Genomic DNA, 144,179 nt, shown 5'->3' on the forward strand with positions numbered 1-144,179 from the left:
TCTTGTTCAGAGGGGATAGTGTCTTCTTTTTCTGGCTCATCAGACTCAGCCTCTGATTCGGCAATGTCAGGAACCGTGTCATCAGACAATGTGGTATCATGAGTTGCTTCAGATTCGGACTTATCTTCCTCGAGATCAGATTCGGAGGAGGACACTGAAGGGGGATGAGCCTTCAATTTTTTCTTGGCAGCAGACAAAGGAGAAAGAGACGCGTCCAACCCCAATTTCCTTTTGGGAGTCACAGAATTTTTCTTGGACTGACTCGGCTTCAAGGGAAATTTGAGCAACCCAGCAGCAGCAGCTTTGGAAGAGGAGGAAACAGATTTCGATTTTGCCCTAGCCTCCAAAGACGAATCAAACGGAAGAGGAGAATGGTCCTTGGCTCGAGAGGGCACCACCACTTCAGATGGTGGTGCAACAATGTCAGCAGAGATATCTAGAAACACCATAGGATGTTCATGAGAGAGCGAAAACACCTTCTTGCGAGCCTTGGATTTGCAGGACTTTCCAACAGATGTGGGAGCTGTTGGAACAGAAAGAGGCGCCATTGATACAGACGGAGGAGGCGAAGGAGATGGCACCTTTCGGGATTGAGAAACAGGGATATTCTTGGAGGAGGAACCACGAGTTCTCACCATTTTTACTCTGAAAAACAGAAAGCACTTACAAGAGAATGAGAGAGAAAAAAAAATGAGAAGGAGAAGAAATAACTGAGTGAAGTCGTGGGTGAGAGGAAATAGGGTAATGACATGCCTTTTTAAATAACTTACTTACCCAAAATGAATACCCACGGCAAAAAGAGGTTTCCCTTTTTTATTAAAAAAAATTGTTTTAATTAACCAAGAAAAGGAAACAATCTTGAAGACACACGATTTACATACAACTTTCCCATTTTTTTTTATTAAAAAAAATCTGTTTATAAAGATGTAATATATATAAACACCCAAACCAAAAAAGGCAACCAGAAATAAATACCCCACACGATCTCCTTATTGACTTTTTCTTCTTTTTTTTGTTTTTAAACAAAATCCTAAACAAAGTACTAGACAATAAAGATACACATCATGATATTCCAAAATGAGAAAGAAGACAAAAATAGATTCTTTGGAGACAAAGAATATATTAAATCACACAATTAAATGCATAATTCCTCATAATCACCACAATGATTCGGTTCACATGAATTTCCTTGATTATCATTTTTTTTATTATTATTTTTTTTTTTATTTTATATAAATGTACAAAAATAAAAACTCAACTCAAAAAAAAATCTGCTTTGATCAAAGAGAGTCATCTTGATAAGAATAAAATCAAGCAAATGAAAATAAGAGTTAGTGTAAAACAGAGATAAGAACACTTGTGAAAATGAAAAATTAGAAAGAATATTCGAGAGAAATAAAGCACAATTCAGTCACAAGCACATATTCTTAAGTAAATCAATCAACATGTATGAGTCTTACACACATTTTTTATAAACTTTGTACAATTTTTATTGCATTGTTTCAAGCATAAGTGTGTGACAGTGTATGCAAGGGAACATTGCCCAATGACAAATAAGTCTTTTTCGAAATTAAAATAATTGTAACCCATGAAGACGCTGTCACACTACACTAGTGGTAGCCCTTTTCTATGGTAGCGTATCCTCTTCATAACTCCGAATTACAAAGTTCCAACTTACTCAAAAGACGGCTTTCACACACTGATGTAGGTAGCTCTATTCTTTCACAGGAGCTTGAAACAATGCTACACAAAAGGAAGCTCAAACATTAAACATTGATTAATCTACTCGAATATGCCTAGGAGGAATAGATTAATTTTCTCTCAAGAATATACACCCAAAGATTCATAAACACAAGACAGATTATCTAGCTTGACACACAACAAAATTTTCAAATTGATTGACAATTTTCTTAACCAAAAATAACACACATTAGATCAAGCGGACAACATAACGAGAGAATTTAAAGAGAACAAACCCCCAAAGATTTTCGGAGGAAATCAAAGCGAACCGAATCAAGAGCTTTAGTGAAAATATCTGCAATTTGTTTATGTGTTTCAATATATTCCAAGACAAGAACTTTATTTTCAACTAATTCTCTTATGAAATGATGACGAATATCAATATGTTTAGTACGAGAATGTTGCACAGGATTTTTTTAAATATTGATTGCACTTGTATTATCACAAAAAATAGTTAAAATGTCAAGATCAAACCCATAATCCATCATCATTTGCTTCATCCACAAAAGTTGTGCACAACAACTTCCTGCTGCAATGTATTCAGCCTCAGCTGTTGAGAGAGAAATAGAATTCTGTTTCTTGCTGTGCCAAGAAACAAGATTATTTCCCAAGAAGAAACATCCTCCACTAGTGCTTTTTCTGTCATCAGTGTTACCTGCCCAATCAGCATCACTAAAACACACTAGATTAGGGTTAGTTTCTTTTGAATACCAAATACCATAATCAGCAGTCCCATGAACATATCGAATGATTCTTTTGACAGCTGCAACATGAGACTCCATGTGTAACGCCCCAAACTCCAGGGACCGTTACGGTGTGCCTTGTAAACAGTGCTAAACTCGCTAATCGAGTCATTTGGCCAAAATCGTGAACTAAGTATGATTAGCGGTTTAGGGATTAAAAACTTTGGTTAGGATGTAACGTTTCACTAGAACGTTTAATTTATACATTGGGATCCCGAAAATATAATTTCAGAGTTTATTACAGAAAGTATATACAACAGGCCGTTCTAAGCGGCAAAACAGGGTTCAACCCTAGTTCCACTTTAAACCTCGGCCGTGGCGGACGAGCAGCTGCATATGTACACATCATCACCTAAGCTCTCCAACTGAAGGATGGTCCAGCTTCCTCTTGCCTTTACCTGCACCACGTAGCACCCGTGAGCCGAAGCCCAGCAAGAAAACCCAATAAAGCATGATATAATGTCAACAACGATCATAATAACCATTCAGGACTATCAGTCCAAGCGAATAGATGACAATAGCCAAAAGTCACAATAATGAGCATCGCTCCTTCTAGCCATATGACGATAGGGTCACCAGGGCTTAACTGACAAGTGATCCTTTCATAAGTTTGATTAGGACAGGTGCATGGTGAATGGTCACCAACATAACCTTCCTCCCGACTCTAGAGTCGTGCAACGGACAGCGTCCCTTGGCCATGTGACAACAGTCACCGGGGTCATATACCTTGGCCATAAACATCTGGTCGTAGACCAGGCAAGCGCTTAATAGTTCTTCGACCTTAGGGTCGGTCTGGCATTAATGCCATAGAGCCATTCAATGCATAATTCTCGACTTAAGCTTGATTAGGACAGGTGCAAGGTGATTAGTCACCAACATAACCTTCCTCACGACTCTAGAGTCGAAACTATGGACAACGTCCCTTAGCCATGTGACAACAGTCACCGGGGTCATATACCTTGGCTATAGTCATCTAGTCGTAACCAGGCAAGCGCTTATAAGTTCTTCGACCTTAGGGTCGGTCCCGCATTAATGCTATAGAGCTATTCAATGCGTGATCATCGACTTTAGAGTCGGTCCCTGACTAGTCAGTGTCGTTCACGAGTAAGACATGCCACCAATCATATATCACATGTTCAATATCCATAAACAAGGTATTTAGCATGCTTACTAACAGATACCAGTACAGTTAGGACCATGCACAACCACAGAGGCTCAAGCTCTGAACAATATCATACCCAGTATACAAAGCATGTCCTAATCACATGTTTCTCAGGCATCATACATCATATATCCAGCAATCCAACATGCACCAATAACAGCCATGCATGTCACATTTAATAGTCAACCAACATGCATCAAGAATAGCCATGCATGTCATACATAATAATCAACCAACATGCATCAATAACAGCCATGCATGTCATACATATACACAGGGTGCAGTTTTCTTACCTCAAAGCCGAGCTAGAACGATTAAAAGTACGACCCTTGAGAACGATCAACTTTTAGTCCTTTAGCGGTCACCTAGTCATAACCAAATATAAGGTATCATTAATAAAAATGATAACTGAGGGTTCCCAAACCAAATCCCAGCCCCCGAGACCTCAAATACTACCCAACCGGGTACTAGGTCCAACCCCGAGGCCTATGGTAAGAATCCCTAAGCTAAAAACCACTTTTTAGCAAATTTGGCCTTATGGGCCGCGGCCCCCAAAAGCTGTGCCGCGGCACGCCTCCAAACCCCATCTGCCAGACGCGCATGGGCCGCGGCACACAAAAGCCGTGCCGCGGCACCGAGCCCAGTTCAGCCTAAAACCAGCACGCGAACTCAGAATTGCCCCTGCGTTTTCCCTTAGAACCAGCCCCTCAAATTAGCCCAAAACCCCTTCCAAACACTCATTCAAACCTCTAGACACCACCCATAACCTCCCCTCATCAAAACCCAATCTAATCACCCATCAAAACCCCTTTGAATCCAAACTTCTCACAAGAATCAAAAGCTGAAAACCAAAACTTGAAAACAGAGCACACCTGAATTCATTGGCTAGAACTCACCTTAAACACAGTTTTGAATCCCCTTTGATGATTGCTACAGGTTCCCTAGCTGCCACCTTTGATTTCCAAGCTTAACTTCTTGATTTGGGCTCTCAAAATTCAAAGAAAAGAGAAGGGAAAATCTTGTACGGGAGAGGAAGGAAGAGAGGATGAGGATGGCTCTGTTTTTACTCTGTTTTCCACAGCCCTTTATGTCATATATATCCTTAGGGCCAAAAGGCCAAAATACCCCTAAGCCAAATAAACCCCTCTAAAGTCTTCTGAGGGTAAAACCGTCCTTTCACGCCTAACTCGTTAATTATAATTAACGCTTCCCAATTCCCGCTAATCTCAAAATCCTCAAACACCAATAAATCATATCCCATTACTCTTTAATTCCCGGTAATGCTCTAATCATTAAATTCACCCCGAGACTCACCCCGAGCCCCGAACTTAAACCCGTTATGACTAGACCGAACACTTACACCTCATGATCGTCTCATGTCGAATAGCTCGAACCAATCCACCTTATAATGTGGCTAGATTAATTAATCTCAATCATGCACCCATAATAAACAAGTACGCCCACAATGGCCAAATTACCAAAATGCCCTTGCATTATAAATATGAGCCCATATGCATGCATTCACCATCATATAATAATATAATTCACGTAAACATGCATATAATCATTAAATATCATAATAAATCATTTATGGCCCTCCCGGCCTCCTAATCAAGGTCTTAAACCTTATTAGGAAATTTGGGGCATTACACCATGGGATTTCCTTGGTACCTGGCACACACACCAACACTATAACTCAAATCAGGTCGACTAGCAGTGAGATAAAGAAGACTACCAATCATGCTCCTATACAGTGTAGGATCCACTTTGACACCATTTTCATCTTTGGATAGCTTTACAGTTGTTCCCATTGGTGTTTTGGCAATCTTTGAACTTTCAAGTCCAAACTTTTTGACCAGGTTCTTAGCATATTTGCTTTGAGAAACAAATGTGCCTTCATCTAACTGCTTGACTTGTAAACCTAAGAAATAAGTCAATTCTCCCACCATGCTCATTTCAAATTCCTCTTTCATTTGTTTCACAAATACCTGCACCTCATTGTCAGAAGTAGAACCAAACACAATATCATCAACATAAATCTGAGCAATAATTATGTTAGATTTAATATTTTTGATAAATAAAGTTTTATCTACTCCACCCCTTTTGTATCCATGAGAAACAAGAAATTGAGTAAGTCTCTCATACCAAGCCTGAGGGGCTTGCTTCAAACCATAAAGAGCTTTCTCCAATTTGTAAACATGATCAGGTGTATGAGGATCTTCAAATCCTTTGGGTTGTTCAACATATACCTCTTCATTCAAGATCCCATTGAGAAATGCGGATTTGACATCCATTTGGAACAACCTGAAACCAATCAAACAAGCAATAGACAATAATAATCTAATTGACTCAAGTCTTGCAACAGGTGCAAATGTTTCATCAAAGTCTATTCCTTTCACTTGTGTGTACCCTTGTGCCACTAATCTTGCTTTATTTCGCACGATTGTACCAAATTCATCAGATTTATTTTTGAAAATCCATTTTGTGCCAATAATATTGGTATGCAACGGTCTTGGCACAAGGATCCACACTTTGTTTCTAAAAAATTGTTCCAATTCCTCCTGCATAGCTTTAATCCAATTTTCATCAGTTAAAGCTTCTTTCACATTTTTAGGCTCAATCAAAGATAAAAAACAAACAAATTGAACAACATTACTAAACCTTCTTCGTGTTACCATACTGTCTTTTGGATTTCCAAGTATTAAATTTGCTGGATGATTTAACTTAACTCTGGTTGATGGCTCTTTTTGGACTTCATCCAAAATAATATCTGGAAATTTCTTTTCTATCTGTCCAGAATCTGTTTCATCGGATTCGAGATTTGTTGGAACAGAAGGACCAGACGTTTCAACAGTAGTATCACTGACACAAGCTTCTTCGTGTTTTTCAGTAGGTTCATCAATAAACCTTTCAATTTCTTCCTCAGTAGAAAACTCAGAAAAATCCCTGGAATCATCAATAACAACGTTAGCTGACTCCATTACAGTTTGGGTTCTCATGTTATACACACGATAGGCCCTACTGTTAGTGGAGTATCCAATAAAAACACCTTCATCACTTTTAGCATCAAATTTACCAAGATTTTCTCTGTCTCTCAAAATGTAACAAACACATCCAAAAACATGAAAGTAAGTCACACTTGGTTTCTTACCTTTCCAAATTTCATAAGATGTTTTAGATGTACCTGGACGAAGAAAAACACGATTTATGATATAGCAAGCAGTGTTAATTGCTTCTGCCCATAACCGTTTAGTCAATTTTTTGTTGTTTAGCATCACTCTAGCCATTTCTTGAAGAGTGTGGTTTTTCCTCTCTACAACTCCATTTTGTTGAGGAGTTTTGGGAGCTGAAAACTCATGAGAGATACCTGCAGACTTACAAAAATCATCATAGACAGAATTCTCAAATTCCTTACCATGATCACTTCTTATACGAACAATTTTTCCAATGTTGCAATCTTTTTCAACTTTTAATTTCAAGCAAAGAGTTTTAAAGGCATCAAAAGTGTCAGATTTTTCTTTCAAGAAATCCACCCAAGTATATCTAGAAAAATCATCCACACAAACAAAAATATACCTTTTGCCATTTAAACTCTCAATTTGAATTGGACCCATAAGATCCATGTGAAGCAATTCTAAAACTTTCGAAGTGTTTATGTCAGAAACACTTTTATGTGTAATTTTCAATTACTTACCAAGTTGACAACTCTTACACTTACCATCAGATTCTTTACCTAGCTTAGGTAAACCACAAACACTCCCTGCATGTGACAATTTTTTCAAGGTTTTGAAATTTATGTGACCAAGTTTAGCATGCCACATATCAGTGTTATTACTCACAACAGATTGACACATAATAGATGGCAGAAGAGTGTAGCAATTGTCATTAGATCTATAACCTTCAAGAACATTCTCACCATTCTTGTTTAACACAAAACAATTCTCTTTATTAAAGTTATCAGTATAACCTTGATCACAAATTTGACTTATGCTTAGAAGATTAGCTTTAAGACCTTCCACAAGTAACACTCTTTTGATTCTAGGCAACCCTTCAAAGTTAAGAGTACCCATACCAAGAACATTACCTTCAATTCCATTGCCAAAAGTAACAGACCCACAATGCATAGGTTTTATGTCTGTAAGAATAGACTTGTCACCTGTCATATGTCTTGAACAACCACTGTCAAAATACCAAAAATATGAAGAAGCAGATCTATCATATTCACTAGTAAAACCAGTAAAACAGTTATTCTTTTTTATCCATATTTTCTTTGATTGAACATTTTCCTTTTTTACTCTTTTGAAATCATCAAAATAATTGAATTTTTCAAAATATTCATTTTTAGCAAAATTCATAAGAGTAAAACATTTAGGACGAATATGACCCTTCCTACCACAAAAATGGCAGATTGGAATGAATTTTTCGAATTTACCATTGGATTTACCTGCTGACTGTGTCCTTTTTGTTGGAACAAACTGAGTACCGGATACAACAGATTTCACTGAGGATGCAACAGGAACATCAGACGATAACATCCCAGCCGAGATAAAGACAGTTTTCTTTGATTTTTGAGAACTTGAAGCACCCAGTCCCATCTTTGACCTGAATTCTGTATATTCTCAAAAATAGTTGAACCGGGGTTAAGCATTCTAACATTTTTCTCAAGAGTATCCAAATCTTTAGACAACTTATTAATTTCAACATTTTTTGAAATTATTTCTTTTTCCAAATTTTCATTCAAATCAGTAAGTTGTTTAATTTCAAGGGATAAATCTTTATTTTTGCTTACCAATGACCGATTTTCAGAGCACACTTTCACCCATGAACCATACATTTTTTTGTAAGATTCACTCAAAGACTCATCATTCAATTCAGATTCATCACTATCAGAATTTTCTTCATCTTTTGAAACATTATTCAAGCAAACAATTTTTTCATTTTCAGATTTAGAACCAGGTAAAATAGAAGTGAGAGCGACATTGCCTTCCTCATCTTCACTACTTTCAGAGTCATTATCACTCCAAGTAGCAATCATACCTTTTTTGTTCTTTTTCAAAGTATTTGCACATTCAGACTGGATGTGACCAAATCCCTCACATTCCCTGCACTGAATACCCTTTTTATTAGTTTGAAAAGGTTTAAGAGAAGAAGGGTTACCTTTTGACATCTTGCTATTGAATTTTTTGTTTCCTATTTTATTCATATATTTTCGAAAATTCTTTGCAAGCATTGCCATTTCATTATCACCATCTTCATCATCTGAGACTTCCTTTTCAGTGCTCTTGGAAGAGCTTGGCTTGTCTTTTTGACGAATCTTTTGATTTAACTCAAAGGTACGAAGTGACCCCATCAGTTCTTCTACCTTCATAGTACCGAATTTTTTTTGCCTCTTCCATAGCAGTGAACTTAACATTGAACCTGTCAGGAAGAACTCGAACGATTTTTCTAACAAGAACAGAATCATCAAGTTTTTCACCAAGTGCAAAATACTCATTAGAAATATCAGATAATCTCTCATAAAATTCAGATAGTGTTTCAGAATCAGACATTCTAAGGTCATCAAACCTGGTTTGTAACATGATAAATCTAGACCTTTTAACATCTACAGTTCCTTCAAACTGAGTTTGAAGAATTGTCCAAGCATCTTTAGCTGAGACACATGTGGAAACAAGTTTTATAAAACTTTCTCCAACACCATTAAATATGGCGTGAAGAGCTTTATTATTATAGCTGCATAATTTTTCTTCTTCTGTGTCCCAAACAAGTTCAGATTTTACAATTGTGCTTCCATCTTCACCTTTTTCAGTAGGAGGTGACCATCCAGACAAAATTGCTCTCCATGCTTTCTCATCTTAAGCTTTTATGAAAGCTCTCATCCTAACTTTCCAGTATGGATAGTTTGAGTCATTTAGCAATGGAGGTCGAGACACCGAACTACCATCTGCAAAGAAAGACATTTCACACAAAACAAATCAAACGGAAAATAACCACAAGATCTCACTAAGAGTTTAGTGAACCGCTCTGATACCATTTGAAATTCTGTTTTTTATGATTACCAACTTAATTATTTAAATTAAATAATTAATTGTTAAACTGTTATAGAAATGTTTAAACAGATACCAAGACTGTTTGAACAGAAACCAGATATGTTTAAACAGTTTGTGACCAGAAGATAAAAACGAACATAAAGTAAAGAACACACGAATTTTTACGTGGTATCAGCAATCTTTGCAGATTGCTACTAGTCCACGAGACCACGCCCAGAGAATGAAATTTATTAGAAGAATATCTAAATGATTACAAAACCAAATTGACTTATACAAATAAAGACTCCCTCTTGAATTTGTCGCAACTGTTGTAATCTAAACTTCTAATCAAATTTCTAAAGTGCTAAGATCTTGAACTCCCTTCAAATCATAACACTTGCACTTTTCCTCCCGAAAAGTGACTCACGAACAAGACTTCTCCCGAAGCTTGATGACCAATGTCCAAGTGTGTTCAACCTGCACAATTAACACAAAGGAAAACAATACAAAAGTACACTGTAATAAACCACTAAGAACTTGCTGGACTCAAGTTCTTCACATAATAAAAAGTCTCTCTAAAACTTGAAAAATATTTGGAAAATAATACCCAAGAGAGATAATCAAAAACCAACGTCCTAAGGATGATTATATACATTTTAGAATCCCTTTAGGTCGTGGAAAACAAATCAGAAATCAAACAGCCAATAAATGGAAAATCTTCCAAAACAGGAAAGTCAGAATCTGTTCAAACAGACTGGCAATCCGTTCAAACAGATTCATTGAACCTGGACAGTTTTTCAACCCAGTTTCCTTAAATAAATAAAGAAAGAATATATCCTTTATGATTGCAAGCTGTACACGATTTCTGGGCAACCAAATCAGATAAATAAAATAAATACTAATAATAATTTCCAATTCAAGAAAAAGATAATCTTTTATAGGAAAAAATATATATTTATTTTATTAACACATAAATAAAAATCTGAATATAGAAAGACATATTTCACCAAAACAAGAAACTACCCATTTTCGAAATTCACCACAAAATATTACAAAAGAGGAAACTATTAATTTCGAAAATACCCTTTTAATTAATTTTGTCTTTATTATCAAAAATGTCAATAAAAGATTTTACAAGATATATAAATATTATTGTAAGATATATAGAGATATTATTGAAAGTTAGAGAAGATATTTAAAATGAATAAAAATATAATATTTAAATGATATAGAAAAAAAAAATAGAAAAATTAATTTACGATATAATGTGAAAATTAAAGGTAAATGTAAAATAAAAAAATTAGTGTTTTGGTGAGATATTTTAATTAAGAGAGTAAATTACCAATTAAGAATGCTCTAAGAAATCAATTTTATAAATGAAATCTCTATATTTGCCTTTTCTATATTACACCACCGAAAAAAAAAAAAGCACATAAAAACAAAAGTGCAATCATGAAGTTTGATGTCTAACTGAATAATAAAGAAAGATAACTGTCTGAAAAAAATGTCATTTTTCTTCTTGAGGAAGGGGAAAAGATGGGTCCCACATTATTCGTGTCTTCTTGCACATTACATTCCCGCGCGCGATGAGTTGTGGAAAATGTACATTATTTTCCAAAGCAAAAACATCCAAAGTAGTGAAAGTTATGGTTTGACGTGGATGCTGCTGTTTCTACTAAAAATCGTCGTTGCTGTGGAATTGGTGTTGTGGTTAGAAATCACAAGGGTCCAGTTATTCCTGGTTTTTGCTCTCCTGTTGATGCTGTGCAATCGGTTCCTATCTTGGACATTCAATTTGCTTCCCCTATTGATTTTCCAGTTTCTGTTACCGAATCAGACTGTAAAAGCAAAACCGTTATTGATAGAATTATAAAACAAACTAAAGATTTGTCTCCTCTGAATGATGTAATTGACGCTATATGCAGATTGCTTTCTTACTTTCTTAATCTCTTGGTTAGGCATGTAGTTAGGGAGTCAAATTGCTTTGCTCGTAGTCTAGCAAAAAGAGCTCTAGGACTAGGAAGTGATCTTTGGAATGGTGATGTTCTTTACTCATTCAATGTATAACTTATGTACTTATTTTCTAATCTAAATACATCTTCATTAGAATTGTCACTGTATTATTATATTTAACACATTTTAATAAAAGTATGGCTTTAATAATATTTTACTGTGTGTTTTAAATTTGTCACATATTAAAAATTATACTAAATTTGACAAAAAATATAATATGAGTCAAATTTAATACAATAATAAATATCTTTTTTTATTATCATATAGTCACTAGTTTATTAATTAATAATTAATAGCTAATCATATTATCTTTTACAATATAAAATAAAAAATCTTAATTTTGAATATTATTAATAAATATTAAATAAATTATTAAAATTTTGAAATTAATTTGTGTTTTTGTGTATTAGTGCACAATTAAAAATATTAATTCAGATATAAAATTATTAACGGATATTTTTGCACAAAATTTATAAGTTGTATTTTGGTATAGACAAATTTTCATTCTTAAAAAAAAATGTTATGGTTTGACGCGGTAAATGAGAGTGGGCCATGGACGCACTAATCCTATGTGGCACCCCTGAGTCCCAGAAACCACGTGGCAAAACCTTATAAGCTGAGTACAAGACAACTTCTTAGCCAAGGTAAAGATAAGGGGAAGACTTTACATACAGTGACATTAGTCAACTGATTAAGAAAGTGGTCTTAATAAAAACACCATCTCACCACTCCACTCTCCACTCCGACGAAATCCAAAACCCACAGCTCTGAGATCATAGTACCCAGGAAGCTTTTTTTTTTTTCTTTTCTTTTCTTTTTCCGCCCATTTTGCTTACTTCAACACAGTTTCACACACACAAATTTGGTAGCTGGAAGAGAAAATGAGTAGCAACCCATCAGTCATACCTATGGGACTCACTTTCAGTCCAACAGAACAGCAGGTGATCAAGTGCTTGTGGCGGAAGATTCAGGGAATGGATTCCGAGCTCGATCCTTACATTGAAGAGGTCGACAATATATTGGAGCTTGAACCTTGTGAATTAGCCGGTATGTGTGTATGTATGCTCTGTTTTTTTTTTTTTGATCAGAATAAACATATTACATATGTATATATTTATAAATTGATTTTTTTGGGTTTTTCTTACTGATATTTTCAGCTAAATCGAAGTTGGGATCGAATAAAGATGAGTGGTGGTTCTTTTCTCGATCATTTTACAGGAACTCGAGCTCCCAAAGTAAACATAGGAAGACTAAAACGGGGTTCTGGCAGCAAACCGGAAGGGGTAAGAAAATTGAAGGTAGCTTAGGAAAGAAGTCATATCTTACCTTCCATAAAGGTAGTAGCAAATCTCACCAAAAGACCGATTATACAATGCAAGAGTACTATATTCCTCCTGCGCATGATCACCTTCATCAGGTTTAATCCCTCTTCTCTTAATTATTAATTAATTTAATGCTCTCATTTTTATTTACCTTAATTGTCTAAACCCCATTTTGATATTTGGATTGTATTTTGGCAAGCAGAAAAAAAATGATTAATTTTTTTTTAATCAGTCGAGACCAATAGTGGTTTTCGTTGGCTTGCAATTTTAACTAGCAAAATCACAAATCTGAGCTACAAATTGATGTTTAGTACTTTTAACTCAATTTAACTATCTGTACGTGAAAGAAAATACTGACTTTTTTGCTCATATTCTTAACTTACCCTAAAAAATAATATTTTCTTTTAGGATGTTTGGTTTGAATTTAAGCAAAATTGGTACTCTAGCTAGGGAAAAAAAAGGTTTTATGCTGACCCGGCCTTTCAGAAAGTCTTAACTAGCGTTTGGTACTAATGAGAATAATGGTAATGAGAATGATATAATAAAATAAGAATGGTAACGAGAATTGATTAGCATACATTTTTTTTTGTTGTTGAAATGAATATTAGAATTATGCTTATTTTGTTTGGTTTTTTATTTTATTTATAATATATAAAATATATAAAATTTAAGTAATTTAAAAAGAAATTTCTGATTTAAATTCAAAATAAAATAATATAATTATATTATATAATTTAAATTAATTTTTTTTATAAATAAAAATTATTACTTAATTTATTATAGAATAAAATAATATAAAGCAATAGTAAATAGGGTTTTAATTCCTAATTTGTGTAGAAAAAAGTTGGGTAAAATTGTGATTTTACTTTTATTTTTAATATTATTTTGGAAATGATGCTCCTTTCTTTTGCTGGATCACATGAATCCAAATTCCACTATTTAATGAAATTTTAATTCGGGAATTTACTTATTTAGTACCTTATGTTTTTGTAAAGTATCATTTTGGTACCATTTATTTTTAATAATGCTCATATGATATCTTGTATTTTAAAATTATACATATTTGATACCCTAGACTCAGATTTGAGAGATATAATTTTGTCAATATGATCAAATTGTCATAAGTTATATGTAATTAAGTAATTAAATTTAAATTTGGAATTTACATAATTGACAACAGTTTGATTAAATTGGTAAAATTTTATTAATTAAATTTGAGTTTAGGGTACCAAATATGTACAATTTTAAAATACAGGGTACCATATGAGCATTATTGAAAACAGAGGGTACTAAAATGATACTTTGTAAAAAAACAAGATACTAAATGTTTACCTACCCTTTCAATTCCATTGAAACCTATTCCTTGAGCTAAAACTCAAAAGGATTTATGATTTCATGCCAATGTCAATTCTAATAAACCAGACATAGTGTAACAATATAACATTTTTCTTCCTTCTGATAAAAGAGTGATATTTCAACGTACTGTAGCTAAACTCAACGTTAATTTTTAGCACCAACCAATTTTTTTGCTAGAAAAATCACAAATCTAAGCTTAAATTGAATATAAAAATGTTTTAAATTAATTTAACATTCTAGGGATAATATTAATTTGGTCCCCTGTGCTCATATAAAATTCCAATCTGGGTATTGTTTGACAAAATTTTGAAAATAGCCATTGTGTTTTATAATTTGGTTGAAAATGTTCTCGTTAATTCAAATTTGTTTTATAATAAGACCATAATGTGTCAAAAAAATATTTTATATTAATAAATTTTATTTTATATTTTTACAATTCAAATAAACAAATTATTTAAATAATAATGAATACATAAAATTTGAATTTGAATTTTAAAACCTACATCCAACCTAAAATTTGAGTGTATTTTAGGCTTATTTGAAAATATTTTGACTAACTATTTTTTTAGTCAAATTAAAATAATTTTTCTTAAACAAAAAGACCAAATTTGTATTATTCTTTCTAAATATATATATATATTTATATATACTAGATACAAGTAACGTGCATATTGCACGTTTGCATAGATTTATTTATAGAATTTATTAATTATTTTTATTAAATTTATATTAATATCACATAAATTTTGAAATAATTATCCTATTTTAATTAAATAATTTATTTATTTTGTTTAAGTTTATGTTTGTTATGGTTTTTAAATTTGGGAGTAACAACAAAAGATTATATATTATATATTTAATCTAATATGAAATATTATACGTGGATTTTAAATTTAAGTCTCTTGGTAGTTTCTTTTTTTTTTTTTAAATAATTTGTTGCTAATTTACAATAGATTATATTATATGTTTAATATGATATTATTCTAATAGGTGAGTTTAAGTTTAATTAAATTTTATTTAAGTTATCAAACATATGATTTTATTATTTTTAAATAATTATCATTGTAAAATATCTCAAAAATATCATATTTTAATTTGTTTAATTATTTATTATTTTAAAATAATTATCATGGTAAAATATCTGAAAAATGTTCTATTTTAATTTGTTTAATTATTTATTATTTTTAAATAATTATCATTGTAAAAAATCTCAAAAATATTATATTTTAATTTTTTTAATTATTTATTTTATTTTATTTAAGTGTAAGTGTTTACAAACTGCCGTTAAATATAAGAATATTTTGTTAAATATAAGAATATTATGTTAAAGTTAACATTAACAAAATAAAAAACCTTTAAAGCCAAGAATTTCCGTTATCTACACACTTATTTTATAGAAGAGATATTCTTTTGCTCAAGCATTCAATCTTCATTTGCACAATATATTTAGGGTACATTTGGTACCCATATTATGGCGTATTATATTGTATTATATTTCATATCATTTTTTTTTATAATAATATATTTGGTATTGACTCTTACTAAAATATTATATATTTATATGTAAATACAAGTTAATACTAAATATAGTATTATATAAAAATATGTTATAAAATAATCCAATACAATAGAACATAATAGGGCTATCAAACGCACCCTTAATCACTCAAACTTCCCTTCTTTCAAATTTAGAAATTTTTAAAGGGAAACGAATTTCACGAGCAAATCAACCCATCAACCATAATATACCTCGGGACCTGGTACAACAACTTTTGAGCGTACTTGCAATCTTCAGATAATTTTCTGGACATGAGGTATTCTACTATTGGGTTCACCCAGGTCGATGTTTCACAAATCATTTCGACCTCTATTGCCTCTTCTTCTATGCTCGACATGTCTAAGAACTCCACCAGGACCACATTCAATGAGTCTGCTTCTTTGGTTGTGGCGAGTCGGGCTAGAGTGTCTACGTTGGTGTTCTGCTCGCGAGGGACTTGCTCGATGGAATAGAACTCAAATTCTGACAGCTCACTTTTTACTTTAACTTGATAGGCTGCCATTTTGATTTCTCGAGCTTGATAATCTCACAACACTTGATTAACCACGAGTTGAGAATCACTGAAGCATTTGATTGCTTTTGCCTTCAGCTCCTTTGCTACCCGAACTCCAGCCAACAAAGCCTCGTATTCCGCTTCGTTATTGGATGCTTCGAAACCGAATCTAAGAGTTGTATGGAAGCGATGTCCTTCATGTGTGATCATGATTATTTTAGCTCCGGATCTGTGTTCGTTGGATGATCCATTAATGAAGAGTTTCCACAACTATTGTACCAGTTCCCTTAAAGGCTCGTCCTGGAACTTGGTATATTCAAGTACTAAATCAGCGAGCGCATGGCCCTTTATTGTTGTTCATAGCTTATATAATATCTCGAATTGACTGAGTTCGATAACCCACTTCAAGAGACGTCCTGATGCTTCAAGCTTTTGCAAGACTTGTCTTAAATATTGATTGTTTAAGACGTGTATGGTGTGGGTAGGGGTGAGCACGGTGTGGTTTGGGCGGTTTGAACACTTTTTAATACACCACGCCACAAGTGCGGTTTAGTAACTAGAACACACCATGCGGTGTGATTTGGTTGCACCAAACCGACCAAACCAAACCATTTTTTGCGGTGTGGTTTGGGCGGTTTTCCACGGTTTGTGTTAAAAAATATGTCATAACAAAATTTAAATTTTAAAAAAAATACTAGATCCTTAGTTCATAACAAATCCTTAATAAGTTCTAAACAACACCACAAGTTATCAATTAAGTTCAGTGAAACACAAAAAAAATATACAAGTCTCCCATATTGGGTAACTATAAAAAATGGTATATATGTAAAGTTTATTTTTTTTTAATATATTTGTAAGTATGCGGTGCGGTGTAAACCAAAATTTCACACCGCCAAACTGCGCACCGCACCGCACTGCGCGGTTTAGCTAAAATACAAACCATACCGAACCATTACACTTTTGACACCACGGTTTGCGGTGTAGTATGGTGCGGTGCGGTCGGTCACCGCGGTTTGTCGGTTTAGATGCTCACCCCTAGGTGTGGGATTGAAAATACGGCCTGAGCTTCCTCGATGCCAAAATCAGGCAGAACACAAGCTTCTCAATCAGAGGATACCGGGATTCAGCTTCCAAAAGCCTCTTGCTTATGTAGTACGCTGGTTTCTACGCCAAACCAGAAATTAGGTGATGCAGATCAAGTCTCACAGTTAGCTACACAAATTTTGTATTCTTGAGTTAAAAAAAAAATCATTAAATAGAAAACTAATTGTGGTAATAATAGGTTTTCAAAAGAAAAATGTGATGATCTACAACAGCAATCTTTTTAAAAAACCTTGGAGTTTGGGCACAAAGAAGTGATGTTATTTTCTTGATCTTTGTAGTAGGAAGATGCAAACTTTCTTCTTAGAACAAGAAATAATTAAGTTGATATGATACAATTGGTTCTAAAATCTAAATCATAAGTTGTGTTCCTTTTTATATGCTCAAATATGCAGGAGTACATCCTTGTCATTTGCTGCTTGAGGTTGAAGAAGAAAGGGAGGAAGGCCGATGCTCCACGCCACCACGAGGAAGGTGAACTTAGTGGCAACAATATCACTTCTGATTTTGCAACTCCACTGGTGAGAATAAGCAATACCCTTTTCTACATCACATTCCACAATATTAATTTATCCGCATAAGTCATGTGAGGTTAAACCAAGCTTAAACATCTGGTTGTAATAATTTTTTATTGCAGGTACAATGTGACCACGATGTCAGTTATCAACAATTCTCACAAATATACTTACCAGATTCCGACGAACAGGCATTGAGATCTCTGCATGGCAATGCGATACAAGCTCCATCTGGAGTAGACGGTAAAATAAGGGGCAAAATCTCTTCTGATTTCACACACGTGCTCGGTAATGAGATGCAAGCTCCATTTGAAGAAAATGGTGAAATAAGTGGCAAAACCACTTCTGATCCTGAAAATCCATTAGGGCCTGCTGTTATTACAAGTCCAGTGGTAAGAAAAAAAAATATGCTCTTTTTACTTTCTTTTATTTTATTTTTTTTAATTTAAAATGTCATTTTTTATTAGTTCTTCAGTAAGAAAAAGCAACGTTCTTTCTACATTTTACAATATTAATTTATAAATCATGGGAGGTGAATCAAAACTTAAACATCTGCTTGTTCTAATTTATGATTGCAGATACAATGGGATGACGATGAGAGTAGTCAACTAGTCTCACTAATTTACCCACCAGATTCCACCAAGCAGAACTTAAGTTCTCTGTTTGACAACAAGATACAAGCTCCATCTGGAACAGATGGTGAACTAAGTGGCCAAAGCTCTTCTGATTTTGATAACCAAGCAGCATTTGTTGTAAGTCCATTGATAAGAATAGGCACTGTTCTTTTCTACATTTTCCAATATCAAATAATACCTATTAACCGTTTGAGGTGTTTATAACTCATATTTATAGGCACGTTGTGATTACCAAGTGAATCCTCAACTATCTTGGCCAATTTACTCACCGGATGTGTCAAACGAGAATTATGTGAAATTTGCGGAAGAAAACGACAATAGAACAAAAACAGGTCATCTTTTCAGTACTTCTAGAACTTCAACAAAGAGGTCGTATCTTGATGGCCCATTTAGCAGTGATGCACACACTGAAGAAGTCAATGAACGGACAAAGAGATATGTTTATCAGCCATTGGATGGTTAATCCAATAGCTAATGAACCCCGTAGGAGGATATCACTAGGAGATTTTGTAATAATGCAATGCATTATTACAGAAAACAGTTGTAATGATATTCTTCTATGGACCATTTTCTTTTCTTTCCTCTTTCTTAGTTCATTTTCTTAGATCAGCCTCCCAAATAACAGGAAAAGTTATTGCTTAGAAACTCAAATGAGAAAACCTAGTCAACCAAGGCTTACAAAGCCACCCCTTACAATTCCCTACATTAATCCCTTATCCTCCTCAAAAACCAACGATCAAACAACTCATTAGACCATCACCCAAAACATCTTTGAGAATTCTCTAAACAGTTTGCCTGCCTATATCAGCCACTATTTATCTTCTCTAAACAGTACATTGTTTCACTACTTAATCGTGTGAAACAAGGTTTTCCCTTGAAAACCTGATAACCTGATTGGAATGTTTGTCCTTAAAGTGCCTAGGCGTAACTTCTCTTGCTCTAGCTTTGTCGGCTGGTCTATGACCCCACAAAGCTTAGCATCAAAAGCTATGATGGCCAAGTTCAACGTCATTAGTTCATCCTAGCTTACGAACATCTAATCAGATTTATCAATAATATCAGCCTAAGTAAAGGCCTTTCCATAAATATATATATGGAGTATTTTAGCTAGGCATTACTTTTGCCCCTACCAACCGTAAGAGTATATTCTGTTTTTGATATTTTGAGAAATTATGACCCAAATATGCATCTCACCAATTTTCATAAAATTCCAATGAATTTACCATGTCGAAATCAGAATAAAAATAGAGTACAACTAATTATTTAAACTCTGATTTCGACTATCATTAATTATTCGGAATTTCTCGAAAATTGACAAATGACTGTTATAACTATAATGTACGCCATCATGCAAAAAAAAAAAATAATAATTATAGTTTCTCTGAAAATAGAAAATATTCTTACAGTAGTGACAAAAGTGTGATCCTACCTAAGAAAATTCCTATATATATAATCTGAATTTCTTATAGTCCATATTGTCCAGTAACCATTGCCCTGAATAAGACTCTGAAAAAAATTCCATATGGTACTAAATAAAAGAGAAATTGATTCCCAAGTACAGCTGCCTGAGCGTATCCTTGCCCTAAAGAGCTTCAACAGTGAGGATTCAAGAAGCATTCTTTTAGGAATCGGAGATTTCTCAGGAGGACTATTGGAATGTCTGATTTTCTTTTTCTCAGAGTCAAAGATCTAGCTGCAGAAGAACTTTTCGTCTGCGGCAACTTTCTGGAAAGTGGAAACAAAGTAAGAATCTTGCTTCAAAATTGAGAACTAAAAGATAAGCTAAGTGAAACTTTACATATATTGAAATAACTTCTTTGTATAATATCTTGATTGTCTTCTTCAACTCCTTGGCATTTGTATTTGCAGGCAAGAGAAGCTGCAAAACACCCTGTTTCTGTTTGACTGGCCCTGAAAGGTCAAGCCTTGTAGAGTCTCAACAATGTCTTGAAAAAAGGTTCAAAGCAGCAACTTGAAGAAGCACTTGAAGTCAGCAATCAACAGGTGGAAGAGTTTCTTATTGTTGTGGAAGCTTAATCTGTAGTCCTACTCAATGCTTATTCCATGTATTCAAGGGCATGATTTCATTCCTGAAACGGAGCTTGCAGAAGCCAGTACTATAACTCAGCACAATAATGAGTTCCTTTCCTACTCGTTTATTAGTAGTCCAAAGGTAAAGGTTACTAGAATGCTGCTATGATTGGGGTGTAGGGATATGGCATTTCATCACCATTTTATTTGGTGTTAAATTCTACTCCATGTATGTTGATGCAGCACAACTATACTTCATCACAGCTATACATGTGTGGCAGTTTCGTTTCACTGAAGCACAATAGAAAGTGAGATTTACTAAGTCATACATTTACTATGTGATGAGAATTTTGTGCTAGCATATGGAGTGATGAAAAATGAAATGACTTTATACCCTTTTTTAGATTAGCATCCTTTCAATTTCACGGCAACATAGTGTTGTGGTTCAACTTTGTTGTGTATTTTAATATCAACTTCTTATGTGTGTAAATTATTATCTCTGAACTTTTGTGGAGGTTTATATGACATCTCAACTTTATCTTGTTGGCAGCTATAAAAAGCAGATGCCATTGGGTGACATCTTTATACAAGAGGGATCACGTGTAAAAGGCTTCTGGGAGACCCTCCACTCGAAATGTGACGACGGCTGGACAGTAGGCTAGGCCATTTAATGCGGTTCTCGTAGAGTGTACCGTCGCCACCCACGGCGTTCCACGTATCAGACGCATGCGAAAAGCGTGGAATGCGAAGGGTTGTGGGAGAAGTCTAAAAGCTCCTACTGTGGTCTCCCATGTCTGACGTCATGGACCACGAGCAGGAGCTTGGGGGGCAGATGTACGCCCTGGATTTCCCACGGGCTGTTTAGCAGGACGATCCTCGGACTAAACATGATTCAGCCCGAGGATCCCACAGGCCAGAGGCTTTATCTTCAGGACGGGCCCTTCTAGCTCGAGGGGATGGAGTTTCCTGCTCCCTCTTGTTGTTCCAGGAGCTGGGAACAACATCCGACAACCACTGACGGATCAGCTCGGGTTATGGATTGCTCCGGTAGCGAGCTTCTCAGGAAGCTCTGACCCTATGGGAAGTCAACACGCAAGATAAACGTGCATAATCCTGCCATCACATGTCCGATATCCCCCTGCCTTCTCGGACACGCCGCAGGAACGTGCGTATTCAGACACCCACGGACGGGTTGGGCCGTGCGGCCCATTATCTCCTTCCATACTGATTAGACCACACTTGTGTGTCAGGTTTAGGAAGTAATCATGAATATCACAGGCTTGATATGACAAATGGTAAGGTCACGGGATGACCTCCCTACCAATTTCCAGGTGCCTTCTCCTATAAATATGGAGACCCTGGGAATTGATAGAGGTGGGAAAAAATAGTCTTGTAAGAACTATATATTTTGTAAACCAATTACCCAGAAGAGATCAATAATATTGACTAGTGGAGTAGAAGGATTTTAACCTTCGAACCACTTAAAAACGTGTTTAGGGTCACCTAGTTCTTCTCACAAAGATTTCATATCTGCGGCGGTTCTACTTTTAAGTACAAATCTCTTTCTCTTCTTCTCTTAATTACCTGTTGCCGAAGAACCGCGTCAACAGTTTGGTGCTTTCATTGAGAGCAAGTCCAATTAGTACTACCACAAACATACAACTATGGTGACCACTCGATCCAAACATGGCAACGAGACAGAACAGCATGATGGGCAGGAGGCCCGCCATGTTGCCCTCCCCGAGGAGCAAGTTCCTGAAGTTCAGCAAAGGCCAGGAAAGCAGCCGATCGGCCAAGACGACACTGGTAGTTCGGCGCCCCGGCCGCCTAATCCGAATCCAGGTTATTATACTGCGGTGGAGATGGAGAATGCTCAACTGAGGAGCCAGCTGGCAGCAGCTGGTCAGCAAATCCAGGATATTCTGGGTCGACTACCCCCTCTCACGACCAACGGTAACGTTGGAGAGAGGCAAGGCGAGGCTCCTAAGTCTCGCCGGAGTAATCGATCCAGGTATAGCCGTTCGGGTAGACTCCCTGCAGCCAACTCCACCCCTTCATCACGCCATCAAGAGGCGAACTTCAGGGAAATGCCTCAGACCGAACCGCAGCAGTACAGCCGTTCGGTTAGGACATCAACCCCTAGCTCTCAGCCTTCCTCGAGGACACCCGGAAGAGATAGGAGGAATTCCCAAAGGAGGGCCGAGGAGATCCGGAGACGTCAGCCCGTCCCCGAAGAGCGTCCAGTTCCTCGTCCAGATCGCCCAGCGCGAAACCATCAAGCTGGCAGGGCCGCGAGGCCCCCACCAAATTTAGTCCGTCCAGACGGCACTAGGATCGCCTCTCCGGTCAGGCATCCTCCTTCTCCCATCAGATACCCGTCTCCTCAGCCCGTCCGAGACATCCCGACCTACATAAATAGTAGGAGAGACCCGCCATCGGCCGGGCCTTCCCGGCGCAGCAGGGTGCCGGGGGAAGGATCAGGTCGGAGCCGCCAAAGACGCACATCGAGCCTGTCCAGCAGGAGTCACTGGACCGGTAGTGCACGGAGTGATCTTTCGAGAGGAAACCTGCGACAGCGACTAAGTTCAGCACAAAGTCACCATAATACCCAGGGAGGCGACCTTCGAGATCGCCTCAACTCTCACAGAGAGGATCGAGTTAGGGATGGTAGCCAGGCCCGCTCAGTTGGGGTCCGATCCGAAGTACGTAATGGCGGGAATGCCCCAAATGACCTATCTCCAGATAGGAGGGGCAATAACCCGCCTAATATGTACAACGGGTTCGGAGCTGTTGAACAGCCCCGGAATAACCCAGGATCTCAGGACAAAACCTTAGAGCGCTTAACTCAAATGGAGGAGCTGATGAAGAAGCTCCTGTCAGAGAAAGAAAAAGTCGAATATGATTCGGGGGATGAGATGGAGCTCTTCGCCCCCAACATAGCAGCAACGGCATACCCTTCTGGCTTTCGTATGCCTCACTTGTCCAAGTTCAACGGGGATGGAGACCCATCTGACCACTTAGGGATGTTCAACACCCTAATGATGGCTCATAACATCGGGCCAGAGCTTCGTTGCTTGATCTTTCCTTCCACCCTAACTGGACCTGCCAGGCAGTGGTTCAAACAAAGTAAAAGGCAGTCAATCAGCTCCTGGAAGACCTTTTCGGCTGACTTCAAGAGGGCATTCCGCGCCTCTCAGGCCGCCAGGGTCCAGGCCGACTCCTTAGCTAACGTGAGACAGCAACCTGGAGAAACGCTAAAAGCCTACTTGAGCAGATTTGCAAATGTCGCTGCTCGAGCCAGAGACGCCGACGACAGCTCCAAACTCATGGCTATGAGGACCGGGATCCTAGTAGGCGGAGATCTGTGGAAGGATATTCAAAGGAGGGGGGTCAGCTCAGTTAGTGAATTCCTTAACAGAGCCCAAGAATGGATAAACTTGGAGGAAGCTGAAGCTTCAGCCGCGGGGACCGGCCAGGTCCTCGAGAAGCCCGCTGGGGCGGGAACAGAGATCGTAGTAGCGACTCCCGACGTCACGCAGAGCAACCAGCCCGGTGGCGGCAAAAGAAAAGGAAATGGTGAAAACGTCCAGCACGGTCAAAAGAAGAATAAGTCCGTGGATAAATTCAAGCCCGTGTTCACAGCGTATACCGAGCTCACCCAAACCAGAGAGAATATTTTCCTGGCCAACGCTACGCGAGTCCCCTGGAGAAGACCGGAGCCAATAAAGCACCCTAAGGGAAAGAGAGACGCTTCCAAATTCTGCCGTTTTCATAACGACGTCGGGCACAATACCGACGACTGCAGGCACCTCAAAGATGAAATCGAGACTCTCATCCGAGCAGGTCCGTTGGCGCAATATTCGCCGAACAGGGTCCCCACAGGTCGACCCGCTCCGGAGATCCCAGCCAGTCAACCTGGACCTCGAGTAGATCAGGACGTCCCTCCCCCCGTGGTCGAGGGAGAGATTTCCACCATCTCTGGAGGGCCACACATGGCTGGCACGAGCAGAGGCGCCCAGAAGAGGTACATAAATGAGTTGAAGGCCCACAATGGAGGGGAGTTCGTCCCGGAACAGCATCAATCAAAACAACAAAGATTAGAGAAACAACCAGTCACTTTCACGGAGGAGGACGCGGGCCATGTCCAATTCCCTCATAACGATCCCTTGGTCGTAGCAGTCCAGCTCGCCAACCGGAGAGTAAGGAGGGTGTTAGTGGACAATGGGAGCTCGGTGAATCTCCTATTCCGTTCAACCTTAGAAAAAATGGGTCTGACCGTCTCCGAGCTAAAGGCAACCTCGATGATGCTATATGGTTTTTCAGGCGAAGGGTCAGCAGCGATAGGAACGATCGAGCTGGTGATCACCCTAGGCGACGAGTCCCGAACAGTGTCCAAACTGCTCGAATTCGTAGTCATTGACTGCTCCGCTGCCTACAATGCAATTTTGGGCCGACCAACGCTCGTTGCTTTCGAAGCTATCACATCCGTCCGGCACCTCGCCATGAAGTTCCCTACTTCGACAGGGGTCTGCACTATCAAGGGCGATCAGCTCGCGGCCAGGGAATGCTACAGCATTTCCACGAAGGGAAAATCTAAACCCGGGCCGGTGGCGATGGCCATTCAGGATGAAGAGGAATCGCAGGGACCCAAGGCGGCCCCTGAGATTGAAAAACCTCGGGTTTCCGAAGACGAAAAGCTCGCCTTAAGCGAGGACATTGACCCCCGAGTAGGCGAGGACAGGTCCGAGCTCCAAGCTATTGAAGATCTCGAGGAGGTAGGCATCGATGAACAAAATCCTTCACGGACGGTGAAGCTCGGAAAGAACCTCTGCGATAGAAGAAAGGCGGATCTGACCGCGTTTCTGAAAAAGAACCTAGACGTATTTGCATGGTCGCACGAGGACATGATAGGGATCAGTCCGAGCGTAATCATGCACACGCTCCACCTAGACAAAAGCGTCCCTGCAAAGTCTAAAAAACAGAGGCGTTTAGGGACAACCCGAGCCGAGGCCCTTGAAGAAGAAGTGGCCCGGCTCAACAAATGTGGCTTTATCCGCGAAGCCAGATTTCCCATTTGGGTTGCTAATCCCGTGTTAGTTCCAAAGCCCAATGGCAAATGGCGGACCTGTATTGATTTTTCCGACCTGAATAAAGCCTGCCCCAAGGATTGCTTTCCGTTGCCGAGGATCGATCAACTGGTGGATGCCACGGCGGGGCACGAGCTCATGTCCTTCATGGACGCGTACTCAGGCTACAATCAGATCGCGATGAATCCAGCAGACCAGGATCATACCAGCTTTATGACCCCGACTAATGTCTATTGTTATAAGGTCATGCCGTTCGGTCTTGAGAATGCCGGGGCAACCTACCAAAGGCTGGGAAATAGAATGTTCGCGGATCAGATCGGGAAGAACATGGAAGTGTACGTCGATGATATGCTTGTCAAGTCAAAGACTGCCACCAACCACGTCGCCGACCTGGAAGAATGTTTTAACATACTGCGAGAATATGGCATGAGGCTCAATCCTCAGAAATGCACTTTCGGTGTCGCATCGGGGAAGTTCTTGGGTTTCATAGTCAATACCCGAGGAATCGAGGAAAATCCCGACAAGATCAGATCACTGCTCGAGCTTCCATCCCCCAGGTCGCGGAAAGATGTCCAAGGCCTCACAGGAAGGGTGGCGGCACTGAACCGGTTCATTTCCAAATCGACCAACAAGTGCCTGCCCTTCTACAACCTGCTCCGCGGAAACAAGAAGTTCGAATGGACGGTAGAGTGCGAGGGCGCTTTCCTCGACCTAAAAACGCACCTAGCTGAGCCCCCTGTGCTATCAAAGCCCAGGGTAGGAGAACCTCTTTTCCTCTACATGGCCGTGACTGAGGACGCAGCCAGTGCCGTTCTGGTGCGAGAAGAGGACCAAGCTCAGAAACCGGTTTATTACATCAGCAAGAGACTCCTCGGATCTGAGTCAAGGTACCCGTTGATGGAAAAGCTGGCGTTCTGCCTAATCACGGCCTCACGAAAACTCAGGCCATACTTCCAGTCCCACTCTGTACACGTCATGACCGATCAGCCTCTAAGGCAGGTTTTGCAAAAGCCTGAAGCCTCGGGACGCTTGCTAAAGTGGGCGGTCGAACTCAGTCAGTTCGAGATTTTCTATACTCCCCGAACTACCATAAAAAGTCAAGCCTTGGCCGACTTCGTGGCAGAATGCGCGGGATTCCGTGAGATCCCATCGGAAGATTCACAGCAGCTCGCATCCTCAGGCTCATCGTGGAGGATCTTCGTTGATGGCTCATCTAACGAGAACGGCTCCGGGGCCGGAATCATTCTGATATCCCCAGAAGGACATAGATTCCATTCGGCGCTGAGGTTCGGGTTCAAGGCGTCCAACAACGAGGCAGAGTACGAGGCCTTGTTAGCCGGACTTAGGATAGCTAGCGAGCTAAAGGCAAGCTCTGTCCAATGCTTCAGCGACTCCCAGCTCGTGGTGAATCAGGTCTTAGGCGAGTATCAGGCGCGGGGTCCCAAGATGGCCTCTTATTTGGCTAAGGTAAAATCCGAATTGTCTACGTTTGAGCAAGGGTCGATCGAGCAGATACCTCGGGAGCAGAACGCCAATGCAGATGCTCTCGCCAAGCTCGCCACCTCGGGGGAGGCAGAAACCCTGGGGTTGGTGCCAATTGAGTTCTTGGACAAACCAAGCATAGACGGAGATCGAGCGAATATTGAGATGATTGACATCAGGCTGACCTGGATGACTCCCATTGTTGAGTACCTCGTCGAGGGCAAGTTACCCGAAGGGCGCAACGACGTACGGCGAGTCCTTTATCAAGCTCCGAGATATACGCTAGTCGAGGGGGTATTGTACTGACGTGGGCATTCATTACCTCTCCTCCGGTGTGTTCTTCCAAGTGAGGCGAAGGCCATCCTGCAGGAAGTTCATGACGGATTCTGCGGAGATCACACTGGGGGGCAAAGCCTGGCCTTGAAGATCCTTCGGCAGGGTTTTTACTGGCCGACTCTGTCCAAAGACTCGATCTCATACGTAAAAAAGTGCGACAAGTGTCAGCGATTCGCCGCGGTTGCACGAGCACCCCCGACCGAGCTAAAAATGATATCGTCTCCCTGGCCCTTCGCCATTTGGGGCATAGATCTAATAGGCGCCCTGCCCACCGGAAAGGGCGGGGTCCGTTACGCCGTGGTAGCCATTGACTACTTCACAAAGTGGGCCGAAGCAGAGCCGTTGGCGACAATAACATCGAAAAAGGTGCTAGACTTCGTGGTTAAAAGCATCGTTTGTCGATTTGGCCTACCCAAAAAGATCGTTTCCGATAATGGCACTCAATTTGACAGCGACCTGTTCACCGAATTTTGCAAAAAGAACGGAATTGTGAAAAGTTTCTCATCCGTGGCCTATCCCCAGGCGAACGGCCAGGTCGAAGCTGTCAATAAAACTTTGAAGGCAAGCCTCAAGAAGAGGCTAGATGAGGCAAAGGGGATCTGGCCAGAACAGCTCCCCCAAGTTCTGTGGGCCTATAGGACCTCACATCGGACTTCCACGGGTCACACTCCTTTCTCCCTAACCTTTGGTAGTGAAGCGGTCCTCCCCGTGGAGGTAAAGGTCCTGTCGCACAGGGTCCGGTCCTACGAACAGGACAAGAACCACGAGCTCCTATGCCACTCCTTAGACTTGATGGATGAGAGGCGAGAGGATTCACAACTCCAGCTCGCCCATTATCAACAGAAAATCACTCGCTACTTCAACACTAAGGTCAAAAGACGTGCCTTTAGCGTCGGCGATTTGGTCTTGAGGAGAGTTTTCCTGGCCGGGAAAGATCCCAAAGATGGGGTTCTGGGACCAAGCTGGGAAGGACCATACCAGGTCATCGAAGTCATCAAAGAAGGGACGTATAAATTAGCTCGACTTGGTGGAGGGGCGGTCCCGCGGACTTGGAATGCAATCCACCTAAAGAAAAATTATCAATAAACATTTGTAAGACCTAGAAGGTCACCTTCCATGTATAAATAAAAATCAAATGTTTCTCGTTACTTGCAAGGGTAATTTTAAAGTAACAACGAAAGACCCTTTCCCAGTTACTTGGGGGGCATATGGTACCCGGATATATCCAGGTCTCCTTAACGACTTAGGTGTTAATTTTTATCTATGGATAAGAGTTATCACAAACTAAGTCCTATCCTGGTCTTAACCAGGTCATAAAACTTAGAAGTTAGCTAAAATTTGTTGACCGAGGTTCTTCTTTAAAGAGCCCGGGATACGGATAAAAGTTGACGCGATCTGAGTTTTTTCAAAATAAGCTCCTGGTCTTAACCAGGTCATAAAACTTAGAAGTTAGCTAAAATTTGTTGACCGAGGTTCTTCTTTAAAGAGCCCGGGATACGGATAAAAGTTGACGCGATCTGAGTTTTTTCAAAATAAGCTCCTGGTCTTAACCAGGTCATAAAACTTAGAAGTTAGCTAAAATTTGTTGACCGAGGTTCTTCTTTAAAGAGCCCGGGATACGGATAAAAGTTGACGCGATCTGAGTTTTTTCAAAATAAGCTCCTGGTCTTAACCAGGTCATAAAACTTAGAAGTTAGCTAAAATTTGTTGACCGAGGTTCTTCTTTAAAGAGCCCGGGATACGGATAAAAGTTGACGCGATCTAAGTTTTTTTCAAAATAAGCTCCTGGTCTTAACCAGGTCATAAAACTTAGAAGTTAGCTAAAACTTGTTGACCGAGGTTCTTCTTTAAAGAGCCCGGGATACGGATAAAGTTAACTCGAACTACGTTCATAAAAATAAAGAGATAAATTATGACCAAATGCATGAAAATATATATGTAAAACTGGTTGAGCAAATTGTCTCGAGGCGGAAACGCCTCACATAAAAAAGAGAATTACAATAAAAAAAAAGTGTTCAAAATACGAAAACAAGGAGCATCCTAAGCCCCATCAGCTGGCCCTTTGGAGGTCGCGGTCTCACCCTGCTCCGCCGCGGCAGAGGCCTCTCCAGTCTCCGATGGAGGAGCCTCTTTATTCAGGCGGGCTTGAAGCCGCGGCAACAGGAATGCCCAGAGGTCCGGCGGCATGAAGGAGAAGTCCGCGTCCGGATTGTGGGACCAGCAGTGATAGAATAGGTCCTGTAAGGACTGCTCCGACACAGCCCGCTCGTCTTTCAGGGCGGTCTGGGAGGTCTGGACTTCGGCCTTCGCCACCTCAAGGTCTGCCCGCGATGCGGCCAGGGAGTTTTTAAGCTCTAGGTTCTCGGAGCGAAGCTTCTCTAGCTCGGATGCGGCCAGGGAGCGTTTAAGCTCTTGGTTCTCCGAGCGGACCTTCTCTAGCTCGGCTTTGGAGGCCGCCAGGGCGTCTCTCGCCTCCTGAGACTCCTGGAGGGCAGTCTGGCGATCTGCTTCCAAACCCTCGAGCTGGGCCTTGGTCCTAACGATGCCTCTATAGGCGGCAGCCATGCCCTGCAAGAAAAGAATGATAAATTAGCAAACTGGAGGGAGAAAGGCGGCGTGTGAGTGTCAAAGCCTTAGAAGAAGGGGGCACTTTACCGTTAAAGTCATGTCCATAGCAGATTCTATAACTCGGACCGGGCTCGTTGTTTCGATGGCCCGGAGCTCCTTCTCCTTGATATTGTAATAGTGGCTGACGGCGTAGCTGGCCGACTCGTACACCGTACCCCGGAATGCTTCAGGCATCTTCTCCAGAGCCCAGGGGTCGACCGGGATACGCACGTCCGGGGCTGCCGCGGCCAGATTCCCGACCTCTATTACCCCGTCCTGGGCGGCCAGTGGAGATCGTTGGGGTGGCGGATGCATGAGTCCTGTCCTGGCGACAGGGAGGTTCGGCCCCGCGACCTGGGATGACGGGTCTCTCTCCTTCTCCGTAGTTGGGAATTTGGTGGAGACCCCGGTCGAGCTCTTGGACTCGCGAAGCCTCTTTAACCTCGGCCCCGCTGGGGGATTCCCACCAAACACAACGCCCCGCAGACTATTCCCGGGCTGAGACATCTCTTCTGCCAAAGAGCAAAAAACACGGTTATCAGCAATCATACAGAAATAAAGGCAATAAGAAAGCAAATACTAAGGGAGCCCTACCCCCCGAGCTGGAAGAGCCTAGGACGATTATCTCACGAACTGGCGAAGGTTCTAGGTCCGGTTCTGAATCGGGGCTGGACTCTTCTGCGTACTGCCTAATCCCCGGAGCGTAGACGCCCCTCTGGAGCGCAGGCCATGTGCGTAAATTGGTCCCGTACTCCTCAAAAATGGCCGACCTAAAGGCTAGGGTATTATCTACTACTACGGTACCCTTGGGCCGACTCTCTTGGTTGTCCAGCACGAGCTGGTCAACGCAGTGGAGCAGAAGCGTGTCCAGGTTCGGATTCCTTGGGTGACGATGGACGAGCTGCCTAGGGTTGAACCTAACCAGCCGGGGGTCTGCAGTGGCCCTATCTACGTTCTTAAATAAGTAAAAGTTACCTTGGCCGGAAGGACCCGCGGTTGCTCCAGATTGGGCCCTCTCCTCGATCATCCCCTGGGCGACCTCCAAGCTCCTCTTCCTGTTCCTCACCAGAGGAACTTCCTCACCTTCTTCCTCGCCTTCGTCATCTGCGACCTCCTCCGCGACGGTCGGCCTGTTGTCGCGGGCTGGGGGAGGACCCCGGGGCCTTTTCAAATTCAAGGTCTGATTTGGGAAAATCAGCTTGCAGAATACCATCGCCTCGTCTGTCACGAGCACGCGGTAGTCTTTCTCACTGGGAGGCAGGTTCGCCAGTGTGTCGTATTGACCCCCGAGGGTCACGGACTTTTCGGTCCTCGAGTAGATGGCTGCAAGGTTGGTTGAAATCAGAATTGGAATAAGGGACGAGCTAAAATAAGATAACCGTTAAAAGGCGAGCTAAATGGAGGATTACTTACGAGGGCGGTTGAAATAATGATGATCGCAGTTTCGGAACCCAGTAGACATAAAAAACTGGTCTTTGAAGTCGTTTGGATGGCTCGGCAGCTCGATCACTGCTGCTGTGTTAGGGAAGCGGGTTAAGTAATAGAACCCGTCGCCTCGCCCCCGCTGGTCCGGGCTGGCTTTGAGGCAGAAGAAATACAAGATATCAGCAGGAGTGGGGACCTCCCACTCATGCTTTTGGAACAAATACCTCAGTCCCGCCAGCAGACGGTAGGAATTGGGGGGAGCTGAAATGGGGCCAACCCCACGTAGTTCAGAAAATCAGCAAAATACTGGTCCAGGGGGAGGAAGGCCCCTGCCTTGAAGTGTTCCCCGCTCCAGGCCGCGAACGACTCGTCGAGCGGCGTGCAGCTCCTCTCCCCATCCGCAGCAGGTCGGGCGATCACGGAGGTCTTCCCCAGAGGAATGTTGTGGTTAAGGAAGATTTTGGTGATCTTTGCCTGGCTGGTTATCTTCGAGACGATTCTCTCCGCCTCAAAAAACGCGTCAGGAGCCACCTCGGCCTGCTTCTCCACCGCCGGTCCAAAGTGAGGAATTGGCGAGCTGGTCACCACCGCCTTTCCTTTATCCTTCTGGGAGGCCGAACTTCCCACATTCTTCTGTGGCAGATTTCTCTTCGGAGCCATCTGGTCGCCTATCGAACAAAAGAAAACACTTTAGAAAAGGCGACCCAAGCAGGAAAGTGAGGCAAGTATTAAGCACACGAGCTGAGGTAAGCCCAGCCCGTGGAGAGTGGTGCCACGCGTTCCAAGGAACACGCGCCTATGCCCTCAACAGATCCCAGATTACTCGGAATTCGTGTGTCAGATGGCTCAGAGTAAGAAAAAAGATTTTGCCTTGGGAGGAAAGTTTCAACGGGCAAGGCGTGGCAAAACCGCTTTTAAGGCGTATTCCCTAAGCTACCCGGTTTTTGCACCCAAAGTTCCTACGGATCCTACCCAGAAATTGTTCCTAAGAAAGAATCATGGAACCCATGTTCTAAGGCGATGTCCCATGGCAAGTGTGCCCCAATCAAAGAAGGGCCATCACCCTCCATATCCGCGCGACCCAGAAAACCTCTGCATGTGGCTACAGTAAAAAAAAATTTACCTAGGCTACAGTGGCATGCTTTCAAAAATAAACAGGGACAGAAGACTTACAGTATAGGGTTGGATGGTGAGTGAGGTTGCTGCGCTGGTAGGAGCTTCGTTGGCACAGTAGTCTCCAAGGCCTTGAAGGAACTCGCACGCTTAAGCTTCGTGAACGAAGAAGATGAGAGCAATGGAGATGAGGGTTTTGCTCTTCGGAAGGTCAGAGAGAAAAGAAGGAAATTTGAGAGGTTCTGAATGGCAAGGTGGTCCGTGCGTGGGATGACCACCCCCTTTTTATACAAGAGGGGATCACGTGTAAAAGGCTCCTGGGAGACCCTTCACTCGAAATGTGAAACGACGGCTGGACAGTAGGCTAGGCCATTTAATGCGGTTCTCGTAGAGTGTACCGTCGCCACCCACGGCGTTCCACGTATCAGACGCATGCGAAAAGCGTGGAATGCGAAGGGTTGTGGGAGAAGTCTAAAAGCTCCTACTGTGGTCTCCCATGTCTGACGTCATGGACCACGAGCAGGAGCTTGGGGGGCAGATGTACGCCCTGGATTTCCCACGGGCTGTTTAGCAGGACGATCCTCGGACTAAACATGATTCAGCCCGAGGATCCCACAGGCCAGAGGCTTTATCTTCAGGACGGGCCCTTCTAGCTCGAGGGGATGGAGTTTCCTGCTCCCTCTTGTTGTTCCAGGAGCTGGGAACAACATCCGACGACCACTGACGGATCAGCTCGGGTTATGGATTGCTCCGGTAGCGAGCTTCTCAGGAAGCTCTGACCCTATGGGAAGTCAACACGCAAGATAAACGTGCATAATCCTGCCATCACATGTCCGATATCCCCCTGCCTTCTCGGACACGCCGCAGGAACGTGCGTATTCAGACACCCACGGACGGGTTGGGCCGTGCGGCCCATTATCTCCTTCCATACTGATTAGACCACACTTGTGTGTCAGGTTTAGGAAGTAATCATGAATATCACAGGCTTGATATGACAAATGGTAAGGTCACGGGATGACCTCCCTACCAATTTCCAGGTGCCTTCTCCTATAAATATGGAGACCCTGGGAATTGATAGAGGTGGGAAAAAATAGTCTTGTAAGAACTATATATTTTGTAAACCAATTACCCAGAAGAGATCAATAATATTGACTAGTGGAGTAGAAGGATTTTAACCTTCGAACCACTTAAAAACGTGTTTAGGGTCACCTAGTTCTTCTCACAAAGATTTCATATCTGCGGCGGTTCTACTTTTAAGTACTAATCTCTTTCTCTTCTTCTCTTAATTACCTGTTGCCGAAGAACCGCGTCAACAAGCATCCTTTCAATTTCACGGCAACATAGTGTTGTGGTTCAACTTTGTTGTGTATTTTAATATCAACTTCTTATGTGTGTAAATTATTATCTCTGAACTTTTGTGGAGGTTTATATGACATCTCAACTTTATCTTGTTGGCAGCTATAAAAAGCAGATGCCATTGGGTGACATCTTTACTCGAATTCATACTTCACACACCCTTACACAAAAAACAGAAAAAGATAAAAACACCTATTATCGTGTTATTATAATACATTTTGATACAAGAAAGTGTCACTGATAGGATTTTATAGCTTAATGCATAGTTGTCCTTCGAATTGTACATTTGTGAATGTTCATGTGTTATTGTTGTTGAGTTAGTTTCTTCATTTTATAAAAAGGGAAATTACAAATGAAAATAATATAGGTTACTTGTGCAGGACAAGGCTTTCTTGGTGACAACGAGCCTACAGTTATATGATAGGATGTAGGTGTAGTTGTGCTCTTCTCTCTTTGCATTATATAAGTAACTAGAAAATATAACCGCGCTCCGCGCAGTGTTTTGTAATTATTAAAACATATATATATTTTAAAATATTTTTTGGGAGACTGTGGGGTGGTGATTCATTTTGACCATACTCGTACAACATGTTCTTTATATAGACACGTGAAGACATCTTGACCATAATTTTTTATTTCATGATGATGTTCACTGTTATTGTATAGCGAACCTATTGTAGATTTTTGAAAAATTCTGACAAATTTTAAAGTACTGAAAACAAAGTTCAAAAAGCTTGTTGTATATTTACTTTTATTTATTATTATTATACGCTTTGCGTAGTTCTTTTTATAAAAAATCTAAATTATGTATAAGAAAATTTATATTTTGTGTAAAATTTATTTTGGCCAATTACCTGTTTGAAGTCTTTATTTTTAAAAATTAACTTTTAGATCTCGTGTTTTGTCAAAAGAATAAAAATTGGAATTGATAGATTGATTATTTGAACACTGTATTTTTGCTCATTACCCGTTTTGACCCTATGTTTTTAAAAATGAACCTTTGGACCATGAATTTATTTAAAATGTTCAAACTTCTTATGAAAATTAAATTATATATTTATATAATTTTTGTTTTCTGTAAGGGTTCACACTATTTTGAACCTTGTATTTTAGTCGATCACCCATTAGAACTTTTATTTTTACAAATTAACTTGTAGACCTCAAGTTTTGTCAAAATATTAAAATAGAAATAGATAAATCTATTATTTGAACACTATATTTTGGCCGATTACTCATTTTGATTGTTTATTTTTAAAAATTAACCTGTGGATCATATATTTATTCAAAATGTTAAAAATTATTTATAAAAAGTAAATTATATAAATATATATAATTTATGTTTTCTATAAGGATTCACACCATTTTGAACCTTGTATTTTAGTTGTTTACCAATTTTGACCATTAAGTTTTTTTTAAATTAACTTGTGGACCTTGTGTTTTGTCAAAAATTAAAAAATAAGAATGTAAAGATAGATTATTTGAACCACGTATAATTTGGTTGATTACCCGTTTGAATATTTTATTGTTAAAAGCTAACATTTGGATCCTGTATTTTGTCAAAAAGTTAAAATATAAATAGGTAGATTTTATTATTATTATTATATGTAGATATTTTTATCTATTATAATTTTTATTAAAATAAAAATGAGAAAAAAGAGAACAGACAAAATAGATAAAAAAAATTCCTTAATAAATTAATAGCTATAAATTAAAAAAGTAATATAAAAAATGAGAAAAAAATATTGTTTACTTATATTTATAATTTAATTAAATAGTTGTTGTAATGAAATATCTAATCAAATTTAAATTCAAAATATACATCGTTGAAATAAATCAAATTTAAATTAAATTATACATGTTGTTAATATATATTTTTGTAAAACTATTACATTTAAATTAAAAAAAAACATAAATAATTTAAATAAATATTTATTATTTTTGTTGCTGTGCATTATTTTATTTTTAGTAATATTATTTTTCATTCATAATGTGTTCCTTATTTCTAAAAAGAATTTTTCGTGTTTCGAAAAGAAAAATTGAAAATTTGGTACGTGGGTTCTTTAAAATTCATATATACAGTGTAAATCAATATACTCACAGTTTACTTTCTTTAGTGAAAATAATAATAATTCGAATTTTAAATAAAAATGACAGCATCAAGCGATTCAACACCCGATAATAAATTTTAATTCTTATTAATATTCAGGTATTATATGTTCTTACCAATATCAAGGTAGTTCTCTTTTTAAGGAATAAATATTTTGTAAAACTATTCACTTTGGAATAAAAAAACATAATTATAATATAATAAGAAAAATAGATATATAGATAATCGAAAATTATTACGTAATTTTTAATTAATTTTTTTAGTATTTTTCAATAAATAAGTAGTTAAGATATTTAAACTAAATAAATTTTTAATCAAATTAATATGTATATATATTGATATTTTCAATTGATAAGATATTTTAGAAAATAGAAATAAGAAAAATAGATATATAGATAATTGAAAATTATTACGTAATTTTTAATTAATATTTTTAGTATTTTTCAATAAATAAGTAGTTAAGATATTTAAACTAAATAAATTTTTAATCAAATTAATATGTATATATATTGATATTGTCAATTGCTAAGATATTTTAGAAAATAGAAAATGAATAAAAAAAATTAGATTAAATGAGAAAATAGAAAGAGTGATCTGAAGAGATTTTAGAGTGCCACATCATATCCTTGAAGCTCTCATTTATATATATATATATATATATAGATAGATATAGATTTTTAATTGTTAATATATTTTAGAAAATAGAAAATGAATAAAAAAATTAGATTAAATAAGAAAATAGAAAAAGTGGTTTGAAGAGATTTTAGAGTGTCACACAATCTCCTTGAAGCTCTCTTTTATATATATATATATAGATAGATATAGATATTACAAATTAAAAAAAAATCAATGTGTGTAACCGAAAATATAAAAATCTAAACCAAATAAATAAAGCATGTGTATGGCTTACTTAATAATGATATTATTATATTAAAAAATCTAAACGTGGCTTAATTAATAACAATTGATAAAAATCTAAACGTGGCTTACTTAATAAAAATCTGAATGGATAACAATTGATATTATACTAAAAAATATATATTATGCATTTTTAATTAATAATATTATAAATTAGTAACAAATTACCCATTGAAGGCACTTTTTCTATTTTTTGTTAATAATAATAACTCAAAAATTATCTTATATAAATATCTTATTTAAAAATTTGTAAGTTTATTATCTTATTTAAATTTTTGTAAGTTTATTAGGTGTTAAAATCAAAGATAATGTATATGAATTTAAAAATTAAAAAAATAATGGATTTTGTAAATGAATTAAAAAATTAGATTTATGGAGAAAATAGAATTATTGCTTTGAAGAGATTGTAGAATGCCACATAATCTTTGTAAATGAATTGAAAAAATAGATTAATAGAGAAGAAGAATTAGTGCTTTGAAGATATTGTAGAGAGATAATGTATATGAATTTAAAAATTTTAAAAAATAATGGATTTTGTAAATGAATTAAAAAATTAGATTAATGGAGAAAATAGAATTAGTGCTTTGAAGAGATTATAGAATGACACATAATCTCAATTGGCATATCTATTACGTAATTTTTAATTAAATTTTTAAGTAATATAATAAGAAAAATGGATGTATAGAGAACCAAAAAACTATTACATAATTTTTAATTAACTTAATATGTGTATATATTGATATTTTTAATTGTTAACATATTAATAAAAATGGAAAATGAATAAAAAAAATTAGAATAAAGGAGAAAATAGAAAAAGTGATTTTAAGAGATTTTAGAGTGACACGTAATCTCCTTAAAGCTCTCATTTATATATATATATATATATATAGATATATAGTTTAGTAGCAAAGGGAATGTAAATAGAAGAATAAGAAGAGAATGTGGAAATGATAGGAATAAGAATAGAATAAAAATATTATTAAATTTTTTATCAATTTGACTTTGGAATAGTTTTTTTCTTTTCTAATTTTCAAATGAAATGATCATTTCACCAAAATAATAAAAAAATCATTCTATTAGAATGACATTTAAACTCTAAAATGTAATCAAATAAATAAGTGGAATGAAAACCAAACTACAGTGGTTGAACACTAATTATAAAATAAATTTTTAATAAATTAAAAGAAAAATCCCCATCACTGCATCAAAAAGAAATAGGAAAGAAAAGTAAATAAAACAAGAGTGCAATTATAAAGTTTGATGTATAAATATTAGTATGTGGGGAGCATAACTGAAGAATAAAGAAGATTGTTGACTAAAGGTGAACAAATTGTGGAAAATGAACAAAATTGAGAGAAAGTGGGGATGATTCTCCAAACAATTGAAGTATCAAAACTCTTGAAATTTCTCTAGCTTTAAATAAATAAAAAAGTTAAGTTCATTTCTCTTGATGTAGAAGGGAAAAAGATGGGTCCCATTATCCCTTTCCCTGAGGATGTGCCTAGTCTAGTGTTAAATCTAATGAATATTTCTTCATTTCATGTGAATTTCAAGAAGGGTTTATCTGCTACGATAAACTTATATATATTTTATAAACTATTAATATTTTAATTTTAAAAATTAATAAAAAATTAAGAGCTTGCGTTGCACATTCCGACCAAAATTTTCTAATGTGTGGAAAATGTACATTATTCTCCAAAGCAAAAACGTCCAAAGTGGAGAGGAATCATTTTACGCGGTAAATGAAAAGAGGCTATTCTATGTATATTGTAAAAGGACAATTGCTAAGGGCAGGGTCAGCCGTGGTGGTCCACGAGGCTACAAGCAGTTGGTATGCTGTTGCAATCTAATGGTATGTTGATACAATTCAATATTGAGTTCTACGTATTTTAATTAAATATGTATTATAAAATATAACTAACTAATCATAGGATCAGTTTGGTATAATTGTGTTGTGGAGAAAAACAATTATAGTTGTGCTCTTGGGGAAATCACTTGCAGCATTAATGTGGGGAAAAATTGTTAAGTGTTTGGTAAATTACAAATTTTAAAGTCTATTAGTTGGAAAAGTCGTATTATGATCTCATATTTATTTTATTTTATGAAACAAATTTACATGTTTAAATTAATATGTTTTGTATAGGAGGCTATTAAAGTGATCATAAACAAAAATATTAAATTATATAATATATATTATAACTAGTCGATGTAGTTAAGATTTGAATTATAATGATAATTATATTATAATTTTGTTTATGATATAATCATAAATATGTAAAACTTAAGTTACTTTTAACTTTTTATGTCTTTAATTATTTTCTTTTTTATTTATTTTTTCTAAAATATGAAATTGATATGCTTTTTATAAATTATAATTTAAAAGTACTGTGAGATACAAAAATAATGTTATAGTGCTAATTTAAACCTTCTAACTAGAGTAATATCTAATAAATCTAAATTATAAAAAATATTTTTTGAACAAAAATTATATTTAAGAATTAAATATTGTTTATTTTATTATAATATTAATTTATTTTAAGTAATATATAATAAATAAGTTTATTGTAAAAAAAATTCAAAAAATTATTTTTAAAGTTTCTCAGAAATGAAAACAGAAAACTATTTTTGTAGTTTTCAAAATACAAGAGATGTTTTATTTTTTTTTAAATCTTAAATAAAAAATTAACAAATATATTTACAAAAAGAGAAATATTTTAAAAGTTTGTAATAAATAATTTGTAAGAAAAAATGATGAAAAATAAAAAATGAGAAAGTAAGGAAAGAAAATTTAAGAACAACAAAAAAACAAAAAAATATTATCAAAATTTTCTATTTTTTTATAACTTTACTTTTAAAAATTATTTTATAAAAACAATGCCAAACACCTTAATTTATTTTTAAAAAATGTTTTTAACTTAAAAACAAAGAATAATTTTTTGATTTAAAGTACAAAACACCCTTTTAATTTTGAGTTAATTACATCTTCCACCGTAATCTAAAAAAAAATTCATTTTATACGGTATAGTTAACAAATTACAAAAATATGGCATTCACTACTTACCTGTAACACCCTCACTTATTTTAGTTAAAACCATATTTGAGGTGTTACGTTTTAAAACTATATCATAATTTATTTCTGCAAAAGTCTGGACATTTTTTTTTTAACTTGAAAACTTATTTCACATTATTTACATTAAACATAAAGTGGTCTCAAACATATTATACAAAAGTATTAGATAACCCAATTTGTTTTCAAAACATAACTTCACACTTTATTACAAACATCTCACTGATAACTGAAATAACCCACAAAAAGGTCGATATGTTCATATGTACAAATCAGGGTCAGGACCATGCTTCAGTTCTCCTCATGTCATTCACACATTTCTTTCTCTACCTGCAACACAAGACAACTGTGAGCCTAAAGCTCAGTAAGCAAAGTAATGCATGCAATGCTAATGATTACCCAATATCAATGGACATACACAACTTCTTTTTAAATTTTGGGCCCCTTAATATTGTGCACACTGTTTGAATTGGTCAATGCCTGCAGGGCTTGTTACACATACAATACAAAATCCCATGGGTTCTCCTCCGGCTAGCCATCACCACAGTAGGGCACATTAAAAACCTTATTCCATCGTTGTCCCGTCAGGCTCAAGAGTTAAGGCGGCCACACACTGTGGTGTCAATACATATAACAATAACTCATATGGAGGAGAAATAAAAACGGAAACATGGCAAACAATATAATTGGTTCACTAAAACCTAGCCCAAATTATTGGGCAGCCACTATAAGCCTACTATAGGCCTCCGTTTACACTTATTAACACTTTCATTTGCCTTTTCAAAACAGTGGCACTGAACTTAAACTTCTTATAACAACTTTCTTTTATGTTGCACAAAACTTGCAAAGACATCATATAATTAATCATCATAATATCATGCATGGTCTTATATCATATAATAATTTACCATATCACTATTATGTCATGCATACAAATTTATGATGAAGTGTCACTGTATGTTAATACCACTTACTCACAAAATATTCATATAATGCATACTTTCACATAACACATAATTCTTGTGTTGCAGTTGAGTACTTTACTTACCTTTTGTCCAAAATATAGTTCACCGTGTAACAAGTGGTGTCTTAGGTATTGATGTGCTTATCCTGACAATGGCATGGATTTCTCATCATAATGAAGGCAGTAAGACATTGAACTCTCATTTAAAAATACCCATAAAACATCATATCAAAATCATGCCTAAAATGCCTTAAACCACCTAGATCGAGCGTTAGATTTATCTTAGACACTTAGAGAAATTTTGACAGAGTTTCCCCTTAACTTTAGCTATCCTCAAATATCAAAATCAACCAATAATCAACATCAAATAACCTGCCATAACCATATATCCCAAATACCAACATGATTCATCATAAAGTTATCATATACCGATTTTGATAAAATTCTTATCTCCTAGATCATCACCCAAATTAAATGAGTCTCCACATATATTCAAACATTTATAAACATATATACTTTCTTCTAAACTCAATCAAATAACCAAAAATCATCTTGTACTCCAAGAACCCCAAAAACCTCATAAAACACAAAATTTCACTTACCGAGCAACTTTTCGGCGAAAACAATCTCTTCAAGCTTTTCTAAACCTCAAACCACTTGGAAACCCCAAGAAATATCTTAAAAAGGATAAAACACCATATATAAGCTCTCAGAAAAATTCAAAAACATAGTTTAACTTCCAAGTACAAGAACTTACCATAAAAAGGTTAGAACTAAGCTTAATCTACTTCTTTGGCTTTGCTTTCACTTGGATCTCCTTAGAATTTCTTCAAACCAGCCAAGAAATGGTATTTGGTTTTCTTTTCTCTCTGTTTTTCAGATTATTGGTCGTGCAAAGTGATAAGGTTGATGAAAATTCCTTATTTTCAATGATTTAGCCTTATTGTATTAAAATTTGACACCTTTCATCTCATCATTTCACCTTTTGACTTATGAAAACATTATCACTTCAATAATTTCGACTTAATCATCTGCTAGGTCTATTATCCTTATGTGTAAAACACTCACACCAAACCTTAGGTCCATATGACTTCATACCCAATAGTTATGCTTACCCGATCGAGCGTAGCGCACTTATGCTAAGCTCGTTTTGACTTTGCATCAATACCACTGATTATGTATACCTCCCATAAAGAATTGATCTAATGGTTCTAAAACCATTTTTACATCATCAATGAGACCTTAATCATACCTCGATTACATTTGTTAAATCCATAAATACTCAATTTTACACCGAAATACTAGTAATCGACATTGTACTATTTTTCACTACTTAACCTATTTTGCCTTCTATATCTCACTTTCACCACTTAATTCCATGCCTTGTCCATATTTTTCATACTTTCTTATATCTTGAGCACATCAAACACCCATAAAAGACAACTCAAATGCCACAAGGTTAATAATATTGAGCATACATATAGACATCACATACACAACTTTTATACTTATACATGAAAACACTTATAAGAATATGCATATGATCAAATTATACATATTGTATGATATGTAATGCAATGCAATCATGTGATTATTGGCTATATTATATCAAAATAATGTGGGTGCTACAATCCTCTACACCTTATAAAAATTTCGTCCTCGAAATTTCTCTTACCCAAATAGCTTTGGGTATTTAGATCTCATTTCATCTTCCCGTTCCCATGTCATTTCCTCAATGTTTGAACTTCTCCACAAGACCTTAACCAGTGAAATATTCTTATTTCTCAACTCTTTCTCTTTTCTGTCAAGAATTTTCACTGGTTTTTCTTCATATGTTAGGTCTTGTTCAACTTCTATTGGCTCGTAGTTTAGCACATGTGAAGGATCTGGCACGTATTTTCTCAATAATGAGACATAAAAAACATCGTGGACATTTGACAGTGATGGCGGTAATGCCAGTCTATAGGCTACCTTTTCCACCTTTTCCAATACTTCAAAAGGTCCAATAAATCTTGGGCTTAACTTCCCTTTCTTTCCAAACCTCATTGCTCCTTTCATAGGGGCAATTTTCAGAAATACCTTGTCCCCAATGTTGAACTCCACATCTCTTCGCTTTCGATCAGCATAACTCTTTTGCCTACTCTGAGCAGTTAACATTATTTTTCTTATCCTTTCTACTGCTTCAGTTGTCCTTCTGACCAGATCTGGACCAAGATACTTTCTTTCTCCCATTTCATCCCAATGAATTGGTGATCTGCATTTTCTACCATATAACATTTCATACGGTGCTACACCAATCGTTGCATGAAAGCTATTGTTATAAGAAAACTCTATCAGACACAAATACTTCTCCCATGATCCTTAAAAAACTAGGACACAAGCTCGAAGCATATCTTCAAGAGTTTGAATGGTCCTTTCAAATTGTCCATCAGATTGGGGGTGATATGCCGTAGTAAACTTCAATTTTGTGCCCAATGCTCTCTGCAAGCTTTCCCAAAACAATGAAGTAAATCGAGCATCCCGGTCTGAAATTATAGATACTGGCACTCCATGAAGTCTAACAATCTCTTGAACATATAATTCAGCCCACTGATCCATAGTATAAGTCATGCGTACCGGAAGAAAGTGTGCTGATTTGGTATATCGGTCTACTATAACCCAGATAGCATCATGTTGTTTAGAAGTCTTTGGCAATCCAACAACAAAATCCATAGTAATCTCTTCCCATTTCCACTCTGGTATCCGTATTGGTTGTAGTAAACCAGCAGGTTTTCGATGTTCAGCTTTCACTTGTTGACAGGTTAAACACTTGGCTACAAACTCGACCACATCCTTTCTCATGTTGGGCCACCAATAGTGTCTTTTCAAGTCATTAAACATCTTGGTCGTCCCCGGATGCACTGAATACAAGGTATTGTGAGCTTCGGTAAGGATTTCTCTCTTCAACTCCTCATTATTAGGGACACAAACTCTTTCCTTGAACTTTAGCATCCCATTACACGACACACTAAACTCATTGACCTTCCCACTTTCCAATTCACCTTTTTGTTCCACCAAGTAAGGGTCCTCACATTGACCTTGTTTGATTCTCTCTAACAAGGTAGACTGAATAGTCATCACTGATAATCTTCCTGTGATTACCTCAATCTCCGCTCTGCACATGTCCTCCTGAAGTGGTCTTGTCAATTTCCTCAAAAATGACACTGTTGACGCGGTTCTTCGGCAACAGATAATTAAGAGAAGAAGAGAAAGAGATTAGTACTAAAGATAGAACCGTCACAGATATGAAATCTTTGGGCAAGAACTAGGTGACTCAAGACACGTTTTTAAGTGGTTCGAAGGTTAAAATCCCTCTACTCCACTAGTCAATATTATTCATCTTCTCTGGGTATTTGGTTTACAAAGTATATAGTTCTCCAAAGACTATTTTTTCCAACCTCTATCAACTCCCAGGGTCTCCCTATTTATAGGAGAAGGCACCTGGAAGTTGGTAGGGAGGTCATCCCGTGACCTTACCATTTGTCATATCAAATCTGTGACATTCATGATTAATTCCTAAACCTGACACACAAGTGTGGTCTAATCAGCATGGAAGGAGATAATGGGCCGCACGGCCCAACCCGTCCGTGGGTGTCTGAATACGCACGTTCCTGCTGCGTGTCCGAGAAGTCAGGGGGATATCGGGCACGTGACGGCAGGAATATGCACGTTTATCTTGCGTGTTGACTTCCCATAGGGTCGGAGCTTCCTGAGAAGCTCGTGACCTGAGCAGTTCGTAACCCGAGCTTCTCCCGTCCGTGGCCTTCGGATGTCACTCTCAGCTCCTGGGCAACAAATGCGAGTTGGAAACCGGAACCCCTCGAGCTGACAAGGGTCCGTCCTGGAAATAGAACCTCCGGCCTGCGGGAGCCTCGGACTAAACCTGATTAGTCCGAGGTTCGTCCAGCTAAACAGCCCGTGGGAAAACCAGGGCATACATCTGCCCCCCAAGCTCCTGCTCGTGGTCTATGACGTCATATACAGGAGACCACAGTAGGGGCTTTTAGACTTCCCCCACAACCCTTCGCATTCCATTCTTTTCGCAGGCGTCTGATACGTGGAATGCCGTGGGTGGCGACGGTACACTCTACGAGAACCGCATTAAATGGCCTAGCCTACTGTCCAGCCGTCGTTTCACATTTCGAGTGGAGGGTCTCCCAAGAGCCTTTTACACGCGATCCTTCCCTTGTATAAAAGGGGGTGGTCATCCCACGCACGAGCCACCTTATCATTCAAAAAATTCCCAAATTTCCTTCTTCTTTCTCTGACCTTCCAAAGAACGAAACCCTCATCTCTGCTGTTCTCATCTTCTCCGTTCACGAAGCTTAAGCGTACGAGTTTCTTCAAAGCCTTGGAGGTCACTGTACCAACGAAGCTCCTACCAGCGCAGCAATCTCGCTCACCATCCAGCCACATACTGTAAGTTCTTCTGACCCTGTTCACTTTGAAAGCATGCCACTGTAGCTTAGGTAAAAAATATTACTGTAGCCACATGCAGGGGTTTTCTGAGTTGCGTGAATACAGAGGGTAACAGCCCTTCTTAGGTTAGGGCACGCCTGCCATGGGACATCGTCTTAGAGTATGGGTTCATGGTGCTTCTTCAGGGACAATTTCTGGGTAGGACCTTTAGGAATTTTGGGTGCAAAACCAGGTAGCTTAGGGAATACGCCTCAAAAGCGGTTTTGCACGTTTTGCCTGTTGAAACTTTCCCCCCAAGGCAAATTTTTACTCTGAGCCCCCTGACACACGAATTCCGAGTAATCTGGGATCTTTTGAGGGCCTAGGCGCGTGTTCATTGAACCGCGTGGTTCCACTCTCCGCGGGCTGGGCTTACCCCAGCTCGTGCAATTAACATTTGCCTCAGCCTTCTGCTTGGGTCGCCTTTTCTAAAGTGTTTTCTTTTGTTCGATAGGCGACCAGATGGCCCCGAAGAAGAACCTGCCCCAGAAGAACGTGGGAAGCTCGGCCTCTCAACAAGATAAAGGAAAGGCGGTGATGACCAGCTCGCTGATTCCCCACTTTGGCCCGGCAGTGGAGAAACAGGCCGAGGTGGCCCCTGACGCATTTTTCGAGGCGGAGAGAATCGTCTCGAAGATAACCGAGCAGGCCAAGATCACCAAACTCTTCATCACCCACAACATTCCCTTGGGGAAAGCCTCAATGATTGCCCGACCTGCCGCAGAGGGTGAGCGGAGCTGCACGCCGCTCGATGAATCGTTCGCGGCCTGGAGCGGTGAACACTTCAAGGCAGGGGCCTTCCTCCCCCTGGACCAGTACTTTGCCGACTTCCTGAATTATGTGGGGTTGGCCCCATTTCAGCTCCCCCCCCAACTCGTACCGTCTGTTGGCGGGGTTGAGGTATTTGTTTCAAAAGCATGAGTGGGAGGTCCCCACTCTTGCTGATATTCTATATTTCTTTTGCCTCAAAGCCAGCCCGGACCAGCGGGGGCGAGGCGACGGGTTCTATTACTTAACCCGCTTCCCTAATACAACAGCGGTCATCGAGCTGCCGAGCCATCCGAACGACTTCAAGGACCAGTTTTTTATGTCAACTGGGTTCCGCAACTGCGATCATCACTACTTCAACCGTCCTCGTAAGTGATCCTTGATCTAGCCCGCCTTTTAAAGGTTATCTTATTTTAGCTCTTCCCTTATTCCACTTCTGACTTCAACCATCCTTGCAGCCATCTACGCGAGGACCGAAAAGTCTGTGACCCTCGGGGGTCAATACGACACACTGGCGAACTTGCCTCCCAGTGAGAAAGACTACCGCGTGCTCGTGACGGACGAGACGATGGTATTCTGCAAGCTGATTTTCCCAAATCAGACTTTGAATTTGAAGAGGCCTCGGGGGCCTCCCCCAGCCCGCGACAACAAACCGATCATCGCGGAGGGGATTGCCGACGACGAAGGCGAGGAGGAGGGTGACGAAGTTCCTCTCATGATGAACAGGAAGAGGACCTTGGAGGTCGCCCAGGGTATGGGCGAGGAGAGGGTCCGATCTGGAGCAGCCGCGGGTCCCTCCGGCCAAGGTAATCCTTACTTATTTAAGAATGTAGATAGGGCCACTGCAGACCCCCGGCTGGTTAGGTTCAATCCTAGGTAGCTCGTCCATCGTCACCCGAGGAATCCGGACCTGGACACGCTCTTGCTCCATTGTGTTGACCAGCTCGTGCTGGACAACCAAGAGAGTCGGCCTAGGGGTACCGTAGTAGTAGATAACACCCTAGCTTTTAGGTCGATCCTTTTTGAGGAGTATGGGACCAACTTACGCACGTGGCCGGCGCTCTAGAGGGGCATTTATGCCCCGGGGATTAGGCAGTATGTAGAAGAGTCCAGCCCCGAGTCGGAACCGGACCTAGAACCTGCGTCAGTTCATGAGAAAATCGTCTTAGACTCTTCCAGCTCGGGGGGTAGGGCTCCCTTAGTATTCGCTTACTCATTGCCTTTAAACCTTTTCTCTATTTCTGCATGATTGCTACCTTGTAATAACCATGTTTTTTGTTCTTTAGCAGAAGAGATGTCTCAGCCCGGAGGTAGTCTGCGGGGCGTGGTCTTCGGTGGGAACCCCCCAGCGGGGCCGAGGTTAAAAAGGCTCCGCGAGTCCAAGAGCTCGGCTGGGACCTCCACCAAATCCCCAGCTAAGGAGAAGGAGAAAGCCCCGCCATCCCAGGTGGCGGGGGCGATCCTTCCTGTTGCCAGGACAGGGCCCATGCCTCCGCCACCCCAACGATCTCCATTAGCCGCCCAGGACGGGGTAATAGAGATCGGGAATCTGGCCGCGGCAGCCCCGGATGTGCGTATCCCGATCGATCCCCAGGCTCTGGAGAAGATGCCCGAAGCATTCCGGGGTACGGTGTATGAGTCGGCTAGCTATGCCGTCAGCCATTTCTACAATCTCAGGGAGAGGGAGCTCCGGGCCATCGAAACAACGAGCCCGGTCCGAGTTATGGAGTCTTCGATGGACATGACCCTAACGGTAAACTGCCCCATTCTTTTAGAGCTTTAACATTCACACGCCGCCTTTTTTTTTTTCAGTTAGTTAATTTATCCTTCCTTTCTTGCAGGGCATTGCTGCCGCATACAGAGGCATTGCTAGGACCAAGGTCCAGCTCGAGGGTTTGGAAGCTGAGCGCCAGACCGCCCTCCAGGAGGCTCAGGAGGCGAGAGACGCGCTGGCGGCCTCTAAAGCCGAGCTAGAGAAGATCCGCTCCGAGAACCGAGAGCTTAAAAACTCCCTGGCCGCATCGCGGACAGATCTCGAGGTAGCCAAGACCGAGGCCCAGGCCGCCATGGAAGCCGAGCGGGCCGTTTCGGAGCAGTCCTTACAAGACCTGTTCTATCACTACTGGTCCCACAATCCGGACGCGGACTTCTCTTTCATGCCGCCGGACCTCTGGGCATTCTTGCTACCGAAGCTCCAAGCCCGCCTAAATAAAGAGGTACCTCCCTCGGAGACTGGAGAGGCCTCTGTCGCGGCGGAGCAGGACGAGACCGCGACCTCCAAAGGGCCAACTGATGGGGCTTAGGATACTTCTCTTTTAAGTATTTTGAACTCTCTTACTTTCTATTGATTTTTTTTTTTATGAGGTGTTTCCACCTCGAGACAATTTGCTCAGCAATTTTAACATATATATTTTTATGCATTTGGCTACAATTCATCCCTTTGTTTTTATGAACTTAGTTCGGGTTAACCGTTATTTATATCCCGGGCTTTTAAAGAAGAGCCACGATCTATAAATTTTTAGTTAACTTCTAAGTTTTATGACCTGGTTAAAACCAGGAACTTATTTTGAAAACTTAGTTCGCGTCAACTTTTATCCATATCCCGGGCTCTTTAAAGAAGAACCGCGGTCAATAAATTTTTGTTGACTTCCAAGTTTTATGACCCGGTTAAAACCAGGAACTTATTTTGAAAACTTAGTTCGCGTCAACTTTTATCCATATCCCGGGCTCTTTAAAGAAGAACCGCGGTCAATAAATTTTAGTTAACTTCTAAGTTTTATGACCCGGTTAAAACCAGGAACTTATTTTGAAAACTTAGTTCGTGTCAACTTTTATCCATATCCCGGGCTCTTTAAAGAAGAACCGCGGTCAATAAATTTTAGTTAACTTCTAAGTTTTATGACCCGGTTAAAACCAGGAACTTATTTTGAAAACTTAGTTCGTGTTAACTTTTATCCATATCCCGGGCTCTTTAAAGAAGAACCGCGGTCAATAAATTTTAGTTAACTTCTAAGTTTTATGACCTGGTTAAGACCAGGATAAGGCTTAGTTTGTGATAACTCTTATCCATGGATAAAAATTAACATCTAAGTCGTTAAGGAGACCTGTTTATATCCAGGTACCATATGCCCCCCAAGTAACTGGGAAAGGGTCTTTCGTGGTTACTTTAAAATCACACTTGCAAATAAAGAGAAACATTTGATTTTTATTTATACATGGAAGGTGACCTTCTAGGCCTTACAAGTGGATCATTGATAGTATTTCTTTAGGTGGATAGCATTCCAAGTCCGCGGGACCGCCCCTCCACCAAGTCGAGCTTTAACTTATAAGTTCCCTCTTTGATGACTTCGATGACCTGGTATGGTCCTTCCCAGCTTGGTCCCAAAACCCCATCTTTGGGATCTTTCCCGGCCAGGAAAACTCTCCTTAAGACCAAATCACCAATGCTAAAGGCACGTCTTTTGACCTTAGTGTTGAAGTAACGAGTGATCTTCTGTTGATAATGGGCGAGCTGGAGTTGTGAATCTTCTCGCCTTTCATCTACTATGTCTAGGGAATGGCATAGGAGCTCGTGGTTCCTGTCTTGGTCATAGGACTGGACCCTATGTGACAGAACTTTAACCTCCACGGGGAGGACTGCTTCACTCCCAAAGGTTAGGGAGAAAGGAGTGTGACCCGTGGGAGTCCGATGTGAGGTCCTATATGCCCACAGGACTTGGGGGAGCTGTTCTGGCCAGACCCCCTTTGCCTCATCTAGCCTCTTCTTGAGGCTCGCCTTCAGAGTTTTATTGACAGCCTCGACCTGGCCGTTCGCCTGGGGATAGGCCACGGACGAGAAGCTTTTCACAATCCCGTGCCTTTCGCAAAATTCGGTGAACAGATCACTGTCAAATTGAGTGCCATTGTCGGAGACGATCTTTTTAGGTAGGCCAAATCGACATATGATGCTTTTAACCACGAAGTCTAGCACCTTTTTCGATGTTATTGTCGCCAACGGCTCTGCTTCAGCCCACTTGGTGAAGTAGTCAATGGCTACTACAGCGTAACGGACCCCGCCCTTTCCGGTAGGCAGGGCGCCTACCAGATCTATCCCCCAAACGGCAAATGGCCAGGGAGACGAAATCATTTTTAGCTCGACCGGAGGAGCTCGGGCAACCGCAGCGAATCGCTGACACTTGTCGCACCTTTTTACATATGAGATCGAGTCTTTGGACAGAGTCGGCCAGTAATAACCTTGCCGGAGAACCTTCAAGGCCAGGCTTTGCCCCCCAGTGTGGTCTCCGCAGAATCCTTCATGAACTTCTTGCAGGATGGCCTTCGCTTCACTTGGAAGAACGCATCGGAGGAGAGGTAGGGAATACCCACGTCGGTACAGCATCCCTTCGACTAGCGTGTATCTCGGAGCTTGATAAAGGACTCGCCGTGCGTCGTTGTGCCCTTCGGGTAACTTGCCCTCGATGAGATACTCAAGAATGGGAGTCATCCAGGTCGGCCTGATGTCAATCATTTCAATTTCTGCCCGATCCCCGTCTATGCTAGGTTTCTCCAAGAACTCAACTGGCACCAACCCTAGAGTTTCCGTCTCGCCCGAGGTGGCGAGCTTGGCGAGAGCATCTGCGTTGGCGTTCTGCTCCCGAGGTATCTGTTCGATTGATCCTCGAACAAACGCAGACAGTTCGGACTTTACTTTTGCCAAATAGGCGGCCATCTTGGGCCCCCGCGCCTGATATTCGCCTAGAACCTGGTTCACCACGAGCTGGGAATCGCTGAAGCATTGGACAGAGCTCGCCTTTAGCTCACTAGCTATCCTAAGTCCAGCCAACAAGGCCTCGTACTCTGCCTCGTTGTTAGACGCCTTGAACCCGAACCTTAGCGCCGAGTGGAATCTATGACCCTCTGGGGATATCAGAATGATTCCGGCCTCGGAGCCGTTCTCGTTAGATGAGCCATCAACGAAGATCTTCCACGATGAGCGTGAGGGGGCGACCTGAGGTGAGTCTTCTGATGGAATCTCCTGGAATCCTGCACATTCAGCCACGAAGTCGGCCAAGGCCTGACTTTTTATGGTAGTTCGGGGAGTATAGAAAATCTCGAACTGACTGAGTTCGACCGCCCACTTTAGCAAGCGTCCCGATGCTTCAGGCATTTGCAAAACCTGCCTTAAAGGCTGATCGGTCATGACGTGTACAGAGTGGGACTGGAAGTACGGCCTGAGTTTTCGCGAGGCCGTGATTAGGCAGAACGCCAGTTTTTCCATCATTGGGTACCTTGATTCCGCTCCGAGGAGTCTCTTGCTGATGTAATATACCGGTTTCTGAGCCTGGTCCTCTTCTCGCACAAGCACAACACTAGCTGTGTCCTCAATGACGGCCATGTAGAGGAAAAGAGGTTCTCCTACCTTGGGCTTTGATAGCACAGGCGGTTCAGCCAGATGCGCCTTCAGATCGAGGAATGCGCTTTCGCACTCTACTGTCCATTCGAACTTCTTATTTCCCCGGAGCAGGTTGTAAAAGGGCAAACACTTATCGGTCGATTTGGAAATGAACCGGTTCAGTGCTGCCACTCTTCCTGTGAGGCCTTGGACATCTTTCCGCAACCTGGGGGAAGGAAGCTCGAGCAGTGACCTGATCTTGTCGGGGTTTGCCTCGATTCCTCGGGTATTGACTATGAAACCCAAGAATTTCCCCGATGCGACACCGAAAGTGCACTTCTGAGGATTGAGCCTCATGCCATATTCTCGCAGTATGTCAAAGCATTCTTCCAGGTCGGCGACGTGGTTGCTGGCAGTCTTTGACTTGACGAGCATATCATCGACGTACACTTCCATGCTTTTCCTGATCTGGTCCGCGAACATTCTGTTAACTAGCCTTTGGTAGGTAGCTCCGGCATTCTTCAGACCGAACGACATGACCTTATAGCAATAGACATTAGTCGGGGTCATGAAGCTGGTATGTTCCTGGTCTGCTGGATTCATCGCGATCTGATTGTAGCCCGAGTACGCGTCCATGAAGGACATGAGCTCGTGCCCTGCCGTGGCATCCACCAATTGATCGATCCTCGGCAATGGAAAGCAATCCTTAGGGCAGGCTTTATTCAAGTCGAAGAAGTCAATACAGGTACGCCACTTCCCGTTGGGCTTTGGAACTAACACAGGATTGGCAACCCAAATGGGAAATTTGGCTTCGCGGATAAAGCCACACTTTTTGAGCCGGGCCACTTCTTCTTCAAGGGCTTCGGCTCGGGTTGTCCCTAAACGTCTATGCTTTTGAGACTTGGCAGGGACGCTTTTATCTAGGTGGAGCGTGTGCATGATGACGCTCGGGCTGATTCCTATCATGTCCTCATGCGACCATGCGAATACGTCAAGGTTCTCTTGAAGAAACGCAGTCAGCTCCGCCTTTCTTTTATCGCAGAGGTTCTTTCCGAGCTTAACCGTCCGTGACGGGTTTTGTTTATCGATGCTCACCTCCTCGAGCTCCTCAATAGCTTGTAGCTTGGACCTGTCCTCGCCTACACGGGGATCAATATCCTCACTTAGGGCGGTCTTTTCATCTTCGGAAATCTGAGGTTTTTCAATCTCAGGAGCTGCCTTTGGTCCCTGAGATTCCTCTTCATCCTGAATGGCCATCGTCACCTGCCCAGGTTTAGATTTTCCCTTCATGGAAATGCTGTAGCATTCCCTGGCAGCGAGCTGATCGCCCTTGATAGTACAGACCCCTGTTGAAGTGGGGAACTTCATGGCGAGGTGCCGGATGGAAGTGATAGCCTCGAAGGCTATGAGTGTAGGTCGGCCCAAAATGGCATTGTAGGCAGCGGAGCAGTCAATGACCACGAATTCGAGTAGTTTGGACACTTTCCGGGACTCCTCTCCTAGGGTGATCACCAGTTCGATTGTCCCTATCGCTGCTGATCCTTCTTCTGAAAAACCATACAGCATCATCGAGGTTGCCTTAAGCTCGGCAACAGTCAGACCCATTTTTTCTAAGGTGGATCGGAACAGGAGGTTCACCGAGCTCCCATTGTCCACCAATACTCTCCTTACTTTCCGGTTGGCGAGCTGGACTGTTACGACCAAGGGATCGTTATGAGGGAATTGGACATGGCCTGCGTCTTCCTCCTTGAAAGTTATCGGTTGTTTCTCTAATCTTTGCTATTTTGATTGACGCACATCCGGGGCGAACTCCGCTCCGTTGTGGGCCTTTAATTCATTCACATACCTCTTCTGGGCACCTCTACTCGTGCCAGCCATGTGTGGTCCTCCAGAGATGGTGGAGATCTCTCCCTCGACCACGGGGGGAAGGACGTCCTGATCTACCCGAGGTCCGGGCTGACTGGCTGGGACCTCCGGAGCGGGTCGACTCGTCGGGACCCTGTTCCACGAGTATTGCGACAATGGACCTGCTCGGATGAGAGTCTCGATTTCATCTTTGAGGTGCCTGCAGTCGTCGGTGTTGTGCCCGACGTCGTTATGAAAACGGCAGAATTTGGAAGCGTCTCTCTTTCCCTTAGGGTGTTTCAATGGCTCCGGCCTCTTCCAGGGGACTCGAGTAGCGTTGGCCAGGAAAATATTTTCCCTGGTCTGGGTGAGCTCGGTATATGTTGTAAACACGGGCTTGAATTTATCCACAGACTTATTCTTCTTTTGACCGTGCTGGCTATTTTCACCATTTCCTTTTCTTTTGCCACCACCGGGCTGGTTATTCTGCGCAACGTCGAGAATCGCCACTACGATCTCTGTTCCCGTCCCAGCGGGCTTCTCGGGGACCTGGCTGGTCCCTGCGGCTGAAGCTTCAGCTTCTTCCAAGTTTATCCACTCTTGGGCTCTGTTAAGGAATTCACTAACCGAACTGACCCCCCTCCTTTGAATATCCTTCCACAGGTCTCCGCCGACTAGGATCCCGGTCCTCATGGCCATGAGTTTGGAGCTATCGTCAGCGTCTCTGGCTCGAGCAGCGACATTTGCAAATCTGCTCAAGTAGGCTTTCAGCGTCTCACCAGGTTGCTATCTCACATTAGCTAGGGAGTCGGCCTGGACTCGGGCGGCCTGAGAGGCGCGGAATGCCCTCTTGAAGTCAGCCGAAAAGGTCTTCCAGGAGCTGATTGACTGCCTTTTATCCTGCTTGAACCACTGCCTGGCAGGTCCAGTTAGGGTGGAAGGAAAGATCAAGCAACGAAGCTCCGGTCCGATGTTATGGGCCATCATTAGGGTGTTGAACATCCCTAAGTGGTCAGACGGGTCTCCATCCCCGTTGAACTTCGACAAGTGGGGCATACGAAAGCTAGAAGGGTATGCCGTCGCTGCTATATTGGGGGCGAAGAGTTCCATCTCATCCCCTGAATCATATTCGTCTTTTTCTTTTTCCGATAGGAGCTTCTTCATCAGCTCCTCCATCTGGGTTAGGCGCTCTAGGGTTTTGTCCTGAGATCCTGGGTTATTCCGGGGCTGTTCAACAGCTCCGGACCCGTTGTACATATTAGGCGGGTTGTTGCCCCTCCTATCTGGAGATAGGTTATTTGGGACATTTCCACCGTTACGTACTTCGGATCGGACCCCCACTGAACGGCCCTGGCTACCATCCCCAGCTCGATCCTCTCTGTGAGAATTGAGGCGATCTCGAAGGTCACCTCCTTGGGTAGTACGGTGACTTTGTGTCGAACTTAGTCGCTGGCGCAGGTCTCCTCCCGAGAGATCACTCCGTCCACTACCGGTCCAGTGACTCCTGCTAGACAGACTCGGGGTGCGTCTTTGGCGGCCATGACCTGATCCTTCCTCCGGCACCCTGCCGCGCCAGGAGGGTCCAGCTGACGGCGGGCCCCTCCTGCTATTCCCGTAGGTCGGGATGTCTCGGACGGGCTGAGGAGACGGATATCTGATGGGAGAAGGAGGATGCCTGACCGGAGAGGCGATCCTAGTGCCGTCCGGACAGACTAAATTTGGTGGGGGCCTCTCGGCCCTGCCAGCTTGCTGGTCCCGCGCTGGGCGAGCTGGACGAGGAGCTGGATGTCCTTCGGGGACGGGCTGACGTCTCTGGCTCTCCTCGGCCCTTCTCCGGGAATTTCCTCGATCTCTTCTGGGCGTCCTCGAGGAAGGCTGAGAACTAGGGGTTGACGTCCTAACCGAACGGCTGTACTGCTGCTGTCCGGTCCGAGGCATTTCCCTGAGGTTTGCCTCATGATGGTGTGATGAAGGGATGGAGTTGGCTGCAAGAAGTCTACCCGAACGGCTATGCCTGGACCGATTACTCCGGCGAGACTTAGGAGCCTCGCCTTGCCTCTCTTCAACGTTACCGTTGGTTGTGAGAGGGGGTAGTCGGCTCAGAATATCCTGGATTTGCTGACCAACTGCTGCTAACTGGCTCCTCAACTGAGCATTCTCCATCTCCACCGCAATGTAATAACATGGATTCGGATTAGGCGGCCGGGGCGCTGAACTACCAGTGTCGTCTTGGCCCGCCGGCTGCTTCCCTGGCCTCTGCTGGACTTCAGGATCTTGCTCATCAGGGAGGGCAACCTGGTGGGCCTCCTGCCCATCATGCTGCTCTGTCTCGTTGCCATGCCTGGATCGAGTGGTCACCATAGTTGGATGTTTGTGGTAGTACTAATCGAACTTGCTCTCAATGAAAGCACCAAACTGTTGACGCGGTTCTTCGGCAACAGATAATTAAGAGAAGAAGAGAAAGAGATTAGTACTAAAGATAGAACCGTCACAGATATGAAATCTTTGGGCAAGAACTAGGTGACTCAAGACACGTTTTTAAGTGGTTCGAAGGTTAAAATCCCTCTACTCCACTAGTCAATATTATTCATCTTCTCTGGGTATTTGGTTTACAAAGTATATAGTTCTCCAAAGACTATTTTTTCCAACCCCTATCAACTCCCAGGGTCTCCCTATTTATGGGAGAAGGCACCTGGAAGTTGGTAGGGAGGTCATCCCGTGACCTTACCATTTGTCATATCAAATCTGTGACATTCATGATTAATTCCTAAACCTGACACACAAGTGTGGTCTAATCAGCATGGAAGGAGATAATGGGCCGCACGGCCCAACCCGTCCGTGGGTGTCTGAATACGCACGTTCCTGCTGCGTGTCCGAGAAGTCGGGGGGATATCGGGCACGTGACGGCAGGAATATGCACGTTTATCTTGCGTGTTGACTTCCCATAGGGTCAGAGCTTCCTGAGAAGCTCGTGACTTGAGCAGTTTGTAACCCGAGTTTCTCCCATCCGTGGCCTTCGGATGTCACTCTCAGCTCCTGGGCAACAAATGCGAGCTGGAAACTGGAACCCCTCGAACTAACAAGGGTCCGTCCTGAAAATAGAACCTCCGGCCTGCGGGAGCCTCGGACTAAACCTGATTAGTCCGAGGCTCGTCCAGCTAAACAGCCCGTGGGAAAACTAGGGCGTACAGACACATTACCATGAGACTTTCTACTCAGTGCGTCTGCAACTACATTTGCTTTTCCAGGATGATAAAGTATTTGACAGTCATAATCCTTCACTAGCTCCAACCATCTCCTTTGTCTCATATTTAATTCCTTATGAGTGAAGAAATACTTGAGACTTTTATGATCGGTATATATTTCGCACTTCTCACCATACAGATAATGTCTCCAAATCTTTAGTGCAAAAACAACTGCTGCCAACTCCAGATCATGTGTTGGATACTTCTGTTCATAGTCCTTCAATTGTATAGAAGCATAAGCTATGACTTTGCCATTCTGTATCAACACACACCCTAAACCTTGCTTTGAAGCGTCACTATAAATCACAAGTCCTCCTGATCCAGATGGAATAGTAAGTACTGGAGCAGAAACCAATCTTTGCTTCAAATCTTGAAAACTTTTCTCACAAGCTTCAGTCCATTCAAACTTATGATTCTTTCTCGTGAGTTGTGTCAATGGCATTGCTATCTTGGAAAATCCTTCAACAAATCTTCGGTAATAGCCTGCTAATCCCAGAAAACTCCTTACTTCTGAAACATTTGTTGGTCTATTCCACTTACTAACAGCTTCAATCTTTGATGGATCCACCGCAATACCATCTTTTGAGACTATATGGCCCAAAAATGCCACATTCTCTAGCCAAAATTCACATTTCTTAAATTTGGCATAGAGTTGTTTTTCTTTTAATTTCTCCAACGTCAACCTCAAATGTTCCTCATGTTCTTCTTGGGATCGAGAATACACCAAGATATCATCAATAAACACTATTACAAACTTATCAAGGTAGTCCTTAAACACCCTGTTCATCAAGTCCATGAATGCAGCTGGAGCATTAGTTAATCCAAATGGCATCACAAGGAACTCATAATGTCCATACCGAGTTCGAAATGCGGTCTTTGGTACATCCTCTTCTCTAATCTTTAATTGATGATACCCAGATCTCAAATCAATCTTTGAAAACACTCTTCTTCCTTGTAATTGATCAAAAAGATCATCAATTCTAGGAAGTGGATACTTATTCTTGACTGTCAACTTGTTCAATTCTCTATAATCAATACACATTCGCATTGTCCCATCCTTTTTCTTCACAAATAGCACCGGAGCTCCCCATGGTGAAAAACTAGGCCTAATAAACTTGTAATCTAGGAGTTCTTGCAACTGTATCTTTAATTCCTTTAGTTCTGCTGGTGCCATTCTATAAGGTGCCTTGGACACAGGGGCTGTACCAGGAAGTAGCTCGATCACAAATTCAATTTCTCTGTCTGGAGGCAATCCCGGTAAATCTTCTGGAAACACTTCTAAGAAATCTCTAACTACCGGTACATCTTCCGGTTTTAACTTTTGCTCCTTATACGTGTCAACCACACTGGCGAGATAACCCACACATCCACTTTCCAACAGTCGCCTGGCCTTCATAGCAGAAATTAATGGACTGCAACTTTTTGATGTCGCTCCAGTAAACATAAACTCATCTTCCTCCGAAGGCTTAAATAACACTGTTTTCCTTCTACAATCAATAGTGGAATTATACTTTGAAAGCCAATCCATACCCAAAATCACCTCATAATCGTGCATCTCTAACATTATTAGATCAGCATATAATTCCCTACCATCAATGCAAATAGGAACCCCCCTCAACCAATGAGTAGAATACAAAATCTCTCCAGATGGTAACATTGTACTAAAAACTTCTGACAATTTTTCACATGATCTACCCAACCTTTTTACATATGTCAATGATGCAAATGAATGCGTGGCACCTGAATCTATTAATGCATGAGTGAGAATACCAGATGCAAAAATATCACCTGACACAACAGAGTTGTTGGTATCAGCATCAGCTTGAGTAATCGTGAACACCCTAGCATTTGTCCTTTGAGGTTCATCCTTCATTTGTTGGTTCTTCATCAATGGACAATCTTTGATAAAATGATCCCCCTTGCCACATTTGAAGCAGCTCTTAGTTAGAAGCCTGCACTCCCCGAAATGATTCTTTCCACAAGTTTGACATTGTGGCATTTGTTGGAATCCAGATTGCCTGTTTTGCTGACCTCCTTTAAATTTCTTATTCTGTCCTTGTCTAAATTGGAAATTCTGGGCCCCTCTTTTGTTGTCATTGTGAAAGCGGCTTTGTTCTTTGTTGAATGGAGTGTCTCTACGAGGCATGCTAGTAGCAGCTTTAGCTTTTGTTATCTTTTCTTCTCTGTGTTCAGCTCTCAAAGCTTTCTCCACAGCCTGAGCATAAGAAAGAGGCCCTGTACGTCCCATATCTACATCTCTAGCCAATTCTGGTTGTAGACCCTCCAGGAAGCGATTCACTCTACTAGTTTCAGTGTTAACCAAGTCTGGTGCAAACTTGGCTAACCGGTCAAATGTCCTGGCGTACTAAGCCATTGAAAGATTCCCCTATTGCAATCTAGTGAACTCACTTACTTTAGCAGTCAACACAACTTCATTATAAAACTTTTCGTTGAAGACCAATTCAAATTCTGCCCAAGTCATCTGATTCACTTCTCTAGTCTGCTTAACCACTTCCCACCAGATCTTAGCATCCTTTTTAAGTGTATGTGCAGCACAAGAAACTTTTTCCCTGTCACTTAGTTGCATGAACTCAAAGATGTCTTCTAAAGAACTCTTCCAGTCTTGTGCGTCAAGTGGGTCAGTGCTACCTTCAAATACTGGGGGGCGTTGTTTTCGGAACCGTTCATATAGTGGTTCCATGGGGTGCACTACAGGTGGAGCTTGTGGAGGTGTTGGAGTTTCAGTAGGTGGTGTTGGTGCTTGCCTTTGTCGTTGTTCTGCTAATAACTTCTCAATTTGTTCAGCCTGTCTATTCACTACCGCTCGAAGTTGAGCCATTTCTTGTTCATATTTATTGCTGCAAGAGCCTTTAGTAGCCCCCATTCCATGTTCATGATCCATCTGTGTTATTATATATCTTTTAAGACAAAATGTTCATAACTTATGTCATTTAGCCAATAAAGTACATGATGCATGCAACCAGCACATAATAAATGCACACATAAAACTTACAGATGAACTGAGCATTATCCTTTCCTCAATGTGTACATATGAACGGTCTACAAGAACATTTTAACCATAGCGCTCTGATACCAACTTGTAACACCCTCACTTATTTCAGTTATCAGTGAGATGTTTGTAATAAAGTGTGAAGTTATGTTTTGAAAACAAATTGGGTTATCTAATACTTATGTATAATATGTTTGAGACCCACTTTATGTTTAATGTAAATAATGTGAAATAAGTTTTCAAGTTAAAAAAAAAAATGTCCAGACTTTTGCAGAAATAAATTATGATATAGTTTTAAAACGTAACACCTCAAATATGATTTTAACTAAAATAAGTGAGGGTGTTACATTACCACCCGTGTATATATATATTAACCCTTTGTTTTACTTTTTTGTTTTAATTTTTAATAAGAATTAGCATATCAAATAATATAATAATAAAAGTAATAATAATTATAATTACTACCTTCAATAAAATAAAATAAAATAGAGTAATTTATTTTATTTAAAATAAATATATTTATTAATATTTATACAATTACTCAAAAAAAAAATATTTATACAAATTACAATATACTGTTAATTAAAATTAACATTAATAACTATATGTTACAATATATAGTTAAAGATAATCACAATATTATTATTCTTTATAAAAATATTATATATATTTTTTAAATCATAGCTAGTCAAGTCTCAACACTCCATGTTAAACCAAAATTATAATCTAATCAAAGTTTCAAGTTTTGTTACAAAAATATATTTAAAGTTAAAAAATTAGTTTTGTAAATATTTGTAATAATCATGTTAAATAAATTTGTAAATATTTATGTAAATGTGAGTTACAAAAATAAAATTTTTAGTTGTGAAATTAGTTTTGTAAATTGTTGTCACAAAAATGTAAAACTTGTTTAAAGAAAAATATTGTATTTCACCACTATATTCAATAAAGTGTTTTATAAATAATGAATATCTTAAATTTATATTTTTAAGTTCTATATCATAAATATGATGGTTCATGTAATTTTTTGGTACAATATTGTAACAATATGAAAAAGTATAATAATTTTATGTATATTTTGTTTATGATTTCTTAACTATAAAATATTTTCGTAAATATTAGTTACAAAAATATCTTTCTTAGTTGTAAAACTAGATTTGTAAATTATTGTTACAAAAATAAAAAATTTAGTTACGAATTTGTTTGTAAGTTTTATCTAAAAAAAAAAAAAAAAAATCTACAATTCTATAACTGATTTTGTAAATATTATTTACAAACACGTAACAGATATTTATAAGTTCGTAACATATATTTACTAGTTTGTAAACGTTGATCACAAGAAATTGTATTTTACAGCTTTTATTTATGATTTTGCCACTCTGTATTTACAATTTTGCCATTCAGTGTTTTTATCCAAAAATTCCGTATTTTTGTAATGTACCGTATTTTTCAGATTTTTTTTAACTTTTAGTGCATTTTTGTAAATTTCCCTTTAATTTTTAGGGTAGGTAACCATTTGGTACCCTGTGTTTTTGCAAAGTATCATTTTGGAACTCTCTGTTTTCAATAATGCTTATATGGTACCCTGTATTTTAAAATCGTACATATTTGGTACCTTAAACTCAAATTTAATTAATAAAATTTTACTAATTTAATAAAACTGCTGTTAATTATATATAACTGATGACAGTTTGATTATATTGATAAAATTTTATCTATCAAATCTAAATCTAGAGTATTACATATGTATAATTTTAAAATATAAAGTATTATATAAACATTATTGAAAACAAAAGGTAACAATGCCTATTAGGCAAACATAGAGTACTAGGGTATTAAATAAGCATTAGGCAAACATAGCTTATCTAATTTTTAAGCTATAACTTCTGTCATGCGTATTGCAGCGTTTTAGCTTTGTAAAAGACTAGACATAGATGGTAGGTCCCACTCATCCGATGTGGCATCCTTGAGTTCCAGAAATGATGTGTCAAAATTTCAGTAGCTGAGTACAAGACAACTTCTCTGGCAAGTTAAGGTAAGGTAAGGAGAAGACTTTACAGTAACATAGTCAACTGATGGTGTTGTAAAAACACCATTCACTTCCCTACTCACTCCACCCCACTCCAGCTCTCATTGCTATTTGTGCTCACACGGAGAAAAAAAAACGCCGCACAGAGAGCGAAACCCAAAATCCTCAGCTCTGGGATTCCCAGGCCTCATCAGGAGTCGTTTTCTCATTATTTAGTACCCAGGAAGCTTTTTTTCCCGCCTCAGTTTGTTTACCTTATCCTCAAGTCTCTCTCTATCTCTCTCACACAAAAAAAAAAAACAAAAATGAGTAGCAACCCATCAGTTGTGCCTGTAGGATTGACGTTCAGTCCCACGGACCAGGAGGTGATCGATTACTATTTGAGGCTGAAGCTTCTGGGAATGGATTCCGAGGTCGATCCTTACATTGCTGAGGTCGATATATTGGATTTTGACCCTTGGGAATTACCTGGTATGTGTGTATCTACTGTGTTTGCTCTGTTTTTCTTTAATATGCATATGTATATATTAATTTTGTGTGTGTTTGGATGACATTTTCAGCTAAATCGAAATTGAAGTCGAATAATAATGAGTGGTGGTTCTCGTCTCGGTCGTTTTACAGGACCTCGAGCTCCGATAGGAAAGGAAGGAAGACTGAGACAGGGTCCTGGAAAATAACCGGAAAGAGAAAGAAAATAGGTAGCGTAGGAGAGAAGGCATATCTTACTTTCTACAAAGGTGGTAAGACCGATTGGACTATGCAGGAGTATTCTATTCCTGTCCACAATAATCACCTTCATCAGGTTTAATCTCTTTTCGCATTTTTATTTACCTTAATTGTCTAAATCCTTCTGAAATTTTCATTTTCATTTTTATAAAGTATTCAGAGTAAAATACAAAATTCGGTCTAATTACATTAAATCGTTCTCAACTGTACCCAATTAAGATGATCAGGTTTCAGTCGATGGATTGAATTAATCGAGACCAATATTGTTTTTCCATGGCTTGCAATTTTTTATCTCGCAAAATCACAGACCTAAGCTACAGATTGGTATTTATACTTTTAACTCAATTTATCTATACTTGAAAATACTGATTTTGGTCATATTCTTAACTTACCCAAACAACTAGTTTTTGACACTCTAAATATGAAATCTTTACGTTAAACATCAAATCTTTCGATTTTTAAAATGATTGGAATGTTTGGAGATTTTTTTTTAAATGGTTTTCTATAATTAAAAAAAAAATCGTCTAAGAGAAAACAAATTGTGCAAAAATAATAGTTTTGAAGGATGATGAAAAGCGAAAGCAACATCTTTTAATATCAAAATCCTTTAAAAAAAACCCTTGGATTTTGGGCACAAAGAGATGGTCGTTCTTTTCTTGTTCTCTCTAGTAATGTGCAAATTTTTTTTTTGTTTCTTAAAACAAGAAATTAAGATGATCTGACTCGATTCGGTTCTAATGCACGAGCTATGTTCCTTTTTATATGCTCACTGAGAACTAGCTATTCTAGAAGTTGTAAGATTGGCAATGCAATGGTCTACCCCTTGAAAATAATACCTTTTCTTTCTTCATAAATGCAGAAGTACACCAATGTCATTTGCTGCTTGAGGTTGAAAACTGATAACAAAGGCAGGAAGGCTAATAAGCAAAAGTCTGCTCATGTTATTTCTCACTCGAAGAAGAAAGGGCGGAAAGCCAATGCTCCATGCTGCAAGGAAGGTGAAACTAGTGGCGACAATATCACTCCTGATCTTGAAAATCCAGTAGCATCTGCTGTAACTCCACTGGTAAATATAGCAATTTCCTATTCTACATTTTTCTAGATCAAGCTATTCATTTAAATCACCATACGTGAGCTATGAATTCAAACCTGAGCATCTGCTAATTTATAATGCATAATTGTAGGTACATGGTCACGATGAAGTGAATCATCAGCAATTCTCGCCAATGCTCTTACCAGGATCCAGCTTCATAGAGCACACATTGAGTTTGATGCTCGACTACGAGATGCAAGTTGCATCTGGAGAAAATGGTGAAGTAAGTGGAAAAACCACTTCTGATCTTGTTCTTGAAAATCCATCAGCATCTACTGATATTAGTCCATTGGTAAGAAAAAGAAATGCTCTGTCTACATTCTACAATGTTTATTCATTCGTATCAACCATGTGAGGTGCAACCAAGCTTAAGCATGTTTGTTATAATTTATGATTGCAGGTACAATGTGATGATGAGGTGAGTTGTCAACTATCTTCGCAAATATACTCACCAGATTTCAGCGAGAAGATGTTGAGTTCTCTGCTTGACAATGCGATACAAGCTCCATCTGGAATAGATGGTGAATTAAGTGGCCAAATCTTTTCTGATTTTGCTCACATGCTCGGCAATGAGAAGCTAGTTCCATCTGGAGAAAATGGTGCAATAAGTGGCCAAACATCTTCTGATATTGAAAATCAATTAGCACATGCTGTTATAAGTCCATTGGTAAGAAAAAACAATGCTCTTTCTACATTTTTTGAAATATCATTTTATTCATATAAATCATGATAAGTTAATCCAAGCTTGAATATCTGCTTATTATAAATTTATAATTGCAGCTACATTGTCCCGATGAAGCAAGTAGTCAATTATTCTCCCCAGATTCCAGCTTCAAAGGGAAGACGTTGAGTTTTATTTCTGACAATGACATGCATGTTCCATCTGGAGCATATGGTGAACTAAGTGGAATATCCACATCTGATCTTGAAAATCCACTAGCATCTGCTGTTGTCAGTTCTTCAGTAAGAAAAAACAACGCTCTATGTACATTTTACAATGTTAAGTTATTTGTACAATTCATGGGAGTTGAAGCCAAACTTAAACATTTGCTTGTTCTAATTTATTATTGCAGGTACAATGTGATGACGATGCGAGTTGTCAACTAGTCTCACAAATATACTCACCAGATTCCAGCAAGCAGATGTTAAGTTCTCTGCTTGACTACAAGATACAAGCTCCATCGGGAACAGATGGTGAATTAAGTGGCCAAAGCTCTTCAGATTTTGATAATCAAGTAGCATTTGTTGTAAGTCCATTGATAAGGAATAGCATTGTTCTTTTCTACATTTTCCAATATCTAAGTATTCCTATTAATTGTGGGAGGTGTTTATAACTCTTAATTGTAGGCACATTGCGATGACGAAATGAATCGCCATCTATCTTGGCCAATGTACTCACCAGATGTATCAAATGAGTATTATGTGAAATTTGCAGATCCATTTGTTGTTGATCGTGAAGAAAACGACAATAGAACAACAACAGGTCTTTTCAGTACTTATAGAACTTCATCAAAAAGGCCATATGTGTATTTTGATGGCCAATTTATGGGTGAAGCACACACTGAAGAAGTCAATGAACGAGCAAAGAGATGTGTTTATTGGCCATTGGATGGTTAATCCAATAGCTAATGAACCCTGTAGGAGGATATCACTAGGAGATTTAGTTGTAATGATATTCTTCTATGGATCTTTGTTTCTTTACGCGTTAATAGTTCATTTTCTTAGATCAACCTCCTTGGAGACAACAGAATGGAGAGTGTTAAGTTTCAAGAGTTCTACCCAAAGTTAGTTTTTTGATAATGGGTAGAGTAACTCGTGATGATCTTATAAGATAATCTTATAAGTGGGTTAATATTCCCACAACTATTCAATGGGGGCACTGTTATATGCCCATTCGAGAGAGTGAATTAGTGACACTTTTTTAGTACTAATTTTGAACTCTAGTGGCTGTTTATGGCACTATTATTTTGGAGCGAATAATCGTTTCAATTATTTGGTTATTAACCATGTTAGAACAAAGGTATGGAGATTTAGACAGTATGGGGAAAGTTTATTTGACGAGAGAATAAGAAGACAGTAAAATGGAGAAAATTTTAAGATCCATGGTATTTCAACTCAAAATTTTTTTAGTAATGAGTAAAGGAGCCATGATCTTATAAGTGGGTACATGTATTCGGTTGTTTGAGCTATTGGTTGTTAGAATAAACATAGGTTTTGAAATTTGGAGAGTAAGATGAAGACTTAGAAGAGTAGAATGGAGAGTATGTTAAAGATCTTTGGTGTTTCCAACTCAAAATCCATTTTAAATGGTACTGAATAAAAGAGAAATTGATTCCCAAGTACAGCTGCCTGATCGTACCCTTGCCTTAAAGAACTTCAACAGTTAAGGATTCATGAAGAATACTTTTAGGAATTGGAGATTTCTCAGGAGGACTATTGGAATGTCAGGTTTTCTTTTTCTCAGAGGCAAAGATCCAGCTGCAGAAGAACTTTTTGTCTGCGGCAACATCTGGAAAATGGAAACAAGGTAAGAAACTTGCTTCATAATTGAGAACTAAAGATAAGCCAAGTGAAACTTTACATATATTGAAATAGCTCTTTGTATAATAACTTGATTGTCTTCTTCAACTCCTTGTGATTTGTATTTGCAGACCAGAGAAGCTGCAAAACAACTTGTTTATGTTTGACTGGCCCAGAAAGGTCAGGTTTGTAGAGTCTCAACAATGTCTTGAGAAAAGGTTTAAAGCAGCAACTTGGAGAAGCACTTGAAGTCTGCAATCAGTAGTGGAAGAGTTTCGTATCTTTGTGGAAGCTTAATCTATCTTGATCTGTAGTTCTACTAACTTATTTCATGTATTGAAGGGCAAGATTTCATTCCTGCAATGGTGTTTGCGGAAGCAGGAACTATAATTCAGTAGGAGTTCCTTTCTTTGGCTCTTTTATTATTAGTCCAAAGGTAAAGATTACTACAATGCTGCTATGATTGGGGGTGTAAGAACATGACATTTCATCACCACTTTATATGGCGTTAAATCCTACTCCATGTATGTTGATGCAGCACTACTATACTTTATCACTGGTTATACATGTGCGGCGGTTTCGTTTCACCGAAATTTCACGGCAACATACTGTTGCGGTTCAACTTTGTTATGTACTTTAATATCAACTTCTTATGTATGCCTTTAAATTCTGTGGAGCTTTATATGATATCTATCAATTTTATCTTGTTGGCAGCATAAAAATCAGATGCCATTAAGTGACATCTTTACTCTTACTCATACTTCACACACCCCTACCCAAACACATCTGGATTATCGTGTTATTATAGTGCATTCTGATACAATAAAGTGTGACTTATAGGATTTTAATTTGTGCATGTTCACGTGTTTTCTCTTAGTTTATATTTGCCAAGTATTAAAGGATTTACATAAATTATTATGATATAGTTTATATATGTATTATTAAGTTTGGCAGTCTTCTAATAATATTTATAGCAGCTCAAAAGACAAACTATTTAGAGAAGATATCAGAAAAATCACTTAGAAGGTTTGTCATGAGAGAAACAAACCCTTCTGTAAAGAGTTTTATTTATATAGCTAAAAAATACAAGGGCGGAGCTCAAGAAGAGCTTAACGACTAATACGACAGAATTAACAACCAACAAATCATAAAATTGACTACTGAAGTTGGTTACAACAGTTTACTAATACAAAACAAATCAGCTTTGATTTAGCTCTTTACTAATATGGTTATCAACCCCCTCAAGCTAAAAGGGGTTGGAACCACTTTAAGCTTGGATTTCAGGTACACAAACCAATCTAATGGAAGATTTATGGTAAGCACATTAGCAACTTGGTCTACATAAGAAACATGGCGCACAACAAGTGTCTTTGCAAGGATTTGGTCTCGAACAAAATGGAGATAAATTTCTAAGTGTTTTGAGCGAGCATGGAAAACAGGGTTGGTACCTAAGGCAGTGACACTTTGATTGTCAACCCAAAGTATAGGAGGTTGATGAAGCTGTACCTGTAACTCAGTAAGCATCAGAATCGACCATTTTATCTCAGCAGAGGCATTTGCTAAGGCTTGAAACTCACTTTCAGTACTTGAATGAGCTACCACTTGTTGTGTCTTAGCAGACCAAGAAACTAAGTTTCCTCCAAGAAACATAGCATAGCCTCTTATTGATCGTCTGTCATCCAGGCAGCTTGCCCAATCAGCATCCGAGTATACTTGAAGACATAATGTCACAACAGGTGTTAAAAGAAGACCATCTAAAATACTGCCCTTTAAGTAACATAGAAGGCTTTTACAAGCTTCCCAGTGAACATCAGTTGGAACATGGATAAATTGGTTCAGTTTATTGATAATAAAAGCAACATTGTAAAAGTAAGGTAATGTAGTGCTCCCAAAGTACTCCTGTAGAGTGAAACATCGACAAATGGAACACCTTCTGTGAGAGACAGCTTATGAGCAGAGCTGGTAGGACTCAAACAAGATTTAGCACCATCCATATGTAATTTCACTAGTATATAAGTGATATATTTGGTTTGTGATAAGTACATTCCGACTGAGTTGCGATGAATTTCAACACCTAGGAAGTAGTGAACTGAACCTAATTCTTTTAAGGAAAAAGATTTGTTTAAGTCACTTATAAGCTTGGAAATGAGACAACTATTTGGGCTGTTAACAAGGAGATCATCAACATAAACCAAAAGAATTACCAATTGATTGCCTTAGCCAAAAATAAAGAGAGAGTTGTCGGATTTAGAAGCAACAAATCCTCATTGAAATAAAGCTTGTTTGAGCTTATCATTCCATGCTCTTGGAGCTTGCTTCAAGCCGTATATAGCTTTATTTAGCTTGCACACATATGTAGGCTTGCTAGCATCAACAAATCCTTGTAGTTTATGCATAAACATTGTTTCATTGAGATTGTCATGCAAAAAGGCATTTCTAACATCTAATTGCTTGACATTCCTGTTAGAAGTTATGGCTAGTGTAAGAACAATTTGAACATTTGTTGTAATGACCTAGATAGCCAAGACCGTTACTCTGTGTATTTTAAATAGTGTTAGACTTGCTAATCGAGTCATTTGACCATAAATGTGCAACTAAATGTGATTAACGACTTAGAGTTAAAATTTTTGGATGAAAGGAATGGTCATTTCATTAAAATGTTAAGTGCCTACATGGAATCCCAAAATAAACGTTTACAAGGTCATTTACAGTTCCAAAAGGGTAATTACAACTTAAAATTAAAAAACAGCCAACCTAAGCGGCAAAATATGGTTTGATTCTAGTTTCTCTGAGAAACCCCGGCCGTGGTGGTTGAGCAGCCGCATATGTACACGTCACCATCGAAGCTTTCCAACTTATGGCTGGTCCAGCTTCCCTTTCCCCTTACATGCACCATATATCACCCGTGAGCCAAGGCTCAGCAAGAAAACTTAAACATACTCATAAGCATTTAATAACATATCACATAATCATAAGAAGCATGCCTAGCAGTGATAACCCTACTCATGCATGCATTCTATTCAGATAAGTGACTAATAAGTCATATCGGGGGCCTGTTGCCCTAGGATATGCGACTATAGAGTCACCTCGGGGCCCACTGCCCTATCCTCTGTATAACCATCCTTAGAGCTTGCCCAGCGTACCTGGCACTTTAGTTTTCCAATGACCATAGGGTTGGTCAAGCATATAATATGCTCCTAATTAGGCCTAACCATATTGACCAACGCTCAGCGCGCTATTTCTGCCCTTGACTTATAAGTTAATTCTTTTCAATCAGATAATGCAAACATGCATACACCATTTAACAATTATTCACATACAAGGCATTCAAACATGCTTAATCAAGCAATCACAAGCACAATCATAATCATGCTCATGCACAGGGGCCCGAGCCCTAATCAAATCTATGTTTAACAACTGGGCCAAGCCCTAATCACATACATTACGTATTGGGTGAGATTTTCTTACCTCTGGTCCAAGCACAAGTTAGTTAACCACGACCTCTAGCAGTATCCTAGTCATAACCATAATAAATGATATTTATCAATATCAAGTAAATAAAGGCTTCTGGACCGATTCCTAGCCTCCGGGACCTCAAATTCTACTAAATTGGGTAGTAGGATCCTTCCCAAACCCTTAGGATTGAGTTCTCGCCACCTAAAACCTATTTTGGCCAATTCTCCCAATTAGCGCCCCAGCGCCCCCTGACAGGTCACGGTGCGCCTTAAGTCAGAGAACCCCCTACCTTAATCCCAAAAATGCGCATCGCGGCGTAGCCCTGAAGGGTCACGACATGCCTATGTGATTCAGAGAGCCACCCGGGCTCTGGGTTCACGCGGGTCGCGGCGCCCCAAGAACAGGGCCGCGGTGCGACCCCACGAACCCAATTTTTTCCAGCTTTTCTCCAAGCCAATTTCCCCCAAAATCCATCCCAAAGCAAACCCAAAGCCACAATTGAGTTCCAAAGCATCATCAACACATTATCACCATCAAAACCCAACCTTGAATTCAATCAAAACCCCACCAAAACTCAAAATCCTCACCTTGAGCCTCAAAGCTAAAGAACACTCTTAGAACCAAATCAAAACTAATCAAAACAAGGTTTACAACCTTACCTCAATTGTGACTTATGACCTCCTAGCTGCAGCTAACCAAATTCTAGCCTCAAGCCTTCAATTCAATGCTAGCTCTTTAAAAATTCAATGACTTTAAGCTTGGAAAGGGAGAGAAAAAGAGAGTGTAACGCACTGGTTACTCCAAGACCGTTACTGTGAGTTGTGAACCGTGCTTAACTCGCTAATCGAGTTCTTTGGTTATAAACGTGCATCTAGGTGTTATTAATAGGTTAAGGTAGAAAACCAATCAAAAGGAAATGATATATTTTATTTAAAACATAAAATTATTCATTGGCCTATAAAAACATTTACAAGTTATTTACAATACAAAATAGTCATTACAGTGTAAAAATTACAACCCGCCGACCTAAGCAGCAACAATAGGGTTAACCCCCTAGTTCCTCCGAGAAACTCCTTGGCCGTGGTGGTCAAGCGGCTGCATATGTACACATCACCACCTAAGCTCTCCACTCAAGGCTGGGTGAGCTTTTCTTTCCCTTTACCTGCACCACATAGCACCCGTGAGCCAAGGCTCAGCAAGAAAACTCATTACTGCATGTATATAATATCAAATGATGATCGTGATAATCATAAAGGACTTATTGCCCTAAACAGTTGAGTGACAGATGTGTAAGTCACTAATGTGGGTTCCGCACCCTTCTTAAATGAGTGACCGAGTCACTAGCTTAAACCAGATGAGTGACTGATGAGCGAGTCACTAATGAAAACCAATTGAGTGACCGTGGAGTCACTAGTGTGGGTTCTGTACCCTTAGCCATTTGACGATGCAGTCACCTGGGCCTTTTGGCCTTGGCTCTGAGTGACTAGTCATGGAACTAGACAAGCACTTTTAGTTTTCATCGAACTTGGGGTCGGTCCAGCATTAATGCTCATGGTGAGTCATTCAATGCTGATTTCGATTAGATCTAATATTTTCAGCTCTGTGTTCATGACGCTTATGCCGCTCCTGACTCATAGGTCAATAACATACGACTAGTGCTCAGTACTACTGTTGAACTTGACTAGTAAGTCACAGCTTCACAGTTAGTTCTGACACCATTGCCGATTCTGATTAATAAGTTAGTGCCATTCAAAAGTAAGCAAGATTTGCTAAGCATTTGATATGCAATCAATGTCCACATTTAAACATTCAACATGCCTCATGAATAACCATGCATGTCACATATGGGGTGCAGCTTTCTTACCTCTAGTTCGAGTGAGAAATAGTAAAAGAACGACCCTTGAGAACGATCGACATTTTGATTCCTTAGCGGTTACCTAGTCATAACCAATGATAACCTCCATTAATGAAAATCAACAATAAAAGGGTCTTGACCTAAACCTCACTCCCGAGACCCCGAATTGTACTCAAACGGTGTGTAGATTCGATCTCGAGCCTTAGGAATTGAAACCCTGAGCCAAAAACCCTTAAAAATGCCCAAAATAGGAATCTGGAAAAATGGGGTAGCGCTACCCCCCTAGCGCCCCAGCGCCCTTGGCAGAGGAGAATCCCTCCTGGCTAGCGCTGTAGCGCCCACTGATGGGCGCTGTAGCGCTACAACTAGGGTTTTCAACCCGGGTTTTCCCATCCTTCGACACATCCATTTCTAACCTAAAAAACCAACTTCCAAACCTCATTTAAACCCCCAATTGAACCCAAAAACCATCTACACATGTCCTAGGCATCATAACCCAAGTAACCCTAGCTAAAAACTCCCATCAATTCCCAATATCAACTCTAGAAATCCAAGCTGAAATCCAAAACGAGAACAGAGTAAACCAGAGTTTTTAATGGCTAGAACCTTACCTTAAGCTCAGTTTAGGAATCTCAAAAGAAGCTCAAAAATCCAAGAAGAAAATGAAGAGAAAATGATGTACGAGATAGAAGTTCAATTATCTGTTTTGGCCAAGGTTCCACAACCTTCAATGGCTTATACATATCCTAGGGTGAAAAGACTAAATTGCCCCTAGGCTATTTAAAATCCTTTAAAGGCTCCCAAGGGTAAAACTGTCCTTTCCCACCTATTTCGTTAATCATAATTAACGCTCTACAATTCCCGTTATTCCCAAAATTCTCAAATACCAATAATTCATATCACGTTACCCTTTAATTCCCGGAAACGTTCTAATCACCAAATTACTCTGAGACTCACCCTGAGCCCTGAAATTAATCCCGTTATGACCAAATTGCTAACTTGTACTCAAAGATCGTCTCATGGCAAATGGCTCGAACAAATCCACATTATAATGTGGTCTCATCAATGATTCACCAACATGCATGAAACTATACAATTATGTCCTCAACGAGCCAAATTACCAAAATGCCCCATGATGAAATGTGGACCCACATGCATGCATTTAACATCATATTATATTATAATTCACATAAACATGCACATAATCAATTAATGGCATAATAAATCAAGTATGGCCCTATTGGCCTACAAATCCAACCATTAAACCTCATTAGGGATTTTAGGGCATTAAAATTATCCCCTCCTTACAGAAATTTCATCCTTGAAATTTACTTGAACAGCTCGGGATACTGACTCTGCATGTCTGACTCCAGCTCCCAGGTCGCTTGCTGTTCCTCCACAATTCCTTAACCAAAGGTATCATCTTATTCCTGAGGACCTTGTCCTTTCTGTCAAGTATTCGGACTGGTTGTTCCTCATAGGAGAGATCTGCCTCAAGCTCCAGATCTTCATAGCTCAGAACATGAGTCACATCAGATACATACCTCCGAAGAGCTGAAACGTGAAACACATTATGCAGGACTGACAATGCCGTTGGTAAGGCCAACTTGTAAGCCACCTGACCAATCCCCTCCAGGATCTCAAATGGACCTACAAATTTGGGGCTCAGCTTGCCCTTCTTCCCAAATCTCCTCACCCATTTCCATGGCGAGACTCTAAGGAAAACATAGTCTCCCACTTGGAACTCCACGTTCCCGGGCTTGGGATCTGCATAGCTTTTCTGTTTGCTCTGAGAAGCAAGCATTCGAGCTCTAATCTTCTCAATGGCCTCACTGGTCCTCTGAACTGCATCAGGAACCAAGTATCTCCTTTCTCATGTCTCATTCCAATGAATGGGAGATATGCATTTTCTACCATACAGCATCTCATAAGGTGCAACTCCAATGGTAGACTGATAATTGTTGTTGTAGGAAAACTCTATCAAAGGTAGATACATACTCCAAGATCCACCAAAGTCCAACACACATGCTCGCAGCATGTCTTCTAATATCTGGATTGTCCTCTTAGATTGTCCATCTGTCTGAGGATGATAAGCAGTACTGAAATTCAACTGTGTCCCCATGGCTTTCTGTAAACTCCCCCAGAACTTAGAAGTAAAAGAGGGGTCCTGATCTGACACAATCGACCTTGGTGCTCCATGGAGGCGCATGATCTCTCTCACATAGAGATCTGCATATTTATCAACTGTATAAGTAGTCCTCACTGGCAAGAAGTGAGCTGAATTGGTATAGCGATCCACAATAACCCAAATAGAATCATGTTGACCAAAAGTCCTGGGTAACCCCACCACGAAACCCATCGTGATGTCCTCCCATTTCCACTATGGGATATCCAGAGGCTGCAATAACCCTGCCGACCTCTGATGCTCAGCCTTGACCTGTTGACATGTCAAGCACTTAGCCACATATTCCACTACATCCATCTTCATCCCCGGCCACCAATACAACGATCTCACATCCTGATACATCTTCATGGTGCCTGGATGCAAATAATAAGGTGTAGTATGAGATTCATCCAGAATCTCTCACCTCAAAGCAGTGTCTAACGGAACACATATCCGACCTTTGTATCTCAACAAGCCCAAATCAGACATTGTATAATCTCTGGATACTCCAGCCAAAACATCTTCTCTAATCTTGATCAGCTGTGGATCACTCAACTGACCCTCCTTGATTCTTTCCAACAGTGTAGACTGCAGCGTAATATTGGCCAACTGGCCCATCAGCAACTCTATAGCAGTTCTGGTCATATCATCTGCCAACTCTCTGGCTATCAACCTTGCACTATAAATTTGTCCTGGACCCTTCCGACTTAAAGCATCAGCTACCACGTTGGCCTTTCTTGGATGATACAAAATCTCAGAGTCATAATCTTTTACTAACTCTAGCCAACGTCTTTGTCGCATATTAAGGTCTTTCTGCTTGAAGAAGTATTTCAAGCTCTTATGGTCAGTGTAGATCTCACACTTCTCCCCATAAAGGTAATGCCTCCATACCTTTAAAGCAAATACCACAACTTCCAACTCTAAATCATGAGTAGGATATATCTGTTCATACTCCTTCAGCTGACGCGAAGCATAAGCAATCACCTTCCCTGACTGCATCAGAACACAATGCAAACCTTGATGTGAAGCATCACAGTAAATCACAAACTTCTCCTGATCTATTGGAAGACTCAAAACCGGAGCTGTAATCAACCTCTGCTTTAGTTCCTGGAAGTTGTTCTCACACCTGCCTGACCACACAAACTTATGATTCTTGTGTGTCAGCTCAGTCAATGAAGTTGCAATCTTAGAGAGCTCTTCCATGAAATGTCTGTAATAGCCTACCAATCCAAGGAAACTTCTCACCTCAAAAGCAATCTTTGGCCTTGGCCAATCTCTGACTGCCTTGATCTTAGCTGGATCTACTTTAATCCCCTCCTTACTGACAATGTGCCCAAAAAAAGATACATGAGATAGCCAGAACTCACATTTCTTGAATTTTGCAAACAATCTGTGCTCCCTCAGTCTCTGTAGAACCAATCTCAAATGTTGCTCATGATATGATTCTGACTGAGAATAAACCAAGATATCATCAATGAAGATGATCACAAACTGGTCCAGATAATCATTGAACAATTTGTTCATCAAATCCATAAAAGCAGCTGGGGCATTAGTCAATCCAAAAGACATGACTAAGAACTCATAATGCCCATATCTGGTGCGAAAAACAGTCTTTGGTATGTCTCCCTCCTTGACCCTCAACTGATGATAACCAAAACGAAGGTCTATCTTTGAGAATACCCTTTTACCTTGCAACTGATCAAACAGATCATCTATCCTTGGCAGAGGATACTTGTTCCTAATTGTTAACTTATTCAGTTCTCTGTAATCAATACACATCCTCAAAGAACCATCCTTCTTCTTCACAAACAGAACTGGCACACCCCAAGGTGAGAAACTAGGTATGATAAAACCCAAATCCAATAGCTCTTGCAACTGTACTTTTAATTCTTTCAACTCAGCCGGGGCCATTCTGTAAGGTGCTCTAGACACTGGCTCCGTCCCTGGTGCCAGTTCTATCACGAACTCAATCTCTCTGTGTGGTGGAAACCTTGGAAAATCTTCTGGAAACATAACCAGGAATACACAGACTAGTCTGGTCTCTTTTGGTTTCACTGGCATGACCTGAGTGGTGTCAACCACTGTAATGCCCCAAGATCCCTAATGCAGTTTAATGGTTGGATTAGTAGCCCGGGAGGGCCATAATTGATTTATTGTGCCATTAAATTATTATATGCATGTTTATGTGAATTATATTATAATATGATGTTAAATTCATGCATGTGGGTCCATATATCATCATAGGGGCATGTTGGTAATTTGGTCCATTGAGGGCGTAATTGTGTATTTTCATGCATGTTGATGAACTATTGTTGAGGCCACATCATAATGTGGATTTTTTCGAGCCATTCGGCATGAGGCGATCTTTGAGTGCAGATTAGCAGTTTAGTCATAACGGGATTAAGTTCGGCGCTCGGGGTAATTTGGTGATTAGAGCATTGCCCGGAAATTAAAGGGTAACAGGATATGAATTATTGGTATTGGAGAATTTTGAGAATAACGGGAATTGGAGGGTATTAATTATGATTAACGAAATAGGTGGAAAATGACAATTTTACCCTTGTGAGTCTTTAGAAAACCTTAAATGACCTAGGGGCCAAAAGGTATTTTCACCTTAAGTCTTATAAAAGCCATTGAAGGTTGTAGAAGGTTGGCAAAAATAGGGCATAACTCATCTCTCCCGTACCTCATTTTCTCTCTTTTTTTCTTTTGGATTTTTGGAGCTTTTCTTGAGGATTCAAGCTAGGGAAGTGGATCTTGAGGGCTTAGGATTGTGTTCCACCATTGAAGAGGATCCTAATATGAGCTTAAGGTAAGTTTCTAGCCATTAAAACTCTAGCTTTGCTCTATTTTTGGTTTGGTTTTCAACTTGGTTTTCTAGATTGGTTAAAGGGAATTGATGGGAGTTTTTGGCTAGGGTTACTTGGGTTGTGATGCCTAGGACATGTGTAGATGGTTTTTGGGTTCATTAATTTGTGACTTAAAATGAGGTTTGGAAGCTTTTGGTTCAGGTTAGAAATGGTGGAGTCAAAGGGGGAAGTTTCAAGGCCATTTCTAGTTGTGTGTAGCGCTGTAACGCCCACAAGTGGGCGCTATAGCGCTACTCAGGGAGGATTTCATGCTGACTTGGGCACTGGGGTGCTAGGGGGTAGCGCTCTGCTTCTTCAGATTTCTGTGTTTGGCATTTTTAAGGGTTTTTGGCACGGAGTTTCAATTCCTAAGGCTCGGGATCGAATCTACTCACCGTTTGGGTACAATTCGAGGATCCAGGAGTGAGGTTTAGGTCAACACCCTTTCATTGTTGATTTTCATTAATGGAGGTTATAATTGGTTATGATTAGGTTACCGCTAAGGATTCAAAAGGTTGATCGTTCTTAAGGGTCGTTCTGTTACTATTTCTCGCTCGAACCAAAGGTAAGAAAACTGCACCCCATATGTGATACGCATGGTTATTATTGAGGCATGTTGAGTGTTTAAATGTGGACATTGATTGTATATGAAATGCTTAGAAAATCTTGCTCACTTGTGCATGGCACTGACTAAATAGTCAGAATTGGCAATGGTGTCAGTATTAACTGTGAAGCTGCGACTCACTAGTCAAGTTCGGTAGTAGTTCTGAGCACTGGTCACCTGGTATTGACCAATAAGTCACGAACGGTCTTAGCGTGTTTAACGCAAGCCGAAAAATATTAGATCTAATCGACATCTGCATTGAATGACTCAAATGAGCATTAATGCCAGACCGACCTCAAGTTTGATGAAAACTAAAAGCGCTTATCTAGCCTATGGCTAGTCACTTAGAGCAAGAGCCTTAGAGCCCAGGTGACTGCTTCGTCACATGGCTATGGGTGTTGAGCTCGAAGTGACTTACCCAACAGTCACTCATTTGATTGGAGCTAGGGCCAGAAGGTCCAGGTGACTAAATTGTCACATGGCTGCGGGTGTTAAGCCCCATAATGACTTACTCGTCAGTCACTCATTATGGTTTAACAGAACCTTAAGTGTTAAATCAGTCATGTGATTAGAGCTCTATGCTCCATCATGGTTAATGGAACCACAAAGTGATACTCACTCATCTGTTCAAGGCTATAAGCTCTGTATGAATATCATGATCATCATTTGATATTATATACATGCAGTATTGATTTTTCTTGCTGGGCTTTGGCTCATGGGTGTTATGTGGTAAAGGTAAAGGGAAAGAAAAGCTCACCCAGACTTGAGTGAAGAGCTTAGGTGGTGATGTGTACATATGCATCCGCTTGACCACCACGGCCAATGAGTTTCTCGGAGGAACTAGGGGGTTTACCCTATTTTTTCCGCTTAGGTCAGCGGGTTGTAACATTTAAACTGTAATGAGCATTTTGGATTGTAAATTAAATATATCATTTCCTTTTGATTTGTTTTTCACCTTAACCTATTAATAATACTTAGATGCACGTTTATAACCAAAGAACTCGATTAGCGAGTTAAACACGGTTCAAAGTTCACAATAACGGTCTTGGAGTAACCAGGGCGTTACAACCACACTAGCTAAGAATCCTATGCAACCTCCTTGCAATAGATCTCTAGCCCTCAGAATAGAAATCATAAGTATACGGAGTCCATGCACAATACCAACAAACACAATAGGATCTTCACCTTCAGGCTCAAAGGTGACCATCTTCCTTCTGCAATCTATGGTTGCCCCATACTTCACTAACCAATCCATATCCAGAATCATGTCGAAGTCAGTCATAACTAACTCTATCAAATCCACTGACAACTCTCTGCCCTCTATTGTCATTGGCAAAGATCTGACCCATCTCCTGGATACTACTAACTCCCCAGTGGGTAATAAGGTTCCAAACCCCACATCATAATAATCACATGGTCTACATAGTCTATCAATAATTCTACAAGCAACAAAATAATGTGTAGCACCAGAATCAATCAAAACATTATAAGGGGTTTTAGCACTAAGAAGTTGACTTGTAACTACTGAGGGTGAAGCCTTAGCTTCTGCTTATGTCAGCGTGAACACTCAAGCTGGGGCCGAGCTGCCCATTTTTCTGGGTTCTTCCTTTCTTGCCTTAGGGTAATCTTTCTTGAGATGACCCACTGTTCCACATAAAAAGCAGGCCCTTGCCCTACATTATCCCAAATGACGCATCTTGCACCTAGGGCATTCGGGATAAGTCTTCCAGGCCTCACTACCACTCTGGCGGCCCATTGAAATACCATGGGGTCGCCTACCAGGACCCGGAGCAGGGAAGGTATCAGGAACCTTCCTCTTCTGATCACTGGGGCCTCCACCCCTACCAAAACCCACAAATGGAGAACCTGTCCTCCAAAACTCCTTTTTGGCTGCATTATCTCGCCAAATCTTGTTCTCTACACTCTCAGCTGTGAGTGCCTTCTCAACCACCTGTGCATAGGTAGTAACCTCTGCCATAGTGGTAATACGAACGTCCTGGGCTAGTCTAGACTATAGCCCCTAGAGAAACCTCTCCCTTCTGGTCCCGTCAGTGGGCACCAGCTCCATGGAAAATTTTTCCAATCGATCAAACTTCAGGGCATACTCAGTCACTGAAAAACTTCCCTGAAGTAATATGATAAAATCCTCAGCTTTCGCAGCCCTGATGGCATCATTATAGTACTTCTCACTAAACAGAGTCTGAAACTCTTCCCAACTCAGGGCATTGATGTTTCTGGTTTAGGATATAACCTCCCACCGAATTCGGGCATCCTCCTGAAACATATACGTGGCACATGCCACCCTCTCATTACCAGTCACCCTCATAAAGTCAAGGATGGTGGTAATCATGCTCATCCACTACTCAGCTTTAGCAGGATCTGCACTGCCTTCAAACACTGCAAGTTGCTGCTTCCTGAACCTTTCATAAAGAGGCTCCCGTTTATTTCCAACCTCTGGCACCGATGCAGAGGTTGCCTCAGGTACACTGACTGCTGCAGGAACCTGCTATTGTCTCAGGAGGCGAAGTTCTTCTCCCTACCTCAATACCGTGGCCTGCAGGTCATTAAATAACTATTGCCAATTATCAGGAGCTGGCTGTGGAACTTGATTCTGGTCCTTCTTCTGACCCTGCCTGTTATTTTGGCCTTGATCTTCTTGGCCAACTGATGAATCTGTCTATCTTGGAATCATTCTTACAACTTAAACCTTGCTGCAATATTCAATATGGCCAATTAGGCAATGATAACCAAACCTCTTGCCACCTCACGGTCTAAGAACAAGCAGATAATTACCATATTCCACAGTTATACAAATATACAGATGTATACATGATCATATCATTTAGCATATAACACGTATCAAATAATAATTCACAATGAACAATACTAATAAGCATGTTCTAACAATACCAGTACTAATAAGCACGTTCTTGCTGATGATGCAGTAGTCAAGGCACAGCTTTATCAAGATATCTCATGTAGACAGGTAAAGCATTTATACTATATTTAAGAAGTTAAATATATAACTACATAAATAGTTACCAAACCATGAGTCCAACTTGTCTTCAGTGGTGAGTGTACATGCCTAGCCAGTCTACAGGAACCCTAAATCTTGGCATGCTCTGATACCAAGTTGTAATGCCTTGATTACTCCATGACCGTTACTGTGAGCTTTGAACTGTGCTTAACTTGCTAATTGAGTTATTTGGTTATAAACGTGCATCTAAGTGTTATTAATAGGTTAAGGTTGATTACCAATCAAAAGGAAATGATATATTTGATTAAAACATAAAACTGTTCATGGGCCCATAAAAACGTTTACAAGTTATTTACAATACGCAATGGTCATTACAGTGTAAAAATTACAACCCGCTGACCTAAGCGACAAAAATAGGGTTAACCCCCTAGTTCCTCTGGCTGGTCATTACAGTGGTCAAGCGGTTGCATATGCACACATCACCACTTGAGCTCTCCACTCAAGGTTGGTTGAGCTTTTCTTTCCCTTTACTTGCACCACATAGCACCCGTGAGCCAAGGCTCAGCAAGAAAACCCATTACTACATGTATATAATATCAAATGATGATCGTGATAATCATACAGGACTTATAGCCCTAAACAAATGAGTGACAGATGTGTAAGTCACTAATGTGGGTTCCAGACCCTTCACAAATGAGTGACTGAGTCACTAGCTTTAACCAGATGAGTGACTGATGAACGAGTCACTAATGTAAACAAATTGAGTGACCATGGAGTCACTAGTGTGGGTTCTGTACCCTTAGCCATTTGACGATGCAGTCACCTGGGCATTTTGGCCTTGGCTCTGAGTGACTAGTCATGGAACTAGACAAGCGCTTTTAGTTTTCATCGTACTTGGGGTCGGTCCAGCATTAATGCTCATGGTGAGTCATTCAATGCTTATGTCGATTAGATCTAATATTTTTAGCTCTACGTTCATGACGCTTATGTCGCTCCTGACTCGTAGGTCAATAACATACAACTAGTGCTCAGTACTACTGTTGAACTTGACTAGTAAGTCACAGCTTCACAATTAGTTCTGACACCATTGCCGATTCTGATTAACAAGTCAGTGCCATTCAAAAGTAAGCAAGATTTGCTAAGCATTTGATATGCAATCAATGTCCACATTTAAACATTCAACATGCCTCATGAATAACCATGCATGTCACATATGGGGTGCAACTTTCTTACCTCTAGATCGAGTGAGAAATAGTAAAAGAACGACCTTATCGACCTTTTGATTCCTTAGTGGTTACCTAGTCATAACAAATGATAACCTCCATTAATGAAAATCAACAAGAAAAGGGTCTTGACCTAAACCTCACTCCCAGAACCCCGAATTGTACCCAAACGGTGAGTAGATTCGATCCCGAGCCTTAGGAATTGAAACCCTGAGCCAAAAACCCTTAAAAATGCCCAAAATAGGAATTTGAAAAATAGGGTAGCGCTACCCCCCTAGCGCCCCAGCGCCTTTAGCAGAGGAGAATCCCTCCTGGCTAGCGTTGTAGCGCTACAACCAGGGTTTTCAACCCTGGTTTTCCCATCCTTCGACACCTCCATTTCCAACCTGAAAGACTGCTCAACAGTGAAGAGAGGGGAAGCAGGAAAGGTGGACAACTTGTCTCCAGCTCTAGTGTTCACCTTGACACAGGAAGAGGCCGAGGCTAGTCCCTCGGTAGTGACAGGTCAGCTTTATTAGCATTGACTCTCCTTTTACTGTATTGATTGACTCTGGTGCTACACATTCTTTTGTTTCTAGTAAAGTGATTGATAGATTGTGTAGACCTAGTGAGTATTAGACTGCGGGGTTTGGGACTTTATTGCCTACTGGGGAGCTGGTAGTTTCTATCTCTTTCACATAAATGAACCCTGGCAAATCCCCTAGAAACACATCCAGAAACTCACAGACTAGTCCAGTCTGTCCTGACCTCACTGGCACAACCTAAGTGGTATCCACTACACTAGCTAAGAGTTCTATGCATCTCCCTGCAACAAAGCTCTAGCTCTCAATACAGATATCATCAGCATACTAAATCTATGCACAGTGCCAACTGCCACAAGGCTTTCCACTCTCAAGCCCAAGAAATATTATTCTTTCCTTGCCATTTGAAATTGCCCCACACTTACTTAACTTATCCATATCTCAGATCAAACCCAAAGCCAGTCATAACCAGCTTTATCCAAACCACTGAGGAGTCCTTTTTATCACAACCCCACTTATTTCTTAAATCACCAATACAGTATCATCTTCCCATCACAACATGACCATGTGATCTACATGTCATCCTTATGCTTCTATATATACAACAAACAAAGGAACATCATGGCACCAAAACTAATAAGCATAACTTAGAAATCAGAACTAGAAAACTGACCTGCCACCCCTGAGGAACTAGTCTCCGTCTCAGACTCTAACTGCCTCGGAATAAACACTCGAGCTGGAGTCGAGCTATCCATCCCCTTTTGCTCATCCTTTCTTAACACAGGGCACTTCTTCACAATATGCCTAACCATACTACACGCGAAACATGCCTTTGCTCGGCATTCTCCCAGATGACGCCTCTTGTACCGAGTTCATGTCGGATAAGCCTTCCAGCTTTTCTTCTTGCTTGCTCCAATAAGTGGAGATACTACCATCTGAGCTCCATATTCCTTAACACTCTTCTTCTCATCACTTATGCTCTCAACAGCAAGAGCCTTCTCTACCACCTGAGCAATGGTTGAGACTTCATGCACTGGGGCAACTCTAATGCCCTGAGCTATTCCAGGATTCAATCCTTGGATAAACCTTTCCCTCCGAGCTACATCTGTGGGTACCAGATTAAAAGCAAACTTGGCCAACCCATCAAATTTATTAACATACTCGATTACTGTTGCCTTACCCTGAACGAGATTAAAAAATTCATTCATCTTAGCTATCTTAGCTACATCACAGTAATACTTTTCATTAAACAGCTGCCTAAACTCTTTCTAGTCCATCACAGCTGTGTCTCGTGTCTGGGATACTACTTCCCACCACGTCCGGGCATCATCCTGCAATACATATGTCGCACAAGCCACCCTATCATGACCTACCAGCCCCATACTGTCAAGAATGGAACTGATCATGGCCATCCATTGCTCAACTCTGAATGGATCTAAGCCTCCCTCGAAGACTGGAGGGTAATATTCCTGGAAACTTCCACAGAGAAATTCCCATTTGTTCTCAACCCTAGGTTGAGCCAAAGATGATGACATTCCTGGCAGAACAAAGGAAGAAGTGCTTCCCAACAGATTCCGATGTTGCTTCAAACACCTAATCTCTTCCTCATGCCTCTACAATCTTGATTGCAAATCTGTGACTATCTGCTGAAAATTCATAGGAGCAGATGAAGAACTGATACCCTGGTTGTAATTTCCAGCCTCTAAATAACCACCACCAGGCCTCATTGTCTGCCTTGGCTATAAACCTGCTGTTTGAATCTGCAGTCAATAACTTGACCCATTAACCATGACGAGCATATCAAGAGCTTTCCCCACGGGGACAGTCTTACCACACCATAATCACAAACCACTTGCAGTGCTAAAACATGCCCACGACATTCATACATTAATCATGATCTCTGCTCTTCCATCATTCATACCATGCCTCCAGTTCCAGCATGCAAATAGTATAATTATATATTAATGGAGCAGGTAATCATATGATCACAATCATATACATAATCATGGAGCATATAATCATATAGTCAAGAGTTTAGCCTGGCTCTATCAAAATCTCATGCTCCCTAATACAATGTTCAGGTAAAGCATTTACATTATATTTAAGCAGGTAAGCACATAACTACAGAAATAGTTACCATTCCCTGAGTGAAGCTATCTTCAGTGATGAGTGTACATGCCCAGCTTGTCTTCAAGAACCCATAAACCTTGACAGGCTCTGATACCAAAATTGTAACGCGCCAACTCCAGGGACCGTTACTGTGCACATTGCAAACAGTGCTAAACTCACTAATCGAGTCATTTGGCCATAAATGTGTAACTAAGTATGATTAGCAGTTTAGAGATTAAAAAATTTGGTTAAGATATAATGTTTCACTAGAACGTTTACTGTATACATTGGGATCCCAAAAAAATATAATTTAAAGGTTTATTACAACAAAATATTTACAACCAGCCGATCTAAGCGGCAAAACAGGGTTCAGTCCTAGTTCCTTTCCTTCAAACCTCAGCCGTGGCAGTCGAACAGCTGCATATGTACACATCGTCACCTAAACTCTCCAACTCAAGGATGGTCCAACTTTCTTTTGCCTTTACCTGCACCACATAGCACCCGTGAGCCGAAGCCTAGCAAGAAAACTCAACATTGCATATAAACATTATCAAATAATTATCATTATAATCACACAGAGCTTATAGCTCTTAAGCAGATGAGTGAATATCACTTTGAGGTTCTAGAAAACCATACTAGGTGACTGACAAGCAAGTCACTAATTTAAACAGAAGAGTGGCTGCTAGGTAAGCCACTAGCCTTAAACAGACAAGAGACTGATAGGTAAGTCTCTAACTTTAAATAGAAGAGTGGCTACTGGTAAGCCATTAGCCTTAAACAGACAAGAGACTGATAGGTGAGTCTCTAACTTTAAATAGAAGAGTGACTGCTAGGTAAGCCACTAGCCTTAAATAGACAAGAGACTGATAGGTGAGTCTCTAACTTTACAGATGAGTGACTGATAGGTAAGTCATGCAAGCGCTTATAATATTCATCAAACTTGAGGTCTAATCTTTATTGGCTTGCGTTGAACACGCTAAGGCCGTCCTGACTTATGAGTCAGCACCATGTGACCAGTGCCCAGTACCACTGCCGAACCTAACTAATGAGTCACAACTTCACAGTTGATACTAACACCTTTGCCAATTCTAACTAATGAGTCAGTACCATGCACAAGTAAGCATTGCTACCAAACACATGTCATATGTCGAATATTCAAACGCAAGGCATTCAGCATGCTTACTTAACAGTTGCTAGCACAATTATGATCATGCACAAACACAAAGACTCAAGCTCTGATCAATCCCACAGTCAATACTCATGGCATGCCCTAATCACATGTCTCTCGTGCATCACATGCATCACACTTAATCATCCAGCATGCCTCAATAATAACCATATGCAAATGAGCAAGATTGTCAGGCATTCAATATGCTATCAATGTTTACATTTAAACATCCAACATGCATCAAGAATAACCATGCATGTCACATATGGGGTGCAGTTTTCTTACCTTTGATTCAAACTAGAATGAATAAAAGAATGACCTATGAGAACGATCTGACTTTAAGTCCTTTAGCGGCCACCTAATCATAACCAAATAAAGGACACCATCAATAAAATGAACAACATAGGTTCCCAAACCAATATCTAGCCTCTGGGACATCAATCCAAACTAATCCAAGTAGTAGTGACAATCCTGAGGCCTAAAACTATGTTCCCGGGGCCAAAACACTCAAACGGGCTCAACCTTGCTCAAGAGCTGCGACCCTGACACCTTGTGTCGCAACCCCCAGCCATTCCTGAAGCAAGGGCCGCAGCGCCCAGCAAGCACAATCCCAGCCACCTGCTTCTTCGAGCTAGGGTCGCGACGCCCAACCCAGAACACACCCAAACTCGATTTTTCAACTTCCCAAATCCTCCAAAACATACCTAAACATTACCCAATCATCAAATCAAAGTTCCCAAGCTTCCCAATGGACCAAAACCATCAAAACCCAAGGTTCAAATGAACTAAAAACTCAACGATTCACAAAATCCAATTTAAAGCTTAGAAACTCTAAAAACTCAAAACTTAAACTTAGATTACCTTCAATTGAGTTGTTTTCTGTCAAATCCTTCATTAAGATGCTTCTAATCTTTCCTAGGATCTCTATGCCTCGATCCTCGCTTGATTCCGACTCCTAGAACTTGAGATTTCTTCAAAAAGGCTTCGAATGGTAAAATGAGCTAACGATGGAGAGAGGAAATGTTTTCTAACGTACGGTTTTATCTAACAAGCTTCTTCAAGCTTAAGTAACCTCAAATAAAACCTAGTGCTCGGGGTCCCGAAAACACCCCCGAGGAGATTATAGTCAAAACTTCCAGAATTTCCTCATGATCTCAAATACTCCCAATTTATCATCAAATAAACATTCTTATTACCCAATAATTGACCCCGTTATGACAAAACCGCTAATCCATTATATATGACCGTCTCATGCCAAATAGCTCGAATATATCTCCATAATGATGGGATCTCATTCATGAATCACAAAATGCACCCAAATACATAATTATGCTCTAACGGTCCAAATTTCCAAAACAGTTTAATAAACGAATGTGGATCCGCATGCATGTATATATCATCATATTATAATATAATTCTCATAAACATGCATATATTCATTTAATGGCATAATTAAACAAGTATGACCCTCCCGGCCTACTAATCCAGCCATTAAACCGTATTAGGGATTTCGGGGCATTACAAAGAACTTCTGGATTTAGGATTCATCAGGCCTATCTACTCTCCATAGGGTGCTTCAGTTTTGTTTGTTAAGAAGAAGGACGGGACTCTGAGGATGTGTATAGACTACAGAGAGTTGAACAAGTTGACCATTAAGAATAAGTATCCTCTACCATGGATTGATGACTTGTTCGATCAGTTGTAGGGAAAGATGGTGTTCTCAAAGATTTATCTTTGATCTGGTGATCACCAACTGAGGACCAAGGATGAGGATATACCAAAGACGACCTTCCGGACGCGGTACAGGCACTATGAGTTCTTGGTCATGTCTTTTGGTTTGACCAATGCCCCGGCAGCTTTTATGGATCTAATGATTTAAGGATTTCTTGGATCAGTTCATCATTGTCTTCATCGATGACATCTTGGTATACTCCAGTTCAGAGACAGAGCACGAACGACATCTTCGACAGGTCTTACAGAGGTTAAGGGAACATCAGTTATATGCCAAGTTTAAGAAGTGTGAGTTCTGGTTGCCAGAGGTGACTTTTCTTGGGCATATAGTTGGCGCATATGGGATTAAGGTGGATCCATCTAAGGTGGAGGCAGTAAGAGATTGGCCGAGGCCAAAGAATGCCTCGAAGGTTCGGAGTTTCCTTGGGTTAGCGAGTTACTACAGGCGGTTTGTAGAAGGATTCTCGAAGATTGCTACACGGATGACAGAGTTGAAAAGAAAGAATCAGAAGTTTGTTTGGTCAGAGGAGTGTGAAAACAGTTTCGAAGAGTTAAAGCGGCAACTTATTACTGCACCGGTGTTGAGTCTTCCTTCGGAGGAGGGAAAGTTTGTGGTATATTGTGATACATCGAAAATGGGTTTAGGTTGTGTATTGATGCAGAATGAGAAAGTTATAGCTTATGCATCGCGACAGCTGAAGGAGTATGAACAACGGTATCCTACCCATGATCTGGAACTGGCGGCAGTGGTATTCGCACTGAAGGTGTGGCGACATTACCTGTATGGGGAGAAGTGCAAGATATACACTGATCATAAGAGTTTGAAGTATTTCTTCACTCAGAAGGATCTGAACATGAGGCAGAGACGTTGGTTGGAGTTGGTTAAGGATTATGATTGTGACATTCTTTACCACCCAGGGAAAGCCAATGTTGTGGCAGATGCATTGAGCTAGAGGGGCTCGGGGAAGTTATTTAGTTCTGTTTAGATCTCCAGGGAGTTAGCAGATGAGATGACCAGGGAAAGGATAGAACTGGTGGTGGGCCAGTTGGCCAATGTTACCTTGCAGTCGACCCTGCTAGAGCGGATCAAGGAGAGTCAATTGGTAGATGCACAATTACAGGAAGTTAGACAGAATGTCTTAGAGGGGGTAGCTAAGGATTATTCTGTTTCTGAGACTGGTACACTTCGATATCAGGGACAGATTTGTGTTCTGGCAAATGAGGGGATTAGACGAGAGATACTGGATGAGTCTCACACTACGCCATACTCGCTTCATCCATGTACCACGAAGATGTATCAGGGTCTACGGATATTATATTGGTGGCCTGGGATGAAGAAAGATGTGGTGGAATATGTGACCAGATGCTTGACATGTCACCAAGTGAAGGTTGAGCATCAGCGACCAGCGGGATTGCTTCAGCCTTTGGGTATCCCAGAGTGGAACTGGGAGGACATTACCATGGATTTTGTGGGAGGTCTACCCAGGGCAGTGGGACTTTATGAATCGGTGCGGGTGATAGTGGACAGATACACTAAGTTAGCTCATTTTCTGCCAGTAAAGTCGACTTACACGGTGGAACAGTATGCAGAGTTGTATGTGAGGGAGATAGTTGATCTCCATGGGGTTCCTAAGTCTATTGTATCTGATCGAGACCCTATCTTTACCTCTAAGTTCTGGGGAGCTCTGCAGAGCACCATGGGGACTCAGTTGAAGTTGAGCACAACCTTTCATCTTCAGACTGATGGAGAGTTTGAGAGGACGATTCATGTATTGGAGGATATGCTTAGGGCGTGTATAATTGACTTCGAAGGATCTTGGAGTAAGTATCTCTCGTTGATTGAATTTTCATGTAACAACAATTATCAATCCATAATTGGAGTGGCTCCTTACGAGATGTTATATGGAAGGAAGTGTAGGTCGCCCATTCATTGGGATGAGATGGGTGAAAGAAAATATTTGGGGCCGGACATGGTTCAGGAGACAAATGAAGCTATAGAGAAGATCCGAGCTAGAATGCTTGCTTCGTAGAGTAGACAGAAAAGCTACACTGATCCCAAGGGTAGAGACGTGGAGTTCCAGGTTGGGGACCACGTGTTTCTGCGAGTTTCACCATTACGAGGGGTGGGGAGATTTGGAGTAAAGAGCAAGCTGAGCCCTCAGTTTGTTGGACCTTTTGAAATTCTAGAAAGGATTGGGCAGGTGGCTTACAGATTGGCCTTGCCGCAGTCGTTGTCGGGAGTTCATGATGTATTCCATGTTTCTATGTTGCAGAAGTATGTCTTAGATTCGACGCATGTGTTGAAGTATGAGGACTTAGAATTACAGACATATTTGTCCTATGAGGAACGACCGGTTCAGATTTTAGATCGGAAAGACAAAGTTCTACGGAATAAGATGATTCCGTTAGTTAAAGTATTGTGGAGAAATAGCAAGGTCAAGGAAGCGACCTGGGAGCTAGAGGCGGTGATACGGGATCAGTATCCCGAGCTATTCAGGTAAATTTCAAGGATGAAATTCTCAGTAGGAGGGGATAGTTGTAACAACCCAAAATTACTAATATGACTTAAGGGCCGTGATTAGTGTGCCGGGAGGGCATAATTGGTTTGTGTGTGAATTTATTAAGTTTAATGCATGATTTTATGATAAGCATGATTGCATGGTTATATGAATGTAAATGTGATTATATGCTATAATTGTGAGAACCACATTATTATGTGGGTAAATCAGCAACATGCGACTTGAGGTGATCCTAGGTAGCTAGTTAGTAGGAAAGTCACAACAGAGCTTAATACTTGACTTGGGGCAAGTCAAGGAGTATTTCAGGTATTGGATGGTTATTTAGATTATCGGTTCATGGAAATAAATAATTGGAGATATATTTGAGGTTAGGAAGCTTAAGTGGGAATATTGGGGAATTTTACTATTTTGCCCTTGGGGACGTTTTTGGTACCTCAAGCCTCGAGATTGACTTAAGTAACTAAAGTGAGACTAAGTAAAGCTTAGAAAGCAGTAGAAGAAACCCCAAACCGACCTTCTTTTTCTCTTCTTCCTTCTCTTATCTCTCTCTTAAGGGAACCTCTGAAAACTAAGAGAATTAAGCTGGAAACTCTGTGATTTGAGCTGAAGTTTTGAAGGATTAGCTCAGTTTTAGCTAAGGGATTCAACCAGGACTGAGGTAAAAATTGAGTTACATTTTTGGTCATTAGAATTATGTGATTTTGGTTGAGTTCGAAGAGATTTTTGGGTTTTGAAATTGAAGACTGAATTGAAGCTAGGAACTTGGGAGATAGCTCAGAAATTTCTTAGAGAATTGCATCTGCAGTGAAGGTAAGCTCAGATTTATAATTTAATGTTTGAATTCTGGTGTTTTCTTGGCTGGTTTTAGTGTTCTTGAGCTTTTGGGTTTCATAGATTGAAATGGGATTTTGATGAGTTTCTAGGCTAGGTTTTTGCTAGATTATGTTGCTGGAATCATGTTAGAAGTCTTGTGATAATTGAGTTATGGAATTAGGATGGATTTTGGTGGTTTTGAGTGAGGTTTGAATGTAAAAAATGGTGGATTTTCTGGGTTCAAGGGGTTGGGCCGCGACTCTGTTCTAGAGTGCCGCGGCCCTACGGAGTAAGGAAGAGCCAGGAAGGCTCTGAGGTAAGGGAGCGCCACGGCGCCACAAGGGCAGGGCCGCGACGCGTGTCTGTGTTCAAAGAGGCCTAGCCTCTATTTCAAGGGGTGGGCCGTGGCATGGATCTCAAGGGTTGCGACCCTTAAGGGTATTTTTTTTGGCCTTTTGGAAGTTTTAAGCGTGGGAACCTAACCTAGGGTGCTCGGGATCAATTCCACCACCGTGTTTGGTGGAATTCGATGTCTCGGAAGCTAGAATTTCATCCAAAAATATTAATATGAATATTAATGGAATCCCTTATCTTGGTTGTGACTAGGTAAGAGCTAGGGCTCAAGAAACGGATCATGCTCAAGGGGCATCTCTCATAATTAGAGCATTTGGAAATTAAAGTCAAGAAAACTGCACCCGATTGTGAGTTGACAACGGGACTAAGGGCTCCCTATCTTGTATGCTTATTGAAGGATGGTATTATTCCATGTGAATAATAAACAAACGGCCTAAGAGTGCCGAAGTTTACATTGGCGCACAGGGCGCGGCTCAGTCACTGGTAACTAAGGACAACTTATTATTCACTGAGCTCGGTTTAAGCGGACTAGAGTCAGTGGGGTTAAACAGTGGGTGAGACCTAAGGGCGTTGATCCTAATTATCATTTGATTTGATTATTATTATTGATTGGTAAATTTGTTATGTTGAGTAGCTGAGTGTTGGTTTGTTGATTCTCTAGTTATGTCTTTGGACTATATGATCAATATGGTATGCTGAGTATATGAACATGCTTTAAGAATTATTCAATTGTTATCATTGTTGGTACTATAACGTTATGTTTTCTTGCTGGGCCTTAGCTCACGGGTGCTACGTGGTGCAGGTAAAGGCAAGGGCAAGCTTGATCAGCCCTGAATCGGAGGGCTTTGAGAGCAAAATGTACATGGTCAACTGCCCAGCCACCACGGTTGAGGAGGGGACAGGAACAGAAGGACCACAAATGTCTGTTTTGCCCTAGTGTGGCTAGCGGTCGTTGTACTCTGAAAATTTTGTAAACTGACTTTTAAACACTGTTTCTTTTGGGATCCCTTGTGTAAAATGTTTAGTTATATGAAATGTATCTTTTGAGATCGAAACCTTTTAACCCTAGCTCATTAATGATTTCGATGACACGCTTTTAGATAAATGGCTTGATTAGCAAATCCTGCACCTTTATAAATACACAGTGTAGCAGTCTTGGCTATCCAGGGCGTTATACTAGGAAATGGTTTCTTAATCATTTTTTCCTTAACACATGTTTCACATTTACCATAGTTTTTAATATTGCATGCAATCATACCACATTTTACTACTCTTTTCATGGTTGAAAAACCTATATTCGATAGTCTTAAGGTGCCACAAAAATAAAGAATCATACTCAACAATATAGGCAGAATTAGCATTTTTATTGATAACATTGAAAGTTACATTATTGGTGCACAATTTAACCATACCCTCACAAGAGTACCCCTTTCCCAAAAATACATCTGATTTGGTAAGTATAAATTTACCGGATTCAAAAACGGCTTTAATGCCGGGCTTGCCAAGCAAATCACCACTTACCAAGTTTCTACTTATTTCGGGAACATAAAGTACATTAACTAATGTAACTTTCTTGTCGGAGGTGAAAAAGACTTCAATGGTACATTTGCCAAGTACCTTGGATTTGCCCTCATTGCCCATTTGAATCTCATGGTTTCCCTTTGACTCTTCAAAGGTCTTGAACAATGATTTTTCATAGGTGACATGGACGGTGGCACATGTATCATACCACCACCCTTTCACCTTGCCTTGGACCGTATTCACCTCACTAAGGCTAGCAACTATGTTTTCCTCTTAAGTTGCGTTCACCTTAGGTCCTTGTTGGTCTTTTCTATGTCTACACTCTCTAGCATAGTGACCCTTTTTCCCACACACAAAGCAAGGACCTTTCTCGCCCTTAAAATTGTTTGGGTTGGTTTTTGGACCCAAGGATTTCTCGTTACCCTTTTTCCCTTTGTTTTTAGGATGTTTTGGTTGTGACACCGCATTTGCTTTGGAAGTCTCTCCATTAGACCCCTCCACAAGTTTATCTCTACATATCAATTCCTCATCGATTCGAATATGTTATTGGATTTCCTCCAAAGAATAATCCTAATTTTTATGAAGAATTCTTTTCCTATTGCTCTTCTAAGTTGGTGGTAATTTAGCCACTATAGCACCAACTTGAAATGTTAGGAAAATATGTATTTTGCCTCAATGGAAATAATAATAAATTACAACTCTATGCAATATATTACAAATAAATAATGATTGATTAAAAAGAGTTACAACTCTATAACTGAAAATTACAAATAAACAAAGAAAATGAAGAAGATGATGAAGAAGAAGAGAATAGTAAAATACAACTCTAAACAAAAGGTTACAAATAAAGTAAAGTGTTTGAAACAAAAGAAAAGAAAAGATTACAACTCTTGAACAAGAAATACAAGTAAATAGAGAAGAACAATATAAAGATGAAAAGCAATAGAATGAAAGAAAGGAACAAGAAACAAAAGATAAACAACTCTCACTCACACTACCAAAGTGAAGAGTGTTGGGGATCACCAACTTGAACAAGGTTTGAAACCTTTGTCCAAAAGCTTATTTCCCCCTAACTCAAGCATTAAGGGATCTCTCACAGATTATAGGAAATGCTTTATGGAATTATCAAGCCTCAAGGTGTTTCTAGCCAAGTGCTCTAATGGATAGAAAAATTGTGTCTTACAAGTGAGCATAAGGCTCCTATTTATAGAGTTTTGAGACACCCTTTGAATTTCAAATTCCACCAACCCCATGGCTGTTACCAATGATTAATTGGATGTTTTATGGAATTAAAATAGAGATTTGGGAGTTACTTGGCTGTTGGAAACGTTCAAAATTGGATAAAAACCGAATTTGTATGAAGCTGTCAGCCACTAGGGCCGCGGCACTTGTTTCAAGCGCCGCGGCCCTTGGTCATTTTCAGCAACCAATTTTTTAGTTTTTTCCAAAACGTTCCAATTTATTCCCACTTGATTTTGTAACTTCCATACACAATATGAGAGTTAAAATCACATCTCTATCAGCCATTTCTCATATGGCTTTAAGAAATTCATCTCAATATTGTGTAACAACAAATCTACACAATAATGGGTGATATTTAGGAGTTACAAATCTGTGATGAATTTGTAACACCAAATATGTTACATGTTTGGATATTTCACACATATCCAAATAATGTAACTCTCTATTATATGTTACAATATGTGACACTCTATGTCACATTTATTTAATCTAAAACATTATATTATAAAATAATATAATATTACATTATATTATAAAATAATATAACATGAAAGGCCTCGGGAAGCTCAATCTTTAACACTTTCAATTTGTTAACAATTATTTGCAATTCATGAATTTGAGGAAGAATAGGTTTATCACCAAAAAATTTGAAATCAAAGTATTGAGATATCAAAAACTTTTTGGTACCTTCCTCTTCCGCCTTGAACTTTGTCTCAAGTGCATCCCATATCTCCTTGGCCGATTTGGTCTCGGTGTAGAGGTCATAGAGCCTATCGGAAAGGGCGTTGAGGATATGACCCCTACAAAGGAGATTATCCTCCTCCCTCATCCTTCTTTTCTCCACCTCCTCGGGAGTGACCTTGTCGAATGGCTTTGGGAGAGGTTCTAGAGTGGATTCTAGAATGTAGGCGATTTTGAGAGTGGTCAAAAGGAATCTCACCTTGTCTTGCAACCTAGTGAAATTGGACCCATCAAACCTATCCAGCCTCACTAGGTCTTGATTCATTATCTTGATGGTCTCACCTTCCATTGAAACAAACAAGAATAAGCTTTTGAATGTTAGGAAAAATAGTTTTTGCCTCAATGGAAATGGTAAGATTATACAACTCTTAGACAAAATACTACAAATAAATATTGATTGATTAAATAAGGTTACAACTCTATAACTGAAAGTACAAATAAACAAAAAGAAGAAGAAGAGAAGAAGAATAGAATAGTGAAAAATACATCTCTAAGCAAAAGATTACAAGTAAAGTAAATGTGTTTGAAACAAAAGAGAAGATTACAACTCTAAACAAAATATACAAGTAAATAGAGCAAGAGAATAAGAAGAAAAGCAATCAAATAAAATGTAAGAACAAAAACACAAGTAAACTCTCACTTACACAACCTAAGTGAAGAGGGTTGGGGATCACCAACTTGAACAAGGTTTAAAACCTTTGTCCAAAAGCTTATTTCCCCTAACTCAAGCACTAAGACATCTCTCTCAAATTTAAGGAAATGCTTTATGGAATTATCAATCCTCAAGGTATTTCTAGCTAAGTGCTCTAATGGATAGAAATGTTGTTGTCTTTCAAGTGAGCAATAGGCTTCTATTTATAGAGTTTAGAGACACCCTTTGAATTTCAAATTCCACCAGCCCCCATGACTGTTACTAATGATTAATTGGATTATTATGGAATTAAAAATGAAATTTGGGGGTTATATGGGTTTTTTGAGCCGTTTAACAAAGATTTGAAAAAACTGAAGAAAAAAAATGGTCAGTTTTGGCCTGTGGCCGCAGCCAGGGACATTAGTGGCCGCGGCCACTACTCTCTGTCCCACAGGTTGCGGCCACCAACATTCAGTGGCCCCGGCCACTGACCATTTTCAGCACTTAAAATGTGCTATTTTTCCAAACGGTTCTAAATCCTCCTAATTGATTTTGTAACCCCCAAAACACATTATTGGGGTTAAAATCATATCTCTAACAGCCATTTCACATATGGCTTTATGAAATTCATCTCAATATTGTGTAACAACAAATTTACACAATAAAGGGTAATATTTGGAAGTTACAAATTTGTAACACCAAATATGTTACATATTTGGATATATCTCATATATCTAAATATTGTAACTCTCTATCATATGTTACAATATGTGACACTCTTTGTCACATTTATTTAATCTAAAACATTATATTATAATATAATATAATATTACATTATATTATAAAATAATATAACATCAATCAAAGCATGTATTGACCAATTGACTCTTCTTGGCAACCCCATTGATCCCGAAGACATCACTGACAAGGTTCTTGAATCTCTCGACTCCACCTTCCAAGGAGTTGTTGACGCTGTTCATGGTTGCGATACGCCGATATCATTTGATGAGCTTCATGAAAAAGCTTTTCAATCGTGAACTTGCACTGAAGTCGCAACATATTCTACCAACATCACCCATTTCAGCCCATGCTACCACCACTGGCTCCAACTTCAACAATCAACCTACCTCTACCAATCCTACCACTCGCTCAAACTACAACAACCAACCCACCTCTACCAACAATTTCTGCCCCAATTCTAACCAAAAGACCAATCTTTCCAACTCTAGACGTGCAAGTCAAAATGGATCTCGTGGCTACCTAGGAAAATGTCAATGGTGTCACACAACTGGACATTCACTCCAATTCTGCCCCATTTTTCAAGAGAAATACCCAGCCATTCGCCCACCGTCTCGCCCTACCTACTCTCAATTGCAACCCCAAGCTCATGCAGCTACCACCTCAGCCCATTTTCATTCTTCTCCTTGGCTCTTGGACACTGGCGCATCCCATCATGTTACTCATGACCTAGAAAATCTATCCCTCCACAACCCATATGATGGCACTGAAGAAATTATCATTGGAAATGGCACTGGTATTCCAATCACACACACACACTGGTTTTACTTTCTTTCCCTAGTTCCTCTTCCAAATCTTTGTCCTTGTCTAATGTTTTATGTGCACCCACCATGACTCGTAACATTATTTCCATTTCAAAACTTTGCTCAGAAAATAATCTTATCATTGAATTCACTTCCAATTCTTTTGTTGTGAAGGAACGTCTCACAGGGACAGAACTCATTCAGGGTCCTGCTAGGCACGACATTTATGAGTGGTCATCTCATGCACCTGTTTTAGCCTTTTCTAGTGTCAAAGCGTCAACCATAGATTGGAATCATCATTTAGGACACCCCTCTTTCTCTTTTTTCAAAAATATTGTTTCAAGTTTTAAGCTTCTTGTTTCAAATGATCTATCTTTTAATTGCGAGTTCTATCAACGTAATAAGAGTCATAAACTCCCATTTAATAAATCAACGTTGATATCAAATGATCCCCTAGATATTATTTACACTGATTTATGGACTTTACTATTAAACTCCATTGATGGAAACAAATATTATGTTATTTTTGTTGACCATTTCACAAAATATATTTGGTTTTATCGTGTCAAAAATAAATCTGATACAAAAGCAGTGTTTATTAGATTCAAAGCTTTAGTGGAAAAATATTTTGACAAAAATATCAAAGTTATATATTCTAACAATGAGGGGAATATCAAGCCTTAGCAAATTTTCTCACAATCAATGGTGTTTCCCATTTAACATCTCCACCTCACACTCCTGAGCATAATGGATATTTCGAAAGATGACATTGCCACATCCTTGAAACATGCTTATCTCTTATTTTCCATGCTCACCTTCCTCTTGAGTTTTGGTCACATGCCTTTGCCACATCCTCTTATCTTATCAATAGGCTTCTCACATCCACTCTCTCCAACTCATCTCCCTATCATCGTCTCTTTCATACTCATCCTAACTACCTCAAGTTAAGGAGCTTTGGTTGTCTGTGTTATCCTTGGTTACGACCTTATGCCACACACAAATTAGATCCCAAGCCTATTCCTTGTATCTTTATTGGATATTCTAAGACTCAAAGTGCTTATTATTGTCTAGATCCTGTCACCAAAGTCTACACATCTAGGCATGTTCGTTTTATAGAAACTGAATTTCCCTATACTCGTCTTATCACACACAATCATCCTACTCCTATACCCAATCCAGATCATTGGTATCCCTTGTCGCTTCCCATAATTCAACCAATACCAGTCCATAGTTCCTAACATAATGATAAAGGAACAACTATTGTCTCAATGCCCATTACCACCTCGGCCCAATAACCCCCATCTCACTCCCCTCCACCTAACCAACATTCTCCCATGGCCCTACCTCGCCCAACCATAACTTCCACTACCTCATTGGTGAACACATCCTAGCCAAACAATTCCTCTCTTACACCTACACTTCCAACCTCTCCAACTCCTCTTCCTCCTCCCCACATGGTCACTCAATCAAAAAATAACATTCATAAGCCCAACACCAAGTACAACCATCATACCATGATTCAACCTAAACCAACTGAACCCACTACCGTAGCTCAAGCCCTTAAAAACCTTATTTGGCGACAAGCAATGGTTTCAGAAATGAAAGCTTTACATAAGCTCGGCACTTGAGACTTGGTGTCTCTTGAACATTGTTGTAACCTTATCAAAAGTAAATGGGTGTTTCATATCAAATATAAAATTAATGGGAGTATAGACCGTTATTGTGCTCATCTTGTTGCCAAAGGATTCCAACAACGCCCTAGCATTAATTATACAGAAACCTTAATTCTGGTAGTAAAGCCAGCCACCACCCGTATTCTTCTTAGTCTTGCAGTTGCAAACAAATGGCATCTACATCAACTTGATATTAATAATGAATTTCTATATGGCACACTTCATGAGGAGGTATATATGCCATAACCCTCTGGTTTTGTTTATTCTACATTTCCTACTCATGTTTGCGAATTGCACAATGCCATTTATGGCCTTAAACAAGCGCCTCGAGCATGGTACACAGATCTAGCCAACTTTCTTCTTAATTCGGGCTTTAAGAGATCAATTGATGATACTTCTTTATTTATCATGAATAATTCTACTTCACCTATTTACCTTATTGTGTATGTGGATGATATTATAGTAATTGGTCCTGATGTTGCTAATCTCAATATTTTCATTGACCGCTTGGCTAGCAAGTTCTCCTTGAAAGACCTTGATACACTCTCTTATTTCTTAGGAGTAGAAGTCATGCCTACATCTCATGGTCTTTTTCTTTGTCAAAAGAAGTATATTGTTGATCTTCTTGAGCACATGCATATGCTCAATGCTAAGCCAGTTTCAACTCCCATGGTGGTCAATAATACTTTAACTCTCACTGCGGGTGAATTACTTGACAATCCTACAGATTATAGATCAACAGTAGGGGGACTTCAATACCTAACGCTCACTTGTCCAGATGTTGCATTTGTGGTAAATAAACTATCATAGTTTATGCACAAGCCAAGAAGTTCTCATTAGGATGCTCTCAAACAACTCCTTCGATACTTATGTGACACTCTTGATAAAGGTCTCACAATCTTTAGTCACTCGCCACTCCATCTTCATGATTTTCGGGATGCCGATTGGGCCGGAAATAAGGATGACTACACTTCTACAATGGGTCAAATAGTATTTCTTGGTCAAAACCCGATTACTTGGAGTTCAAAGAAGCAAAATTCTGTTGCACAATCAGCTACAGAAGCTAAGTACAAAGTTGTTGCCTTTACTGCTGCCGAACTCATGTGGGTTTGAAATCTTCTTGACGAACTTGGTATTCAGCTCACTAGTACTCCAATCATCTACTGCGACAACTTAGGTGCTGTGCATCTTAGTGCGAATCCAGTTTTTCATTCTCGCATGAAGCATCTTGCACTTGCCTATTACTTCATTCACGAACAAGTTCAAAATGGTACTCTTCGTGTCACTCATGTTCCAACTAGTGATCAACTAGCATATTTCCTTACGAAGTCGTTAACTCGACCTCAGTTTGAAATGTTGATATCCAAGATTGGTCTCTCTGATAGGACGTCCATCTTGCGGGGGATGTTGAAGATAATCTCAAGATTTAGTCATCTATTTTCTCTTAGACTTAGTTTTCTTTGCTCGAGACTTGTTCTTCCTATTTTGTTGTAAATTAGTTTTAGCAATCTAATAATATGTTTGTTATTTTTAGATACTAATCTTTTGTATTATATATATTACACGGATCATTAATTAAATACATACCTTTTCAAAAGCTTATGCTAACTTCGTATGCAACATCTCTACATGCTTAGCTGCAAAAAGAAAAACATAATTCATATGGATATAAATCTTGATAGCATATATCTTACCAACCATCTATTCAGGCAGAAGAAGAAGCACTAAACATCACTACTAACTAGGACATGTTTTTTGTTGGTATCATTTTTTAGAATGGTCAACAAAGTTCATAACAGACAGTGAAATAACAACTGTTTTGTCCAAACTAAAACACAAAGATAAAGATATTATGACTGCTACAAATAAACTTGGGACGAATGATCATTACAAGAAAATTCTAGCTCAATTGCTGCACAAAGAACCAGAAAAATGACCTTCGGCGAAAATGTTCCGTTCGGTTTAATCCAGAGGCTGCAATTTAAACTTACTTATTTTTTTCTTTTTTGGTTTGAAGTAACTGACATATCTTTGTTTCGATTAATAAAAAAAACCTAACATATCTTGTGTTAAAATAAAAATAACTAGTATATCTTTGTGTTCAGATAACAAACTAGAATATGTACATGAATATAAACAATAAAAAAAAAAATAGAAGCCTTAACAATTCTCGCCCTACTTATCTATGAGATTCTCATAGTTCAGTTATTTGAACTATCTCATCCACTCCACAAGAGCATTATCATTACGCCTTTCTCCAAGCTTGGCTATCATGCTTGCCAGGTCACATTAACGAAAAGGATTACAGTCATGTTGATTCTTGTCAGTATATATATTGTGCATCTATATATGAGCTTGTGTACTATATATGCCTATTTATTTGTCAGTTCCTCATTTTTATATGAAAAAGAAGCAGCCTTATGCGTAATTTAACAACCAATATGCAATAGCAACTTAGTTTAGATTTATAAATGCATTGCAAAGTATCAATAATGTATCACCAAATTAGATATCCAAATATAACACTTTAGAAGGAAAAAAAATCTGCTGTCCCCAATTTCCTGTCTCCTCCATGTCCCACAAATTATTTTAAGATATCTCATTTATTTATTTAACATATATTTAAATTGATTTACATCTTTCTCTCCTCCCAACTATACTAACATTATAAATTAATGAGGTATCTTAAAATAATTGGTGGGACATAGAGGAGACAAGAAATTGGGGACAGCAAATTTTTTTTCCTTTAGAAGAACCCAAAAAGATTTATTAAATTTATGGAATAAGAAACTACTTCGTGTAGATATCCAAATCTAAATAATTACCCTTTCTTCACCAAATGACGATATCTCAAGTTTGATATCTTTCTTTGGAAACACCATAAACAATTAAGTTTGCTCTAATCTATGCTATATAAACTTTAGAAGACAAAATATATATGTAAAGTACTAAATTACCTAATAAGGCTTAGGAACTTGATTAGGGGGGCAGGATGGCAAATTATGGAAATTATGTGCTTATGTGATATATGCGTGTATCATTGCATGATTATGTGAGTTATATTATAATATGACTTGATATGCATGTTTAGGTGTAGTAAATATGCATGTGTGTCCGTTTCTTATCAGAAGGACAATTTTCGTAATTTGGTCTATTGTGGGTATATTTGGCATATATGTGTGAGACCACATTATTATGTGGATATATTTGGGTTACTCAGTACAAGGCGATCCTAGGGAGCAAGCTAGCGGGAAAGTCAAAACGGGACCAATACTTGACACGGGGTGTCTAGGGGTATATTGGGTATTTAGCACATTACCAGGTGTTATCCCCATTTCCTGTCGTGGGCCCGGGACGATGGTCCAGGCCCATGGTCTGGGCGTTTGGATGTGGGCCCAGCCCAAGCCCGCTTGGTACAGGAGTAACCAAGGGCCACAACCCTAGTGTGATTCTGGACCCGGATGGTGTCCGGGATGGTGATCCAGGACAGTCGTCTGGGAGACGTACAGAGTTCGGATTACAGTTGAAGTATACGTAAAATGATCCCGGAGCCTGGTAAACGGTCCGGGCCTGTGGTAAACGGAGAGGGACAAAGGTAAACGAACCCAGATCGGTCCTCCCGGTTGGGCAAGGAAAAGCATCCGTGACCCTGAAGCCGCCCCACGATGCGTGGGGGTTGTCCCCACTTTTCACCTGCGGAAAAGGCCACCTCGGGATTGCACGCCGCTGTTTCAAATCTGCACTGCCAAGTACTCTGACTGGTTTTGTCCCCTGAATCTGCCTCTTAACTAGAAGTGCCCAGACTAAAAGCACCGTTTTGTCGGGTGAAGTATAGTTCTTGGGCCGCCCTATTGGGCCTTAATTAGTCTTGAACCTATGTATGTTTTATCTTTTATATTGGGCTTCCACCAGAGAAGCCGAGAGTATCCACATCTTTGATGGGCCCGGGTCATACCCGGCCCAAATCCAGTGTTCCTATGAGCTTATAAATACAGTCGATAGAGCACTAAAAAAAGGATCTCTCTTCGACTTGTATACAGTTACTCTGTCAAAAAATAAAGAGAAACTCCATTGTAAAAGACTTTCCAAGCTCTAATACAACTGACTCGTGGAATAAGGCTTATTAACGCCCCAACCACGTAAAAATCCTGTGCTAATCATCTACATTCCATATCATTATTCTTAGCTAATATTCATTAGTATAGTTTCCAAAAATCTCAGTCAACATTTTGGTGCTTTCATTGAGAGCTGAAGAAAGCTAGAGCTAACACCAAACCTTTACTACAATGGTGAACACACGACACACAACTTTCGACCCTAGCAATCCAGAGCAGGGAAATGGAGATCCGTTGCCTCCTCAGCATCTTCCTCAGAATCTGCCCGAGAACGCGCCTCCTCAAACGTCTCACCATGACGAGTCACAAGACTATGAGGGTGGGACAGAATACGAAGAGGAGAACGAGGGGGAATATTATGAAGAGGAAAATGAGGGGGAGTACCACGACGAAGCTGCGGATCCCGAGAACCCCGAAGTAGAGCCCAACCAGCAGGACCTGGAGGTGACTAGGCTGAGGCAGCAAGTCTTGGACCAGGAGGCCAGGATCGCTGAGCAAGCGGAGGTGCATAGGCAGATGCAAGAGTCTCTCCAAGCCCTGTAGGCATTCATAGCCGTGCAGGGTCCGGCAACCAATCCTACAGCTGGCCCACTTCCGGGAGCGCAACAGCCCGCTCTGCATGCCCGAGTCGGGGTCCCCGAAGAAGCAAGGCCGGCCCCTCCCTTGGAGCAGTTTCCTGAGCCAGCCCTAGGAAACCTGGACAGGGAGGAAAAGAAGGCCACTGGAAAAACCCAAGAAAAGAACACCCCCATCACGAAAGCCGAGACCCATTCCCGGCCGCTCCCTAGGAAAGAGAAGGTGTGCCTCGTCCCAGGACGGGGCCACCCGATCGATCTGCAGGGGACGCGGCCACGGAACGCACGGCCCCGGCACGCCCCAGGGCGAGACAAACAGGAAAGGTCTTTGTACCCAAGCACCTCGGTAAACAAAAACCATCGGGAGCAGCCGCGCAGCGAGGAGCGTCATGCCCTTAGTTCAGGGGATGACACGTCCCAGATAGACCTACGCGATGGACTGAACGCTTGGAAAGAGTGAGCCTGTAAGGAAAAGATTCTCCCCTAAGGTGGCGACCTTAGAAACAACATTAATGACAGGAGGAACGAAAGAATCCCCCTGGAGGACGGCACGGCCAGGCAGCTCATGGAGCAGTTGGCCGCTTTGAAAAAGGTCATGGACCGCTTGGTCCGCAAGCAGGAAGGAGCGGATACCGACTCCGATGAAGAGGATAAAGAGCCCTGCGCGAGGCACATCCTAGACGATGTACTCCCCAAGGGGTTCAGGATGCCAAGCCTCACCGCCTATACTGGAAACACCGACCCCAGGGACCATCTGTCCCGATACAACCGACTCATGACAGTGGCCCACGTCGGTGACGATGGAAAATGCCTCTGTTTCTCGATCACTCTAGGTGGTCCCGTCGAAGAGTGGTGGAAAAGACTTAAGCCAGGATCCATCCAATCCTGGTCCGGACTGTAGTCAGTGTTTCGCAAGCAGTTCGTGGTCGCCATGAGGATGGACATGCAGATCAGCGCCCTCGCAAATATCAAACAGCTCCCCACAGAGACACCGAGGGCCTACATCCAGCACTTCACTGAAGAAGCCTCCAAGACAAAGGTGGATGACGGACAGCGCCTGGTGGCACTACAGTCCAGAATCCGAGCCGGGTCACCTCTCTGGGACGACATGCAGTGTAACAAGGCGGCTTTCGGGTCGCCTCCGGCACCATAGCCCAGCGCCCAAGCGTTCCCGGGGTACGGGGTACAGTTCCCGGCGCAGTCCTATGTCGCGCCCCCGATCGCCCCGGGACGGGTCGTTACGCCTGGAATCACCTACACCCCTACGGTGTACGGTCTTGTCGCTTCGGGATATGCCCCGGCCCAATCCACCCACTTCTCTGGATATGGGGCCGCGCCTACAGGTCACAGCGTCGCCCCTGTCGGGGCCCAGCAGTCACAGGCGGGAGCAACAGAAGCGAGCATGAACCCCTCCTAGGGGAAGCGATCTGGCAAAGGCCAGAACCGGCCCGAGCCGGTCAAGAAGGGAAAAAGGGGCTACGAGCCCCAATATTCAGAATACACCAATCTGGTGGACACCAGGGAGAACATCTACCTGGCCACAGAAAGGGCAGTTCATTACCGGAAGCCTAGCCCCATGTTCAAGGGGGGAAGGAATCCGAGGGATACCAGAAAGAGGTGCGCCTATCTTAAGGATGTAGGCCACACTACCAAAGAATGTCGCCGGCTCAATGACGAGATCAAAAATCTCATCAAGTTGGGGCATCTCCACCAGTGGGTCAGGATGCCCGTGGGAGTTCCAGGTCTGTCAGCAGGCCCCGGACAACCCATGGTCCCGGGAGCGCCCAGGGCATACCCGCCTCAGGGAGGGTGTAACATCCCAAATTTCTTAATAAAGACTAGTGCCTGGATTAGGGGGCCGGGAGGCTATAATTTAGTTATTATGTGAATTATATTATAATATAATCATGCTTGTATTTTAAAGATATTGAATATGTGTATGTGGGCTCGTTTCTTATAAGAAGGGTTGTTATCCCAAAAATTTGAAAAGAATGATGTGGCAGTAAAATTGACACATGGCATGAGTTAGTAGGGTGATCTGGCTTAGTAATGGTCCAATACATCAGTTAAGGAATTGGACAGATAGTCAAGCCAAATACGCCCGACCGAAGAGAATATTTGGTCTAAGGGTTGCTTAGCTCGGACCTTAGTTTATGGACCCTAATAATTGATTTGAAGCCTAGACCAAGAAATTGAAGGGAAGGTTTCGATTTTGGTTCAAAGGATAAAAGCATTAGGTCCGATCGGACCTAAGCTTAGGAGACCTCTTGTTAAGTTTGGCTCGAATGTGTTCCAAGAGAATGACCAAGGCTCAAGTTTTACTCAAGGGGAAAGCCACGTAATGGCCGATCGGGTATGATGTGGAAGAGGTACACTTGGGCTTGAATGAGGTGAGGAGGACATGTTGGAGTCCGATCGGGCTTTGGTTGAAAAGGAGAGGCTCGAACCACCTTGGTCCAAGGAGAAAGGTCCAAGGTTCGATCGGATCTTGGTTGAGCAAAGGAGGCTCGGACCATTTTGGTCCGAGGAAAGGAGCATTATGCCCGATCGGAGGTACCCATAGGAGAGGTACCTTGGGTCATTTGGGTCCAAGGTGATGGTATGTAAAAGAAGGCTCGAACCCTTCTGGTCCGAGGAGAAGAGTCCAAGGTCCGATCGGACCTTGGTTTAACGAAAGAAGGCTCGAACCCTTCTGGTCCGAGGAGAAGAGTCCAAGGTCCGATCGGACCTTGGATGAACGAAGAAAGGGTCGGACCATGTTGGTCCGAGGAGAAGAAAGTTGTGTCCGATCGGACATGATACTTATGGGGTGCTTTGGACCATTTTGGTCCGAGGAGATGCTAAGAAGACATGGCTCAGACCACTTTGGTTCGAGGAGGAGAGTGCAAGGTCCGATCGGACCTTGACTGAATGAGCCAAAAGAGGGTGGTTTGAACCACCTTAAGCCAAAGAAGACAACCATTGTGTCCGATCGGGCACAATGAAGGAGGATGCCTCGAATTTGCCCAAAGTAAGAAGCAAAGTAAGTACCCTCGGACGACCTTGGTCCGAGGAGAGCCATGCACATACCACCTTTAACCTACGTAAAGCTTGAAGAGTAGTCAACATGCATGAGAGACTACGTCAAACTGCCCGAAACTACTTCAGTGAGAATTGGTCCAAGCATCCGGGAATCTCTCAATCCTCATTTGAATTTAGGGATCAGTTGTATTTTGAATATTTATTTTGTAATATAAATATTAGGAAAATAATGAAATATCCCTATCTAAAGGGGATATCAGTTGAGAATCCCAGGTCTATAAATAGAGAGTTGGGAGGATCGTAAAGGGACTTTTGGCAAAAATTAAGAGTTAACCTGTGTTCTAGAGAGAGAAAGTGTTTTCCCTGAGAGAACCCCTTTTTGTATTCTGGAATATTTTACACTAAAGAAACTCAGTTGACACGGTTCATCTGATCTTGAGTGTGAATACATAATAAAATCTCTAAGTGGATTAGGCTATTACCGACAATCGGGGCTGAACCACTATAAAAATCTCTTGTTTATTTACCTTTCTTGTTTATACCGTCTGTTGTCGTTTTTATTTCTCTTGAAGGCTTGTCGTAATTGATGTTCTCACGTCGTTGGCTAAAAATACAGCAACAAGGGTATATTAGTAATTTGACCCGTTTGGGGTATAAATGCAAATATGAGTTTGTATGATTGAGACCACATTATTATGTGGATATATTTGGGTTACTCGACGAAAGGCGGTCCCGATGAGCAAGTTAGCGAAAAAGTCACAACGGGGTCTAAATACCCGGTTCGGGGTATTTTAGTAATTTAGTACATTACCGGGAATTCGTGGGTAATGGGAATTTATTGATAATTGTGTGAGAATAATGGAAGTAGCGGGAATTATAGGATGCAAATTGTGGATAGCGGGATTTAAGGCAAATGACAAAATTGCCCTTGCGAACACTTTAGGAATAAGATAAGGGCAAGGGGCAACTTAGTCATTTCCATTGTGGTTTAAGACTTAGATGGCTGGGATATACTCAGAAAGTTTGAGAAATTACATGAAAAAGAATTCACCAGCTCCCTTTCTCTCTTCCACGTTATCTAGGTGCCATAGAAGCTTGAGGAGTTTTTGGAAATTGAGGAGTAAAGCTTGGGAAATCAAGGTGTTAGGCTTGGGGGAAAACAGAAGCTAGGTTTCAGTGATTCATTCCAACTGAGGTAAGAGTTTTGACTGTAATTTTTTGGTTAATTATGCTGAATAAGTTAGAATTATGGTGTTGATGTATGTTAGATAATTGGAGGGTTGAGTTTGTGGGTTTTGGTAAGTTTTATTGTGATATATGGTTGGGTTTTGTCTTTGGAAAGGGTTGTGATAATTATGGGAACTGAATTAGAAGGTTAGGGTGGAATTAGATGGGTTTTAGTTGGGTTCGGTTGGAGAAAAACCCAGAAAATTCTGGGTTCGTGGTGATGAGCCGCGACACTTTTATGGTGAGCCGCAGCCTGCGAAGAGGGTTTTGAGCCAGCAAGGCTCGGGTGCAGGGGCGGGCCGTGGTGCCTCAGGGGCATGCCACAGCGCGCGTTGGTTTCCAGGGAGGCCGAGCCTCTGGAATTAGAGGCGGGCCGCGGCTCGACTGTGAGGGGCTGCGACTCTTAAAGGGAAAATTGACCTTAATGGGATTTTTAGGTTGGAAACTTAACCGTTTGGGCTCGGGATCAATCCTACTTCCTTGTTAAGTGGAATTCGATGTCCCGGAGGCTAAGAGTTAGTCTGGAAGTTGTTATTTACTTGTTATTAATGGGAACTTCCTTATCGCGATTGTGACTAGGTTTTCGCTAAGGGCTTGAATCGGGGATCGTGCTCGGAGGGTTGTCGCTAGTAACCCGTATACGGACTAAAGGTAAGAAAACTGTACCTGTTATGTGAATGCATGATTAGAGCTTAGTTAAGGTGATGAACATGATTATAATTATGTTGCGAATGTCTGATTAGGTATGCTATAACATGCATAATTATGATTATGCTTATGACTGTTGAGTGAATGTATTATAATGCATTGTGTGATTATCTGTTAAGTATGCTATATGAAACATGTGGCTGTCTGTTATGACTGTGAGGCTTAGTTTATAAACTAGGGTATCATTAGAATGTTAAATGGGGATCAACTTATTAGTTGAGAATGTGATGGGTTCTGGGAGATTCTTAATAGTTGAAAATCCCAAGGCTTCAACTTATAAGTTGGAGGCACGTGGTGGCTTGACTTATAAGTCAAGGGCATAAGGAACTTAGTTTATAAGCTAAGATTGGCATAATACACATGGAGTGCAGGCCACCATGGCTGGGCCACCCTGGGAGTGCAACATGCACTTGACTGGCTCGGATGCCAACAACTTGAAAGAAAGTGCGACATGCACTTGTGTGACTCTATGGTCTCCAATTGGGTTTAATGAATGCACTAGATTCAGTTATTATTGTTTTATGGTTGTTATATTCACTGAACTGTTGATTAAGTTTTCTTGCTGAGTCTTCTGGCTCTCAGGTGCTTTGTGGTGCAGGTAAAGGTAAAGAAAGCTCAACCAGCCATGAGTCGGAGGGCATTAGCAGTGGTATGTACATATGCAGTCCGCTCGACCACCACAGCCGAGATGCTCAAGGGAACTAGGGTTAAACCCATCTTTTGCCGCATAGGATGGCTTAATGTGTAATCTGAGTTTTCTAACAGGCTTTTAAACTAATGTTTTTGGGATCCCATGTAAAGAACTGGTTATTAACTTAATGGAAATGTTTATGAAATGATCAAAAGTTTTTAATACCCAAACCTTAGTGGTTTAATCACATTTTTAGTCCAAATGACTTGTTAGTAAGTCCAGCACTGGTTTCAAAACACACCTGGTAATGGACCCTAATTAGCAGGGCGTTACAGAGGGTATGCGCAGGGATCGACGGCGCAGGCCCCTCAGGGGGGCCCCGTTGCGCAAGCTCCCAGCCCTGGAATGCCTTACCCATCCGGGGCCGCACCCCCTCGAATGGATGGGCATGTGGCCACCATCTCAGGTGGACCTCACCTGGGAGGACCGTCCAGGAACGACCAAAAGCGCTATCTGAATGAGCTGGACCATGATCGGGAGGTATGCGCCCTTATTCAGGCCCCGGCTCAGCGCCCGAAGTTGATGAACCTCCCCATCACCTTCATGGAGGATGACGCCCGCAACGTCCATTTCCCGCACCATGACCCGCTGGTCATAGATCCGCAAATCGCCAACAATTGGTGTCTCGCATGTTGGTGGATGACGGGAGCTCCATCAACCTCTTGTTCAAGCCCGCCTTCACCGCCATTGGCTTGACCGAAGCGGATCTGGCATCGTGCCCGACCCAGATTTACGGCTTCAACGGAGGCGCACTTCTCCCCATGGGGAAAATCCAGTTGCCTGTTACGTTGGGAAGTGAGTTGCAGCACTCGTTCAAGTTCTGCACCTTTGTAGTGGTGGACTGCCCCACCGCTTACAATGTCATTTTTGGCCGGCCCGCCCTAGTAGAATTCGGGGCCATCACCTCCATACGTCATCTTTGCATGAAGTTCTCTTGCGACAACTGAGGGGTGGGGACTGTCCGGGGAGATCAGAAGAGCACCCAGAAGTGCTACCATGTGTCAGCCCGGCCAATATATATGGTCCGGGATGAGCGCTTTCAGGACCTCATCGACCCGATTCCTCCCCCCCTCCTACTGAGAGGGTGGTCCGGGAAGAAGATGGCCTGGACTCGAGGATAGGGGACGACTGCGTCCTAGAGCTTATGGACGAGATAGAGGAGGTGTGCATCAGCGACACAGATCCGACCCGGGTCATCCAAGTTGCGAAAAATTTGCCGGCGGATGTTCGGGCCGCCATCATCGCCCAAGTTAAGAAGAACCAGGATATCCTGGCCTGGTCTCACTCGGACATGACGGGGATCGACCGCAACATCATCTGCCACGTGTTGAGTATTGACCCAAACGCGACCCCGGTCCGCCAGAAACGCAGGCCTTTGGGGATGGAGAGGGCCGAGGCCCTTAAGCTGGAAGTTGAGAAGCTGTCTTCAATCAACTTCATATGCGAGGCTGTATACCCCGTGTGGCTGGCCAATCCCGTTCTGATGCCGAAACCAAATGGGACATGGAGAACGTGCATCGACTTCACGGATCTCAACAAAGCTTGTCCGAAGGATTATTTCCCGCTACCCAGGATTGACCAAATAGTGGATGCTACGTCCGGGTATGAGATCTTAAGTTTCATGGATGCATACTCCGGCTACAATCAGATCTATATGCATGTGGAAAATCAGGAGCACACCAGTTTCCAAACCGACAAGGGGATATACTGCTACATAGTCATGCCCTTCGGACTGAAAAATGCCGGGGAAACCTACCAAAGGCTTGTCAATCAAATGTTTCGGGCCCAGCTAGGGCGAAACATGGAAGTCTACATCGATGACATGATGGTCAAGTCCAAGACGTCCCGAAAGCACTCGGACGACCTGGCTGAAGCTTTCACAGTCATTCGGAAGTACGGGATGAAGCTGAATCCCAAGAAGTGCACTTTTTGCGTGGCCTCCGGGAAGTTCCTGGGCTTCATAGTGAGCTTCCGGGGAATAGAGGCCAATCCGGATAAGATCAAGGCACTGATTGACATGCCCTCACCTCGAAAGCATAAGGACGTGCAAAGCCTGACCGAGCGAATAGCTGCCTTAAGCCGTTTCGTTTCCAAAGCCACGAACAAGTGCATCCCGTTCTTTAACGTCCTTCGGGGAAGCCAGCGGTTCGAATGGTCAGTCGAGTGCGAAGAAGCCTTTCGTAAAATGAAAGAACACCTGGTCCAAGCTCCAATCCTGACAAAACCGATAGACAGGGAACCTCTGTACCTCTATCTGGTAGTGACCGAGCACGCGATCAGCGCCGCGTTGGTACAAGAGGAGGAAAAGACGCATCTCCTGGTGTACTATGTGAGTAAGCAATTGCTGGATGCTGACTCTCGCTATCCATTAATCGAAAAGCTGACATTTTGCCTGCTGATGGCATCCCGGAAGCTCCGGCCTTACTTACAGGCCCACGCCATAAAGCACCTGACCAACCACCCCCTGCGGCAAGTGTTATAGAAGCCTGAGTCATCGGGAAGACTCCTAAAGTGGGCCATGGAACTAAGTCAGTTCAATATATCCTACGTCCCTAGAGGGTCCATCAAGGGGAAAGCCCTGGCCGATTTCATCGTTGAATGTTCTGGGGTATCTCAGGAAGACAATGATCCCGGGGTCCCCGCGGCGACCGTATGGAAGGTCTTCGTGGACGATGCCTCGAATGAGAACGGGGCCGGGGCCGGGATCATCTTGGTGTCACCGTAGGGACACCAGTTACAAAATGCCCTTCGTTTCCAGTTCAAGGCATCGAATAACGAAGCGAAGCATGAAGCTGCCGGGCTGCGTTTGGCCCTGGAGGTAGGATCAGCGAACTTGGAAATCTACAGCGATTCCCAGCTGGTTGTCAGGAAAATCTCGGGGGAATATCAAACTAAAGGAGAGGGAATGGCGGCTTATGTGACCCAGACGAGGGAGATGCTACAGGCGTTCACAAAGCACTCCATCCGCCAGATCCCCAGAGAGCAAAATGTCTTCGCGGACACACTAGCAAAGCTGGCCACTGACGCCGAGGCAGAACTGGCCGGGCTAGTCCCCGTCAACCATATCCCCGTCCCAAGCATCAGGGCCCCCGCGGTCCACACCGTCGATCACTCCACGTCTTGGATGGGATCGCTTATCCGCTATCTGACAGCTGGGGAGGTACCAGCCGACAGGGCCGCAGCCAGGAAGCTTCAGTACCAGGTCCGCTGATATGTCATGATGGATGGAAAACTCTATCACCGGGGATTGTCCATGCCTTACCTCAGGTGTGTGTCCGGGACAGAGCTAAGCGCCATCATGCATGAAATGCACGAAGGCTTTTGCAGAGATCATACAGCCGGACCCAGTCTATCCAAGAAGATCCTGCGCCAAGGATACTTCTGGCCAACCATGAAGAAAGATTGTATCGATTACGTCCACAAGTGCAAACAGTGCCAGAGGTACGCAAAGGTCCCGCGGGCCCCCCCGACAGAATTAACCTTGATGACTAGCCCCTGGCCCTTCGCGGTATGGGGGATCGATCTGGTAGGGTCGCTCCCAACAGGGAAGGGAGGGGTGAAGTATGCCATCGTGGCCGTGGACTACTACACCAAGTGGGTTGAGGCGGAGCCCATGAACACAATCACTTCCAAGAAGACATTGGATTTCGTCATCAACAACATAGTGTGTCAGTATGGCCTCCCCTACAAAATTGTATATGATAACGGGAAGCAGTTCGACAGCGCCCACTTCACGGATTTTTGCGAGAGACATGGCATCGTCAAGAGCTTCTCCGCGGTCGCCAGGCCCCAAGAAAACGGGCAGGCAAAAGCTGTGAACAAAATCCTAAAAGGGACGCTGAAGAAAAAGCTCCAAGCCTGCAAGAGCAAATGGCCCAAGGAGCTGCCACGCGTACTGTGGGCTTACCGGATGACCGAGAGGACATCAACCAGCCACACTCCTTACTCCATGGTCTATGGATGTGAAGCCGTCATCCCCATCGAAACGGCCATCCCGTCTCACCGTAGAGACGCGTATGACCCCGCCCAGAACCACTCCTTACTCCAAGAATCACTAGATCTCATTGAGGAGATCCGGGAGGAGTCGCAGGTGCAGCTGAGGATGTACCAAGGCAAGATCGCACAACATTTCAACTCGAAAGTCAAAAGCTAGAAGTTCGGAACCGGCGACTTAGTCTTGCGAAGAGTCTTCCCTGCCACTCCAGATCCGGGAGTGGGGGTCCTGGGCCCGAATTGGGAGGGGTCGTATGAGATCCAACATGAAGTGTGCCCCGGGACATATCGCTTAAAGCGGCTCGATGGCTTGGAAGTCCCACGAGCCTGGAATGTTGAACATCTCCGTAAATACTATCAGTAGTCAGGAGAGCGTGTTCCAATTTAGTATTTTCATTGTAAACAATGTACGCCTCAGGGCGACCCCCTTTCAAATAATAAAAATGGCGTGTACAAAACGTCATAAAGAAATATTTTCGAACAATGAGGATCTTTCCCAAGCGACCCCAGACCAGTCTCCGCTCACTTAAGAGGGGTACCCCGGGTATAAGCAAATTCCCGGCGGGGCGCAAGCTCAGGCTAGTCCCAGCTAGGACCAACGATGTCTGGGTGATACAAACCCCGTGGGATCAAGCCCAAGGCTGGTCCTGCCCCGGACGAATGATGTTCAGGGGGGGTATAAATTAAAGAGGACCAAGCCCAAGGCTGATCCCGCCCTGGATGAACAATGTCCAGGGATATAAAGTTAAAAGGACCGAGCCTAAGGCCGGTCCCAACCCGGACGAGCGATGTCCGGGGGGTATAAATTAAAGAGGACCAAGCCCAAGGCTAGTCCCGCCCCGGACGAACGATGTCAGGGGATATAAAGTTAAAAGGATCGAGCCTAAGGCCGATCCCACCCCGGACAAGCGATGTCCGGGGGGTATAAATTAAAGAGGACCAAGCCCAAGGCTAGTCCCGCCCCAGACGAACGATGTCCGGGGATATAAAGTTAAGAGGACCGAGCCTAAGGCCGGTCCCACCCCAGACGAGCGATGTCCGGGGGGTATAAATTAAAGAGGACCAAGCCCAAGGCTGGTCCCGCCCTGGACGAACAATGTCTGGGGATATAAAGTTAAAAGGACCGAGCCTAAGGCCGGTCCCACCCCGGACGAGCGATGTTCGGGGGGTATAAATTAAAGAGGACCAAACACAAGGCTGGTCCCGCCTCGGACGAACGATGTCCGGGGATATAAAGTTAAGAGGACCGAGCCTAAGGCCGGTCCCACCCCGGACGAGCGATGTGATGGAGCCAAAACGGGTATGTTTTAAATATTTATACTCGCAGGCGCACAAATCGTATTTATAGAATAGTTTTCGTGTAAGCACAAGGTCGAACCCAAAGGAGTTGTCTAAAATTGAAAATAAAACTATTTTAAACCAAAATTAATAAATTCTAACCTAGTTCCAAAGATTGATGGGATTTTTGTAACAATAAAAATAAAATAAAAGATAATAATAAATAAATTAAAGACAATATATATAACATAAATTAATAATAGAAATGAAGATGGTAAAAGAAAGATTATTAAGATAATAGAATCCACAAAATGTAAGTTTAATAATATTTATTAGTATATTGATTCCCAAGTTTTAGTGATAGTTAAAATAATTTAAACTATCATTTTCTAAATAGATTTATAAATTTAAGCACAAATTATTTCTCAAAAGATAGGATTTTTCTTCACTTTTCAAAATTATAATTTAAAAGCATTTAGTGTAAATCAATCTAATGAAATAACAAATAAATCAATGAACATTATTTTTAAGGCAAAACATAATATTTTTGTTCTAAGCATGGATGTGTACAACAAAGAATATTATGGTTTTGCACTAATGAAGAACAAAGTGTAAATATGTGCTAACAATCCAAAATACATGATATTTAAGATGAAAGAAGATATTTGAAGAAGAAAATTCCATAAACTTTTGTTGTACAAAATGGGAAATCAACATACAAAATAAATACTATCTAGTTACATATTGTTTCATCATCACCTTAATAATCTTAAAAAAGATTAGAAACACATAACTAGAATAATAAATGCAAACTAAAAATTACAAACATAAATAGGAAAATTTGGAGGAGAAACCCCCAAAATTTCCTCTAAAAATACATAGAAAATAACCAAAAAGAAGAAGAAGAGAATTGAGAGGTTTTGAATGTGTAGAAATTATGGTATAGTAACCTCCCTCTAAAATGGACACCCCTAAATGGTCTTCAAAACTCCCTATTTATAGCCAAAATGAGTAAATTAAAATATTCAATTTAAATTAATTAAATTGATTAAATTAATTAACTTAATAATAATATGGCAAATAGGGGTAAATTATAGGGTATAATTATGATGTTTTTGGGTAAAATATGTAGAAAGTGTGGTAAAAAGTTGATATTTTTGTCATAGGAGACAAATTGTACATTTTGCTTTTGATGTTGGGCTCAATAAAATAGAATAAAGCAGCTAGTGGCAGCCTGTTTTGGGGGGCATTGGGCTGTGGATTTGCTAATGCTGAAGGAAGGCTTGTGATTGTGAGGAGCATCAGGCGCATGAGGCCATTGGAGAGAAATGGCTGGTACTGCGCATGTGATGACTTTGGTTATATGATGGAAGGCTGGAGGCTGAAGCTTCAGCAGAGGCAGGCGGTTTGAAGCAGGCTGAGGAGGTTGGGCCTGGGACAGCTAGTGTGGGCCTTGTGGATTGGCTGGTGGGCTGTTTTATAAATGCCACGCTTTTCATTTATTTTCCTTGAAAATGCCATTTTTTTTCCTTTCTTTTTAGCTTTCTATCCTTGTCTTTCAAGCACAAAAATACACCATATTCCCTAACAAAATAAACATAAATTAAATCAAATTCAAATATTTTCAATTATAAAATAAATCAAGCTAATTCTTTGAAAATATTAATTATAACTTAATTTATATTTAACACTTAAGCTCAATAATATAACATTTTTTTACCACAAATTAAACTACAATATATTACAACAAAATAACTATAAAAATACACAAAAATATATAAAATCAAAATAAGACTAATAAATTCAAAATTACTTAAAAACTTAATAAATCAATTAAAAACTCAAGAATTAAGCAACAATTATCACATAAAAAGTGGTAAAATAACTCTATTTTGTAGAGTTATCACGATGTCCGGGGGGTATAAATTAAAGAGGACCAAGCCCAAGGCTGGTCCCGCCCCGAACGAACGATGTCCGGGGATATAAAGTTAAGAGGACCGAGCTTAAGGTCGGTCCCACCCCGGACGAGCGATGTCCGGGGGTGTAAATTAAAGAGGACCAAGCCCAAGGCTGGTCCCACCCCGGACGAGCGATGTCCGGGGTATACATTAGAAAGGACCGAGCCCAAGGCTAGTCCAGCTCTGGATGAGCGATGTCCGGGAGAGAGAATCATCCGGTATGCCCCAGGGCGAAGCCATGGCCTACAATTGATAAAGGGAGAACAAGGTTCCAAAAATAAACTCAGCCACTTTGGCCTTGGCCGTTGGAGCCGGGATGGGAAACTTGGCGGTTAGGGCTGAAAACTCGACAAGCTAGTCAGTCGGTCTTGTCCAGGCCGTTGGAACTGGGAGCAAACCCTCAGAATCATCCAGGCACGGTAATAAAATGAAATTTATACTCAAGGAATAACAAAAAAATATATATAGATACCAGAGAAAGCAACATAAAGTGTTTTGGACGCATACGCGTCCGAAAAAGTTACAAAATTACAAAAGAAAAAGAGATAGAGGAAACAAGGTGGTGATCCGGACCTAGGCTTCATCCCCCAGGAGCTCTGCGTCTTCCTTCTCCTTGGCCTCGAACTCGGCCCTCTTCGATTCCGGATCGGGGAAGACCAGGAGGTTCATACTTTTGTCCTTGCACCAAGCCATGTAAATGGCCTCCTCGAAGGTGACCTCCAGCATGCCCTCCGCCTTCTCCTTCTCACGGCGGGCTTTTTCGTATGCCGCCTTCTCCTCACAGAGAGAATCATCCAGTTCGCGGACCCATCCCATCAAGGTCTGGATCTCCTCTTTGTCTCGGACAGATTGAGCCGCGGCCGCCTCTAGGAGTGTTGCCCTCTCATCGACCTCATTTCCCTTCCAGGACAAAGCCTCTTCCAGTCCGGCCTTGACGTGGTTGAACTCCTCACAATCCACCCGGGCCTGGGCCGTCCCCCTGGGAAGGGCTTCCTTGGTGGCCTCCCTCTGATTCACGGCCGCCTCCAGCTCCAGCTTGGCCGTCTCCATCTTCATGGCCAGCTCGGCCACCAGATCAGCAGATCAACTTGGAGCAAAGAAAAGTTAGGAGAAATCCTTATTAACAAGTAAGAAGAGGGAAGAAAGACAAGTAAAACTTACCGCGGTGGCCTGGTGGCGGAGTGCCTGAGAGATAAACAGCACCTCTGGATTGGCCATGGTGGCATACTATTTCAGTTGGAGGTTGGACATGGTGTTCCCCACCTGGTCCAACAGGTCCGCCGCCACGGGGCTGTGTCCTGCCCAAGCTTAGGGCGGAAGCCTAACTCGGCGGCTGGCCGATCCACAATCGGCTGAGGGGCACTGAACACCGCCGGATGCTCCGCGAATTCGACCTGATGGCGGATCATCAGGGCCTTGTATGTGTCGTCCCTCTAGCCCCGACCATTCTCCCAGGTCCGGTTAATCAGCCGGGACTGCTTATCCCGCACAATGGCCTCCCCCTCCTTGAGTACTACCGGACATATGGGGAGAACCGACGGTGTAGGAATCTCTTTCGCGGAGAGCCGAATCTCGTCATTCGACTCGTCGGCCGAGCTGGCCTGCCTCATCCGTGGCCTCTTCCCGGTGTTGGTCTCCTCAGCGCCAGCATCCAGGCCCCTTTTCCCAGAGCTTTGGCTGGCCGCTGCACCCGTCTCCAAGTCTATCACCGGGTGTTGGGCTGAGCCGGAGACTGTAGCCGGGTCCACGGCTTGAATGGGGACCACGGCAAGGGCTCCCCTGCGGGATGAAGTTCCATCCCGGACACTTCCTTGTTGAGGCTGGGCTCCGGGCCTGTCGCCTCGTTTGCCTTCCTGGTAGCTTTCCTGGCGCCCTGTCCTTGAGGAGCTGCCTCATTTCTCTGGCGGGAGTAGACATGCCGGAGTCTCCTGCAAAAGCATAGAAAAGAGAATTAGTATGGCAAACCAAAGGAATCAACATCAAAATTAATAATGACCCAGGACAAACCCTCATTTATGCCCTGGGCACGACTCAACTCCTCTAAAGCGAAGGAATGGACTCGATCCCCCATGTCGTCTGGGTTCAGGAAGTTCCTGTACTGAAGGAACCCGGATAAGAACATAAGGACCTCCAAGCCTACGGGGATGGGAGACGAAGGTCTCGTCTCCCTGTCAGCCCCGAACGCGAGGCCTCGGAGTACTAGCCTATCCCTAGCTAAGTCCCCGACCTGGGGAGCATAAGTCAAGATTAAAGGGGAGTTACCTCGCCCCGATGCGCTAGACCTGGGAGTCCCCGTGTTCAATAGGGCGTCCTTGAAGAGCTCCTCCGAAGAGGCCACCTCCGGCTGGGCCTGGTCCTTCTTTCGCTTGGCTATGCCAGCCCGCGCCGCTTTCTCCACTTCTACAATGTGGTCCAAGGCCAGCTGTTCCCGGATGGCGACGTTCTTCTCGCACTGGATGCCCCGAAGGTTCGCGATGACAATGGTTTGGGTGGCCGCGAGCATCCCGACCAGTCGGAGATTGTCCGTGTTGACATAGCCACCTATGTCCAGGTTCTCTATGCTCAACCCGGAGTAGAACTACCTCCGTTCCATGATGAACTTGGTGAGGGGAGTTTGAGCGAAAGGTCCTGCCACCCGGAGGAACATGATGAGAAACGAAGAAAAAGAAAAAAAATAAAAGAGAAAAAGGATCGGGGAAGCACTTACCCACTCGCTGGAAGTCCAGCAGCAACGTGGGGTTCTTCTCCACGAGGAACCCAGGCGTCATAAACCAGTAATGAGGGACGTCCAGGGGATGCTTCCAGGAGCTAGTGGGAGCGGGGTAGCTACCTCACAGCTTCAGTATGTAGAAGCCGTCCAAGGTCTTGTCCTTGACGTTGACCTGGGGCTCCATCTTGTAGAAATACAAGATTTCCGCAGGGGTTGGCTCCATGATCTCCTGCGCGATGCAGAACACTCGCCATCCCGCAAGTAGTCGGTACGCTTACAGCAGGAGCTGGAACGACGTGATCCCCACATACGTCAGGAACCACACGAAATAATCGTGGAGCGGGAGTGTGGCTCCCGCGCTGATGTGGCTGGCGCTCTAGGCCCCGAACCCTTCTACGGACGTGTGCGCCCACTCCTCGATCCTGGCCATGCGGTTGTGGAAGATTCCAGGAGTGGACTCATGCTCAGGCGCTTCTCCAGGAGGTACATCATCCGGTAATTCAGGAACAGGTTGGGCACCACGTCCATTTCCCACCTGTTGCCCTTGGGTGCCCGGGACCCTGAGAGGACAACATGGGCCCTGTTGACTTCTTCCTCGGAGTGGAGGGTGACGCTCGTTGCCATAGTTGGTGATCTGAGAACAAAGAAAGAAAGCCAAGCAATCAGTACCTAAACCCAAGAAAGCCGGTTAAGGTACCGGGGGTCTCTTAAGGACTGCTTGGAGTCCCCTCCGGATCGGGTCCGGGATCACCAAGGAACCACGAGACCCAGATCGGGAACGGAAAAAGGGCTACTAAGGCTCCACCATCTGTCTGGGAAGCATCCAGACCTGAAGCAACCCGAAGCAGGCGGCCTTCCTAACAACTCCTAAGTGTAATCGGATTCTAGCGGCCTAAGCATACGAATTAAAAGAACAGCCTAAGTTCGTATATTCATCAAGAAGGTCAGAAGAACTTACTGTGAGTTGTTGGCTGTAGAAGATGGTGGTTGTCCGACGGTAAGAACGGCAAAACTTCGTTCTTGAAATGGAGAAGCCGGTTTAGCAACTCGTCGATTGGACAGTCACAAGACGTGCTCTTAGGCGGATGGGCAGACACTGGGGCCGATGGAACTAAACGACGGCGTAGAGTTAGCAGACGATGGTGGATGTCGTCGACGATGTCGGACATGCAAAGCTTAGGCAAAGCTGATCAGTTTTTAAGATGGCTCGAGAGTGTAAAAGATGTCAAATGAGTGTCTGTTGGGTATTTATAAAGGCCCCGATCTTGGCCTCTGATCCAACGGATGGGTGTCTCCCCATCGAACGGTCCAAAATTGTGCAGGGGAATTTATGAGCCTTTTCAGGCTAGATCCTCACCATCTCAGATCTGACGGCCCAGGAGGGGCAGATGCCAAAGGTCACCCCATCCTATGGTCCACATCGACTCAAAAGTATTAATGAAGGATCCCCGTGCAGATGGGACGCTTCGGGATTTGTGCTGACGCACTAACCTAGGCCTAGCAACCCTTGAGGTGGCTAGGTGACCTTTCGAGGTTGGGGTCCATCCATGCAGCAGTCGCCTGGCAACACGTGTACCTCTGCCACGAAGCAGAACTTAGGTAAACGTACCCGAACACTGGTAAATGGTCCGGGCCCAGCATACAGCCAGCGTCACTGCCCTTTGTCATGGACCCACGATTCCAAGCAGGAACTGGGAAGGCAACCGTGGAGTGTCTGGGAACAAGGCAAGCCTCCACCTGGCAGCCCCAGGCGAAGGCTTAGGGGGTAAATGTTATCCCCGTTTCCTGTCGTGGGCCCGGTACGATGGTCCAGGCCCATGGTCTGGGCGTTCGGATGTGGGCCCGGCCCAAGCCCACTTGGTACAGGAGTAACCAAGGGCCACGACCCTAGTGTGATTCTGGACCCGGATGGTGTCCGGGATGGTGATCTAGGACAGTCGTCCGAGAGACGTACAGAGTTCGGATTACAGTTGAAGTATACGTAAAACGATCCCAGAGCCTGGTAACGGTCTGGGCCTGTGGTAAACGGAGAGGGAAAAAGGTAAACGAACCCGGATCGGTCCTCCCGGTTGGGCAAGGAAAAGCATCCGTGACCCTGAAGTCGCCCCACGACGCGTGGGGGTTGTCCCCACTTTTCACCTGCGGAAAAGGCCACCTCGGGATTGCACGCCGCTGTTTCAAATCTGCACTACCAAGTACTCTGACTGGTTTTGTCCCCTGAATCTGCCTCGTAACTCGAAGTGCCAAGACTAAAAGCACAGTTTTGTCGGGCGAAGTATAGTTCTTGGGCCGCCCTATTGGGCCTTAATTAGTCTTGAACCTATGTATGTTTTATCTTTTATATTGGGCTTCCACCAGAGAGGCCGAGAATATCCACATCTTTGATGGGCCCGGGTCATACTCGGCCCAAATCCAGTGTTCCTATGAGCTTATAAATACAGGCGATAGAGCACTGAAAAAAGGATCTCTCTTCGACTTGTATACAGTTACTCTGTCAAAAAATAGAGAGAAACTCCATTGTAAAAGACTTTCCAAGCTCTAATACAACTGACTCGTGGAATAAGGCTTATAAACGCCCCAACCACGTAAAAATCCTGTGTTAATCATCTACATTCCATATCATTATTCTTAGCTAATATTCATTAGTATAGTTTCCGAAAATCTCGGTAAACACTAGGATATTGGGTAATTGGAATGAATAGTTGAGGATATATTTGGACTTAGTGAGATCATGAGGGAATTATGGGAATTTTGACTATTTTACCCTCGGGGGTTTTTTTGGGACCCCAAGCTTTGGGTTTTACTTAAGGTTACTTGAGCTCGAAGTAACTTGACAGAAATAGATATACGTTCAAACACTTTTCTCTCTCCCATTTTCCTTTTTATCGCTCGTTGCATTTTCGAAAGAAACTCGAGTTTTAGGGTTTGGATTCAAGCAAGGTTAGAGTCATAATGATTCCAGGGAAGATTAAAAGCTTTATAGCCGGAGAATTTAACGTGAAAATGACATTATCAGAGGTGATTTAGGCTTTGAATTTCCAAGTTTCTGTTTTCTTAAGTTTCTTGAGTTTTGATTTGGATTTTACGGTTTGGTGAGTTTTTGATCTATCAGAACCTCGAGTTTTGATGCATGAGAGGTTCTAGGGATATTGTGTGATTGAATGGTGAGTTGGTACGGATTTGGGGTGATTTTTGAGAGGATTTTGGGCTGAGAAAATTGAGTTCGCGGGGTCGTGTCGCAGCCTTGTTCTTGGGTGCCGCGACCCTCATGAACTCAAGCGTCTGGCGGTTTCCTGAAGCTGCACAGCGCCTGATAGGCTGCGTCACGGCCCTGGTCCTTTGTGATTTGGGGCTGGGCTCTCTAATTGTGAGAGTCGTGACTCTAAATGGTGGGGCGTCGCAGCCCCAATAGGGTGTGTCATGGCACAAATGACATTTTTTGGTCAATGGAGGTTTTAAGTGCAGGAACTTAAACCTTAGGGCTCGGAATCGATCCTACTAGCCGGTTTAGTAGAATTCGATGTCCCGGAGGCTAGGATTTGGTCCGGAAGCCTGTGTTTGCTCATTATTGACGGGATTCTATACTTGGTTGTGACTAGGTTATCGCTAGGGGCTCGGGATCAGGTTCGTGCTCGAGGGTCGTTCTTATTTTCATTACACTTGGACTTGAGGTAAGAAAACTGCACCCAATATGTGATGTACATGATTAGGGCTTGGCTTAAATGTTGAATACGAATTTGATTAGGGCTTAGACCCTTGTAAATGTGCATGATTATGATTATGCCTGTGAATTATTGATTAAGCAAGTTGAGTGATTTTTATATGGATATTTGTTATGTGATGAATGCATGTTAGCATTGTATAATTGGAAAAGGCTTGGATTATTAGTCAAGGACGGAAATAGCGCTGAGCACTGGTCGAAAAGCATTAACTTATCAGTCAAGGACGGCAATAGTGCCGAGTGCTAGTCGAAAAGCATTGACTTATCAGTCAAGGACGGCAATAGCGCTGAGCGCTGGTCGAAAAGCATTGACTTATGAGTCAAGGGCGCCAATAGCGTGCTGAGTGCTGGTAGATATGGTTAGATCTAATCAGGAGTGCATCATAAGCTTGTTCAACCCAATGGTCATGGAAAACTAAAGCGCCAGGTACGGGCCCTAGGGTGACTTATTAGTCCCATATCCTAGGATTGGACCCCAGTGTGGTTTATTAATCATGTAACTTGGGCAACGGGCTGTGATATGATTGAGTTAATTATTTAATTAGGCCATCTAGTCCCATATGACATTGTAGTCATTAATATGAATGGTATGCATGCAGGAGTAAGGTTATTATTGCTGGGCATGTTTATTGTGGTTTGGAAATGTATTATTAACTGCTTATGAGCATGCTTAAGTTGTCTTGCTAGGCCTTGGCTCACAGGTACTATGTGGTGCAGGTAAGGGGAAAGGAAAGCTAGACCAGCCATAAGTTGGAGAGCTTGGGTGGCGACGTGTACATATGCGACCGCTTGACCACCACGACCAAGGTTTCTCAGAGGAATTAGGGTTAAACCCTATTTTTTCCACTTAGGTCGCCGGGTTGTAACTTTTGAGTTGTAATTACCATTTTGGAACTGTAAACAACTTTGTAAACATTTATTATGGGATCTCATGAACAACTTAACATTTTAATGAAATATCCATTCCTTTTGATCGAAATTTTTAACCCTGGACCGTTAATCACATTTAGATGCACATTTATGGCCTAATGACTCGTTTAGCAAGTTAAGCACTATTTAAAATACACAGTGTAACGATCTTGGCTGACCAGAGCATTACACTATCAATCTACTAAACGAGGTACATAGTGATATATTGCCTTAAGATTCCTTCAAATGATAGTTATTTCTCCTAGATTTAGCCATTTCTTGTGATTGGTTGAGACTTGACTGCTTCTTTCTCGTTGGTCAAGTCCCTAACCACTTTTTTCTGTTATTCAAAGTAGTTAAGTTAGTTTACAAGCCTATTAGCTATTTATAGGTGTTTTGTGAGTCATTCGGGACTTAACCCGATCTTGCATTTTTATATTCACTTGTAAACTTTAGAGAGAGATTGAGAACATTGTGTTCGTGTTTCCTTCAATAAAGAGAGAAAACAAAGTTTAGTTGTAACTAAGAGAAAGCTTCAAGAAAACTTATTTGTGTTTGGGTATAAGGGTTTTGTACATTCGCTTACTTTATGTTCTTCTCAATTGAGAGGAAGGAGAATTGTATAATGTTGTAACATCCTACTAATCTAGAATTGCATATGTACACTCCTCTCCTGAAGCTCTCCAACTCATGGCTGATCCAGCTTCTCCTTCCCCTTACTTGCACCACGTAGCACCTGTGAGCCAAGGCTCAGCAAGAAACATAAGTAAACTCATAAACGATTATTCAACAAATTTCATATCATAAATAACATGCTTAGCAATTATAACTATACTCAGGTATGCACTCAATTCAATTAAGCGGCCATAGAGCCACACAGGTGCCCATTACACTATCCCCTTGGGAAACGACTATAGGGTCGGTCAAGCGTGAACCACGTTATTTATTCCAAGGGGCTATTAAGTCGAGCAAGCGTATATCACGCTTCCGGGTTGGCCCAGCCATACCAGTCTGTGTTCTGCACGCTTTTGTCGGCCATGGCTTATAAGCCGAGTTAATCGATCAGATATAACAAATAGGCATTCATCATTCAATACAGATATACACTGTAATAACTCGAATTATTTATTTATTTATTTGTTTATTGTGTTTTATGTAAACATTATTATGTGAATTTTGTTTTAAGAGTAGGAATAATAATTAAAATAATATATGGGGAATATTATTTTAATTAATAAAGTGTGAGTTGATCGCTTTAGACCATAATGTGGGAACTTAGATGTGAAATAAATCTAAGATGGACATCTTGTTCAAAGAGTTTAAGTATAAGATTTTATGTGTTTGGAATCCACATAAAATCTTATAATTATTTTAGACTATGATTTTGTGATGTATTTACTAAGAGTCTATGAATAATTCAAGAGGAATATTATGGGATTAAAATTATGATTTTATGTTGAAATGACTCACATAAAATCATAGACATAAGTTTATACCAAAGTTGCATTATTTAGTGCTTAGACCATAGTTGATTTTAATTATTTTAAGCTATGGTTTAATGCATTATTTTGGATAAATATATGTAACTTTCAGCACATATGCATTGTGCTTCTTCATTAAGTCTCGGCCAAGCACTCTAAATGGGAGGGAAATTTTTGAATATCTAAGGGTGGTTATTAGAGGTTGAGAGGAAGTTAGAGACATTATCCCTCATTTGCATCAGCCATTGGCGATATTGGAAAGGACCGAGAGAGAGGAAGAAGAAGATGTGCAAAGTGCTTGTAGTGTTGTACGTTCGGGTCCAAGGGGATAAGAACAAGGTGAGTTATTTTCTTTGGGTTTTTCATTGAAGTTACAGACCCTCAACACGTTCATAGAACCTCTTAATCCATTGTAGAAGAAAGCAAAGGAAAGGAGAGTATTCTTGAAGGTTTCGGTACAAGAACAGTTCGAAGGAAAAACGTAAGTACGAACCTACTTTGCGTTGATTGTTCTCTTAGATTTTAAGCGTGAAACTCATGAGAAATTGTTTGGTTGCGTTGTGGACTAGAGTGGGTAGAATAAGGAACCCCAAGAAACCAGCCACAGTAAGAGGTACAAATCCGTGAACTTCCTTCGTAGTTTACGGTACCGATTATTTTCTGTGTATGTTATTAGTTTGGCTATGAATTTGTTGGCTGTTTTGTATGGATTTAATTAGTGTTTTGGGAATAGAAACATTCATCAAGGTATTGGGGATAGTTTTAAAATGAGTGATCTTGAGGTTTGGGATGTTTTGGTGATGGTTAGAGATGGTAGTGTGGTTGGCCGTGCGTGGGAGGATACCACTTTGGTGGTCACGGAGGTAGACCGATGGTGGTGATGGTGGAGGTAGTGGTGGTCGAAGGATGGGCATGGTGGTGTAGGGATTGAAGCCGTGGCTGCCATGGTGGAGAACTTTGGGTCCAAGCAAGGTTCGGCTAGCCATGGTGGTGAACGTGTGTGAGGATGATGGAAGTTGGGGTGGTCACGTGCACGTAGTAGGGTGCATGTGTTCAACTGGTTACAAATGGTTACAGATTTGTAACCAAATGGGACAAAATGTGGTATTTGGTCCCAAAACTTTAGAAAGTTACTGCAAGACTTGGGATTAGGTACTTTAAGACCAAAAATCTGATTATTGAGAATTAAGGATAAAAATTCTCTAGTTAATTGTCCAAGTATAATAATTTACAAGCTAGACTCGAGAATTATTATGTAAGCTTCAAGAAAAATTTTAGGTTTGGAAGTTAGTTTCAAAGTTTAGATTTGATGACTTAGAATCTACGAAATATTTTCAAGGACTTAGAAAATATTTTAGAAAGTACAGTATTACCAATTTTAAGTCTCAAGATCAAGAAGTGGGCTCGGGGCTCGTGAATTGGACTCGAGCATCGGAAAACGGAATTTTAAGAAATAATTGGAGTTTTGACTTGAAGTTTCGAACATGGCCTAGGATAGAATTATTATTGGAAATAATAATTTTCTAAGTTGAGTTTGGGATTATGAGAGGGGTATTATGGTCATTTTACCCCCAAGGGCTCGGGTTTGGGCCATGGTCGGGAATTCCAGTTTTTGACTTTAAATTTCCTTATTTATATTTAAAATATTAGTAAAGCATAAACTAAGACATATTGTCCCAATATGATTATAGGGTCTAAACGCGATCGGAAGTACTCACAAAGATATAATTCGCAAAAGCTAAGGACAAGAGGTAAGGAAGTATACACCAAGAGTAACTTAGCTTGTTGTGATTCTAGTGATTTGTTTGCATGTTTGTAGATTGCTGGTTAAATTCTATATGCTATATATGTGTGTGATTATATGGATGGATGCGCATGATAGTACCCATCTATCGGGTTTGAATGTGCTTAGTGCAGTAAAGTTATCATGAATGTATGTGCAATGTTTATGACTGTCAAGGGAAACCTTGTGAGGGTGGATCCCATGCAGCCGTGTAGTGGGGTTCGCCGTCCAGTCCGTAAAGTCATCGAGTTTTAGCGGAGTTTACCATTTTGGCACGGGATGTGAGTATTCTCTGGGCCGCGGAGGCCACCCGGGGATCATGACCCCACAGATAACTCGATGGCTCAGTACAAGGCCTTGTGAGGGAGGATTCCCCATGCAGCCGTACAGTGGGGTTATCCGCCAAGTCCGTAGAGTAATCGTGTTTTAGCGGAGTGTACCCCTTTGGTACGGGAGGTGAGGTTGCTCTGGGCCGTGGAGGCCACACTGGGATTAAAACCCCACAGATAACACGATGGCTCAGTTATATGTTTTCAGTATGTTATGCAACACTTTGACTTATGTGAATATGCTAGACGTGTTGCTCAGTTTGCAGTTTCTAGATATGAATTTCTGTTATGCAAAGTTTGTTTCGGATAGTAGAGTCATAAGTTGTAGCTAGCTTCCTTACTGAGCGTTATAGCTCATCAGTTACTCTGTGTGTGTAGGTAAGGGCAAAGCTTAAGGAGCAGTGCAATAAGCTGGAGGGGATTCTGTCTGAAGTATGCATACTGTGAAACAACCGACCTGCAGGGTTGTCAGGGTTCTCTTAAGTTTTCCGCTGAGTCCAGTAACAGTTTCATCAGTTTCATGTTTACTAGTTTATCTAAAGAAAGCCATGTGGCTACAGACTATTTCTTAAGTTACGTTTAAACTACATTTTTTTTTTTTTTAAAACTATGGGATCCCATTCAAATACTATTTTATTTCAAAGTGCTCCAATGTAAAATTTTCTAAAGTTTACTCTAAAGTTTATTTAGTTTTTAACGTCCGATTTTTATCAAAGTTGACCGTAAGGGTCCAATTGACCCCGGATAGTCATAGTCGTGTTCGGTGGGTCGAGTTAAGAAAAATCGGGTTGTTACATACACAATGCACTCAATCATGTTTAATCAAACATATCAGACATGGTTATAACCATGTTCAACAATTGAGGCTCGAGCCCTAATCTTAAACCAGGTGTAGTTTTCTTACCTCAAGTCTTGAGCAGTTTATTTTAGTGACCCTGAGTGCGATCCTTTCCCTTCGAGCCCGGTGGTAGACCCTAGTCACAACCATAACGAAGAATATTTATCAAGAATCAAACTAATAAAGGTTTTCGGACCAAAACCTAGCCTCCGGGACCTTGAATTCTACTAAATCGGGTAGTAGAACCATTCCCGAGTCCTTAGGTTTGGGTTTCCGTAACCCAAAACCTCATTTTCCAAATTTCTCATTTAGAGTCGCAGTGCCTCCCAACTGCGTCGCGGCCCCACACTAGGCCGAAAAGCCTGCCTAATTCTCAAGCATTTTGCCCCACGACGTAGGCCACTAAGAGTCACGGTGCCTCACATGGCAGAGAGCTAACCCAACTATTTCTCTCATTTTGAGCCGCGACTCTGCCCACTAAGGGTCGTGGCGCTAAGGCGGTCCGAGGAAACCCTCAGCATCGAAAATTCTCGAGCGGGTCACAACACCACCCCGAAACCTAGAACTTTATGCGATCTTCAGGAATCGCAAATCATCCCAAAGCCACTCTAACCCCAGTATCAACCCAATTATGATCATAGACCAATCCTACAACATCCATAGACTCAAAAAATACCCAAAACACCCTAAAACACAACAATGAGCAAATTCACAACCCAAAGAAATTCTACACCTCAAGAACACCACAAAAGAATTAAAACACAACTTCTTACCTTTGAACTCCTTGCAAAAGTTTGAATCCTCCAACTGCTAATGCTCTTAACAGTCTTCAATCTCCCAACAAAAACTTGGATCACCCCACTTAGATCACTTTTACGTCCAAAGCTTCAAAGTTCCTCTTAGGAGCAAGGTAGAGAGAGAGAGAGAGAGGAGAAACATGAATGAGCTGAGTGCCTCAATGATAACTCTACAAAATAGAGTTATTTTACAACTATTTATAAGGTAATTAGTGGTAAGTTCTTAAGTTTTTTTATTAATTTATTAATTTTTTAGGTAATTTTGAATTTATTAGTCTTATCATGATTTTATAGATTTGTGTGTATTTTATAGTTATTTTGTTGTAGTTTAATTATTTGAATTATTTTTGTTTAGTTTGAGGTAAAAAAATGTGTTTTATTGAAACTAAATGTTAAATTAAATTAAGTTGTAATTAATATTTTCAAAGAATTAATATGATTTATTTTATAATTGAAAATATTTTATCATGACTTAATTTATATTTATTTTGTATGAATTATGTTGTATTTTTTTTTTTGCTCTTGAAAGCCAAGAAAAAGAAAGAAAGAAAAATGTGGTAAATCTGAAAACAAAGGCCCAACTGCCAGATTTCTTGCCAGGCCCACGCAGCCACCTCCACCAGGCCTAGCCACCTGCCCACAGGCCCAGGCCTGCCTAGGCCCACCACCCCACTAGCAGCTCCTCCACTGGGCCCATCCACCTGTAGTTTCTCCCAGCCACCTGGATCGAAACCACTCCAAGGCCCACGTGTGGCCTTCTCCCAACCTCCAACCACTCGGCCCAGCCCGCAAGGCAGCAGTCAGCCACCTGTTTTGGCCCTCCTGAGCCCACAAATGTTCCCTTGTCCCCTTGTCCCCCAATGTCTTAAAATATCATTGTTTTACCCAACCTTTTCTACATATTTTACTACAAAATTCATCATTACACCCTAAAATTTACCCCTACCTACCCTTTTACTCCATTTAAAAATTAATTTAATCAATTTAAAATGATTATTTAAAACATTTTATTTTGCCTATAAATAAGGGATTTGAAGACCATTTTTTGAGAGGAGGTTACACTACACAATTGTTACACTTTCAAGACCACTCCATTCTCTTCATCTTTTTCTTCTTTTTGGTCATTTTTCTATGAGTTTTTAGAGGAAAAATTTAGGGGTTCCTCTTCCAAATTTTCCTATTTATGTTTGCAATTTTTGGTTTGTATTTGCTATTCTAGTTATGAGTTTCTAATATTTTTAAGATTATTAAGGTGATGATGAAGCAATATGTAACTAGATAGTATTTATTTTGTATGTTGATTTCCTATTTGTACAACACAGTTTATGGATTTTTCTTCTTCAAATATATTCTTTCATTTTAAATATCATGTATTTTTTATTGTTAGCACATATTTACACTTTGTTCTTCATTAGTGCAAAATCATAATATTCTTTGATTAATGTATGTCATTAAATTGTGCACATCAAATGCTTAAAACAAAAATATTATGTTTTGTCTTATAAATAATAATCATTGATTTATTTGTTGTTTCTTTAGATTGATTCACACTAAATACTTTGAAATTATATCTTAAAAAGTGAAGATAAATCCTATATTTCTATAGTAATTTGTGCTTAAATAGAATATCTAATTTGAATAAGTGATTGTTTGATTAATTTCTACTATTAATAAAACTTGTGAATCAATGTACTTATAAATATTGTTGAACTTATATTTTGTGGATTCTATTGTCTTAATAATCTTCCTATTACAACTTGTTTACAATTCTATCTTGTTTATTTTTCTTCTCTTCAATATATTTATTTTCAATCTTTTATTTTATTTTCTTGACATTAAATCTTATCAATCTTTGGAGCTATGTTAGAATTTATTTAATTTTGGTTTAAAATAGTTTCTTTTTTTTATTTTAGACAGCTTTTTTGGGTTCGACCTCGTGCTTACACGAACACTATACTTCATATACGATTCGTGCACTTGCGAGTTATAAATATTTAAAACATACCCATTTTGGGTCCATTACTCAACACTTAGCCTAATCTACTCAGCTCAAGGGTCTCAACTGACCAAACTACCCCTGCCTCTCAACTCATCTCTCAAAGCCTCTTAAGGGCAAAATGGTCATTAGAGACTCTAATCCCACTAAACCTCAAATTATATTTATAATTCCCAATTAATTCTACCAATTTTTCTAAAATACGAATCATACTCCAATGAGTTTCGGTAACTCACCAAATTACCAAAATACACATTGGCTCACTCCAAGTCGGGTATTAGACCCCATTTTGACTTTACCACTATTATGCTCAAAAGGACAGACTCTTGCCGAATATCTCATATATATCAACATAATAATGTGATCTTAGTCATATAACACAATATGATCACAATTATACCATCAGCGAGCCATGATTACAAATATGCCCATTTAAATAAAAGTGAGCATTTTCGCACATTTAATACACTTAAACATGCATAACCAGTCATATTATAATATAACTTATGCAATTCACGTAATCACATAAATATTCAATTAAATCATATAATATCACATAATATTCTTGTAATGCCCTCCCAATACCCTAATCAAGGCACTAAGCCTTATTAGGAGCTTTGGGGTGTTACAAATGTTGTTCAAACATTGATAAAGCTCATGGCAATGCTAAACTAAATGTGAGACAAATCATTTGAACCAATATAAATCTCTACGTTTTTATTTTTATTATAAATCAACTAAAAAATACATTAAAATATTTTCATTTGATAAGATCTTTTAAATAAATTATCAATTATTAATTAAAAGTAAGTTTTAAAAAAAAATCTGTGTAATTTTTAAAAGTAAAAAAATTTATCTCACATACAAAATCTACCAAGTTCATAAGAATAATAATAAAAAGAAGAAGGGTAAATACTATTTTGGACTCCGTGTTTTGTAAAATTTATCAATTAAGTCATCTATTTTGTTAAATGATAATTTTGACTCTGTATTTTGCTAAATGAAACAAAATAATACCATAAGCGTGATTTTGGTCCAACTTATTTCAAATAGGACTAAAATACACATACTTTTACAGATTAGTAAAAGAAACTCAAATAAAAATAAAAAATTAATATTTTTAATTATTAAATTAGTTAAAACTCAACTAAAAATTGAAATCAATACTTTTAATTATTAAAATAAATCCCAAATTAAAAGCAATTGTCTTTGATTGCGACATGTAATGATTTCCGTAGGAATTGTTTCTGCAACCATTCTCAATTTCAAAAATAAATCCCAAATTAAAAGCAATTGTTACTTTGTTGTTCTTACCTTTTGTGAAGATTTTATTTTTTTCCCAATTCGAAGACCCAACATACATAAACTTTAGATTAAAAAAAATTCACAGATCGAGATCAAGTACTTCAAAAAAAATACCTTCAAATATCAAAGAAAAACATTTTCCAAATAAAAGAAACCCAACAATACCAAATCAAAAAGAAATCACCATCACAAATATTAAAAGTAAGCAAATGAACAAACCCAATTTCAAGAATTTTTTAAAAAGTGAACGAAATCAATTAATAGATCATAAGACAAAGATGAATACAATCAATAAACCCTAAAGCTTGAAAAAAATACAAATGCGCACACACGAAGGAAAAAAAAAAGATAGATATAGAGGTGTACAAGATTAACATGGACTTTGATGTGTCTTGAAGAAATTCAAATTAAACTTCAAATCCATTGTGTTTTTTTTCTCTTCCCCCTCAAACAAACCAGGTCTATTAAAAATGAAGACAAAAAAGTCAAAAATTTGCTCAGTATAAAACTAGATATTTACTGTTACACTTCCGTCGTTGAACTGCCTTTTTAGCTTTGTCATTGTCGACCACCATGCCTGAAGGTCGAAGTTGCTACTCTGTACCTAGATCCACTCGAAGCAGGAGTCAAAGCAAGAGATGAGGCTGCTGAAGACGTCGTTGTTTTCTTTCCACGACGGTTGGGGGTGTGTGGGGGCTGGTGGGAGAGGTAGATCTGAAAATGAAAGGGAATGTGAAAGAAAGGAAAGAAGAGAGAGGAATAGAAGAAAGATGAAACTTTTTATTTTTAAAAAGTAATTTATTTTTTATATTAAAATATATTTTTAAGTATTTAATTAATTAAAAAATTAAAAGTATTTTGGTCATATTTAAAAAATATTTAATTAAAATTGGGCTCATGTATTATTTTATTTTATTTTGTAAAATACAAAATCTGAATTATTATTTAACAAAATAGAAAATAATTAGTAATTTTTCAAAATATAAAATCCACAAAAGAAATGATATATAACCCGGTGGAATTTTATCCCGAGTGTATGTGACAGTACAGTTAGTTTGAGTTGAATATTATTTTAATAATAATCAAGTATACATATGTATTATGTTTACTTAATACCTACTTTTCAAATTCTTTATTATTTGGCTTTGATTTAAATGAAAAATAAAAAAACAAAAATTTATTTTCTTCTTTCGTCTTCTTCTTCTCTACCTTTACTGTCTCTCTTTAGTTCCAATTCTATATTTCAAAACCTTCATATGTTATAATCATCTACAGATTTCCTCATTTTTCAAGTTAAAGAGGAAAAAAAACAACTGAATTTAAGGATTAGTTTCAACGAAAACCCTCTTTTTTTCTGGGTTTGTAGCTAAGAGGCACTACAACAATTTTTAGTATATATTACATTAAAAAATAACACATATTTAGAAGTGTTATTAATGGGTGATTAAAATAAAACACACGGAATATTTTGGCGCCATATGAAATACACCTCAGGCGCCAAATGAAATTTTTTTTTGAGTCTCATCTCTCTCAACCAAATTTTAATCCCTAAATCTAAGTTACCCAAACAATTTCTCTCAGCCTCCATCTCCCACTCTCGTCTCGTCTCAAGTCATCTCTCACTCTCGTCTCATATCATCTCTCTCTGCCTCACGAAGTCACGCCTTCTAGAGTTTTATCTCTGCCTCACGAAGTCACGCCTTCCAGAGATCTATCTCTGCCTCACGACTTCACGCCGACTATCACAAGCTTTCAGAGTTCTATCTCTGCCTCACGCCCACTATCTCAGATTCTATTCTCTCCTCGGCTTACATCTTTTTTAAGGAACGATACCATATGATTCATCCCTGATAATATAAATTGTTGGTTGAATTTCTTACTGTTGCTCCCACGACTCGATAATACAGAATGTTGTAGTTGATTGCTTACTTTTGCTCCTCTCCTTTTCTTTTTCATAGTTGTAGTTGATTTGATAATAAAGAATGTTGGCTGATGTGAAAAATGGAAGAACAAATGGAATTCTGTAAGTTGTTTTCCTTATTGTCTTCGTGCAGTTTGATCTTTTAAGTGTCTCAGGTTTTAGTTATCAAATCTTTTAAGTGTTTCATTGCTGTACCTTTTATAGATTATGTTCCCTCTTGGTTTTTCCCCCTTGAAGATGGTTAGATTATTTGTAAATGTTTATTTGGACATAGAAGGGCACTGTTTACTTTTGGTTAAAGTTGTGCATTTGGTATTTTCTGTATTTAGTTTATAAACAATCTATTAGGACATATTTTATGCGTACTCATTGCATAGGTGGTTGTATTTAAGTTTAACCATCTTTCTGTTATATTTAGTGGGAAGGGAATTTTCTTTTCCGTAATTATTGGTTACATGGTTTCTTCTGTCAATACTCAATCTGCTTTTCTTCATTTGTAGCAAGATGTAGAAGGAGGTCAACAACCATCAAAGGTATTGAAAAGCTTACTATTATAATTTGTTGTTCTGTATTACGTGTTATAAGGGTAAATATATGAACTATATGACAATGTAAATTAATATATCACTAAAAGGCTACTGTCACCTATAAAGTATGGTATCTGGAGTTTCAGTTATGGACTTTTTTTTCTTCTTTCTTTTCATAAGTGGGTTGTTGAGAAACTGGAAAGAGAAACCTAACTACTGAATTGACTTTTGCATTGGGACTTCAAAGTTCATATTCCCATGCTGATATCTTTTCTAATATATTGGTTGGTAACTAGACTTATAATTGGTTCCAATGTGTGAGGTCAAGTGATATTTATTGCTTCTGCTAGATTCCGTACATGGTTGAATTAGCATGTTTTGCTGATTATGTATTGAAAAGAAGATGCTATCTTATAAGCATTTGGTTGCATACATATATGTAAATTGACACCTTGACAGTTTGTAACAAGTTTATGCATGATGTTAGTTTGGCTTCCCTTTATATGATTGTATTTCTTACTACGATTTGAAACATATGAAGAACCTATGTTATTAAACCTCTCCCATACAATTCCCAATGTCTGAAGTTATTGTAGAGAAATCTAGATCAGTGAAGAAGATAAAGACAGAAGAATATGAGAAAAACTAAAAACCATATCTACTGAAATTGAAAGTAAGACCTGAACTTTTTCCCTACAAGTAAAGTATAAACATAACCTTAATGGATTTTTCATATTTGATCTCTAAGACAATTAGCATAATGTGAAAATTTGTTTTTCCTACTTGACTAGGCATCTACTAATTTGGTTCTAATATAATATGGCACACTCATGAAACGAAGCTGACATATAGTTGAGTCAAGTCCATAAAACTTGTTTTTACATTAGTTAAATTATAATTAATCAAGGTAAGTGATGTTTTAATTTTCAAAGCCAATTCTAGGTTCCAAATAAATGAAAACTTGTGCTTGTTTTACCAATCTGCTCACACATTACAGCTAGCAACTAAATTTTCTTGCCATATTTGGTTTTTATTTTTTGAAGTCTTGTATATCATTTTCAGTGCCTAGTCTAGTTTTCACAACTTTAATTAATTACAAGCATTTTTTGTCATAAAAATATAAAAAGTTATGCAAATTTGAATCAAACAACACAAATCTAAACCATGCATTTCGTTATATAATTAATTATCATGCCATCATACCTGAAATCTACTCAACAATGGTGTCGCAGTGTATAATCCAGTCGCCATATCTGATATATCAAAAGAATACTATATATACAAACATGTACATGCTTTATTGTCTATGGTATGAGGTTTTAGTAGCACAAGAATGTTGATATTTTTTTAATCAATGATCATTTGAGTATGTAAATAATATCTATGTCTTTGTTCATGTAATTTTTATTTTGATCTTATAAGCATGTTGTTCTTTCAATATGAAATAAGTGTGACATGACTTTTTGATTTATTGGGTTCAATATGAGATATTTTTCTAACTTATTTTCTTATTTTGATAGATGAACCATAGTGAAACCAAAACACCACCTTCTAGAGTTGATGTTTGGACCAAAGCACATAAGAAGAAAAATGGCGAACCAGTAAATTCAGAAGTGGCTGAAGCTTTTGTATACACCTTGCCCTTTCAAAATCATGTGACTTTAGTTTTAACTTACTCATTTTTTTGAATACATTTATTGATACTATTTATTTTTGAAGGATTTGGTTGAAGAATATAAGAAAGATCCTACTATGTCTTAAACTACAAGTGTTAATGAAGACATCCTCACAAAAGTCCTTGGTCCTGAAAAAAATACATACATGAGAGCTTTTGGAAGAGGAGTTACTCGGTCAAAGTTGCAAATTGTGTCAGAAAGAGATGACCATTTGATGAAGATAGAAGGTCAATGCAAAGATTTGAAAGACAAAATGCAACACATGGAGCAACTCATTGTTTCTTTAATGAAAAATCAAGTAAGTATTTTGATGCTGAAACTATATTTTCATGTGGCTGAATTGCAATAATAACTAAGATTCATGTTTAATTTTTTGGTTAGTCTTTACTTTTGTATTTTTTTTAATTTTGATGTTGAATTCATGTCTTTCTATCTTACTTGTAAATAGAATACATCTACTCAGAGTGAGGAGCAATCAAATGTCAATGTTCAATCAAATTCTCATGTTCATTCCACTCAGGTAATTATGATACTAATTATATGAAAATGATAAAATCTAAAACATATAAAATTCAATATAAAATCATTTACTGCTGCTGAATTTGTTTTATTGATATATTGTTAGAGTGTCAAGAACCACACATTTGGCTCAAATTGCAAAATATTAGATTGGATTGGATCTGGAGAAATTATTGCAGAAGGTTATTTTATCTCAAGTGAACCAAAGGATGAGGTTCACCATATTCCTCTTGGGCCTAGTGCTATGAAAGTGGGGATTGATCTTGTGAGAAAGAATGATGCATTTCTGTGGAGGCCTTCAACAATTATGTCTACTATAGAAGATGCTATAGGTAGTATAATTGCATGGCCAGCTGATAAAGTTATAATTAGGTAATTAACTTTTTTTATGTACTCTTTTAGTTGACTATAACTTTAAGTTGAAGCATTACTTATTTAAATTTTGTTGTAGCTAAGCAAATGGACTCACAACAAATACAAGTGCACAAAGGATGATGAATTGAAGGTTGGAGCAAGTTTCACGCATGGTTTACTTTTGTGTATCTTGTAATGTTTCTATTTTTCATTTTTGAAGTAAAAATTGTTCAAGATTATAAAACTTTATTATGTTATGCTTTCAAACTTAAGTTAGAACTAAGATCTCATGAAGTAGACACATTCATGGTTTGAATTAATTATTGTTTAATGTAATACTTATGGTTTATCAATCTATTGAGAATTACATTTTATGATTAATTTTGAAATTTTTTTTTATCAAAATACAATAATGAAAATCTTTTAATTAAAAAAAACCATATAAGTATACTTATCAAAATAAAATTTAAAATTTTATTACTATATGTTATGATTTAAAAACATATTATAAACGTAAAAAATCGTTATGATTTATATAATATAACAAACTAAAAATGTTATCAAAATAATCAAATGTAACAAGTGTTATGAAAAAAGTATAAGATTAAACTTCAAATTTATAACCAAATACTCTATCTAAATGATATTATTTGAATATTATAGCAACTAAAAATGTGTTATTGAATAGTTTAAGATAACATCGAACATAACATTCAAATACTATTATAGAAAAGACATGACTTTAATAACAGGGGCTATGTTAGCATTTTCAGAAGCGTTATCAATAGTCTCGGTTAGCAGTTTTTAAGTGTTATGAATACTGTTTTTTCTTGTAGTGAGGAAAAAGATGTGGAAATAGTGGAATGAGGCTTGGTGATTGAATGATATCCTCTATTTCTACAAGTTCGTATCTTTCTCTCTTTATATATGTGTATATATATGGTTTGACCCTATTTCTTCTCCTATCTTCATATATTTTTTTATTAAAAAAATCTATTTTGAACTTTCATTCTACTCTCTTGTCTGAATTCAAGGAAATGACTCTACCTTTATTTTAAAATAAAAATAAATAAAATAAATTATGAATGTAATTTGTAGGAGAGGAATTTATACAATGAAGAATATAAAATGTTTTAACCCGTAAAAAATAAATGTGATAAATTTTATAATTGAAAAAAAATAAATTATGTAGTAAGTTTAACATGATATTCTAGATTGGGGTGGAATGATGCATAATTTGGGCATAAATTTTATTGAGCTAATACCTTAAGTGTTCCCAAACGTGTTTGCACACTTTTTTCTTCTTCTTCTTCTTCTTCTTTCTTTTCTCCTTTTCTCTTCTGTTCATAATTCAGGGACTATTGAGGTGGTACATATGTGTTAGGCTAGTTTTAGCCTACTTTTTAAGTGTTTCGATCATTGTTTTCTTCTTTGGTTTGCACAATTTTGGAGCGGATTTATGCTTGTTCTTCTTGATTTCAGGTTTATGCGCTATAATTGGGCAATTGGAGTGAAAAGTGGAGATTTGGTGCTAAACCGGAGCCGAAAGCATGTTAACCTGAATTTCAAGTTAAGGTCGCGGCGTTACTGATGGCGCCGTGGCGCTGGTATCCATTACAGCCGCGGTGAGGTCAGAATTCCAGATTGCAAGTCAAGATCCCAGGAGGAATTAGGGCCACCACTACACCAAATACCCCTTTCCATAACACATGAATATAATAGAATTGAAAAAGTATTATAATACATCAAATAATAAAATAACAGCTAGAAAATAAATTGGCCGTATCAAAATTGGCGGTACCAAATTTTGGAGCCAAATTATCTTTACTTTTTACTTTTTTATTTACCTCTATTTTTTTATTTCCAAAGCTCTAAACAGTTTTCTAACACACTTCTCACCATCCCTCAAGCGATACCCAGTTAGGGTTTCAGTATCAGCCACCATCTTCCTCTTCTTCTTCCGCCTGCTTGATTCTAAACCCAGCCCTGACGCCTGTTCCCTCGTCTGCAAGCGGTGGCTAGACCTAGAGCGCCTCAGCCGCACCATGCTTCGAAAATGGGCAGTCTTCAAATTCCAACAACGACCCATCTTTCGTTTGCGAGATATGCGCGGAACCCAAGTCTGGAAGTGAGTCGTTTAGCATCAAAGGTTGTAGCCATTCTTACTGTTCCGGGTGCATGGCCAGGTACGTTGCTTCAAAGCTTCAAGATAACATTACGAGAATTGATTGCCTTGTTTCTAGTTGTAACGGGTCGAGTCGCATAAGAGTTTGAATATGCAATGGGTAGTTCAACTTACTGAAGTTGCTAAAGGTCTTATGGCTAAAATGTATAGGCTAAATCAAATATTGGACTACCCAGATCCCGTTGGCCATGTGTTTTCAGAAGCACTTTGGAAAGCAGGCGTGTTTCCAAACCATCCAAGACTTGGTGTATTGCTCTCAAAGAAGTTTCCTGAACATTTTAGCAAATTACAACTTGAACGTGTAAGAATTGTTTATTTTTCACTTGAATGCTGGATATTTTGTTTGGCAGAACGCAAAGTGGGGTTTTTCAGAATTTTATTAACTAGTGAGAATACTGGTTCCAGGTTGACAAGCTTGCTTTGGATGCTTTACATGATAATGCGAAACTTCATTTGCAGTCTTTGGAGCCATGGATTCAGGTACTACATGGGTTACTTCCATTCCTTTCTTATTTCATATTTTACACTAGATTTTTTACCTAAAAAGTCTAATGTCATTTATAGTTTACTTAGCTCATGGAGAACTTCTATTGTTAATTTATTATTCAAATAAGCTCGGGCTAACTTAGAATTCTGTGTGGTCTTACGTTTATGGAGTTTTAGTCATAGTGTTTTAGTGAAGATTAAGATGGTTTGGACAACATTAGAAAAGAGAGGATTGCTGATTGTCTTTCCCTTTCTCATTCTCCATCTCAACACCAACTTTCTCTTGCATTGTGCGCATGCATTGTCACACTCACACATGCGTGATAGATTTTTGTTTTGTTTTATGAACCCTTTAATGTTATGTTCATTGGTTTGGAAATGTTATTGAATTGGTACAAATGGCTGTGATTATTCCAGGAGTTCTAATCTTTTCCAAGGTTTCAAGTGAACTTTACTATTTGGAGTTTGAACTATGAAAATCCATTAGATTTCTCCTATTTATTGTTGAAAATTTTTATTCAGCTTATTTTATAATATTTTGACTTCAAATTAACTATGATTAATATGTGTATATTTTATAATGAATCAACTGCTTCTTGACCTGATGGCTTTTCGAGAACAAGCTTTGAGGCTTATATTGGATTTAAGCAGTACTGTTATTACTTTGTTGGTGAGTCTCAATTTCTTTTACCTTTTGGTAGTTTGATGTTATAATTGGAAACTGCATGTGCATGGCTGCATTTCTGGCCATTCAGGTACATGACTGTAATTCACTGGTTGAAATAAAGAAATGAGATAAAGTTGTTAATGTTGAATTTCTAAGTGAATCTGAAGTGGAAGGGAGTCCTCTTTTGTGCTTTCTGCTAGAGACTTTTTTGCTGAGAAGTTGTTACTTTTTTTTTTCTTCGTTCTTTAAGGAGGGTAATCAAGTCTCATTTGAAAAGCCAAAATTAAGCTTAATTATAGTAGGCTTCACGTTATAAATTTGCAGTGCAATTTTTAAAGGACAGGAAACCAAGTGTTTAATGGTTTTTCATTCATTGTGGATCTAGTAAAATTTGTTTGTTATTGTTACAAACACTTGAGTTGTTCAATATTGATCTTGCATTTGCCTAGTATTTGAAGGTTTCATAGAAATTTTTGTTAATTTAATCTCTCATTTGTGTTCATCATGGAGACCTTAAGCTTTGATGTCTCAACTTAACTTGCTCTTCTGTAAAACTTCCAGGCTCCACTTTTAAAAAAGTATCCTGCAAACATATCAGTCACTGCATATTCATACTTCTTTGGTACTTTGTTGATGGTGGTGACATCATTCTTTCTGACCAACGAATCAATAGACTGGGCTCTAACACAATCTGAGGTTTTAGCTGTAATATATGCTGTAAGTTCCCTGTTGACATTTTTGTTTTTGATTTATTTCTTATGATTTTAAAGAATTCTCTGGATCTTGAGCTCATTTAAAATATACTTTCCCCCTTCCATTTAGGAACACATCACGTAAGTTCTAAAAAAGAAGCAAAGCATAGTCAAGGATACAAAACTTACAGTTAAACCCCATAATCTGACCCTTTTAGAACATTTCCCTTCAACTCAAATTATTGAGAGAGAAAGGTGATGTCTATAAATTTCTTAAAGACAGCACCATTAAAGAAAGCTGTGAATTACGATGTTATCACAATTACAAAAATTTACCAAATAACTCTTCAAAGTTTGTGCTTTGTTATATGTGCACATATTGTTTTGGTCCTAGTTGATCTACAGTGGATATGTCTGTAAATGAAAATCTTTAGAATTGGTAATTAGTGTTCTTGTATTCATTAATCAGGAACAGAAAAATGATGAAAAACGAATTAATTGCTTTGTGACTCCATTTCAGGGCACTATTGCATCTGCACTTAATTATGGACTTCTGACATGGTGCAATAAGATCTTGGGGCCTACTTTGGTTGCTACATACAATCCACTTCAACCTGCTGCTTCTGCCTTCTTGTCCAGAATTTTCCTTGGGAGTCCTATCTATTTGGGAAGGTTTTGGTCCTATCACTCTCAACAATTGTTTGTGCACTAAATTATTCTAGTTGTTGATCATTGACATAATGCTATCTAAGATGCTTAATTTTATGAATCATAAAATGCAATATACTAGTACTATGATTTATATTTACAGGCTTAATTGGATATGTATCTTACTTTATTTGAAATAATTCATTAAAATGCTCACTTCAACTGGGTTAGTTTCATCTATACAGTCAGGATATTTAATTAAGAATAATTTGCTCATTGTATTTTATATTACTGTTTTCCTAGATTTCTTGTCTCTATTGCATATAGTCTAGTAAAGCATGCCACCCTGTATGCACCAGTTTTTTCTGGCTGCATACTTGATATTTCTTTTTGTATGTAATGAATTAGATGGTAATTTTTTTTTAGCAACAATTATCATGGTGGGTTATAGTAGCAATATCTTGACTATTCCTTATGTTCTGCATTTTCCTTTTTTCTTAGGCTCTCTGGAGTTGGGTTCAGCTGGTGTTTCTATGAACATCTTTAACTACATTTCAAAGCTATTTAATATTCCTCTTCTCAGTGTTGCCACTTCTTTTGTTGCTGAAGACATTTCAAGAAGTGAAAATAATTCTTCTGCTTTAGGTAAATTTAATGCCCTTGTAATTTATTATTGTATAGAAAAGTATTGTTCCAAATTAAAGATTGAGATAGAAATGACTATCCTTCTATTTTTTGAACTGATTGCTGTGCAGAGACACACTTTCTAAACAACAGTAGCAATGGTAGTAGACCTTTTGATGTAATAGCAGAAAGAAAACAATTACCATCCGTGTCCACAGCTTTATTGCTAGCTGTTATGATTGGTACTTTTGAGGCTTTAGCCTTGTCTTTGGGATCTTGCTTGTTTCTAAATATCATGGGAATATCATCAGTAAGGCCCTAAACACTCAGCATACTTGGCATATCGGCTAATAATCTGGTTTCTTTTATCTCTGCATGAAGATATACGCATAAATGCGTATTTTTTTTAGTATTATTAGGTACTCCATATACTTTTTGTTGCCGTAATATACTTGTATTTTGTTTAATTGGGTAATGTCATTCTTGTAACGGCGGGGATAATTTTGCTTGCTTTTTGGAGGCCTTTTAGGCATTTTTTTAGTTTTCTTTTTTCAAGTATATAAATCTCAATTGAAGAATAGTGGTAGTTCTAAAAATCAGTTTCTTAACAGGATTCACCCATGCGGGCTCCTGCTCAGCGTTTTCTTTCTCTAAGGGCTCTCGGTGCCCCTACTGTTGTAGTGTCTTTGGCTCTTCAAGGAGTTTTCCGTGGGTTTAAGGATACAAAAAAATCTTGTTTTATGTCTAGGCAAGTGTTATTGTAATTACTTGAAAGTGAGATATGTCCCTATTATGTCTTCAATTTGTTGTCCTTGTGTTCTTTTCCATTTATTCAAAGTTGAACTACTCTTCATGTTAGTTCATGTGGTGCTGTGTATGCAGGTATTGGGAATCTTTTAGCTGTGATTTTGTTTCCCATACTTATGTATTCTTTCCAAATGGGTGCAACTGGTGCAGCAATTTCCACAGTTGTGTCTCAGTACGTGTTCTTTGACTAGCATTCTTAATGCTATGGTTTCTAAATAAGAGAGCAATACTACTGCCTCCAAAGATGGGATCATTACAATTTGGAGGATACATAAAATCTGGTAAATTTGGTTTTGTTTTTCATTTTTTTCTTAAAATATTAAAAAATAAAAATAATCCTTATGTTATTGAACTTCCTTCTTTTATATGAAGATGCTTTCTTGTCTTACAATTTGACTGAAGCATAACCACTCAGTTGATATGTAGTATGTTCTCTTTTTTAGTTTACTTTTCTTTAGCAAAAATATTACTTGTTTCTCTGTTTTAGACATGTTGACCTTTTTCTTTGCCTGTTATAACTAAAGTGTTATATTTTTATTTGATTCTTTCATATATTTTGGGATGTTATAGGTGGTTTTCTTCTTGGAAGAACTCTTGTTGTTCTAACAACCATGACTTTGGGGACATCAATGGCTACTCGTCAAGGCCCGGTTGCATATAATTTGGCAGGAAAATGAGCTTCATAGCCATGGAAAGTACAATGATGCCTTGCAGAAGTACTGTCTTGTGAGTATATTTACTGTTACTTTGGCCTACTTGAAGAGAACTTTCTCTACTTTCAATGTGAACTTTTGGTTTTTGAGTATGATTAGTACTTTTCATCTTTCAAATCTTAGGCAAAAAAGAACCTAAAAGGCATTCCATCATCAAAAGGTCAATCACTACAGTTGGCATGCTCACTAAACTTGATGTCATGTTACTTGAAAACAAAGAAGTTTGATGAATGCATAAAAGAAGGTTCTGAGGTATTGAGTTGTTTTCCTTTTGCTTTCTATTATACTATATATAAGTCAACTGTGATTAATAATTAAGACATTTATAATAATAACACCAAAGCTAGAGGATTATTTGTCTCTAATATTGCTTTTGTATTTTCTCATTTTCAATCTATCAGTTCTGATCTTATAATAAAAAAATTGTTTCAGAAAATTATGCTTTTATGTTCAGAAGGTATATGCAGATATTAACAATTCATTAATGCTCTTTTTCTTTTTTAACTTGCTCATCAGCTTAAAAATGTTTTGCATTGTTACAGGTATTGGGATATGATGTGAAGAATGTGAAAGCACTTTACCATAATTAATTGTTACATCATATAAGAGGGATCATAGTATATATATATTGATTGTTGTATGTTCATTTGATTTTGATCAGCAGTAGCAATTTTATAAGCTTAGGACACACAAGTAATCCCTGGATTAAGGTACTGTATCAGCTTGCATATATTATGATTCTTGAACCATTTTTTTCCCTACATTAAGTCAATGTTGTAGATTGATGGTCATGGAGATTAATTGTCATTGGAAGCCTACTTTTTTATGTTAAATTTCTAAAAAATTTACTATGAAATGTATTGTTATGAACTTATGGCGTATACTATGGTGGAAGTTCAGTACATTTCGAAGAGCTGTAACTAGTAGCCCATAATCTAGATAAATGGGCAGGAAGAACAGGTGCCATGGAGA

At 40.1% G+C, this 144,179-nt stretch overlaps 6 protein-coding genes, 1 long non-coding RNA gene and 1 pseudogene across 12 annotated transcripts in view; 4 read left to right on the forward strand and 4 right to left on the reverse strand.

Annotated features, from left to right (window-relative positions):
• Positions 1-638, reverse strand: part of LOC133795446 (uncharacterized) — a 1,734-nt gene extending 1,096 nt beyond the window's left edge. Inside the window, exon 1 of the mRNA XM_062232898.1 lies at positions 1-638. This exon is cut by the window's left edge and continues 1,096 nt beyond it. Within this exon, the coding sequence (XP_062088882.1) occupies positions 1-638 (638 nt within the window).
• Positions 639-12,408: 11,770 nt separating this feature from the next.
• Positions 12,409-34,741, forward strand: LOC133797390 (NAC domain-containing protein 96-like). Of its 5 annotated transcripts, XR_009875639.1 has the most exons (8): positions 12,412-12,731; positions 12,842-13,101; positions 17,910-18,035; positions 18,152-18,421; positions 18,608-18,781; positions 18,882-20,407; positions 20,534-20,837; positions 20,939-21,244. XR_009875639.1 is itself a non-coding variant. In XM_062235277.1 (7 exons), exons 1-7 carry the CDS (start codon positions 12,566-12,568, stop codon positions 34,520-34,522), a joined length of 1,152 nt encoding a protein of 383 aa, XP_062091261.1. In that variant the 5' UTR covers positions 12,409-12,565; the 3' UTR covers positions 34,523-34,741. The 5 variants fall into 5 exon arrangements, 3 of the variants coding, with proteins under 3 accessions (XP_062091261.1, XP_062091260.1, XP_062091259.1); XM_062235277.1 differs by lacking the exons at positions 20,534-20,837; positions 20,939-21,244 and adding an exon at positions 34,482-34,741 and having other exon boundaries at positions 12,409-12,731; positions 18,882-18,996; XR_009875638.1 differs by having other exon boundaries at positions 20,534-21,244.
• A 4,100-nt stretch (positions 34,742-38,841) lies between these two features.
• LOC133797393 (protein SOMBRERO-like) lies at positions 38,842-67,103 on the forward strand. Its single transcript, XM_062235278.1, has 10 exons — positions 38,842-38,978; positions 61,798-62,393; positions 62,483-62,724; positions 63,508-63,714; positions 63,833-64,033; positions 64,142-64,408; positions 64,522-64,704; positions 64,815-64,988; positions 65,089-66,268; positions 66,393-67,103. The coding sequence occupies exons 2-9, from the start codon at positions 62,228-62,230 to the stop codon at positions 65,356-65,358; spliced, it is 1,710 nt and encodes a 569-aa protein (XP_062091262.1). The 5' UTR covers positions 38,842-38,978; positions 61,798-62,227; the 3' UTR covers positions 65,359-66,268; positions 66,393-67,103.
• LOC133797391 (uncharacterized) lies at positions 40,372-42,029 on the reverse strand. 2 transcript variants are annotated; one of them, XR_009875641.1, is made up of 4 exons: positions 41,915-42,029; positions 41,760-41,834; positions 41,242-41,303; positions 40,372-40,523 (listed from the first exon to the last, which is right to left on the reverse strand). It is a non-coding gene; the product is annotated as an uncharacterized LOC133797391 (long non-coding RNA). The 2 variants fall into 2 exon arrangements; XR_009875640.1 differs by lacking the exon at positions 41,915-42,029 and having other exon boundaries at positions 41,760-41,907.
• LOC133795447 (uncharacterized) lies at positions 42,829-43,389 on the reverse strand. Its single transcript, XM_062232899.1, has 2 exons — positions 43,237-43,389; positions 42,829-43,137 (listed from the first exon to the last, which is right to left on the reverse strand). Exons 1-2 carry the CDS (start codon positions 43,387-43,389, stop codon positions 42,829-42,831), a joined length of 462 nt encoding a protein of 153 aa, XP_062088883.1.
• LOC133795448 (uncharacterized) lies at positions 43,519-59,785 on the reverse strand. Its single transcript, XM_062232900.1, has 5 exons — positions 59,297-59,785; positions 58,424-59,248; positions 58,181-58,273; positions 57,090-58,021; positions 43,519-44,374 (listed from the first exon to the last, which is right to left on the reverse strand). Exons 1-5 carry the CDS (start codon positions 59,783-59,785, stop codon positions 43,519-43,521), a joined length of 3,195 nt encoding a protein of 1,064 aa, XP_062088884.1.
• Positions 67,104-138,441: 71,338 nt separating the features above from the next.
• Positions 138,442-141,166, forward strand: LOC133795449 (protein NAP1-like). The gene is made up of 6 exons (XM_062232901.1): positions 138,442-138,571; positions 138,690-138,871; positions 138,976-139,050; positions 139,758-139,811; positions 140,285-140,440; positions 140,936-141,166. The coding sequence occupies exons 1-6, from the start codon at positions 138,442-138,444 to the stop codon at positions 141,125-141,127; spliced, it is 789 nt and encodes a 262-aa protein (XP_062088885.1). The 3' UTR covers positions 141,128-141,166.
• A 106-nt stretch (positions 141,167-141,272) lies between these two features.
• LOC133795450 (protein DETOXIFICATION 45, chloroplastic-like) lies at positions 141,273-143,797 on the forward strand (annotated as a pseudogene).
• Positions 143,798-144,179: the final 382 nt, after the last annotated feature.

This window comes from Humulus lupulus, chromosome 8 (genome assembly GCF_963169125.1).
Source record: "Humulus lupulus chromosome 8, drHumLupu1.1, whole genome shotgun sequence".
Taxonomy (NCBI): domain Eukaryota; kingdom Viridiplantae; phylum Streptophyta; class Magnoliopsida; order Rosales; family Cannabaceae; genus Humulus; species Humulus lupulus.

Bases quoted from the DNA above. Each gene is read 5' to 3' on its own strand.
- LOC133797390 (XM_062235276.1), top strand. From the start codon at position 22,360: ATGGTGACCACTCGATCCAAACATGGCAACGAGACAGAACAGCATGAT.
- LOC133795447 (XM_062232899.1), bottom strand. From the start codon at position 43,389: ATGGGAGAAAGAAAGTATCTTGGTCCAGATCTGGTCAGAAGGACAACT. The intron at 43,138-43,236 runs GTATTTCTGAAA...GTATTGGAAAAG, and splicing joins AGTTCAACATTGGGGACAAG to GTGGAAAAGGTAGCCTATAG.
- LOC133795448 (XM_062232900.1), bottom strand. From the start codon at position 59,785: ATGGATCATGAACATGGAATGGGGGCTACTAAAGGCTCTTGCAGCAAT. The intron at 59,249-59,296 runs GTAAGTGAGTTC...TCAATGGCTTAG, and splicing joins AAGTTGTGTTGACTGCTAAA to TACGCCAGGACATTTGACCG. The intron at 44,375-57,089 runs GAAGTATCCAAC...CTGTTGCCGAAG, and splicing joins CAATTGAAGGACTATGAACA to AACCGCGTCAACAGTGTCAT.
- LOC133797393 (XM_062235278.1), top strand. From the start codon at position 62,228: ATGAGTAGCAACCCATCAGTTGTGCCTGTAGGATTGACGTTCAGTCCC. The intron at 62,394-62,482 runs GTATGTGTGTAT...TGACATTTTCAG, and splicing joins TGACCCTTGGGAATTACCTG to CTAAATCGAAATTGAAGTCG. The intron at 64,989-65,088 runs GTAAGTCCATTG...TCTTAATTGTAG, and splicing joins ATAATCAAGTAGCATTTGTT to GCACATTGCGATGACGAAAT.
- LOC133795449 (XM_062232901.1), top strand. From the start codon at position 138,442: ATGGGCAGTCTTCAAATTCCAACAACGACCCATCTTTCGTTTGCGAGA. The intron at 138,872-138,975 runs GTAAGAATTGTT...TACTGGTTCCAG, and splicing joins GCAAATTACAACTTGAACGT to GTTGACAAGCTTGCTTTGGA. The intron at 139,051-139,757 runs GTACTACATGGG...ACCTTTTGGTAG, and splicing joins CTTTGGAGCCATGGATTCAG to TTTGATGTTATAATTGGAAA.